Source organism: Rana temporaria, chromosome 7 (genome assembly GCF_905171775.1).
Source record: "Rana temporaria chromosome 7, aRanTem1.1, whole genome shotgun sequence".
In the NCBI taxonomy this organism is placed as follows: domain Eukaryota; kingdom Metazoa; phylum Chordata; class Amphibia; order Anura; family Ranidae; genus Rana; species Rana temporaria.
This window is the reverse complement of record NC_053495.1, coordinates 153,931,272-154,075,450: the sequence shown is the minus strand read 5'-3', so window position 1 is coordinate 154,075,450 and position 144,179 is coordinate 153,931,272. Positions and strand designations below refer to the sequence as shown.

The window sequence follows — 144,179 nt, the reverse complement described above, 5'->3', positions numbered from 1 at the left end:
TCAGGGACAGTTGGGACTCGCTATGCGTTCCATGTTATGAAGCAGAATTGGGATTGCAATTTGGATAGTACAAAAAAGAGTTAGAGCCACAGTCTGGTTTATAGTATTAGATGTCCCTCTTAGGCCCCATTCACACCTAGCTTGAAGCTCCAAAACGCCGGAGGGGAAAAAATAGAAATTAATGTCATGCGTTTTTGCACGATTTTCTGCTCAAATGAAAAACTGTAAAAAAAAATAAAACTAGTAATAATATATGAATAAATAAATGCAAACTAAAGGAAATAATTACACAAATAACTAAAAATCATCATGAATAAAAAATAAAAAAAACACATAAATAATATAAATTAATAATATGTAATAATAAATAAATAAATAAATACATACAAAATTAACCTTTAACTTTAAAAAAGCAATTAAACAAATTAATAATGATAATAATAATAATAATATTAATAATAATAATAATACATATAATAAACACCCAAACTCCAAAAAAATATAATATTATTATTAATAATAATAATAATAATAATAATAATAATGTGTTGTTGTTGTTATTATTATTATTATTATTAATAATAATAATAATAATAATAATAATAATAATAATAGGAATAATAATTAATCTATTTATTTTGTGTTAGTGTGTTTATTATTTTATATATATTTTTTAAGGGTTAGGGGGTTAAGGTTAGGGGTTCATTATTTAATTGTTCATTTGTTATTATTATTATTATTATTATTATTTAGTATTCATTTATTGTATTTATCTATTATTTATTTATGATTATTTTTATTTATTTGTATATTTATTTTACATTTAAAATGAGAACGTGTCACCAAAAAATCATCACATGTGTTTTGAGGCCCCCACCCTCACATATTTTCATGTAGGAACGTAATTGTACGTGTGGGGGGATGCCTACACATGAAAACTCTGATTGTGATACACATAATGCATGAAAACTCTGAGGCCTCGTACACACGACCGAGTTTCTCGGCAAAAACCAGCAAGAAACTTGCTGTTTTGTTTTTTTTTGCCGAGGAAACCGATCGTTTTTCGACGAGGAAACTGTCAAGGAACTCGTCGAGCCAAAAAGAGAGCATGTTCTCTATTTCCTTGATGGGAATGGAGAAAATTGGCTCGCCGAGTTCCTTGACAGCCTAACAAGGAACTCGAGGAGCAAAACGATGTGTTTCGCCCGTCGAGTTCCTCGGCCGTGTATACGAGGCCTCATTGTGATACACATAATGAATATCGCTGCGCACGCTGGAGTGAGAGCAATTTTTCTAGCACCAGACCTCCTCTGTAATGCTAAACTGATGACCTATAGGGGGCTTTTAAGTTGTCACCTATGAAAATAACAGAGTAATGAAGCTTGTCACCATTTCACAAGCTCACACAAATTTAAGGTTTGACATGTTGGGTATCTATTCACTTGGTGCAACCTTATCTTTTATATTTTACCAAAAAATTGGGTAATTCATTGGGGTTATGTGCCCCAAAATTAGCTTTAGTGTAATTTTGACTGAAATGTTGGGTTCCCTAGACCTGCGGTAATATTGTGTTATACACAAAATTGGAACTACCACTATTTTGTTCTCTAGGGTGCCTACTTTCAGAAAATCTATAATGTGTGGGGGTTTGTGCAATCTTCAGGGCTAAAATTTATTTTTAAACATGTCTACAAAAAACATAAACAGGGCTCTGGCAGCAGGAGGATTAAACGTGTAAATCCTTACACTAAAAAAAATATAAATATATAAAAAAATAAAAATAACTGGACTACCAAAATAAATAGTTTTGCCTTCATCAAGCCATAGAATTTGAAATCTGACTTAGGAGTACCTGACACTACCCTATTACTCCTTGTAATGAAAAAAAAAAAAACAACAACGTAAAATTAAAATGATAAAATAAACTTACACAAAGTTGGGATCCACCACTAAACTGGTCGTTGTTGATAGATGTTGTTTTTGTAACTGATGCTCCATTGTTTAAAGTGGAACTAGAGGTGCTACTGGTTGTTGTGGTGGAACCTGATGTGGTAGTGGTGGCGGTAGTGGTGGTGGTAGTGGTGGCGGTAGTGGTGGTAGTGGTGCTCGCTGTGGAACTAGCTGTGTTGCTGGGAACCGCCATATATGAAAGTGTTGGACTATTGACATTAGTCCAGAAAACCGACTTTGTTTGTAGGACTGTGGCTCTGAAAAAAATAATAAAAAAAATTGAATAATTAAAGTTTACATCATCTTTCTTTTTACCCAAATATATTCTGCAAATACTCCACATCTTTGGTTGCAAAGCAATAACATTTTCATCTTTTTTTGTTTATAAAGAAAAGGTAATTGTGTCTCCCGGTATAGTATAGTATACTCTAGTATAGTATGTGTTGTCCCCTTTTAGAGCTTATGGAGTTGATTACTAAACTAAAGGCAAATAGGCTGTTCACTTTGCAAGAGAATTTTCATCCCCAGTGGCGATGTGGAGAAATTTCACTAAATATAAAAACAAACAGCATTTTAGCTTGCACATGATTGGATGATGGAAGTCAGCACAGTTTCACCTCATTCACTAAGGCCCCATTCACACCTGGACATTTGCATCGTTGCAATTCTGCCCGCGATTCCAGAACACTTTGCAAAACTGATAAAAAAACAGCATGTTTATTCAGGTACCATTGATTTTCAATGGCACCTAAACACGAGTGTGATTTTGCCCTGATTGTTGCGTGATAAATCGTGCTGCATTTGTGTCAAACCGCATCGTGCAAAGCTTGTCACCCCCAAAAAAGAGGTGGCAAGCTTTGCACAGTGCAGTTTGCTGCAATGGCAGCATGTTTTATCATGCAACAATCACACCAGAATCGAACCCGCATTTAGGTGCCATTATAAATGAATGTCACCTGAATAAGCGTGGTGTGATTTGTCCATTTTGCAAAGTGTTTTAGGATTGCAGACAGAATCACGGTGCAATTACAAATGCCCAGGTGTGAATGGGGCCTAAGCTCTGGGAAAAATGATCCTGCAAAATGCAATTTCCCTTGCAAAGAGAACAGTCTATTTGCCTTTAGTAAATCAACACCTATGTGAGGGTAAACAAATGTTTATTTTAATTTTTTTTATTGTGACGCTGTTGGATATTAACCTCCCTGGCGGTATGATTATGTCTGATTTTGGAATGCCAAAGCGGTACAATTATTTTGCATGGAAATTTGGCATTTTATATTGTAGGCCTGTAATTCTTAGGAATAACTCACTTAAATCTGTCCAAACAAAAGTCTAGTAAACAAAATGACAAAAGAAAATTTTGCTTTAATTCTACTTTGACACACTTTATAGATAAAAAAGCAGGTAGAGTGAAAGACACAGTTGTAGCGGGGTCACCCTGTCAGAGTCTAATGACAGGCTGTCCCCACCGGAACTTTGCTCACGCTTGTAAATATGTAAGATACCTTTAAGAAAGCTATGCATTGTGGGACTTCAAGTAGCAGGAGATATGGACTCCATTGACTCTTAGGAGAAACAGACTACACTTCCCACAATGCCCTGCGTCACTTGAACATGTGACACCTCCGCACAGACTTATGGGGGAGGTTACTTAAGGAAAGGGAGTGGCTGCTCTCGCTCTCTCTGGACCAGCATTTTTCTCCTCTGTGGAGCTGCCGAGGACAGACACAGCCGTGCTGCTAGGCCGGAAGCCTGGGCCTAAATTCACTGAGAGACCTACCATCCGGAAGGAAGCAAGATTCCAGTATCCAGCCCATGTTCCCGGAGATCAGAGAGGCGACCCAGCTGACAACTGAAACAGTGGAAAACCCTCGTCCAGGATCCTTGTGCTGTGGAGCAGTTGATTTATCAACGCGCCTTCTGAGAAGAACTCAGGCTGATCGGCCTGTCGGTGAGGGAGAACATGCTCAGCTTGAAACTCTCCCTTTAGACAGTTAACCTAGTGCCACCCCACAGGCCGGAGACATGTGTTGGGCCTCCAGCTGAAGTTTAGAGGCCCCCTTTTCTGTTCATAGTTATTATACTGAAGTGACTGACGTGGCTAGCGATCAGCTCACCAACGTTGCTGTTCAGGATACATTGTTTAATCAACTTTCCTTTATCATTTACCACTTGTGGATTATAAATCTAATGTGCACCAACCGGCCGCAACGTGAACATTAACTGTTTGCAGGATAGCCCGCTCACGAGCACAGACTATTTACTTTAGTTTAGCTGAATGGTACCATTCTTTAGTCTAGATCTTTCTTTCATTAATGTCATTTGTTGATTCCCGCAAGGGCCCTTGCGAAATCATATTATGCTAATGTGTGACAGTTGCTCATTCATGATTTAAACTTATGCTTGTCTTCTTTGAGTTCATATAAAGTAAACTCATTCTCTTGGTTTAAATATTCTACTGTGTGAAGTGTATTTTCTCGTCTGGAGGGACCATCCTTAAAGCAGGTAATATTGCTGTTACATTGTCATTGAATATTACATGCCTGTTATTGTGACCCCAGCCCGGCAGATGTCACCATATCCCCACCAGACTTCTGATGTGTCAAGGGAGGGTTCGAGCCAGTTAAATAGGGGTGAGCCAAGCAAAAGAGATAGTAGATCCCAAAACAACCAGTGGCTCTTGAGGGGGTAGCGCTACACAGTATTAATATCTTTTTCCCTGGACCACTGTCATGGTTAGGCATGTAAGGCTTGTTTAGATCAGGGCTGTGGAGTCGGAGTCGGAGTCGGAGTCGAGGAGTCGGAGTCGGGGGAAATTTTGGGTACCTGGAGTCGGAGTCGGCAAACAATGCACCGACTCCGACTCCTACTAAATTTAGATTGGAATTAAAAAAAAAAAAAAGCAAGTTTAAATGTCCCAATTCACAAAAAGTTATAATTAATGACTTCTCTACTGTAAGAATAAAGACCAATGCATGCAGTGCCTCACGTAACCGCAAAACGAACACGTTAAGTGACCTTGAAGAAGCATGCTTTTCATGTGCTTCACTATATGGCACGCAACGCACAATTAGGAGCTGCAATACTTATACTTTCCATAGTGTTGTGTTCTGCTTTTACAGGGAATGCATGTTAGAGAACCAGTAAGTGTCCAAATAAAAAAATTCCAACAGGAGTTTTATAAAGCACCAAAAGAAGTTGAAAAGTATGATCGCTCATCAAAACTTACTGTTGAAGAAGCCATCCTTGTTTATCCAGAGATCGTTAGTGATGTGGCCAGAATAGTTACTGCAATGCCACCCACCCAAGTCAGTGTCGAAAGATTATTTTCAGCCCTAAAAATAATAAAGTCTGACTTAAGAGCCTCTATGAAAGAGGATCTGGCAGAGGCAATTCTCTTCCTTAGAACTCTACATTGAATTGATTTGCATTTGCTTAGCCTATAACTACATTTCAAGATTAATATAAACCATTTCTAGGTTTTACAGATTTTGTTTTTGGTTCATTATAGATAAGCTTTGTTTTTGTTCTAAAACAACCAAATAATGTGGTTTGTATTTTTGAACTGGTAAAGATCCTGTTCCTGATGTTTATGCCTGCTGCTACTATCCAGTCACTTGATTGTTTTCATTGTGTTTGTCTTTTGCTTAAACTGTGCAATACAGTAGACTGTTGGCTTCCCAGCCAGTAGTCCTGTGGTAGGTTGCGTTTCTTTCCCTCAAGGAATGTATAAAATACATTCGCATATTAATACAGAGGAGTCGGAGTCGGGGAGTCAGAGTCGGAGTCGGAGTCGGAAGTACATAAAACTGAGGAATCGGAGTCGGAGTTGGAGTCGGAACATTTATCTACCGACTCCACAGCCCTGGTTTAGATGAGGGCTCATAAAGGGCTTGTTTATCCTCCCTGTCCTATTTGGCAGGCAGGATCAGCCACCAAATCCAAGCCAGTTGCGGTGTGGTGGTAAGGACTTTTAGGGGTTAAAACAGGAAGTAATTAGGCGGCAACATAAAGCCTTCTCACCACCTGTCAACCATCCACTGGAGAGTGATACACCTTGAGTTACTCTTCAGAGGGCTAGCACAAGTGTAAACATGTCCTAAGAACAACAAGAGACTTGAATGGTGTCTAGAATTTTTGATCTTAAAAACAAATAGGCCCCTTGCACATAGGGGGGATTTAGCTGTTGCGCTTCCCCCTTTGTAATTTTAGTGCACCCAGAAGGCACAGGTGTAGCATCCAGCCTTGTTGACTGCAGCCAGTCAAAGTCGCATTTTGGGTCCTATGCATTTAGGGACCAATTTCCTTGAATGCAGAATCCCTGTATTACGGCATTTTTCCATGAACACATAGGGCCTTAAACGTGAGTTCACATACAGTACAGCATTCAGTCAGTACAGCCAAAGACTCTGATCGGCTGAACACCTGTGCCTGCTGGGTGCACTAGAAGGCCAGGAAGCACACACAGTAAGGGCCCTTTCACACGGGCGGATCAGTAATGTGTCCGCAAAAGCTCAGCGGGGATCCTCCGTAAAATCCCCGCTGAGCTGGCAGCTGACAGGGCGGTCCCCGCACACTGTGCAGGGACCGCCCTGTCTTTCCTCAGCTCTCCCCTATGGGGGATCGGATGAACACGGACCGTATGTCCGTGTTCATCCGATCCGATCTGGCAGACGGAAGAAAAATAGGATTTTCTTCCGTCTGCAAATGCGGATCTTTGCGGAGGCGGACGATTACGGGTGTCAGCGGATGGTCATCCGCTGACACCCGTAATCACATAGGGACCAATGTATGTCCCGTTTTCATCCGCAACGGACGGATTAAAACGCGAACATACGGTCCGCACGTGTGAAAGGGCCCTAATTAGACCTCTGTGTGCAAGGGGCCATAGAGAGATTGTGGGAGGGCTTTCATTCTTTAAATGTATTACAGATTTATTTTACGAAGTGATGTGATTTATGTTAAAATAAAATATCAGCACACAGGAGAAGCCAATATCATATACAAAAGTGCAGGGTTCCAACTTCTCCCATTCCCAGTTTGTGCATTGCGATGGTGGAATGCATGACGCAGTTTCCAGTGGCACCATATCCAGGAGGAAGTCCCTCTGTCTTTTGGGCATCCTCCTCTATTGAAGCTACCTCACTTCTGGGATTCTCCGGCCTAACCCAAGTCACACTGTGGTCTGGTAGTGGGGGCAGGGAAGTAGTTGATGGGGTGGGGGTTTGTCAGTGGAGAGTAGTGGAGCAGTAGTTGGGGGGGTGCAGCTTAACCTTTTGTTGTTGTAATGTTGCACCCTAGAACCCTAGTGCTATTGTAGATTAGACATGTGCATTCGTTTTCGTCCCAATGCATTTTCGTCTGAATTTCGGGTATTTCGTTATCGTTTTAACAAACAAAAACGAACGCACGAAATCCGAAAGATCCGACATGCTTTATTATGCTTTATTTTCGTTTTATGTGTTGCAACAACAGTTCGATATAGATAGGAGATTCGACATGACGCTGACAATAACAATCTGTGTCTATTGAATCTGTGGTCGAATGTGCCTAACCTTAAAGGGGTTGTAAAGGTAAAAATCCTAAATAGCTTCCTTTACCTTAGTGCATTCCTCCTTCACTTACCTCATCCTTCAATTTTGCTTTTAAATGTCCTTATTTCTTCTGAGAAATCCTCACTTCCTGTTCTTCTGTCTGTAACTCCACACAGTAATGCAAGGCTTTCTTCCTGATGTGGAGTGTCATGCTCACCCCCTCCCTTGGACTACAGGAGAGTCAAGACGCCCACTAACATACAGCTCCTTTCTCTATCTGCAACGTAGAGAGCGTCCTGACTCTCCCGTAGTCCAAGCCACCCGGCGTGTAGCAACCAGTGACGTCATGGATGCGACTCCCTGCTCAGCACTCAAAGTGGAGGAGGAGTTAACTTCCTCCTCCTCCGCGCCAAGTGCTCTCCACCGTGCTGGATGTCCTCTTCTATCTTCTGGCAAGTTCATCTGGGCTGTCAGTGGGGGCCCCACTCACGGCATCCCAAACAAGAGTGTATGCTACTTGACTTCAGTCTCTACTGGGCACCTGAGTCTGACCCTTCACAGCACGAGCAGCTGACACCAGCGATGTTCCCGATCAGACACACTGCACAGTGAGTGTTATTGTAGTAGGAGGGACCTGCCAGCCTCTGCCCACACCATAAGGAGAACCGCCGGGGACACACTGGATTGTCAGAAGGAGTTTTAGGAGTTCTATAGAGCTGTCTGTTTGATGGATGAGCCTGTGCCTTTTGTCAGTCGCTTTCTTTATCTCCCCCTTCCTAACCTGCCAGCTTGGAATGCTCCCGTGCCCGGCGGGCGTAATCGCCGCCGTGCACACGCGATCGCTCGTTACAGAGCGGGGACCGGGAGCTGTGTGTGTAAACACACAGCTTCCGGTCCTGTCAGGGGGGGGGGGGGATGCTAATCCTCTGTTCATACAATGTATGAACAGAAGATCAGTGTTTCCCCTAGTGAGGCCACCCCCCCACAGTAAGAACACACCCAGGGACATACTTAACCCCTTCCCCGCCCCCATACTTAACCCCTTCACTGCCAGTGGCATTTTTATAGTAATCCAATGCATTTTTATAGCACTGATCGCTATAAAAATGCCAATGGTCCCAAAAATGTGTCAAAAGTGTCCTAAGTGTCCGCCATAATGTCGCAGTACCGAAAAAAAAACGCTGATCGCCACCATTACTAGTAAAAAAAAAATATTAACACAAATGCCATAAAAATACCCCCTATTTGTAAACGCTATAACTTTTGCGCAAACCAATCAATAAACGCTTATTGCGATTGTTTTAATGAAAAATATGTAGAAGAATACGTATCGGCCTAAACTGAGGAAAAAAAATTTGTTTTATATATTTTTGGGGGATATTTATTACAGCAAAAAGTAAAAAATATAATTTTTTTCAAAATTGTCGCTCTATTTTTGTTTATAGCGCAAAAACTAAAAACCGCAGAGGTGATCAAATACCACCAAAAGAAATCTATATTTGTGGGAAAAAAAGGACGCCAATTTTGTTTGGGAGCCACGTCGCACGACCGCGCAATTGTCAGTTAAAGCGACGCAATGCCGAATCGCAAAAAGTACTCTGGTCTTTGACCAGCAATATGGTCGGGGGGTTAAGTGGTTAAAGAAACAGTCCTTATTATCCACTTGCTCTCCAAAAGATTTACCCCTCCTTAATGACCAGGCCATTTTTTGCAAAATGTCACTGCGTTATTTTAACGGACAATTGCACAGTCATGCGACACTGTAACCAAACAAAATTGGCATCCTTTTTCCCCCCCCACAAATAGAGCTTTCTTTTGGTGGTATTTGATCATCTCTGTGGTTTTAATTTTTTGCACTATAAACAAAAAAAGACCAACAATTTAAAAAAATATATATATATTTTTTATTTTCTATTTTCTGCTATAAAACATCCAATAAAAAAATTTAAAAAAATTGAATTTCTTCATCAATTTAGGCCAATACGTATTCTGCTACATATTCTTGGTAAAAAAAATCCCAATAAGCGTATATTGATTGGTTTGCGCCTATATGGTTATAGCATCTACATGGAACATTTATGGAATTTTTATTTATTTTTCTTCTACTCGTAATGGTGGCAAACAGCGACTTATAGCGGGACTGCGATGTTGCAGTGGACAAATTGGACACTCTGCATCTGGTGGCAAGCTCAGGGTTCCCACTGATTCTGCATTATGGTGAGTTGAACTATTTCATTATATATTACAATGTAGTAACAGAAATAATGTGATTTGATCATCCTGACACCATATCAAGCATAACTTGCTTCTGGGCATGCGCGGGTGTAAAAACATTGTTTGGGAAAATAATTTTTTTTTAAGTTTTAGTATTACAGTATGGTCCTTTTTTTACAAAAAAATGATGGTTACTACGTAAAACCTGGCTGAGTACACTGGATGGAAGTTAAAAAGCAGGGAACAGAGTGAATGACATCATGCTCTTTTAGGGCCGGTTCACACCACAAAAATGCATTCTGGATGTGTTTCTGCATGCACGTTTTTGATGTGTTTTTTTTTTTTTTTGCTGCATTTTGGTGCAGTTTTAATGCGTTTTCAACAATGTTTTTCCCCTCTTAATTTCCCCAAAGTTCTTTTTTTTTTTATGAATATTGGGATGTTTCCTTGCGTGCTGGTCTATTTAGATTACTTGTGAATTATGTTGGCAGCTCCTGGAAGGGTTAGGATGTGGAGGTAACTATCTGAAGCTGTTGGATCTTCGTTATATTAAAGAATATTAAGAATCTTACCTGATTTGAATATTTGCAGTGGTGGATGTCGGTGCTATCCATGTGACCTGTAGGCTGGTCTTTCTAGAACTGGACGTGTGACTGACTGAGTCCTGTAATTACAGAATACATCTGTCATTTATCTGCACAATACGTGGGATGTAAGAGATTTGTTTATCACCTTCACGCTAATCCTGTCATTTTTTTTTCCATTCGAATAGTGCACAGGATTCCATATTCATAATCCACATCCCATGCTGTTACATTTTTGTTAACTTTGTGTCTTATCCAATATAATCATTTGGTTCCATGTATCTCAGTTAGTTTTTTTAAAGTGGTCAGGGGGGGCCACAGAGTAGTCAGAGGGGCAGTGGTATGGACAGGGGGACCGTGGGATGGATAGAGGCACACCTCCCAACTTTCTGAGATGGGAATGAGGGACACCTATTAGCAAAAATATGTAGGAGAATGATAAACAAAAAAAAAACTGGTTAAACCCACAGGTGCTTTTTTACCACTACTATTCTTTTATATTGGCTCCTTGAGGGACAAACAAGGAGGAAAGAGGGACAATGCTCTAAATGAGGGAGAGTTCCTCCAAATCAGGAACAGCACAGGAGGGGGGGACTGAAGAACAGCACAGGTGGGACCAGAGGACAGCACAGGAGGGGGGGGGCTGAAGAACAGCACATGGTGGGGGACTGAAGAACAGCACAGGAGGGGGGACTGAAGAACAGCACAGGTGGGACCAGAGGACAGCACAGGAGGGGGGGGGGGCTGAAGAACAGCACATGGTGGGGGACTGGAGAACAGCACAGGTGGGACCAGAGGACAGCACAGGAGGGGGGGGGCTGAAGAACAGCACATGGTGGGGGGCTGAAGAACAGCACATGGTGGGGGACTGGAGAACAGCACAGGTGGGGGACTGGAGAACAGCACAGGTGGGACCAGAGGACAGCACAGGAGGGGGGACTGAAGAACAGTACAGGAGGGGGGGGAACTGAAGAACAGCACAGGTGGGACCAGCGGACAGCACAGGAGGGGGGGACTGAAGAACAGTACAGGTGGGACCAGAGAACAGTACAGGAGGGGGGGACTGAAGAACAGTACAGGAGGGGGGGGGACTGAAGAACAGCACAGGTGGGACCAGAGGACAGCACAGGAGGGGGGGACTGAAGAACAGTACAGGAGGGGGGGGGGACTGAAGAACAGTACAGGTGGGACCAGAGGACAGCACAGGAGGGGGGGACTGAAGAACAGTACAGGAGGGGGGGACTGAAGAACAGCACAGGTGGGACCAGAGGACAGCACAGGAGGGGGGGGACTGAAGAACAGTACAGGAGGGGGGGGGACTAAAGTACAGCACAGGTGGGACCAGAGGACAGCACAGGAGGGGGGAACTGAAGAACAGCACAGGGTGGGACCAGAGAACAGTACAGGAGGGGGGGGGCTGAAGAACATCACAGGTGGGACCAGAGGACAGCACAGGAGGGGGGGGACTGGAGAACATCACAGGTGGGACCAGAGGACAGCACAGGAGGGGGGGGGGGGACTGGAGAACTGCACAGGAGGGAGGGGACTGGAGAACAGCACAGGGTAGGACCAGAGGACAGCAGGGGGTTGGCGAATGGGGGGTGAGGTGGGAAAAAGCAGAGAAGTTTCTGGGGGAAGATCAGTCAGGAGAGTGTTGAGGGACCTGTGGGCAGCAGAAGGAAACTAGATAGGAGGGGCGGCATATAGAGGAACTGATGCCCTCCCTGTTCTTCTTGCAGCCACTGAATGCCCGCTTTTCCTCCTTTACTTCCTGCAGGCATTCAGTGGCTGCAAGAAGAACATGGGGGGCATCAGTTCCTCTATATGCTGCCCCTCCTATCCAGGCTTAGATGGTAGCTGCATGGGCCCCCTGGAGTATGAGGCTGGGTTGCAATGGCGCCCCCTGTAGTTACACCGCTGCAGTGGAGTAACTAAAACATTTCTGGCAGTTTGAAGGAGCAATGAATGGAATGCTGGCAGGATTCTGAGGTTGTGATAGTTGCTGATGAGCCACTACTAAGAGGATTTCTTATTATACAGAGGGGTTAACAAGACTAGTAGGTGAAAAGGTGGCAGAACATGAAAGGCTGAGAGTGAAGAAGGAGGGGGGGAGGGGGCTGCTGCAGCAAGAGGCAAACAAGTAGTGGGAGAGAAGAGACATTGAGCAGCTGGACAGGACTGGGTGTGAGGAGTTATCATGTGTGCAGGGATGCAAGAAACATCTTTAGCTCTGAGGGGTTCATGCTGGGACCTGTAGTTCTTCACTTTTGGGGGGGAGTCACATCCCCAAAAGTGAAGGATTACAAGTCCCAGCATGAACCCTGCCCTGATATCTAAGGATGTGTCCTCCTTCCATCCAGGGTGTAATCTGTCAGTGTCCTCTCCTGCCGACCCTTATCTGCTTACTCAGCCTGGAGCAAGCCTCTGCGTGTACTGTGCAAACACACACTCCAGTTTCTTAGGCCTCGTACACACGACCGGATCTGTCCGCTGAAACTGGTCCGCGGACCAGTGTCAGCGGACAGATCCGATCGTGTGTACAGGCTAGCAGACAGATTTCCAGCGGACAAATGTTTCTTAGCATGCTAAGAGACATGTCCGCTGGAAAGCTGTCCGGCGGACATGTCCGCTGGTTAGTACACCTAACCAGCAGACAGATATCTCCCGCATGCGTCGAATGGGTTCGACGCATGCGTGGAAGTATTTTACTTCCTGGTTTGGTCACGTGGCCGCATCAACGTCACCGCCACGTCACCGCGCTGTCTGTCCGCAGGGATTTCGGTTTGATGGTGTGTACAGCCATCAGACCGAAATCTCCGAGCGGACATGTCCGATGAAAACGGTCCGGCGGACTGGTTTCATCGGACTGTCCGCTCGTCTGTACGGGGCCTTACAAGTGCTGAACTCTGACTGCTGGGGGGAGAGCTGACAGGATTTTAACACCGATGGATCTTTAATCCCACAGTGGGTAAGCAGCTCCTTGGCAGCAACAGACACCTTTTCACAGGGTAATTAGCTCTCAATGACAAGATAGGGAAGAAAGGTCAATACACTTACATTTCAGATGATATGCAAGCGCATGTAAAATATCAAAACAATGGCACTTCCGCTCTCGGCCGCGATCGGAAATGATGTCACCACAGGCTCTCGATCCTGCATTCATATTGCTTAAGTGGATGCAGATATCTGTGATTTTTTTTTTCCATTCAGCCTGCTGGTTGAATGAAAAATAACCCAATGTGTACCCAGCTGTGTTTATTTCTCTATGGCAGTGTGTAGATAGGGGGTGTCCATTCCCTCGCTTAAAGCGGGAGTTCACCCAAAAATCAACTTTCTGCAGTTAGATCCAGCATACTGCTGACATCTGCAGTATGCTGGTCTTTTTTTTTTTCTTTTGGTACTTATGGTTTTAGCAGTATTTCTTCTATGGCTCCGAGCGGGGAATGGGCGTTCCCGAAGGCAGGCAAGTTGATTGACGGCCTTCGATAGCGCGTCACGGCTTCCGAAAATAGCCGAGGTGACACTTGGCTGTTTACGGCCCCTGCGCCGAGTAGAGCTGACTGCGCAGGCGCCGTAAATTGCCGAGTGTCACTCGTGTGTATTTTCGGAAGCCGTAACGCGCTATAGAAGGCTGTCAATCAACTTGCTTGTCTTCGGGAACGCCTATACCAAGAAGTAATCCCCGCTCGGAGCCATAGAAGAAATACTGCTAAAACGATAAGTACCAAAAAAAAAGACCAGCATACTGCAGATGTCAGCTGTATGCTGGATCTAACTGCAGAAAGTTGATTTTTGGGTAAACTCCCGCTTTAAGTTTCACGTTCCAATGGAGTGTTCTCTAGCTTACACTGTGTGTGAAATCATATCCCCACCCCCTGCCCTCTACTGCTGAGAAAAACCCTTTGATCTGTGTGTTTTATAGAGGAGGGAAGGCTGCAGATAAACAGGTACAAGTCAAGTAGGAATATTTGTTTCATCTCTGTGCATCGCCTGAGGCTATTCACTTCACTGGGTGTATATAAATCTGTGTACAGATGTTCGAAATTCTGCCAACTCAGCAGGGAGCAGCCGAATTTCAGTCTGTGTGTAGCCCTCTCTGTTCAACAGAAGACAATCGTTAGACCGGCCCTGTTAGAAAACCATAATTTTATCAGCTACTGCAGCCAATGGCTGCAGCAATGATCTGTGTGCTCTGACAGGGAAGGAGTCCCCACAGTCTGAATACAATAGCACACTAGGGGAGATCCCTGCATCCACATCTTTTATGTGAAAGCAAGAAGCTGTGATTTTATTTTCATTCAACCTGCTGGTTGCACAAAAGAAAAACTCAGTGTGTATTCAGCTTAAGGATTTGCCACCACTAGGGTAACCACGTGTCCCGGATTGCCCGGGATTGTCCCTTAATTAATACTTGCGTCCTGTGTCCCGGGCACCCTCATTACGGGACAATACAGAGTCCCGGAATTGGCCTGGGCCGATCGAATGCCCCCTAAAATAGCCTTTGCATGCATCATCTCTATCTCAGCTTGTGGTGGACCCCTAGCTGACAGAGAGTGAGTCCCCTTTTTACTTTATTCACCACCACTGGCTCAGTGCCCAAACTGGTTGCTACCTGCCGCCCACTTGGCGTGTAGCAACCAGTGATGTCAGAGCAGGAGAGAGGCAGAGACATATCACAGCGGATGAGAGTTTAACTTCCTCCTCCGCGCCTTCTGTTTAGCTCCACCCACCTCCTCTTGTATGTTCTGGAGTCTAGCCGGCAGCCAGGCAGCGGCATGCATAAGAAACATCAGACTCTGAGACAGACTGCAGTGTACAGATGAAACGGAGAGATGGTAGAGAAAAGGCAAGTAACATGCAAAGCACTGACCAGCATTAAAGAGGCTTGTTTTCAAGCTAGCTAAGGTGAGAGGCTGGGGGAAAAGTGGGCACCCTGATTGGAGCACCTGCAATCATAAAGAATACTTGTGGATGGATGGTGGACTATCTTGCGCTTTACTTGATGACGGATAACTTATATTGCACAGAGATACACAGCTGCCCTGAATATTTTTTGCATGAGAACTTTTTTCTGCACAAAGGAATTTTTTATTTAATTTTACATAATTAACTTTTCACATATTTCTCATGTTTTATTTATTCTATAAATAATTTTTTCATTATTATTTGGAGATTGATATTGCGGAACTGTTCACTGGACATTTATTTGCACATCATATTAATTCTCCGTCTTACTACACGTTTGAAGCTTTGTCATTGATATACACTACTGTTCTCAGCAATATTTGCACGGTTGCTGTTTTGGACTTTGGACTATTTTGCACTTTATTTGCACATTATTTCGTGTATTTGCATCAGTTTTTTCTAATTATTTCAATTAGTGTTGTTATTAATATTATTTATTCATTTACATTTTTATCAGTAAGCGCCATATACACCCCCTCTTTTATACCCTCTTTTGATTGGCTTTGTGCTGAGGTTCTTTCCTGGTCACCACAATGCAGCAAGACATGTTTTTAGAATGTGGCTAAGGTCCTGTGCACCTCCTCACTCTCCTCCCTGCCGGAGGAGTACCGCGATTTTAGCAATGTCTTTGACAAAGTTTAAGCCAGTCGTTTGCCTCCACAACAGTCGTATGATTACGCAATTGACATTCAAACTGGTACCACACCCCCTCGTGGCTGAGTTTACCCTTTATCGGTCTCGAAGGATAAGGCCATGGAGGAGTATGTTGCAGATGCACTTTCTCAAGGATTCATCCCCAAATCCTCGTCTCCTGCTGGTGCTAGTTTCTTCTTTGTGAAGAAGAAGAGTGGTAAACTGAGACCTTGTATTGATTATAGGCCCGGGAACAGAAGCAGGAAAACAATAGCGAATATTAATTTGCTATTGTCACACAACTGGGTGGGCTCAGAGCGCAGTGCTCTGTGCACCGATCCCACCCTTTTTTAAGCCAATTAGAAACTCAGGCTCTAATCATGTGCTTAAAAAAAAATCCATTGTAATCCATGGGTCCGGCACCCTGTATGTAGATTAGGGGCCGGGTGCATGGATAAGGGAGGTGGTGCCTTTGTGTCTCTAATTGAGCGGCCACCACTGACTTTTAATATGACTATTGAATAATATTATCATACTGCCAGATAGCTGCTTTCTCTAAGCCCCACATACATACCCGCCGCTAATTCTACTGACTTTGCATTCATTGCTCTAAGCCATACACTAACAGAGACCTATTGGTTATTTCTTATAACTTACAATAAAGCATTAAATATAGTGTTACACTTTCCTGGCACTTTTATCCAGCTATTGCTTATCCAGTAGGATACATTAAATACATGTCAATACTCACAGCAGCAGTTGTACAAGTAAGAGTTTGTGCATCTGACGTCACTTGGAACGAACCCCAAGGGGTGGTACCATTGGCTGATCGGGCTTGGATTAGAAAACCTTTAAACTGAGTGGAATCACTACTGCTGGTGAGAGTAGCTGCAAAATTGAAAGCAAACGTACATGTAATTTAATTAATATATGCACATTAGAAAATATGTATTTGATTTGAAATATTTCCTGTAAACTAGCAGTGGTGGTTGATTTATCAAAAAATGGGAGGGAGCTCAAGTGACATCACAAGGGACAACACATAATATACAGTCATTCTTTAGAATTCAAATGTGCCTCTACACAACAAGGCAACAAATTCATGTACCTGTTGCAAAGAGGTACATGAATCTGCAGCACGCACCATGTGTGGAGGCTCACCAAGAACAGAGTGTCCATGTGGGCCGGTCTGACATTATTAAGGGGGGCTTACTTGGTGGGCGTGACTATCCACTGAGATGCCCCTTATGTCTGGCCGGCTTTGTTTTGCGGCATTTTTCCCTTTCCTTTTGGGTACACTAAACTTGGTCTCCATTTTTGCTGACCCAGTCCCCTACCATCCTTGTCCCACTATCCTGTCTGCGAGCTGCACACAGTCTGATGTCTATTCTGCACAGGCACCAGAATGTGGTAAAGTATTGGCTCACTGATTCCATCTTTTGTCCGTCCCTCAATCTCGCGATGTGGCCAATAGGGTAGCCGCGCATGCGTGCCGGTGGAAGCGTGACACATGACATCGCTCCTCCCAAGCCACCATTTTGGTTTTGGGCAGGGGGCGACTCTGTGTGCCGCGCACCCGGAGGACCGCGTCATCTATTCACTGGCGGTATGGGTATTGATTACCCACACATGCCACCTGGGAGACGGATTGGAAGACCGCCCTGATTTAAGGGCTAGTCTTCAGCCCCAATAGTCAGTACTGTGGTTGGTGAGGAGAGAGTGTATACGTTTTCTCCAGATTAAGGTAATGTGAGGACGTCCATTTGATTTCTTTTGGGGATCTATTTCTGACTGGATGTGATATATATATATATATATATATATATATATATATATACCGTATTTTCCGGTGTATAAGGCGACCGGGCGTATAAGATGACCCCCTAATTTTACATTTTTTTAAGATTTTTTGCCTGTACTCACTGTATAAGACGACCCCCCTTCCGAGGCTTCCGACGCTTCATATGTCTTTATTCTGGAGCCATATTCTTCTTCATTCTTGCTGGAGCTGGAGCCATATTCTTCTTCATTCTTGCTGGAGCTGGAGCCATATTCTTCTTCCTCTTGTTGGTGCTGAAGCCAATCACGGCGAGCGATGTATTCTATTAATGAATACAAAGCCTGCTTGGATTGGCAGAGGCTGTAACATCATAAGCCCACGCCTCTCTGACTCTCAAAGCCAATCCAAGCAGGCTACTGTATGTAGCCTGCTCGGATTGGCAGAGGTTGTTACTCCAATCCGAGCAGGCTCTGTATTCATTTGAATACATGGCTCACCGGGATTGGCTAAGCGGTATATACTGTATGTAGCCAAAGCTACATACAGTATTACCGCACATCCAGCAGGCATCCGAGTAGCTGACCCGGCGTATAAGACGACCCCTGCTTTTTGGACAGTTTTTTTAAGTGTTAAATGTAGTCTTATATGCCAGCAAATACAGTATGTATATATATATATATATATATATATATATATATATATATATACAGCGGTGTGCACTGTGTCGTAATTTCCCCTTTTTTTACATACAGACTCTGAGGCGGTCTTTTTAATCTGACTGCTGGGTCAGCGGCATTATCCCTGGGATTCCTTTACCCTTAGCTGTCAGTTTGTTGCCTGTGTGTAGAAACAATCTTCTGCTCGGCAAACATAATTGATATAATTCCATGCAGGAATCCACCATTGCCTATTGATCTGCCTCCTCTTAAGCTACACAGCACTGCTCTAGAGGTAATAAAATTAAATAAATTCCATCCCCAATGGTTTTGATATTTTTTTTTTACTATAATACTCGGTCCCTTTTTATTTCATATATATTTTCTTCACCTACTTTAGTTGAACGCGGTCCTGGTTTGCTCCCTGGCTACCCTTGCGCTGAATCTCTATGCACCCTCCTATGGGCTTTGCTTCTTAACCCCTTTTTGGACCACCAGTCTCCTTTCACGTAACCTGTTGGTCTTGCTGTGTCATTCTGCTTTGAGCCTTGATGCATGGTTGTCTATGTTAGTATACCGCCACCAAATTTCTTTTGTCCTTGATAGGATCCATCTTCTGCCATCTGATGGTTTAAATGTTTGATCAAATGAATACTGTTTGTTTAAAAATAGTTTTTCATTCTAGATTACAACTTAAATCATATATTGGATTTTCCCTGAAGAAGGAGTTTCTCTCCGTAACGCGTAGGAGATATATATATGTACTTTTTCCAACTAATGTTTATATCATCAGTATACGTATGCGTGGTCGTCCATGCAATTCATGTATTTTTGTATGATTTTCATGACAACCAATTTTCATTTTTATGATTTTTTTTTGTCATTTTGTTAAAAAAAAAATCTATATTGTGTATAATAAATATATAAATGATTTTACCTTTGTGTGGCTATACAGTCTATGCCTATAAAGTCCTGCCCTTGAGGGGAAACTTTTGTATTACATGTTAGTTAAGGATGTTGGCTAAGTCATAACAGAATTGTTTCACAAACCTCCCATTTTTTGATATTATATCAGGTCCGAGGATGACTCTTACCTGTAATATTTTCTCCGGGACTGTAAGTGGTTTTAGACAAAGTTAGAATGTATGGTGAGGAGGAGTTCTGTGCTGAGGCACCATGTTTCGGCATCATTGAGTTACATGCAGCAGTAACTAGGCCATTTCCAAAGGCATCAACCCCGACTGAAAACCAGGCAAGAAAGATAAGGGCAAAGCTTTGTATGGCAGGACTCATCTGTTGGGAGAAATATACATTGATTAAAGAATCTTTACATACATGACATTTACATCCAGTCTGCATTACATTTTACATCTATAAAAGTATGCAAACCCTCTGTTTTCAAGCACTTTCAGCAGCCGATTTAATCACTTACTTTGTATGCAGCTTCTTTATCTTATAATCCATACCAATGTTCCAGTTTAACCCCTTGTCTATGTCCCTTGCATCCCTTCAGAGCAGGGGCTTCGTTAGGACGTGGCTTGGGGGGCTGGAGCCCCATGCTTCAGAGGGCTAACGCTAGTGTAAATGAACCCTCATGCCGCGTACACACGATTGGAAATTACGACAATAAATGTTCGATGTGAGCTTTTGGTCTGAAATTCAATCGGACATTTTCTGTCAGAATTTCCAACAGCAAAAATTTGAGAGCTGGTTCTCAATTTTTCCGACAAGAAAAGTTCTTGTCGAAAATTCTGATCGTCGGTATGCAATTCTGCCGCACAAAAAAAAACACGCATGCTCGGAATCAAGCAGAAGAGCCGCACTGCCTATTGAACTTCATTTCTCTCGGCTCGTCATACATGTTGTACGTCACCGCGTTCTTGGTGATCTGAATTTCTGACCGTGTGTATGTAACACAAGTTTGAGCCAACATTCCTTTGGGAAAATATCCAAGGTTTTGTTGTCGGAATTTCCGATCGTGTGTACGCAGCATTACAAACCATTCTCATAGATTCCCTACCATTTTTCTTCTTTGAGATGAATGTGATCAGGTGCTCAGTGTGAATAGTGAACAGGCACAGACTGCCAAAGGCTCCTTATGCTTCCATGGGAGTATATAATCATTAATGTAGATCAGAGATACCTTACTTAGGAGACTGTACACGTTCTGCAGGAGATGGCTAGAAACTATGAACATGTTACAGGAGTTGTTGGAGACTGGGAGCATGTTTTAGGGATGGTCATAGACAGTATAAACATTATATAAGAATGAGAAAAAAGTTTTCCTTCCTACAAGAGGAAGGAAAAAGACACTGCGCTAACACAATAAGTGAACCAAGAAAATATACGTGAATGTATAGAGAGCTGCCAGTACTAATACTCAAGATACCAAAGTAAATAAGACAAAATAAAAACAAAAGCGTACGGCGCTCAGTGAACCCAAATACTCAATATACCATTAGGTAATATTGATTTCTATGGATAGTGACAACCAATAAATGATTAGGATTATTGATAAAGAACGTGACATATATATGAAGTAAACACCAAACTTCAAGTGCTCAGCGAGCAATAATAACCAATATGCAGTTCCATTATTTTTCAACTGCATATTGGTTATTATTGCTCGCTGAGCACTTGAAGTTTGGTGTTTACTTCATATATATGTCACGTTCTTTATTAATAATCCTAATCATTTATTGGTTGTCACTATCCATAGAGAGCAATATTACCTAATGGTATATTGAGTATTTGGGTTCACTGAGCGCCGTACTATTTTGTTTTTATTTTTTCATTATATAAGAATGCTTAGAATCACTTCTGTGCGCCCCTAAAAATGACTTCTGTCACAGTAAGAAGCATTATAAATTTTGGAGGAAAAAATGCAAAAGATTAGACAAAGCAGAAAAAAACAAATGTGAAATAGGCCAAACAATTTAACTACCAGAGCCCAGCCTCAAGACTCATTTACACGTGTCTTGATTATGAAGAATGATGCAAAGCTCATTAACGCACCTAGAGAATGTATGATGCGTCTATGATGTGTTTTTATGGTGTTTATGAAGCGTTGAAAATGCTTATTAAAATGGAGACAAAGAAGGCAGCACAATAAACCTAGGTTTAAAAATACAGAAAACAATGCCACTCTGAAAAAGGATCCTCATTCAGATTGATTTTTAGCAGCATTTAACAGGCAGTGAGGAAGTCATATGATGCCTCAATGTGCTGCAACCGTGTGCCATGTCCCTATTTGCTTGAAGCAAAGCATTATGGCCGCCTTTCTTAAGGTAAGGTTGTTGGGGGCGGTAGGGTAATGAAAACACAGTTTAAGGTATGGGGGCAGATTCACAGACGAAGTACGCTGGCGTATCTACTGATACGCCGGCGTACTTTCAAATTTCCACGTCGTATCTTTAGTTTGAATCCTCAAACCAAGATACGACGGCATCTGGGTAAGATCCGACAGGCGTACGGCTTCGTACGCCTTCGGATCTTAGATGCAATACTTCGGCGTCCGCTGGGTGGAGTTCGCGTAGTTTTCCGCGTCAGGTATGCAAATGAGCTTTTTCCGACGATCCACGAACGTCTGCGCGGCCGTCGCATTCTCTTACGTCGTCTCTAGTCGGCTTTTTCCGGCGTATAGTTAAAGCTGCTATTTTGCAGCATTTAGATAGACTTGCCATGTTAAAGTATGACCGTCGTTCATGCGTCGAAATGTGAATTTTTTTATTTTTTGCGTAAGTCGTTTGTGAATAGGGATGGACGTAAGTCACGTCTAAGTTCAAAAAATGATGTTGTTGCAACGTCATTCCGCGCAAAGCATGGCGGGAAATTTCGAAACGGAGCATGCGCAGTTCAATCGGCGCGGAGACGCGCTTCATTTAAATGAATCATGCCCCCTACCCGCCAATTTGAATTCTGCCGCCAGAAATGCACTACGGCGCCGTAACTTACGGCGCAAATTCGTCCTGGATTTGACTTAGAGCCAGGTAAGATACGGCGGCGTAGCGTATCTCTGATACGCTGCGCCTGTCCATTTGTATGTGAATCTGCCCCATGGTCTTTACCACCCACCCCAACTGCACAAGCCCTAAGTGCAAATAGGCTGCAGGTTGGGCACCAGGGATGTAGTTTAAAAATAGTATTTTTTACTCACCATTCCAACTGGGTAAACACCTGTGAAATTTTTCTGAAAGTAATGTTGTGTCTTGATGCTTTGCTGCTGTTGAATTCCAAATGTACACCTGCAGAATGCACTCTCCTCTATGGCACAATACAGATGTGTCACTGCTGTCACCTAGATCTAGTTTAGCTAAGCTTACTGCAAGATTGACAAGCTTTCTTCTGGGAGGGACCCGGCAGGCTCTAATTATTGTCACAAATACTGACTCTTTCTCCATTACAAAATGTGAAGCTATTGGTGGTCATATATGTAGAGTTGTGTTATTTTACCACCAATTAATTGTGTATAATAATGCTATATATAAAATAATAGACATGATGAGATGAAAAATTTAAATAAAGCAACAACATGAACAACACACTGATTTTTAGTACAGTTCGAAAAAGTTAAGAATATACTCGCGATGATAGATATAAACATTTGTCATTTAGGCTCAGGGGACAGAACCTATTCTTATATCACCTTGAAATGATCCTATACCTATACTCCAAAGACATGCTGGTAGGTTAAATGGATCCTGTCTAAGGCTCGATTCACACCTATGCATGTTGCTTTTGAGCGTTTTTGCAGTGCTTTTTGCGGTGCTTGCTGCGTTTTTTGACTTGCGTTTTTACCGCGTTTTTGCCGCGATTTGCATTTAAATTTTTTTTTTGCATCAATTAAAATTTTTTTACATTTCATTTAACATCCAGCAAAAAACAGGTTAAAAAAAACGCAAATCGCGGCAAAACACGGTAAAGACGCATGAAAAACGCAGTACTTGCGTTTTGGATGCGGGTCCATTGACTTCAATTAAAAACGCTGCTTCTTGCGGGAAAAAAAGTCCCCGACCCTTTCCAAAAACGCAGAGGCACAAAGAAGCATTGATGTGAACATGTTCCATAGGAACCCATGTTAAAAAATGTCCCTGCTTTTCTGCAAAATGCAAAATGCACCAAAAAACGCATTAGTGTGAATCAAGCCTAAAACAATTGTCCCTAGTATGTGTGTGAGTTAGGGACCTTAGGCCTCGTACACACAACCGTTTTCCTCGACAGAATCCATCAAGAAACTTGGTGGCAGAGCTTTTTTGCCGAGGAAAACGGTCATGTGTATGTTTTTCATCGAGAAAACTGTCGAGGAACTCGACGAGAAAAAAAGAGAACAAGTTCTCTTTTTCCTCGTTGAGAGTCTCAATTTCCTCGTCGGGTTGGTTTTCGACGAGAAACACGTTCGTGTGTATGCTTAGAAAACCACGCATGCTCAGAATAAAGTATAAGACGGGAGCGCACCTTTGGTAAAAGTAGCGTTTGTAATGAAGATAGCACATTTGTCACGCTGTAACAGACTGAAAAGTGCAAATCGTCTCCTACCAAACTTTTACTTAACAGGCAGGAACATGAGATTAGCAAAAGCAGCCCCAAGGGTTGTGCCAGTTGAATCGAACTTCCCCTGCCGTCATATGTGTTGTACGACACCGCGTTTGAGAACGATGAGATTTTGTCTTGACAGTGTGTACGCAAAGAAAGCTTGTCAAGATGCTCGACAAGCCTAACAAGGAACTCGTCGAGGAAAACTATGTTTAATTTACGAAGTGTACGAGACCTAAGAGTGTAAGCTCCTTGAGGGTAAGGACTGATGTGAATGTACAATGTATATGTAAAGCGCTGTGTAAATTGACGGCGCAATATAAGTACCTGAAATAAATAAATAAAATAAATAAATATACCATTCACCTCTCTCTGAGAATCCCTGTATTTATGGAGCCTCTGTAACTACCTGTTCCTGAGCCAATGGCTTTCCTGGCCATTGAGTCTCAAATTCCTAGTTCCATCCACCCCAAAAGAAGCATGGGTATCTAAATATGCACAGCTATGATTGTTAAAGTGTTACTAAACCCAGCACCCTGCATTCACAATTTATGGTCTCCCACAGTACACAGAAAATTAAAATGCAATCATTTTAGTAAATATAATCTGCTAAATACCTTTTCTCATCAGCAATAGGGATGAGCCGAACACAGCCCCCCCCCCCCCCCGGGTTCACTTTGCAGCAGAACATGCGAACAGGCAAAAAATGTGTTCAAACACAGGAACACCCGATAAAGTCTATGGGACACAAACATTAAAAATCAAAAGTGCTAATTTTAAAGGTTTATATGCAAGTTATTGTCATAAAAAGTATTTGGGGACCTGGGTCCTGCCCCAGGGGACATGTATCAATGCAAAAAAAGTTTTAAAAATGTACCTGGGGTGTCTATAGTATGCCTGTAAAGTAGCGCATGGTTCCCGTGTTTATAACAGTCTCTGCACAAAATGAAATTTCGAACGGAAAAAAAGTCATTTAAAACTTGTGGCTATTATGAATTGTCGGGTCCCGGCAATACAGATAAAAGTCATTGAAAGTAATTGAAAAAAAAATATGTGGGGGTCCCCCCAAATTCCATTACCAGGCCCTTCAGGTCTGGTATGGATATTAAGGGGAACCCTGTGCCAAATAAAAAAAAATGGCGTGGGGTTCCCCCCAAAAATCTAAACCAGACCCTTATCCGAGCATGCAACCTGGCAGGCCACAGGAAAAGAGGGGGGATGCATAGGCATGCGCACAGGGTGTGCTGGGTGGGCCTGGGCACACCCTAATCACCCCATGCTGTCTCCAGAGATCTGCCCCGAAATTCTGCATCCAAGAGAGTATGTAACCCATGCTGCATGTGAAACAGTTTCACAGGCAGCAGATAGTAATTTTTGCCAGAGCTGTTCAGTGTATGAAACTGACAGCTAATGTCACTGCATGCAGGGAGAGAGACCAGCTGTCAAAAGTCAGAGGTGATGTCGGGGTGGGCGGGACCAAACAGCAAAAAAAAAACTGCCAATGGGATGGAGTCTGGGCGGGCCGCTACATTTCTCTGGCTCCGCCCCCTCTCTGAAGCAGCTCAATCATTGACTGGTGTTGAGAGAGCTTAGTCCCGCCCTCCCCCGACATCGCGGCTGACAAATGGCGCGCCACCAGCAGTTTTCCCGTTGCATCAGAGGGGGAAGGGTCACCCTTACACGTCACTGGGTAACCCCGACGATTCCCCTTGCGTCTCTGGCCCTGCCCTCAGCTATATAAGAGCTGTCAGGCTGGCGGCGCGCCATTCGTCGGGTGCCTCCGGTGGTGGCAGGATCGTGTGCGTCGCATCCTCACTGGAGATCATCGCTGGAGATCGATAATGGATTACATTGCTGAAATCTTTTTTTTTTTTTTTAATAAAGGATTTGTCCCAAGCCATCTCCTGTCATTTTTAAAATTTTGAAACATTTTTTGTGAACCAATTCACATGGGAGGGGCTGGGATCTGGGGGTCCCCTTTGTTAAAGGGGGCTTCCAGATTCTGATAAGCCACACCCCCGTGGGGACATCCTCCCCAGGTTGAGGGCATGTGGCCTGGTACGGTTCAGGAGGGGGGGCGCTCTCTCGTCCCCCCTCTTTTCCTGCGGCCTGCCAGGTTGCATGCTCGGATAAGGGTCTGGTGATTTTTGGGGGGAACCCCACGCCATTATTTTTTTATTTTGGCACGAAGTTCCCTATAAATTCATACTAGCCCTGAAGACCCTGGTAATGGAATTTGGGGGGACCCCCACGCATTTTTTTTTCAATGACTTTCAATTACTTTTATCAGTATTGCTAGGAACCGACAATTCATTACAGCTGCAAGTAGTTTTAAATTACTTTTTTTCTTTTAGAAATGTCATTTTGTGCAGAGACTGTTATAAACATGGGAAACGTGCGCTACTTTACAGGCATACTATAGACACCCCCAGGTACGAAATTTAAAGGAATATTTCACTTTTATTGTTTCCCTTTAAGCATTATTAATCACTGCTCCCGAAAAACCGTCAGTTTTTAAAACTTTTTTTTTGCATTGATGCATGTCCCCTGGGGCAGGACCCAGGTGCCCAAACACTTTTTATGACAATAACTTGCATATTAACCTTTAAAATTAGCACTTTAGATTTTTCCCATAGACTTTTAAAGGGTGTTCCGCGGGTTTTCAAATTTCCCGCGAACACCCCAAATTGTTAGCTCTTCGGCAAACGGGCGAACAGCCAATGTTTGAGTCAAACTCATGTTTGACCCGAACATAAAGCTCATCCCTAATCAGCAGTATATAGCAGTCTTGTGGTTTCTATTTGTTCCAGCTTAAAGCTTGTAGGAGGAGTTTTCATACTGCACTGAGCTGTCCTATCAGGATCAAGGACCCCTGACTCTCTGTCTATACAGCCCTAATTGGCCCTGTGCTGAAGAAAAAACAAAGCTCTCTAGCGATACACACCAAACTGAGCATGTGCAGCCTGACTCAAGTAGCTCCGTCTTTTCTGGACCTGTTCTGGAGTCAGTTGAAGAAGAGGAGAATCTGTGCATACAGGATCAAGCAGCCTTTATGCAGATGATTAACCCCCTAGGTTCCACAGTGAGTGTAACAAGCATGCTATTCTGAATATACAGACTGATTTTACGGCTATGGGTTTAGTAACAAAAAAGCTAGAGTCTCTGAAGCATAATTGGTCTTATGGGGGGCATATTTATCGATCACTGAATTGGTGTCATACACCAAACATTCACAGGGGGTTAATCATTCCAAGTATTTTAAAACAGTGTATATTTGGTGAATGTCAGATTCCCTGTTTTAAAAATATGCCTCCATTGCATAGGTGTGCACAGGGGTGAAGCCTACGTACCTGATAGCTGATGTTGGGTCTCAGCCTGTGCTTGGCTGAGGGCCTGAATAAATCTTGAATAAATGATAATGTATCTGCTGGGGGCATCACCTGGAAGCTGGCATCCTGGCATCATAGAAAATTTTTAATAGAGGTGGTAAGTGACAGCTGTCCTGGACATTGTGAGTAGGACCCTTGTTAAAGGCTCTAGGTGTGCATATACTTGGTGAAGTGAGTGCCAGAGGTTGCTGTTTAGCCTGGGACTGCTCACAAATAGTCCTAGATTAATTGGCCATTCCCTCTAACCCCCAACAAAGGCTGCTACAAGAGGATTCTGTCTGAAGTTGTTCTGTTAATTTCTTCAAACATTTTGGAGTATCTTCTAACCCTTTCCCTCTCCTGTTCAAGTTTTCTGCAATTAATCCACAAAATTACATTCCCTAGACTGAACCTACCTTTGTTGGTGTGCTTGGAACAGTGCATCGGTAGGGCAGCCCAGTCATTTAGCAAGGGAGACCTGGTCATTCTCAGCCACCCCTCCATGTTCAGGAAAACGACTCAGTATTACTAGATATCATATACCGCAGTGCCACCTGTGTGTCAGTTTTTTATGTGCATAATTTTTCTATGTTTTTAGAAATGTTAAAGTGAACCTGGGCTTTCCTGATGACGCAAAAACTGCGAAACGCGTAGAAGCTGTCTGGACACACAAGGAGGGGGAAGCATACCAACGTGCTGGGACCGCTTGTAGCAACACACGAGGTCAGGAGCGGGGCTTTTATACCTTCCGAGACACCACACATACGCTGGTCAGCGGCTAAAACGGTAGACACTGCCAAAGATACTCAGTGCCGGTCAGAGGCACTTCTTTCTGTAAGTGTATTTGTTTTTAATATTTTAATAAATACATTTTAAATTCTACACTATGATGAGCCCCTTGTCTTTGAGGAAATAAGGACATCTTGTAAGAGGGAGAAGGAGGAACACCAGTGACGGAATAAGAAAGACACAATTGTGGGACTTTTTATTATCCAGGGTCTGGTGAGTGTTGAGTTCAACCATTGGTGATGGTGGCACATCATTGTCGGGTGGAAGAGATAATTGCACCTTTCTATATGTAACCAGTATTACCAGCATTTGAGCCCACAAATCCTATTGGACCACATGGGGCAATAGAAATATTGACTGTTCCAGAGTTGGAGGACCCAGCGCAGCTGGTGCATCTTGCAGTTTATATTTTGGGACTTTTTTTCATTGTGTTTTTTATTTATTTTTCACTTTGGCTTTCTGTTTTTTTGTTTGTATTTTGGTTTGTTTTTTTCACTGTGGCCAGCCTTGAGCCTCACAAAGGGCCATTTTCTTCCACTTAGGAATATTATGGTGCATTGAAGCTTAAGCTGATATCAAACTTTGGGGTGCACCTTAAGTATAGAGCTCACAGCACTATTTATACTATATATATGCACTGAATTTCATATCTATATGTATATATTTTTATTTACAAATTTTGGTATAATAATTGATTGATCCACAAAAGTTTATTCACATAGGATATCAGGCATATAACTGTACCTGATACAATATATATTTTTCATATATGGTTGTTTGTGCACTTAATTAGTTCACAGTATATAAAGCACTCCCAGAGAGTTCTTTGGAGAGTTAGATCAGCGCAATAAAATGTTTCTTTTTATGCACATCTAATCCCCCTTTTGAGGGCTTATACAGTATTGCAGCAGATCACGCACAGTTTTAATATATTTCTTTTGCGCCGGTGACATTTTTTTAAAATAAAATGAACCTATGGCTAGTATTAAGACATTAAAGCCTCGTACACACAATCAGTCCATCCGATGAGAACGGTCTAAAGGACTGTTGTCTTAGGTTAACCTATGAAGCTGACTGATGGTCCGTCGTGCCTACACACCATGGGTTAAATAACCAATTGTGTCAGAACGCGGTGATGTAAAACACAACGACGTGCTGAAAAAAACTAAGTTCAATGCTTCCAAGCATGCGTCGACTTGATTCTAAGCATGCATGGATTTTTAACCGATGGTTGTGCCTACTAACGATCGTTTTTTTGCCATCGGTTAGGAATCCATAGGTTAAATTTAAAGCAAGTTGACTTTTTTTTAACCTATGGTTAAATAACCTATGGGGCCCACACACGATCGGTTTGGACCAACGGTGATATATTTTTGGTAAAAAAAAAACGCAATAAGCGTTTATCGATTGGTTTGCGCAAAATTTATAGTGTTTACAAAATAGGGGATAGTTTTATTGCATTTTTATAAAAAAAATGTTTTTACTACTAATGGCGGCGATCAGCGATTTTTTTTCGTGACTGCGACAATATGGCGGACACTTCTGACAATTTTGACACATTTTTGGGACCATTGTCATTTTCACAGCAAAAAATGCATTTAAATTGCATTGTTTACTGTGAAAATGACAGTTGCAGTTTGGGAGTTAACCACAAGGGGGCGCTGAAGGAGTTATGTTTCACCTAGTGTGTGTGTACAACTGTAGGGGGGTGTGGCTGTAGGTGTGACGTCATCGATTGTGTCTCCCTATAAAAGGGATGACACATTCGATGCAGTCGCCACAGTGAAGCACGGGGAAGCCGTGTTTATATACGGCTCTCCCTGTTCTTCAGCTCCGGGAGCGATCGCGAGGGGGCGGCTAGAAACGAATAGCCACCCCCTCATCCCGGATCGCTCCCAGACGATTTCCGACCGCCGCGTGTACCGGGGGGGTCCCGATCGGACCCCCGACCCGCGGAAAGGCAGGGATGTACATGTACGCCCATCTGCCTGTACGTGCCATTCTGTGGACGTATATGTACATGCGGCGGTCGTTCAGTGGTTAAAGGGCAACCATGAAGGACTATTTAAGCAGCATGACAATGTGAAAATTAGTCATATTCTACAAGTACAACAGATAGCTCCAAAGGGCTTTTGTGCAGCAAAGAATCAAAGTAAATATACAACTTTCTATTTTTACAAAATTTTAAAAATTCAACACACATATTGTTTAAAATATGAGCTCTGGTATATATGACCCCAACTACTATAATGATGTCCTCAAACAATGGCAGGTAACAAACTTCATATTGGTATCTCCAACTTAATATTCCTGCCCAAAGGGCCCCAACGCATTTAAATTACAATAGTCAAAGTCTTCCTAAGGGGGAATAGTCAAAAAATTCCTCGGGGGATAGGAACATCTAAATATTAGAAACATATCAAGTTAGAACATCCACTAAAAGATAATAGGTTATGCTTGTAATGTTAATAATTAGACATGGGGCATCATACCTCAAAGTAGGGAGACTTGATTATCCAGAGCAAATTAAAATGCAAGGCTGTTTCCCAGCTGTCACCCAGTTACGGAAGAGCAAAGTCACACACATATATATATATATATATATATATATATATATATATATACACATACATACATACATACATACATACATGATTCTGCACAGAGCGACCACCCTGTAGCAGTAAAGCTACCAGGGTCAGTTGCCAAGCAGTAACATTAATTCGTTATTTTTGCTTTGCAAATATTTATTGCAGTCTGATTTTAAAAAGTTTTATATGTCAGTTTGGCAGTTTGATAACAAATTATAGGAAACCTTTGGTTGCAGATATTTGAAGCAGTTATTAAAGCTGGATAAGCAAATGTTGTCTAAATATAAAGGCTGGTACACACGATACCAAAACGGGAATTTACATTTCATCCGACGAACGATCTGCCGATTTTCGGATCGTTAGCACGGTGCTCTCGACAGCTGATTCCGGTTTTTCGTCCGACAAAAGCTAGATGTGCAGCAAATTTTTGTCGTACGTGAACCCTATGTTCGATTTTAGTTTAATTAATATGGTTTTCGTACGAAAAAAATCGTTAGAGCAAGACTAGACATTCTCAGAAACGTAAGAACACATACAAAACTATTCAACACATTACATCGCTTCTGAAGTTGTATTCTGACGTATGAGAATTTTGATATGGTGAGTAACATCTTCACTTTCGACTAACATGCAACAAAACACAGCCGTCCGGAAATCTGATCGTGTGTATGAGGCTTAAAGTGGTACTAAAGGTTCACGTTCAAAAAAAAAAAAATAACAAACATGTCATACTTACCTCCACTGTGCAGTCCGTTTTGCACAGAGTGGACCCTCTTCTGGGGTCCCACGGCGGCTCTCTTGGCTCCTCCTCGCCATATCTAACCCCCTTTTGGGTGAAAAAACACCCTTCCCCTTTAATAGTCATGTGTAATCCTCCTTGAATCTTGGTGTGTTTTGTGTATTTCTTCCAGATCTGTGCAGTCATCCAGAGTAAAACTTTGCCTCTTTGCCTCAGCTTCCTGTAATAAAGACAAATCACTGCTAGATATGTGCACACTGAAATTTTTTTTTCCGGAATTCCGGTTTTCGTCCAAAAAATACATTTATTTAGTTACTCCCGAAATTCGTTTTTATTCTGTTTCGTAAAAAAAATGCATTTGTCTGAAAATCTGAATGAATTAAGGTTGAACCTGTCAATTAAAGGCTTATGGTGTCTGTTGGATGTTCTAAGAAGATTCGACGAAGCAGCTAAACTGTATGACGCGGCGATCGTACAGTTAATACTCCACCCACAAGCTATAGTAGAATTCTAATATTGTTTGACTAGAAATAATTATAATTATTAATTATTAATACAAATCAAACAACATTATAATTCTTCTATAGCCTATGGGCAGAGCATTTGACCGTAAATGTCCGCTCGCAGCGATCGTATGTTTGTAGCTGCTTCTTCGAAACTTCATGTCTCTATAATGTCAAATCTGTTTTTTCTATGTTGAATAATCTTGGACTAATAGAGTTAGGTTAGGCACATTGAACCGCAGGTTCAATAGACACAGATCTTGTCATCGTCACGTCGAATACTCTATCTATCTATATCGAACTGTTGTCGCAACAATAGGAAAATATAATGCATACGAAAATTAAGCATTTTTTATTTTGGATCTTTCGGATTTCATATCCTGCGCAATCATTATCGTTTGTTAAAACGAACACTAAAATCCCAGAAATTCGGACGAAAGAGCATTTGGACGAAAACTAATGCACATGTTTAGTCACTGCTGCTCTTTCTTCGTTTTTCAGAGTGGCTGGTCTTGGAGGCGCCCCCCTCCTGTAGTTATTCGCAGGCAATCTGTAGTGTGTCTCTTCCAAAGCTTTGATCCTTGCGCAGGCTATGTACAACCCAGTGATGATGTCAACACTACTTTAAATGGTAATATCTGAGTTTGCAAAGGCATTTGATAAATTGATAAAAAGATTGATAAATACAAATACAATATATCTAAAAGTTTTTGTGAACAGAGATTTAAAACGTTTGTCTTTTGGTTTTAAAGTGGGGAAGGATTAAAAATCCCCCAACCCCCAGAGTTTAATTGCTGTCCAGGGCTCCATTAAAGAGATTAACATTTACTTACTGGCCCAAGGGACAACCAGACAGGATGTGAAAGAAACTCTCCAATGGCTACACAGAAGTACACTGGGCTAGATTCAGATAGGAGATATGACGGCGTATCTCCAGATACGTGAAAAATAAACTACAGCGCTATTAAATTGATAATTATAGGGACACCTTATAAAAAAACAAATAATAAAGCTGCTATCTGAGTGGTACCAAATCAGAAATTATGAACAGTGAGAAATATAGATGCGCTAATATTAACTTATAAGGTGAAAACGTACAAAACTATTCAGGGAGAATAAAATCCATATACTGTAAATGAATGTGGTGAGCGGTTCACATTGACCATATAACAAATCCTCAAGACAAGTGTACAGTGATCAAACCAATAAGTCCCAATTAGGAAAAAACATACGATGCCTTCCTTCACTAGGAGTGTAGATCCCAGCACTTCTATGCTACAGTCCGGTGAGCAGGCACTCAGAGGTGGATATATGTAGAAAAGAAAGAAAAGACCTCATTGCGCAGTACATCAAAAACCAATGGATAATGCGATCCGATACATAGGCAATTACACTCACGAATCCCCGCTTGTTAAAAGCATGAAACGCCGCTCAGTATGCAGTATCCTCAACTCGATCCGATGGACTCGGATTCGATCGTAGGCTCCTCCCTGGTCATATGGTACCATGGTGAGACAACATACCATACTAAATGTTATCTCAAACGAAAAATAGAAGGTTAAAAATAGATTAAATTAATACATGTACACCCGCATTGATAAGTATAAAAACATCATTACATACATATATCAAATGAGACCCAGGGAAATTGATTAATTAAAAATTACAATATAAATATTAAAATGAGAATAAAGATTAAACCAAGGGGAGAATTAGAAATCAGAAATGAAACAATTTAAATCAAATTCAATGTTCAGGCCATTGGGAGATAAAGTCTGCATCTCATGTATCCAGCGAGACTCAGATTTACTCAATTCCCTTATTTTATGACTCCCTCTCCAATGTGGAGTGTATTTGGCAATGGCCCAAAATTTAATTTCCTTAGGGTTATTATGATGACACAAATCAAAATGTCGAGACACATTGTGTTTGGGGAAAGCTTTCTGTATATTTTGCACATGCTCCCTGATACGCTTCCACATGGGCCGCTTAGTGCGTCCCACATACTGGAGCGAACAAGAGCACTCCAAAACATAAACTACCCCCTCAGTCCTGCAGGTAATGAGGTCCTTTATGTTGTATTCTTTTTTCGTTGCTGTGAATATAAATTTGGAACATTTTTGTCCATTAAAATTAGTCTGCTTACACGCAAAGCACCGTTTACACGGGAAGAACCCCTTACCCTGATAGAAGGTGAGTAAATTATTTCTCACCGGTGGGTCAGGAATGTTTTTTGCTATCAAATCCCTTAATGTTGGTGCTCTCCTGTACACCACCCTTGGGTAACTAGGTAAAATTCCCTGTAATTGTCTGTCTGCTCTTAGTATTGGCCAGTGCTTCTTTATGATTGCTTCAAGTTGCTTATGTTGAGTATTATAATTTAAAATGAGAGGTAATTCGTTTTCCAGCCTATTTTGCTTGACTTTATCTTGTATTAGGGAGGTACGTGGAATTTCATATACCTTAGATATTTGTTCCTGTATAAAGTCCTTATTGTAGCCTTTATCAATACATTTCGTTCCAATCATTTTGGCTTGATCCAGGAATACCTGAGGGGCTGAACAGTTTCTTTGAATCATTAACATTTGACCCTTGGGTATATTGATTAGCCAAGGGTCATGATGGCAATTATCTACAGGGATGTAGCTGTTTCTTTGAACCGGCTTAAAGTATGTTTTGGTTTTTAATTGTTGGTTCTCCATGTTAATCTCCAGATCAAGAAACTGAATGGTTTTGTTGCTAATGGTGTAGGTAAGCTTAATGTTCTTCTGATTGCAGTTTAATTTTTCAAAAAATTGAGTTAGGGAATCCTCATCACCTTTCCAAATGATGAAGCAGTCATCTATAAATCTTCTGTAGAGTGTAAGCTGTTCAGGCATGTTCTCATATATAGACGACTCTTCCCACTCAGACATGAAAACGTTAGCTACACTAGGTGCATATTTAGCACCCATTCCTATACCGTTGAGTTGCCGATAGTATTCTGATCTGTGCCAGAAGTAATTGTGCTGTAGCCCATATGCCAAACATCTCAAAATGAATCGTTTTTGTTTAGATATGAGATGACCAAAGCTATTCAGCGCCCATTTAGTAGCCCCAATGGCTTCCTCATGATTTATGACAGTATACAGTGATGCCACATCTGCTGTGGCTAACAGATAACTGCAATCAGGTTCCATCACTGTACTCTCAAGAATTTGTATTAGATGCTTCGTGTCCCTGAGGTACGTCCTTGTTTGGGGCACTAATGGCTGAATGAATTTATCCACATACTCCCCTAGACGTGAATTAATAGATTGGATCCCATTTATAATGGGTCGTCCAGGAGGTTTTTCGGGATCCTTGTGGACTTTGGGGACTGTGTATATAATGGGTACTCGACACACATCCGGTATTAGGTATTTAGTTTCTCTTTTATTCAAAACACCTTTTTCTCTTCCTCTGTATATAAGTTCGACTAGCTCTTCTTTGTACTCTCCTGTAGGATTAGCTCGTAATTTAATGTAGGTATTTGTGTCCTCCAGTTGTTTGGCCAATTCCTCATAATAATAGTCCTTGGATAGGACCACAATGGCCCCACCCTTATCGGCTGGTCTTATAATAACTTCTTTGTTTTCTTCCAGCAACTTAATACCCTTGTGTATAGCCATAGGGTTAGGTATTTTCTTCACTTTGAGGTGATCCAAATCCCTCAGAACCATGTGTGTCGAGTACCCATTATATACACAGTCCCCAAAGTCCACAAGGATCCCGAAAAACCTCCTGGATGACCCATTATAAATGGGATCCAATCTATTAATTAATTAATACTCGTCTAGGGGAGTATGTGGATAAATTCATTCAGCCATTAGTTCCCCAAACAAGGGCGTACCACAGGGACACGAAGCATCTAATACAAATTCTTGAGAGTACAGTGATGGAACCTGATTGCAGTTATCTGTTAGCCACAGCAGATGTGGCATCACTGTATACTGTCATAAATCATGAGGAAGCCATTGGGGCTACTAAATGGGCGCTGAATAGCTTTGGTCATCTCATATCTAAACAAAAACAATTCATTTTGAGATGTTTGGCATATGGGCTACAGCAAAATTACTTCTGGCACAGATCAGAATACTATCGGTAACTCAACGGTATAGGAATGGGTGCTAAATATGCACCTAGTGTAGCTAACGTTTTCATGTCTGAGTGGGAAGAGTCGTCTATATATGAGAACATGCCTGAACAGCTTACACTCTACAGAAGATTTATAGATGACTGCTTCATCATTTGGAAAGGTGATGAGGATTCAATAACTCAATTTTTTGAAAAATTAAACTGCAATCAGAAGAACATTAAGCTTACCTACACCATTAGCAACAAAACCATTCAGTTTCTTGATCTGGAGATTAACATGGAGAACCAACAATTAGAAACCAAAACATACTTTAAGCCGGTTCAAAGAAACAGCTACATCCCTGTAGATAGTTGCCATCATGACCCTTGGCTAATCAATATACCCAAGGGTCAAATGTTAAGGATTCGAAGAAACTGTTCAGACCCTCAGGTATTCCTGGATCAAGCCAAAATGATTGGAACGAAATGTATTGATAAAGGCTACAATAAGGACTTTATACAGGAACAAATATCTAAGGTATATGAAATTCCACGTACCTCCCTAATACAAGATAAAGTCAAGCAAAATTGGCTGGAAAACGAATTACCTCTCATTTTAAATTATAATACTCAACATAAGCAACTTGAAGCAATCATAAAGAAGCACTGGCCAATACTAAGGCCCCATACACACCATAGAATCCATCCGCAGATACATTTCAGCAAATGGGTTTCAGCGGATAGATCCTATGGTGTGTACACGCCAGCGGATCTTTATCCGCGGATCCGCTGGTCTGTACAGACTCACCGAATCCATCCGTCCGAAGGGATCCCCCGCATGCGTCGCAATGATTCAACGCATGCGTGGAATTCCTTATATGACAGCGTTGCGCACGTCGCCGCGTCATAATCGCAGCGACGGCGCGACACGTCATCGCCAGAGGATTTCGGCGCGGATTTCAATGCGATGGTGAGTACACTCCATCGCATTAAAATCTGCTGAAATCCTCGAGAGGATTTATCCACGAAAACGGTCCGCTGGACCGTATCCGCGGATAAATACTCCCGTGTGTATGGGGCCTAAGAGCAGACAGACAATTACAGGGAATTTTACCTAGTTACCCAAGGGTGGTGTACAGGAGAGCACCAACATTAAGGGATTTGGTAGCAAAAAACATTCCTGACCCACCGGTGAGAAATAATTTACTCACCTTCTATCAGGGTAAGGGGTTCTTCCCGTGTAAACGGTGCTTTGCGTGTAAGCAGACTAATTTTAATGGACAAAAATGTTCCAAATTTATATCCACAGCAACGAAAAAAGAATACAACATAAAGGACCTCATTACCTGCAGGACTGAGGGGGTAGTTTATGTTTTGGAGTTCCCTTGTTCGCTCCAGTATGTGGGACGCACTAAGCGGCCCATGTGGAAGCGTATCAGGGAGCATGTGCAAAATATACAGAAAGCTTTCCCCAAACACAATGTGTCTCGACATTTTGATTTGTGTCATCATAATAACCCTAAGGAAATTAAATTTTGGGCCATTGCCAAATACACTCCACATTGAAAAGGGAGTCATAAAATAAGGGAATTGAGTAAATCTGAGTCTCGCTGGATACATGAGATGCAGACTTTATCTCCCAATGGCCTGAACATTGAATTTGATTTAAATTGTTTCATTTCTGATTTCTAATTCTCCCCTTGGTTTAATCTTTATTCTCATTTTAATATTTATATTGTAATTTTTAATTAATCAATTTCCCTGGGTCTCATTTGATATATGTATGTAATGATGTTTTTATACTTATCAATGCGGGTGTACATGTATTAATTTAATCTATTTTTAACCTTCTATTTTTCGTTTGAGATAACATTTAGTATGGTATGTTGTTTCACCATGGTACCATATGACCAGTTTGGTATCCAGCCACTAGAGGGCTTTTTATTCAGTACCTAGTTTTAAACTTGATATTTTTATGGTCTTTTTAACAAAGTATATGTATTAAATTTTATGTTCATTCATGTATCTGTATCTAATTGCCTATGTATCGGATCGCATTATCTATTGGTTTTTGATGTACTGCGCAATGAGGTCTTTTCTTTCTTTTCTACATATATCCACCTCTGAGTGCCTGCTCACCGGACTGTAGCATAGAAGTGCTGGGATCTACACTCCTAGTGAAGGAAGGCATCGTATGTTTTTTCCTAATTGGGACTTATTGGTTTGATCACTGTGCACTTGTCTTGAGGATTTGTTATATGGTCAATGTGAACCGCTCACCACATTCATTCACAGTATATGGATTTTATTCTCCCTGAATAGTTTTGTACGTTTTCACCTTATAAGTTAATATTAGCGCATCTATATTTCTCACTGTATCTCCAGATACGCCGTTGTATCTCTGAGAGCGGGCCGTCGTATCTATGCGACTGATTCAGAGAATCAGTTACGCATAGTTTTCCCTAAGATCCGACCGGCGTAAGTGTCTTACACCGTCGTATCTTAGGCTGCATATTTACGCTGGTGGCGCTTTCGTATAGTTACGCGAGGAATATGCTAATTAGATATTTACGCCGATTCAGAAACGTACATCCGGCCGGCGCATTTTTTTACGTTGATTACTTTAGGCTTTTTCCAGCGTAAAGTTACCCCTGCTATATGAGGCGTAGCTAATGTTAAGTATGGACGTCGTTCCCGCGCCGAGTTTTGAAAATTTTACATTGTTTGCGTAAGTCGTTCGTGAATAGGGCTGGACGTCATTTACGTTCATGTCGAAAACCAATACGTCCTTGTGGCGTACTTTGGAGCAATGAACACTGGGATATTCCACGGACGGCGCATGCGCCGTTCGTGAAATACGTCAAATACGTGGGGTCACAGAGAATTTAAATAAAACACGGCCACATCAAACACATTTGAATTAGGCGGGCTTACGCCGGACGACATACGTTACGCCGCCGTAACTAAGGGCGCAAGTTCTTTCTGAATACGGAACTTGCGCCCAAATTTACGGCGGCGTAATGTATCTGAGATACGTTACGCCGGCACATAGATAGACCATTCTATCTGAATCTAGCCCACTGTGTTTTTGTATAAGTTAAGTAGGCATGAGCCGAACACCCCCCTGTTCGGTTCGCACCAGAACTTGCGAACACTCCAAACATTTGTGTGAACTTTAGAACCCTGTTAAAGTCTATGGGACTCGAACATTTGAAATAAAAAAGTGCTAATTTTAAAGGCTAATATGCAAGTTATTGTCCTAAAAAGTGTTTGTGGACCTGGGTCCAGCCCCAGGTGACATGTATCAATGCAAAAAAAAGTTTTAAAAATGGCCATTTTTTTTAGTGCCAGTGAATTTAATAATGCTAAAAGTGAAACAATAAAAGTGAAATATTCCTTTAAATTTGGGACATAGGGGGGGGGGTGTAAAGTTAGCATGTGAAATATCGCATGTTTCCAGTACATAGAACTGTCTCTGCACAAAGTGTCATTTCTGAAAGAAAAAAAGTAATTTAAAACCGGACTTGCGGCTATAATGAATTGTCGGCTCCTAGCAATTCAGAGAGGATTCATTCATAAAAAAAAAAAAAAATTGCACGGGGGTCCCCCCAAATTCAATTACCAGGCCCTTCAGGTCTGGTATGAATATTAAGGGGAACCCCACCATCAATTTAAAAAATTACGTGGGGTTCCCCCCAAATATCCATTCCAGACCCTTCAGGTCTGTTGTGGATTTTAAGGGGACCTCCACCCCAATTTTTTTAAAAAAATGGCGTGAAGTTCCCCCAAAAATCCATACCAGACCCCTTAGCCGAGCACGTTAACCTGGCCGGCCGCAGAAAAGAGGGGGGGACAGAGTGCGGCCCCCCCCCCCCTCTCCTGAACCGTACCAGGCCACATGCCCTCAACATGGGGAGGATGTCCCCATGTTGATGGGGACAAGGGCCTCATCCCCACAACCCTTGCCCGGTGGTTGTGGGGGTCTGCGGGCGGGGGGCTTATCAGAATCTGAAAGACCCCTTTAACAAAGGGGACCCCCAGATCCTGCCCCCCCTATGTGAATTGGTAATGGGGTACATTGTACCTCAACCATTTCACGAAGGAAGTGTAAATAGTTATAAAAAACACACACACACCATAAAAAAAGTCCTTTATTATTAAAAAAAGAAAAAAAATCCAGCGATGGTAATCCACTCGGACCCGGCTCCCTGCTCCAACGTTGTCTGTATCCAGCGACGGGTGATCTCCTCTCCGGTCTAGCGATGAGAAGATCTTCCGGGATCCAAAGCGCAGCATCGCCCGCCTCCTCTCTCCGCCGAACACAGCCCGGCGAATGACGCGGCTGAAGCTGTGACATTTCTTTTTTAATAGGTGAGGCGGGGCCACCCGTCACGTGACCCTGTCCCCCTCTGACGCACCCTCTGCTATGTCACTGGGGAAGCCTGGCTTCCCCCTTGCGTCAGAGGGGGCAGGGTCACGTGACGGGTGGCCTCTCTGTCTCTCTCTGTTCTCTCTTAACCACTGCAACACACTACACAAGGCCGAACTGCAGGCGGCCTTTTATAGCATGGGGCGTGTACTAAATCCCCCTGAGCGTGCCCGCAATTAGTGACCACCATGCAAGCTCTCGCATGACTGTGGTGACTAATTGCGGGGAGGACCGAGACAGCCGCCGAGGGACCCCAGAAGACATGGATCGGGGGCACTCTGTGCAAAACGAACTGCACAGTGGAGGTAAGTATGACATGTTTGTTATTTAAAAAAAATGTTTTCCTTTACAAACCCTTTAACTTAAACACATTGCTAATAGCAGCTACAGTATATGTTTATAATTTAAATATTGATATTTGCACTGTTTGGCACTGATAATGGTAATTTTAAGTATTTTGCAGTGTCAGTAAAAAATGTGGTTCTGTCAGTAAATTTTATGATTTTTGCCAGGGCTGAGTCTGGCATTTGTGTCTATGGACGCAAATGATGGACTCAGGAGTGCACTCACAAGGTAACCCCCCCGGGAGAGCGCTTCTCCTAGGGGGTTATCTGATGTGGGGTAGAGCTGCAAGAGCCACCGAGGGACCCCAGAAGAGGAGGATCGGGGCCACTCTGTTCAAAACAAGCTGCACAGTGGAGAAAAGTATGATACGTTTGTTATTTTAAAAAAATTAGGGTTTACAATCACCTTATAGCAGAGATCCAGTCGTTTTTGTGTTTATTAAAAGTCAGCAGATACAAAAAGTGTAGCTGCTGACTTTTAACCACTTAAAGCGGGGGTTCACCCTTAGAGGGCACTTTCCCCCATTAGATTCCTGCTCGTTTTTACTAGGGGAATCGGCTATTTATTTTAAAATATGTGCAGTACTTACCCGCTTACGAGATGCATCCTCTCCGTCGCTTCCGGGTATGGGCTTCGGGAATGGGCGTTCCTTCTTGAGTGACAGTCTTCCGAGAGGCTTCCGACGGTCGCATCCATCGCGTCACGATTTTCCGAAAGAAGCCGAACGTCGGTGCGCAGGCGCAGTATAGAGCCGCACCGACGTTCGGCTTCTTTCGGCTACGAGTGACGCGATGGATGCGACCGTCGGAAGCCTCTCGGAAGGCTGTCACTCAAGAAGGAACGCCCGCTCCCGAAGACCCATACCCGGAAGCGACGGAAGAAGATGCAGCTCGAAAACGGGTAAGTACTGCTCATATTTTAATACAAATAGCCGATTCCCCTAGACCGAACGAGCAGGAAGCTAAGGGGATAAAAACATTTTTTTTACAAATGGGTGAACTCCCGCTTTAAGACCCGGACCTTTAGGCAGCTAAAGGACCCGGACAGTTTTTGCGATCCGGCACTGCGTCCCTTTACCTGACAATTGCGCGGTCGTGCGACGTGGTTCCAAAACAAAATTGGTGTCCTTTTTTTCCCACAAATAGAGCTTTCTTTTGGTGGTATTTATTTATTTTATTTATTTATTTTATTTTATTTATTTTTTGCGCTATAAACAAAAATAGAGCGACAATTTTGAAAAAAATTCAATATTTTTTACTTTTTGCTATAATAAATGTCCTCCAAAAAGATATATAAAAAAATTGTTTTCCTCAGTTTAGGCCGATACGTATTCTTCTACCTATGTTTGGTAAAAAAAAATGCAATAAGCGTTTATCGGTTGGTTTGTGCAAAATTTATAGCATTTACAAAATAGGGGATAGTTTTATTGCATTTTTATTAATTTTTTTTTTTTTACTACTAATGGCAGCGATCAGAGATTTTTTTTGTGACTGCGACATTATGGCGGACACCTCAAAAATGTTGACAAATTTTTGGGACCATTGTCATTTTCACAGCAAAAAATGCATTAAAAATGCATTGTTTACTGTGAAAATGACAATTGCAGTTTGGGAGTTAACCACAAGGGGGCGCTGGGGGGTTAAGTGTGACCTCATGTATGTTTCTAACTGTAGGGGGGTGTGGCTGTAGGTGTGACGTCATCGATTGTGTTTCCCTATAAAAGGGAACACACGATCGATCACGGCGCCACAGTGAAGAACAGGGAAGCTGTGTTTACACACAGCTCTCCCCGTTCTTCAGCTCCGGGAGCCGATCGCGGGACTCCAGTGGCGATCGGGTACGCGGGTCCCGCGGTCACGGTTACAGAGCTTCAGACCGGGTCACGGGCGCGCGCCCGCGACCCACGGCTGGGCACTTAAAGAGGACGTACCTATACGTGCTTGTGCCCACACGTGCCATTCTGCCGATGTAAATGTGCAGGAGGCGGTCCTTAAGTGGTTAATAAACACACCCACTCACCGGTCCCACAATCCAGCGATGCGGCCATCCGAATCCTCGGCTTCTTTGGGTCTGGTATGGATTTCAGGGGGAAACCCACAACAATTTTTTTTAAATGGCGTGGGGGTCCCCCCCAAAATCCATACCAGGCCCTTCAGGTCTGGTAGGGATATTAGGGGAACCCAACGCCAATTTAAATCGCATGTGGTCCTCCCCCAAATCAATACCAGACCCTTAACCGAGCATGCAACCTGGCAGGCCAGGATAGGGGGCCCTAGTCACATAGGGGGAACGGGGATCTGGGGGCCCCCTTGTTAAAAGGGGTTTCCAGATTCTAATAAGCCCCCTATCCGCAGACTCCCACAACCACCGGGCAAGGGTTGAGGGGATGAGGCCCTTATCCCCATCAACATGGGGACAAGGTGCTTTGGGGGGGAAAAAACAGCACCCTCCCCATGTTGAGGGCATGTGGCCTGGTATGGTTCAGGAGGGGGGGGTGCTCGCTCATTCCTCCCTATCCTAAACTGCCAGGCTACTTGCTCGGATAAGGGTCTGGTAGGGATCTTGAGGGGGACCCCCACTCCATTTTTTTTTTATTTTGTTGCGGGGTTCCCCTAAAATCCATACCAGACCTGAAGGGTCTGGTATGGACTGGGGGGGGGACCGCACGCTGTTTTTTTTTTTTCAATGTTTTTTTTATCTATATTGCCGAGATCCGACAATACGTTACAGCCGCGAGCAATTTTAAATTACATTTTTTCCTTTAGAAATGTAATTTTGCTGCGGGACTGTAAAACACATTGGCAAAATGACCTACTTTACAGGCAGACCAATTTAACCCCCAGGCACGATATTCAAAAGAATATTTGGCTTTTATTGTTTCACTTTAAGTATTATTAAAATCACTGCTCCTCAAAACTTTTTTTTGCATTGATACATGTCCCCTTGGGCAGGACCCGGGTCCCCAACACTTTTTATGGCAATAACTTGCATATAAGCCTTTAAAATTAGCATTTTTGATTTTTCATGTTCGTGTCCCATAGATTTTAACGGTGTTCGCATGTTCGCACACATTTTTTGCCTGCTCGCATGTTCTGGTGCAAACCGGACGGGGGGGTGTTCGGCTCATCCCTAGACTTTACAAACACTTTAATGTATGGCCAGCTTTAGAGGGAACTATCTGAGATAAGAGTCTAACCTTGACTAATGACAATGCAGAGCTGGGAACCAGAAAATGTTCTCTATCAATGACACAAAAGCAGATGATAGAAAACAGACACATAATGTTTACTTTTTAAACATTTTAAGGGCAACCTTGAAGAACCAGTTAAGCAGCTACCAATAATGTGAACGTGACAATGATATTCTATAAAAAAGCATAAACATAACCAATTACCCATTTGAGAGGCGCTTTCAAGCGCTATTTTTAGCGCAAAAATGCCTGAAAAGCACCCCAGTGTGAAAGGGGTCTTACTGCTGCTTGGTAATTCCTCATTAGATCACCAGTCATCAGGAGGAAACTCTGACATAAGGAAGCCAAGCCCGGCCTCTACCAACATAACTACTTTTACATAGAGACAGACACAATGCCGATCAAAGCCTGGTAAACAGTAAGACCCCTTTCACACTGTGGCATTTTTCAGGCGCTAAAGGGCTAAAAAAAAAAAAAATGTAAAGTGCCTGAAAAACGCCTCCCCTGCCACCACGATGTGAAAGCCTGAGGTGGCAGGGGAGGCGCTGCGCTGGCAGGACGTTAAAAAAAAGTCCTGCAAGCAGCATATTTGGGGCGGTGGAGAAGCGGTGTATACACCGCTCCTCCACCATCCCTACCATTGAAATGAATGGGTATCAGTGCCAAACTGCCTGCAAAGAGCTTTGACAACGGCGCTACACAGGTGCACCTGGAGCATCGGCCGCTAGCGGCGGTTAAAATCACTCCTCTAGCAACCAAATTGCGCCGATAAAACTAGCAGCGCTTTACCGCTAATGCTGCCCGTGGCTCAGTGGGAAATGACTCTAATGAGGAAAAGATTAGCTGCAGGCAGACCACAGGCAACACTAATATCTAGTCCTTTACCTTCCACCTGCCTTTTTTTGGATATGGCTTACATAGTTGCCATACTAGAAGTGGACAAATATTTTGCTTTGTGAATGCAGCCGTCGCATGTAAGGCCCCGTACACACGAGTTTCTCGGCAGAATTCAGCCAGAAACTCGATCGGAGCTGGATTCTGCCGAGAAACTCGGTCATGTGTACACTTTTCAGCGAGGAAGCCGACGAGGAACTCGTCGGGCCAAATAGAGAACATGTTCTCTATTTCCTCGTGTTCAATGAGGAAAGTCGGCCCGCCGAGATCCTAGGCGGCTTCAACACTGAACTCGACGAGGAACTCGATGTGTTTGGCACGTCGAGTTCCTCGGACATGTGTACGGGGCCTAAGGATTGGTAAAGCAATATAATAAATGTTTGTTTTTCGATTTACCGAAACTGACCACCCTATAGCACTTTTACTGCTACAGGGCAGCAGCTGTGCGCTGGATCACGTACATATACATGATTCTGCACTTCTGCAGGGGGTGCAGGGACTCGATTCCCGCCAGAACCTGATGATCATTGGTACTGCTGTCTGGTACTGCTGGTGGGTACTGCTGGCAGGTACTGATGGCGGGTAATGATGGCGGGTACTGCTGGTGGGTACTGCTGGCGGGTACTGATGGCGGGTACTGATAGCGGGTACTGCTTGTGTGTACTGCTGGTTTGTACTGCTAGTTTGTACTTCTAGTGGGTACTGTGCCGGCTCCATTCTTCACACTGATGCTCGGGGATGGCGGGTTGGGAACCCACGATCTGGACTTGCCAACCCGCCATCCCAGAGCAGGAGGTGGTGGGCCACATCAGAGGGCACTGCGGTTGGGCACCCCTGGCTTGCAAAGTTGCCATACTAGAAGTAGACAACTATTTTGTATATCATGAACATGAAACTACTACTGTATTTTTGCATGCAAATTACAACTGCCTTGGCATGGTTATAAACAAATATTTTTATTTTATTAAATTTTTTTCACCATTGATAAAATTTCAATGCATTTTTTTTTTTTTAGATTGTTGATACATCATCTCTCGGCTTTGGACCTCAATACCTGTTTAATTGTAGTCTAAAAAAAAATACAAAAAATATGCCATACTAACATCCTGTATTTCTACAATCATCTTGCCATTGACATATCATCATTTTAATATATATATATATACAGTACATGTAAGACATCACATCTTCTGTCTTGAAGAAAACTACCAGCATTCATTGTACCAAGAAAGAAACGACCACGACAAGACAAAACAATAGGAATGCTTGAAAATTCTGGATCTGTAATATAAAATGTACAGAATTAATTCACAATTATACATCAGACAGGAGGCTCATATCTTATGCATTATCTTTCTTTAATAATGCCCATAGCAGAAATACAGTAAACATTTATTGTAACTTAAAAAATTCAAATAACTACCCCTCCCAGCAGTCCCTGGGCCAGTGTAGCCCCTCCCATACCATAGCCTATATAAGGGACTGTCTGAGGATAACATATCCCACTTTCTTTCTGCTCATAGCCAGAACTCAGATTAGTACATTACTCTATGTTTATAATTTTTATGTAGGCTTGCTTGTTATTTGGTTATCAGCAGCCTTTTTAATTTGTGTAGATCCTAATGTCACATCGTCTTTCCACAGAGTGCTGGGGATCCCCCCCCCCCCTCCCACCCCGGCTTTTATTACAGCTACGGAGGTTTTTCCCTCCTCCGCTATTCCCTTCAACTACCACCTGTATCTGTATATACCCTCTGATCCCCTCAGACCTTCATCTGTGTGTTGTTCTATCAACCTTCTGTCTTATGAAGCACAACTGATATTTCTAAAAATGATAAACGTTTAGTTTTTGCTGTATGCTTTTCCCACTTTGCTATCTGTGCCACCCGTTTTGTAGAGAACGCGGTTTCCTCTGATGTGTACATCTTACAGTCATTGGGCTTCTTTATTTGTTTATTTTACAATATACCGCTGCTTTGCTTCTTTTGTTTCCCCCCGGTGCGCTCTGCACACTGCTCGTTTTCTGACTGGAGGTAGGACGGCGCCATTTTAACATCTCGGCGCCTTTTTTCCTACCTCCCTTCGTCTCATCTCTGAGGGGGGCGTGGCGGTGAGGATCTCCCTGCGCCAATTGCGCTATTGTCGCAAATCGACTGCGCCATTGCTGCGGACCTGTCCTGGGACCCCATCCTCCGTGTGATAGGCCGTCTCTCCCCATCGCCGCCACGCCAGGGTGCGGGCGGCTGTATGGTTGGAACTCTGTGTAGATCTCACTGATCTATGCGAATCACGTTAGGCCGTAGTCTCGCGAGACTACAGCCCCGAGCCTCACGTCTTGCTCCCCTTGTGGTCGGGAATATCTCCCCTCATCTAACTTCTGTCACTCACACCTAGCTGGTGGGGAATTCCTCCCCTCCCCTGCTTCTGTCACTCCTTCACCTTCAGTCACATTAAACATCAGTTCTTGTTCTGGGAATTTATTCCCCTGTAGTCTATTCTACATATAATGAATATATTAATACATGTAAATAAATAATAAATTTAAATAATTATACGAATGAATAAATTATTGACTTATTAAATAAAAATAAATAAATCAATGAACATAAATGTCTATAAATAAATAATTTATACAATCTATATGATTGAATAAATAAATAAATATATAAATATATATAATAAACAAATTTTAAAATATAAACTATTAAACTATACTTTATATATAATTGAATAAATAAATACATATATATATATATATATATATAAATAAATAAACAAATTATAACAATAATTGAATGAATTATAGAAATTACTATACAAGTTATAGTACATAACTTCCGTATCTTCCTGTGCTGCACGGCCGTGCTGTCCGCAGACAGCTGACTCCTCTCCTGTGGCTGGCGACAGATCCTTTACTCCCTACTGGTGCCACTGAAGTGGTGGACGCAGCCCTGGAAGGCCCTACCTACCTCAGTGCTGCACTGGTTCCTGAGCTGGTCGGTAGGTCCGTCCAGACTACCAGGGCATCGGTTGTTCCAACTAGTGTTGAGCAGAATATGCCATATTCGATTTCGCGATATATCTCGAATATATATTCGAATATTCGAGATATATTCGCTAAATTCGAATATTCGTGATATTTTATCGAAAGTAAATGATTGCGATTTTTCGCTATTGCGAATGCGAAAATAATTGCGATTTTTTGATAACTGCGGTAGGAGCACTCTGATTGGCTCAGAATATTCGTGATATTTTATCGAAATATCGCAACATGCGAATGCGATATTTATTGCGCAATTTCGAGAAATGCTGGAGGAGCGCTCTGATTGGCTCAGAATATTCGTGATATTTTATCGAAATATCGCAACATGCGAATGCGATATTTATTGCGCAATTTCGAGAAATGCTGTAGGAGCACTCTGATTGGCTCAGAATATTCGTGATATTTTACAATACAAAATAATTGCGAATATTCGGCAAATGCGGAAGGAGCACTCTGATTGGCTCAGAATATTCTTGATATTTTACAATACAAAATAATTGCGAATATTCGGCAAATGCAGAAGGAGCACTCTGATTGGCTCAGAATATTCTTGATATTTTACAATACAAAATAATTGCGAATATTCGGCAAATGCAGAAGGAGCACTCTGATTGGCTCAGAATATTCTTGATATTTTACAATACAAAATAATTGCGAATATTCGGCAAATGCAGAAGGAGCACTCTGATTGGCTCAGAATATTCTTGATATTTTACAATACAAAATAATTGCGAATATTCGGCAAATGCGGAAGGAGCACTCTGATTGGCTCAGAATATTCTTGATATTTTACAATAGAAAATAAAAAGTGTTTTGCATTGGTGGTGATTCTTTACTCTATCCATCTGTCACAGCCGTTTGTCAATCAAACACCTTGAAGATTGAACACGTTCATGCTGCATGCTTTGGACTTTTTTTCACTTCACATATCAAAGACATTTTTATGAAAGATTATTTTTCTATTATTGGGACTATATTTCTTTATATATTTTTTTCACTGTGTATTTCACAAGTTATTTGCGCTTGCTTATTTTATAATTTGCCCACATGTCTTGTCACTAGACATATTTTTTATTCTTGTAGAGCGACTCCATTTTCTGTCTTGTATTAATTTATGTTGTATAACATTTTTGAGTTGCTGCTGTATTCTCCCCTTTTTTAAGGTATGCGCAATTTTTTCCTTCTTACAAAAAATAATAATATCAAACATACAAATATTCATAACATACACATACACAAAGCCCCCCCCTTTTGCATCAGAGACAATCAGAGTTCTCCTACCACAGTTATCGAAAATTCGCAATCATTTTCGCATTCGCAATAGCGAAAAATCGCAATTTTTTTTTTTTCAATTTGGCAACATAAAAGGATCGCCTCAGCTTAGCTACTCGGCCCAGGGTCTCTAATCATCCCAGCAATGCTTTTAGACGTCGATAGGATGTGATCTGTTTTAAAAATCAAATTGAAAAAATGCGAATATTCGGAATTGCGAATATTCACCGCGAAATTCGAAATATAGCGCGATTTCTCGAATATGCTATATTCGAGTCGAATATTCGCAATGCGAATATTCGTGAGCAACACTAGTTCCAACCCACATGCACCCCTATGTCCGGATCTCCCGGCAAGGATATAACGCCCCTGAGTAGGGCATGGCGTCCCGTATGCGCCGTCACATTAATGTGGCCTCCGTCTCCCCGGCAGGGGAAGTAATTAACATGCCCCAGGCAGTACCCTCCCAGGACTGCCAACCCATTGACTCCCCGACAGGGGAAGTAAATAACATGCCCCAGGCAGTACCCTCCCAGGACTGCCGACCCTCTGACTCCCCGGCAGGGGAAGTACATAACATGCCCCAGGCAGTACCTTCCCAGGACTGCCGACCCACGGACTCCCCGGCAGGGGAAGTAAATAACATGCCCCAGGCAGTACCCTCCCGGGCCTGCCGACCCACTGCCTTCCCAGACTCCAATCGACCCCCGAGCCTCGGGGAGATGCACATGCAGAGGCAGCGATCCGCTAGACGGACTGAGCCAGACTCCTCGTGGACTCTTCCAGAGTCGTCCACGGAGTACGAGGCGGCTAACACCTTTGAGTCTGAGGATGAAAATGATGATGATAATGATGATGATTATGTGAGCAGTGGGCACATGGCGCTCCATGACGACGCCAACCCTAGGTCCCAGGGTAAAACCTTATTGGACTCTTGTGGAGTACCATTTTTCGATCAGAAGGTGATTGGCCACCCACACTCCGGTGACTGGGCACCTCTACCTGAGGTGATCCAATAGATCGAATGCTGGAGCCGGAGATCGATCGGTACGCTAACCGGACAAGTTGAGGGTGGAATACTCACCCTTCCATTACCAAATACGGTGGTGCTCACTCCAGAGGTGGATCCCATAATCATTCAGTATTCCAGGAAGGGAATAGAGAGGGCCTTTGGGACCTCACAGTACTGGGTCTTAGATCTCTGGACCTATCACCTAACCCTACGCCTTAGTGAGCAGGCTACCGCCTCTGTAAGCCGGTTGACCTAGCACAATGGGATCACGCTAACTGATGATATCTTTAAGACGGTAGGACAAATGGAGTTATATTACCAGGCGTATACCTGGTTCACCATCCCATTTGGTTTTTCAAACCTAAACACCGTCCTAATGGACAACAGGTTGCTAGACCTTGGACCAAACAGCCGATAGTAGAGATGGACCCGCTCTCTTTGAACTTCCTCAACAACATCTTCCCGATCAGGAAGAAGAAAGGCGGTTTTTCGTCCGGTGGGAGCTTGAGAAATCTCACCAACTTACTGCCCTGTGGAACAAGGGTGAGGTTGAACATCTACTTGAACGACCTACTTCTAATGGCTGATTCCCCTCGCCTAGCGAGCGAACACGCCTCCTGGATGGTCGGATCGCTTCGCGATCTGGGACTCCTCATAGATCACGAACACCTATTATCTCCCCATTTCAGGAGATAGAGTTTTGGGGTTCTTGGTGGACACCAACCGAGCGATCCTTCGGCTACCCATACCCAATTAGCCGCCATCCGCAAAGACATCAGTATCATGCTGGGCAGCAGCGGGTGTCCTTACGCGGACTGACTCGCTTAGTCGGCCTGTTCCCGGTGTCAATCCAGGCCACTCTCCAGCCCCTCTTCACTGTCGAACCCTCCAGAGACTCGAGACTCTACATCTTCGCTAGGGGCTTCGCTATACAAACTAAGTGAAGCCATGGTGGACCTACGGTAGTGGTTACGTCATGCCGTCAAACGGAACGACGAGACATTTTCAACTCCTCACCGGATTTCGTCATAGGGTCGGATACCAGCCGCCTCGGCTGGGGTGCTCGGTGCAGTCCCTCGTCCTCCGGTAGGACGTGGTCCGCAGAGAACCCTCGGCTGCACATCAACACGTACACCCCTGACGGCCTTTTTTGCCATCGGAAGTCTGTTGCCACGCACGTCCATCTGCTGTGTGCTATTGCGTTCGGACAACGTACCCGCAGTCCGGTACGTCGATCGCTTGGTGGGCCCCTGATCCAGAATCCTAGCGGATCTAGTAAGACTTCGGGCACGTCTGCCTGGAATGCAACATCGTCCCGATTGCGGGATATGCCACAGACTATCCCTATAGGGTGGCAGATTGGATTCTCGTTACCTGACCGATTCCAACGATTGGCGACTGCACCGGTCAGGGTCCCTGATCCTCGCTCACTTCGCGGATCCTTCTCTATGGACCTGCTCGTTCCCCGTATCAACCACCAGTTTCCGCGCTCTTACAACCGGAGGCCGGATCCGGAGGCGCACCATGTGGACGCCCTCCACCAAACGTGGTCACAGGGGACACATTACGCGTTCCCCTGTTCCCGGTGACCCTCAGGGTCCTCCTTCACTTAGCGAGCCGGAGGGCATCAGTCGTGCGGTTCACTCCGTGGTGGCCGACGCAGCCATGGTTTCCCCTCCTTCTGAGGATGACGGCGGAACTCCCCAGGTTGTTTCCTCATTCCCCCCACCTCCTCGCTGGTCCGAACGGGGATCTGCACCCTCTACTCACGAAGCACATCCTACCTCTCCTCACATGGTTAGTATCGGGGTTCCGGTCGCAGACTACGACCTTTCGGGAACAGCTAGGGATTCCCTGCCTTGGACTGGGCCCCGGGACTAGATCGGCATCTCAATCTACCTGGGGACTCTGGGTTACTTGGTGTGATCAACGACGGGTCGACCCCGTTCAAGCGCCAGGGTCTGTAATAGCCAATTATCTGGCGGACTCTTTGGATCCGTTGGTGTGTCAATTTTGAAGGCGTTAAGTTTAAATAGCCCAATGTACCAGCACACTTGGGATTTTTCCAAGGTCATGATCATGTTCTCGGGCTGGGGGACGTTGACACTCTGTTTTGAGGTTACTGTCTTTCGAGCTTACTGTCTTCTTGTGTCTGATTTCCATCATCGTGGGTCAGACGTCAAGGCTTTGGACATATCCAGGCGTCATTCCTCGCCTCAGAGACTCAAGTCTTTTTCCGTCGTGCGTTGGACCAGACGGTACTTCGATCGGTTTTCTACCCGTTCTTCCCCGCACATCCACAACTGTATGTGGTCTGCTGTCTACAAACTTATATGTCCTTGACAGCCTCGCTGCGATCTTCGCAAGTCTTTCAACTCCTCGTTTCCTACGTTAATCCTCTCTTCCCGGTTTCCTCTGTGACTTACTATAGCGGCGGACTGTTGTCAGCGACCGCTTTTCCGCCAATCCCGCTTTGAACAGGAGGTACACATATCTATGTCAGTGTTGTGGATTATTTTGATTGTTATTGGTCATATGCATTGTTATAGCTTTGAACTTGCATAAGATATGAGCCTCCTGTCTGATGTATAATTCGAGATTTTCCTAGCTTGTGACGGAAAATATTAATTATATGAAGACAGGAGGCGAGTATCTTCCCTCCCAACCCAACCCTGTCACGAGGTTGTCTCTCTCTCGTTCTAGACTGATGAACCACGCACCCTGCAAGTCGGAGGCTGGTTCCCCCCCGGGAGTTCGTTTTCACTAGCCCCGTTGGGATTGCTGTCCGTTTCGATCTATGGGTTTAGTTCACCGCAGATGGAGGTTCCTACTGCGTTCCAGATCCGGAGTCGGGATGCAGTTGACTGAATCCGTTGGTCCATGTTCCTGAGGACAACTGACCGGTCGGCTCCGAATGGTTTGGGTTTCCTATAGTCCCCGTTGGGATGAAGTTGGTCCGGATGAAGTTGGTCCGTGTTGGCCTTGTCCTTTCGTTTCCTCCAGATTCGGATGTTGTGTTCCGGTCGGAAGGTTCCCGGCAGCCGCGGAGATGTCTAATTGGACTTTCGGTTCCTGTTTACACTAATTCGCATGAAGAAAGAGGAATAGGTTACCTCAGACAGTCCCTTATATAGGCTACGGTCTGGGAGGGGCTACACTGGCCCAGGGACTGCTGGGAAGGGTAGTTCTTTGAATTTTTTAAGTTACAATAAATGTTTACTGTATTTCTGCTATGGGCATTATTAAAGAAAGATAATGCATAAGATACTCGCCTCCTGTCTTCATATATTTAATATTTTCCGTCACAAGCTAGGAAAATCTCGAATTAACCACTTAAGCCCAGAGCCTCTTTCTGAGATTTGGTGTTTACAAGTTAAAAATCGTTTTTTTGTTCTAAAATTACTTAGAACCCTCAAAGATTATATATATTTTTTTCAAACACCCTAGAGAATAAAATTGTGGTTGTTGCAAAACTTTTTGTACACAGTATTTGCGCAGCGGTCTTGCAAGCGCACTTTTTTTGGGGGGGAAAAAAACAGCTTTTTTAATAAAAAAAATAAGTCAAGAGTAAAGTTAGCCCAATTTTTTTTATATTGTGAAAGATAATGTTACGCCGAGTAAATTAATACCCAACATGTCATGCTTCAAAGTTGCGCCCACTCGTGGAATGGCGACAAACTTTTACCCTTAAAAATCTTTATAGGCGAGATTTAAAAAATTCTACAGGTTGCATGCTTTGAGCTACAGAGGAGGTTTCAGGGCTAGAATTATTGCTCTCACTCTAACGATCGCGGCGATACCTCACATGTGTGGTTTGAACACCGTTTTCATATGCGGACACTGCTCACGTATGCATTCACTTCTGCGTTCACTTTCTTATTTACTTTACTTTTTTTTATTTATTTTGACACTGTAAAAAAAATAATAAATTGGGTCACTTTTATTCCTATTACAAGGAATGTAAACATCCCCTGTAATAGGAAAAAGCATGACAGGTCCTCTTAAATATGAGATTTTGGGTCAAAAAGTCCTCATATTTACACTAAAATGCATTAAAAAAAATGGCCCTTTAAGAGCATTGGGCAGAAGTGACGTTTTGACGTCACTTCCGCCCTGCAGAGGTATGGAGATGGGTGGGGGCCATCTTCCCCTCACTCGTCTCCATACCCAGGCAGGGAAAGTATCTGAACGCCTCCTCCGATGCGACGGCTCTGGTAAGCAGCGCAGGGCACAGGAGAGTGGCGGGACAGGGGCCCTCTCCTGCTGCCGATAAAAGTGATCTTGCAGCGTATCCGCCACAGAGACCACTTTTATCTGAAACCGGACCGCCCACTCTTGAAGAGGGTACCGGGGTTATGGTAGCTACCTGCTACCATAACAACGGTATTCCTCTTCGAAGTAGCGACGGGCGGTTTTGAAGTGGTTAAATTAACCAAAATTGTAAAACAAAGTCTATCGATTTATTTTTCACAGAGTGAAGTTAAAACCACATTAATTTCTATTATTTTATAATTAAATACTTCAATACTTTTTTGGAAATATTAATAAGCTTTTTATCCATTAGCTTCTCTTGCCGATTGTCTAAAAACAAGCACAATTTTGTTGCAGAGCTAGAGAGAAAATGTTATAGTTGTCACCAGAACAGGAGGTGAGCGAAAATATTCCAGTTGGGACACTTGTTCGGATGACAATGCTCTAACAGAGACAGATGACTCACTTTGGAGAGATTTCATCTCACTTCCTGTTGGGTTTTGTAGGCAGGAAGTGAAGTTAAATCTCCCTAATGGGACACAGGCAGAAAAAAATAAACTGACTCTAACCTTTCCCCACTCCATTCTAAACATTGGACATACTTCATTGAGCCTAGGTTCACACTGCTGCGAATTCAAAATCGCGGTAAAATGCACGATTTCACCGCGATTTCGCGGCCGCGATTTTGCCGTGATTTCGGCAGCAATTTAATGTAAATCGCAGCCCGAAATCGCAAAAAGTAGTACAGGAACTACTTTTTGAAATCGCAGATGCGGCGTCGCACTGATTAGGACAGTGCCATTGCCGACAATTGCCGCCGATTTGCAGTGGCGTCACTAGGGTTGGTGTCACCCGGTGCGGTGAAACATGGTGTCACCCCCCCCCCAGCAGGATAGGCAGTAGGGCATTATGCGCCTCTCATGCCATCGTCCCCCAGCCTGCCGCAGTGCTAATTGATAGTGTCACCCAGGGCATTCTTCTCAGGGAAAAGGTGCAGGAATTTAACCTTGCACCACACCTTCCTCCAAAGTAGGGGGTGGGGGGGGTGAGCATGCCACAGCAACTGGGTGTGGGAGGGTCCTAAAGGGTCATTAAATACCATGAGGGTGCTACATACAGAGTGCAGAGTTCAGGTGGGTGCAGGGTACAGAGTGCAGGTGGGTACAGAGTGCAGGTGGGTACAGAATGCCGGGTGCAGGTAGGTGCAGGGGGGTACAGAGGCAAGGTTGCAGGTGTGGTACAGAGGGCAGGGTTCAGGTGAGTGCAGGGTGCAGAGTGCAGGTGGGTACAGAGTGCAGGTAGGTGGTGGGTGCAGGGTGCAAGTGGGTAGAGTGCAGGCTGCAGGTGGGTACAGGGTGCAGGGTGAAGAATGCAGGTGGGTGCAGGGGGGTACAGAGGGATGGGTGCACAGTGCAGGTGGGTGGTAGATTCAGGTGGGTGGTGGGTGCAGGTGGGTGCATGAGGGTACAGAGGGATGGGTGCACATTGCAGGTGGGTGGTGGGTGCAGGGAGGTACAGAGGGATGGGTGCACAGTGCAGGTGGGTGGTAGATTCAGGTGGGTGGTGGGTGCAGGTGGGTGCATGAGGGTACAGAGGGATGGGTGCACATTGCAGGTGGGTGGTAGATGTAGGTGGGTGGTGGGTGCAGGGGGGTACAGAGGGATGGGTGCACAGTGCAGGTGGGTGGTAGATGCAGGTGGGTGCAGGGGGGTGCAGGTGGGTACAGAGTGTAGGTGGGTACAGAGTGTAGGTGGGTACAGAGTGCAGGTGGGTACAGAGTTCAGGTGGGTGGTGGGTTCAGGGTGCAGGTGGGTTCAGGGTGCAGGGTGCAGGTGGGTTCAGGGTGCAGGTGGGTACAGGGTGCAGGTGGGTACAGGGTGCAGGGTGAAGAATGCAGGTGGGTGCAGGGGGGTACAGAGGGATGGGTGCACAGTGCAGGTGGGTGGTAGATGCAGGTGGGTGGTGGGTGCAGGTGGGTACAGAGTGCAGGTGGGTACAGAGTGCAGGTGGGTACAGAGTGCAGGTGGGTACAGAGTGCAGGTGGGTACAGAGTGCAGGGTGCAGGTGGGTTCAGGGTGCAGGTGGGTACAGGGTGCAGGTGGGTACAGGGTGCAGGGTGAAGAATGCAGGTGGGTGCAGGGGGGTACAGAGGGATGGGTGCACAGTGCAGGTGGGTGGTAGATGCAGGTGGGTGGTGGGTGCAGGTGGGTACAGAGTGCAGGTGGGTACAGAGTTCAGGTGGGTGGTGGGTTCAGGGTGCAAGTGGGTGCAGGGTGAAGAATGCAGGTGGGTGCAGGGGGTACAGAGGGATGGGTGCACAGTGCAGATGGGTGGTAGATGCAGGTGAATGGTGGGTGCAGAGGGTACAGAGGGATGGGTGCACAGTGCAGGTGGGTGGTAGATGCAGGTGGGTGGTGGGTGAAGGGGGTGCAGGGGGGTACAGAGGGATGGGTGCACAGTGCAGGTGGGTGGTAGATGCAGGGGGGTGCAGGTGGGTACAGGGTGCAGAATGCAGGTGGGTGCAGGGGGTACAGAGGGATGGGTGTACAGTGCAGGTGGGTGGTAGATGCAGGTGGGTGATGGGTGAAGGGGGTGCAGGGGGGTACAGAGGGATGGGTGCACAGTGCAGGTGGGTGGTAGATGCAGGGGGGTGCAGGTGGGTACAGAGTGTAGGTGGGTACAGAGTGCAGGTGAGGGGGTGGGGTGAGACAGAGATGGAGGAGGTGGGGGTGAGACAGAGATGGAGGGGGTGTGGTGAGACAGAGAGGGGGGGTGACAGGGAGGGGGTGGGGGTAAGACAGAGATGGAGGGGGTGGGAGTAAGACAGAGATGGTGGGGGTGTGACAGAGATGGAGGGGGTGGGGTGAGACAGAGAGGGGGTGACAGAGAGGGAGGGGGGGTGAGACAGAGATGAAGGGGGTGTGGTGAGACAGAGAGGGGGGTGACAGGGAGGGGGTGGGGGTAAGACAGAGATGGGTGGGGGTAAGACAGAGATGGTGGGTGTGTGACAGAGATGGAGGGGGTGGGGTGAGACAGAGAGGGGGTGACAGAGAGGGGGGGGGGTAAGACAGAGATGGAGGGGGTGGGGGTCTGACAGAGATGGAGGGGGTGTGACAGAGAGGGGGGTGACAGATGACACACCACAGCCAGTATCCGGCGGGGTGGGGGTGTCCCGGGTGTGACAGAGAGGGGGGTGACAGAAAGGGAGGGGGTGAGGGTGTGACAGAGAGGGGGGTGAGACAGAGATGGAGGGGGTGTGACAGAGAAGGGGGGGTGACAGAGAAGGGGGGTGACAGAGAAGGAGGGAGGTGACAGAGAAGGAGGGAGGTGACAGAGAGGGAGGGGGTGAGACAGAGAGAGAGGGGGTGGGGGGTGAGACATTATTCTCACTGGTGGCACACAGTGGATATCCGCGACCCCCCCCCTTGCACCTGTTCCTATTATGCCTGCCGCGGCCGGCGATGGACATCCCCGCACCTGTTATTATGCCGCGGTCGGCGGTGGACACGCACCTGTTTCTATGCCGCCCGATTCTGGAGACAGAGCGAGGACTGCAGGTCAAGGCAGCAGGTCACACGTCCTGAAGTTGAGCCGTGCCGCCCGCGCGGAGAAACTGAAAGTACTGTGTGATGATATGACTCACGTCACATCATCACACAGTGTAGTGTGACAGGCGCAGGCTGAGCTCTGCTGAGGCTCGCAGGTGGCTGGAGCCTGGCTCAGTAGGGAAGCGGAGGAAGACACACACGCGGCGGCGCTGGGCATGTCGGCAAAAAAAAAAAAAAAAAATTTTTTTTTTTTAAATCCTCAATGGTCGGGATGGTGTCACCCCTCTAGCGGGTGTCACCCGGGTGCGGACCGCACCCCCCGCACCCCCCTAGCAACGCCTCTGCCGATTTGAGATGCGATTTGACATGTCAAATCGCATCTCAAATCGTTCCAAATCGTACCCAGTGTGAACCAGGGCTGAAGGTTTGATGTGACTAGGGTTTTTTTTTTTAAACTAACTCTCCGTTTAATGGTAACATTCCCGTATCTCCCAACTTTTTGAGATGGGAATGAGGGACACCTATCAGCAAAAGTATGCAGGCATAGGACACACCCCCTGCCACGCCCGTTAAAGGAGAATTGTACAAAAAAAACAAGATTGGTTAAACCCACAAGTATTTTTTTACCATTACTATTCTTTTATATTGGCTTTTGGAGTTTACAAATGCAGCAATTTAGAAATCAGATGAACGGTTCAGCACTGGGAAACATTTTTTGATAGATAAAAAGTGCATTTTATATACATCTATATCGATCAGACCAAAACGAGGGACAAATGAGGAGGAATGAGGGACATTGCTCCAAATCAGGGAGAGTTGGGAGCTATGTGTTCCATGTTATGAAGCAGAATTGGGATTGCAATTTGGAAAGTACAAAAAAGAGTTAGGCCCCGTACACACGGTCGGACCAAACCGATGTGACTGGCCCGTCGGACCGTTTTCATCGGTTCACCTCTGAAGTGGCCGTACGGCCTGATATGTGTACATACCATCAGTCCAAAATCCGATCGGGTCAGAACGCGGTGACGTCAAACACACGATGTGCTGAATAAAACGAAGTTCAATGCTTCCAAGCATGCGTCGACTTGATTCTGAGCATGCGCGGGTTTTGAACCAATGCTTTTCTGTACTAACCATCGGTTTGGTCCGATGGGGCAGCGGTCCATCGGTTCGGTTTTGAAGCATGTTTTAAAATTTTGGACCGAAGGAAAACAGATCGATGGCCTATACACACGGTCGGTTTGGTCCGATGAAACTGAACTTCGGTTCATTCTCATCGGTTCGGTCCGACCGTGTGTACGGGGCCTTAGAGCCACAGTCTGGTTTATAGTATTGGATGTCCCTCTTAGGCCCCATTCACACCTAGCTTGAAGCTCCAAAAAGCCAGAGGAGAAAAAATAGAAATTAATGTCATGCGTTTTTTCATGATTTTCTGCTCAAATGAAAAACTGTAAAAAAATAAAACTAATAATAATATATGAATAAATAAATGCAAACTAAGGGAAATAATTACACAAATAACTAAAAATCATCATGAATAAAAAAAATAAAAAAACACATAAATAATATAAATTAATAATATGTAGTAATAAATAAATAAATAAATAAATACAAAATTAACCTTTCACCTTAAAAAATATATTAAACAAATTAATGATAATAATATTAATACATATAATAAACACCCAAACTCAAAAACATAATAATATTATTATTATTAATAATAATAATAATAATAATAATAATAATAATAATAGGAATAATAATTAATCTATTTATTTTGTGTTAGTGTGTTTATTATTTTATATATATATTTTAAGGGTTAGAGGGTTAAGGTTAGGGGTTCATAATTTAATTATTCATTTGTTATTATTATTATTTAGTATTAATTTATTGTATTTATCTATTATTTATTTATGATTATTTTTATTTATTTGTATATTTATTTTACATTTTAAAATAAGAACTTGTCACCAAAAAATCATCACATGTGTTTTGAGGCCCCCACCCTCACATATTTTCATGTAAGAACGTGATTGTGATACACATAATGCATGAAAACTCTGATTGTGACACACATAATGAATATCGCTGCGCACGCTGGAGTGAGAGCAATTTTTCTAGCATCAGACCTCCTCTGTAATGGTAAACTGATGACCTATAGGGGGCTTTTAAGTTGTCACCTATGAAAAATACAAAGTAATGAGGCTTGTCACCATTTCACAAGCTCACACAAATTTAAGGTTTGACATGTTGGGTATCTATTCACTTGGTGCAACCTTATCTTTTATATTTTACCAAACAATTGGGTAATTTATTGGGGTTATGTGCCCCAAAATTAACTTAAGTGTAATTTTTACTGAAATGTTGGGTTCCCTAGACCTGCCGTAATATTGTGTTATACACAAAATTGGAACTACCACTATTTTGTTCTCTAGAGTGCCTACTTTCAGAAAATATATTATGTGTGGGGGTTTGTGCAATCTTCAGGGCTAAAATTTATTTTTAAACATGTCTACAAAAAACATAAACACGGCTCTGGCAGCAGGAGGATTAAACGTGTAAATCCTTACACTAAAAAAAATATAAATATATAAATAAATAAAAATAACTGGACTACCAAAATAAATAGTTTTGCCTTCATTAAGCCATAGGCCCCATACACACGATAGAATCCATCCGCTGAAAAATCCCAGCAAATGGGTTTCAGCGGATAGATCCTATGGTGTGTACACTCCAGCGGATCTGTTTCCGCGGATATTTCTCCCCTGGGATGGATTCCAGCAGATCGGATATTTGCTGACATACCAAACAAATCTATCTGCTGGAATCCATCCCAACGGATGGATCCGCTGGTCTGTATAGACTCACCGGATCCATCCGTCCGAAGGGATCCCCCGCATGCGTCGTAATGATTCGACGCATGCGTGGAATTCCTTATATGACAGCGTCAAGCACGTCGCCGCGTCATAATCGCGGCGACGGCGCAACACGTCATCGCCAGAGGATTTCGGCGCGGATTTCAATGCGATGGTGAGTACACTCCATCGCATTAAAATCTGCTGAAATCCTCGAGAGGATTTATCCGCGGAAACGGTCCGCTGGACCGTATCCGCGGATAAATCCTCCCGTGTGTATGGGGCCATAGAGTTTGAAATCTGACCTAGGAGTACCTGACACTACCCTATTACTCCTTGTAATGAAAAAAAAAAAAAACAACAACGTAAAATTAAAATGATAAAATAAACTTACACAAAGTTGGGATCCACCACTAGACTGGTTGTTGTTGATAGATGTTGTTTTTGTAACTGATGCTCCATTGTTTAAAGTGGAACTAGAGGTGCTACTGGTTGTTGTGGTGGAACCTGATATGGCAGTGGTAGTGGTGGCGGAAGTGGTGGTAGTGGTGCTCGCTGTGGAACTAGCTGTGTTGCTGGGCACCGCCATATATGAAAGTGTTGGACTATTGACATTAGTCCAGAAAACCGACTCTGTTTGTACGACTGTGGCTCTGAAAAAAAAAAAAAAATTATAATTAAAGTTTACATCATCTTTCTTTTTACCCAAATATATAGCTGGATTCAGAAAGATTTACGCCGTCGTATCAGTAGATACGCCGACGTAACTCTGAATCTGCGCCGTCGTAAGTTTAAGTGTATTCTCAAACTGAGATACACTTAAACCTAGCTAAGATACGACAGCCTGCGCCTTCGTATCTTAGGGTGCAATATTTAGGCTGGCCGCTAGGTGTCGCTTCCGTTGAGTTCGGCGTAGAATATGTAAATTCCTAGACACGCCGTTTCACGAACGTACGTGCCCGTCGCAGTAAAGATACGCCGTTTACGTAAGGCGTTTTCCGGCGTAAAGTTATTCCATCAAATAGCTGGTCTAGTCAATGTTAAGCATGGCCGTCGTTCCCGCGTCGAAATTTGAAAATTTTACGTTGTTTGCGTAAGTCGTCCGTGAATAGGGCTGGACGTAATTTAGGTTCACGTCGAAACCAATACGTTTTAGCGGCGTACTTTGGAGCAATGCACACTGGGATATGTACACAGACGGCGCATGCGCCGTTCGTAAGAAAAACGTCAATCACGCCGGGTCACGAGTAATTTACATCAAACACGCCCCCATCCTCATTTGAATTAGGCGCGCTTATGCCGGCCACATTTACGATACACCGCCATAAGTTAGGAGGCAAGTACTTTGTGAATACAGTACTTGCCCCTCTGACTTAAGGCGGCGTAGCGTAAATACGTTACGCTACGCCGCCTTAAAGATGCGGCGCCCTACTTGAATCTGGCCAATATTCTGCAAATACTCCACATCTTTGGTTGCAAAGCAATAAAATTTTCAGCTTTTTTTGTTTATAAAAAAAAGGTAATTGTGTCTCCTGATATAGTATAGTATACTCTAGTATAGTATGTGTTGTCCCCTTTTAGAGCTTATGGAGTTGATTACTAAACTAAAGGCAAATAGGCTGTTCACTTTGCAAGAGAATTTTCATCCCCAGTGGCAATGTGGAGAAATTTCACTAAATATAAAAACAAACCGCATTTTAGCTTGCACATGATTGGATGATGGAAGTCAGCACAGCTTCACCTCATTCACTAAGGCCCCATTCACACCTGGACATTTGCATCGTTGCAATTCTGCCCGCGATTCCAGAACAGTTTGCAAAACTGACAAATCACAGCATGCTTATTCAGGTACCATTGATTTTCAATAGCACCTAAACACAAGTGTGATTTTGCCCTGCTTGTTGCGTGATAAATCGTGCTGCATTTGTGTCAAACCGCATCGTGCAAAGCTTGTCGCCCCCCCAAAAAAGAGGTGACAAGCTTTGCACAGTGCAGTTTGCTGCAATGGCAGCATGATTTATCACGCAACAATCACAGCAGAATCGCATCCGCATTTAGGTGCCATTAGACATGTGCACTGCCAAAAAAAAAAAAAAAATTTAGTTTATGTTATTTTCGTTTTTCTTATTTTTTCGGAAATTAAAAAAAAAAATGTTTCGTTTTTGTTTCATTCGTTTTTTTTATTTTTTCATAAATTTTGGGGATTTTCGAAAAAGCAAAAAACGAAAAAAACTAAAAAAAATGAAATTTCCGGAAAAAAAACGAATGAAACAAAAATGAAAAAAAAAATGGAAATTCTAAAAATTCGGAAATTTCCCATTTTCGAATTTTAGATTTTCGAACTTTAGATTTTTGAATGTTACAATTTCGAAATTTCACATTTTTTAATTTTCGAATTTTCAAATTTTGAAAAGTGAAAAATTCGAATTTTCGAAAATTCGAAATTTGAAAATTCGAAAAACAAAAAATTTGAAATTTCTAAAATTCGGAATTTCTAAAATGTGAAAATTTTAAAAAACAAAAACATTTGGAAATGAAAAAATTTGGAAATTCGAAATTTCGGAAGTCCGAAAATTCGGAAATTGAAAAATTCGGAAAAACAAAAATTTCGTAAATACGAAAATTGGAATTTTCAGAAATCCGAAAATAATTTGTTAATACGAAAATTCGTTAATTCCGAATTTTCGTTAAAAAACGGATTAGAAACTAAATGAATTGCACATGTCTAGGTGCCATTAAGAATGAATGGCACCTGAATAAGCGTGGTGTGATTTGTCCATTTTGCAAAGTGTTTTAGGATTGCAGACAGAATCACGGTGCAATTGCAAATGCCCAGGTGTGAATGGGGCCTAAGCTCTGGGAAAAATTATCCTGCAAAATGCAATTTCCCTTGCAAAGGGAACAGTCTATTTGCCTTTAGTAAATCAACACCTATGTGAGGGTAAACATATGTTTATTTTTATTTTTTTATTGTGACGCTGTTGGATATTAACCTTCTTGGCGGTATGATTATGTCTGATTTTGGAATGCCAAAGCGGTACAATTATTTTGCATGGAAATTTGGCATTTTATATTGTAGGCCTGTCATTCTTAGGAATAACTCAATTAAATCTGTCCAAACAACAGTCCAGTAGACAAAATGACAAAAGAAATTTTTGCTTTAATTCTACTTTGACACACTTTATAGATAAAAAAGGAGGTGGAGTGAAAGACACAGTATTAATATATTTTTCCCTGGACCACTGTCATGGTTAGGCATGTAAGGGCTTGTTTAGATGAGGGCTCATTAAGGGCTTGTTTATCCTCCCTGTCCTATTTGGCAGGCAGGATCAGCCACCAAATCCAAGCCAGTTGCGGTGTGGTGGTAAGGACTTTTAGGGGTTAAAACAGAAAGTAAAGAGGCAACATAAAGCCTTCTCACCACCTGTCAGCCATCCACTGGAGAGTGATACACCTTGAGTTACTCTTCAGAGGGCTAGCACAAGTGTAAACATGTCCTAAAGAACAGCAAGTGACTTGAATGGTGTCTAGAATTTTTGGTCTTAAAAACAAATAGGCCCCTTGCACATAGGGGGGATTTAGCTGTTGCGCTTCCCCTTTGTAATTTTAGTGCACCCAGAAGGCACAGGTGTAGCATCCAGCCCTGTTGACTGCAGCCAGGGACCAATTTCCTTGAATGCAGAATGCTTGTATTACGGCATTTTTCCATGAACACATAGGGCCTTAAACGTGAGTTCACATACAGTACAGCATTCAGCCAGTACAGCCAAAGACTCTGATCGGCTGAACACCTGTGCCTAGGGTTGCCACCTTTTCGTCAAGCCAAACCCGAACACTTTTGTCAGTAAAAATATAAAAATAGCCTAGCTTAAAAGTGTACACTGTCAGCCAGTAGGGCAGTGGACGGTGTCAGTAGAGCAGTGGACGGTGTCAGTAGAGCAGTGGACGGTGTCAGTAGGGCAGGGGACGGTGTCAGTAGGGCAGGGGACGGTGTCAGTAGGGCAGGGGACGGTGTCAGTAGGGCAGAGGACGGTGTCAGTAGAGCAGTGGACGGTGTCAGTAGGGCAGTGGACGTGTCAGTAGAGCAGGGGAGGTGTCAGTAGAGCAGGGGACGGTGTCAGTAGGGCAGGGGACGGTGTCAGTAGAGCAGAGAACGGTGTCAGTAGAGCAAAGGACAATGTCAGTAGAGCAAAGGACGGTGTCAGTAGAGCAAAGGACAGTGTCAGTAGAGCAAAGGACGGTGTCAGTAGGGCAGGGGACGGTGTCAGTAGGGCAGGGGACGGTGTCAGTAGGGCAGGGGACGGTGTCAGTAGGGCAGGGGACGGTGTCAGTAGGGCAGGGTACGGTGTCAGTAGGGCAGGGTACGGTGTCAGTAGGGCAGGGGACGGTGTCATATGATCAGTGGATGGCATCAGTAGAGCAGAGGACAGTGCCCCCCAATACCCCCCCCCCAACTGTATATATGGATGTAACCATATGGGGGAGGGAGAATTGTATATATGGGGGATAACTGTATATATGGGGGGCTGTATATATGGATGGTGAATGGGGGGGACTGTATATATGGGGGATAACTGTATATATGGGGGGAACTGTATATATGGGGGGGGGACTATATATATGGATGGTGTATGGGGGGAAAACTGTACATATGGGGGGAACTGTATATATGGGGGGGGGGGGAACTGTATATATGGGGGCGACTGTATATATGGATGGTGTATGGGGGGAAAATTGTACATGGGGGGTAACTGTGTATATGGGGAGAACTGTATATATTGATGGTGTATGAGGGGAGAACTGTATATATGGGGGGGGACTGTATATATGGATGGTGTATGGGGGGAAAACTGTACATATGGGGGGGGGGTAATTAGTGTAAAAGACAAATGTTAATTTATAAGATTGGGGACCTTTGCTGAACCAGATTATCTGTGGATCCAGAGAAGCACTGGTAAGCTGAATATTACTATTTGTGTTGTGCATGACTTCTCCTTAACTAGGGGGTCATGCACGTCTGGTAAGCCTGCATATCGCTACCATTTAAGGGAGACTTTGAATCTTCCCTGGCACTTTTTCTCAAGAGTTGGTGTTAAAGTGACAGTGACAAACCATTGTATTGCTATACACTTAATATGGGAAAATACTATGGGCCAGATTCACAAAGGAGATACGCCGTCGTATCTCTCAGAGTATCTATGCGACTGATTCATAGAATCAGTTACGCATAGATAGCCCTAAGATCCGACAGGTGTAATTGTTTTACACTGTCGGATCTTAGGATGCAGTACCGTGGCCGCCGCTGGGGGGAGTTTGCATCGTAAACCAGCGTCGGGTATGCAAATTAGGAGTTACGGCGATCCACGACGGTTTTTTGCGTTCGCTACGTCGCTGCTAGTCTAGTTTCTCGTCGCAAAGTTAGTCGTCGTTTTTGGTGCCCTAACTTTACACAGCCCACGTATGTGCTGTATAAAGTATGGCCGTCGTTCCCGCGTCGAAATTTGAAAATGTTTCCTTCTTGCGTAAGACGTCCGGGAATACGGAAGTACGCTACGCACGTCGCCGTTCGAAAAAATGACGTCACTTCGCGCAAAGCACGAAACGGAGCATGCGCAGTAGGTCCGGCGTGGGAGCGCGCCTAATTTAAATGGCACACGCCCATTTAAATTACGCGGGCTTACGCCGGAGGCCGCCAGCGTAGGTTTTCATTGCAAGTGCTTTGTGAATCAGGCACTACGATATGTTACGCCGCCGCACTTCTACGTGAATCTGGCCCTATTTTTTTAAGTTTTAGTATTACACTATGGTCCTTTTTTTTACAAAAAAATGATGGTTACTACGTAAAACCTGGCTGAGTACACTGGATGGAAGTTAAAAAGCAGGGAACAGAGTGAATGACATCATGCTTTTTTAGGGCCGGTTCACACCACAAAAATGCATTCAGGATGTGTTTCTGCATGCACGTTTTTGATGTGTTTTTTTGTTTGTTTTTGCTGCATTCTGGTGCAGTTTTTTTTTTTTTTTTTTTTTAATTCTTTATTTTATATACTTTTTCTTCCACTTCTCCATACTTCATACATAAAAGATCAAACATGTACAGTATAATACATTCCAACAATCTTTTCCTTCCGTTAATTACACAAAAAGAACAAAAACCCTTAATTCAACGTGTATTATTTACCATACCATACCATAATAGCTACCCCTTTCCCCTCCCGCCGGGCTCAGATCCCGGATTATCACAAGATAAACCTACTACAAGCCTAACAAAAATCAAACCAAAACAAAAAAAAGGGGAATATCTGTCTCTCCCCCTCCCCCCCAACCCCCCCCCGCCTCAGGGATTCTGTTCCCTGTAACCGATATATGGCGCCCAGACCTGTCTGTATTTCTCCTCCTGCTCTCTCATTCCCATTGTCAGGTTTTCCATCTGCTGTATTTTGGTTAGGGGTCCAGCCATTGTTGTCTTGTCGGCGGGCTCGTGCTTTTCCACAAAACTGGAATACAAGCTTTTGCTGCTGTAAGTAAATGTCTAAGCAAGGAGTTTTTGTATTTTACCATAGAGATTGGAAACACGTTTAGCAGAAGTGCTGCCGAATTATCTCCTAGATTCACCCCAGTAATTTCTTTTATTGTATTGACTACCATTTCCCAAAAATCCTTAAGTCTCGAGCACTCCCAAAATAGATGTATCATGGTGCCCTCCACTTCCCCACATCTCCAGCATAAGTCTGACACCCGGGGAAACATTCGATTCAACGCTACCGGGGTCCTATACCATCTAGTTAGGATTTTGTACCCAACTTCCTGATATCTAGTGGCCAACGAGGCCATATGTATAAATCCAAAAATGTTTTGAATCTCCGAGAATGTAGTCCCCATGTCTCTTTCCCATGCCTGAATAAATGTCAGGTCCTGAGGGGCTTCTGATTCCACCAAGAGACTATACATCCTTGATAGACCACGTCTCACTGGGTCTCCCTTATAACATATTCCCTCAAATTTTGACAATTCTCGGTTCACTTCCCCTTGTAAATTGTTCGAATAGCATCCTTTAGTTGTATTTGTCTCATTGGATCTAATTCCCTCCTGATTCTCTCTTCGCTTTCTCCACTATTTGTTCTTTGAGTGTCCTTCCTAAAGTGTATAAGTCTACTTATTCCCAATCGTCTTAACTTGTTAAAGTAAAGATCTGTTAGGCCTAATTCAAAGCTCGGATTCCCGAGGACCGGTGACAACGGACTTGGGTATGTTGAAATTTTCGTTTTCTTGAATAGCCTTTTTATAGCTCTTATCGTAGCTCCCACTGTAGGGTGTTTTTTCACTTCCTGTGGAATATCCACATCTAAGATCCACGCCATCCCCTCTAAAGGAATATTCGTTATCTTTTGTTCTATTAGGATCCATGGTTTTTCCTTTTGATGGATACACCACTCTGCCACCCGTGCCATATGAGTGGCATCATGGTAGCTCATTGGGCCTGGGAAACCCACTCCTCCCTTCTCTTTCGGTAATGTCAAAACTTCCCTCCTTATTCTCGCTGATTTTCCTGCCCAAATAAACTTAGTGAATCTAGATCTCAAATCTCTCAGGAAGCCCAAGGGAATCCTTATCGGTAAAGTCTGGAATAAGTAAAGAAGTCTCGGCATTACGTTCATTTTAATAATATTGATTCTTCCGAACCATGTGAAAACCTCACTATCCCATCGTTGGAAGTCCGCTTTAATCGATCTCATCAGTGGTATAAAATTTAGTTCAAAGGTTCTATTAAAATGTTTTGGTATTTTCGTTCCCAAATAGGATATATGAGAGCCAGTCCATTTGAAAGGGAAATTTGCTGCTAGTAGCTGCTGCGTGTGTTCGTTTACCTCCACCCCCATCGCCTCTGATTTACTATAGTTCACCTTAAAATTGGACAGACTGCCATAGTCTCCTATTTCCTTCAACAACGCAGGTAAAGATAGCCCTGGGGACGTTAATGAGAACAGTAAGTCATCTGCAAATGCAGCAACCTTATATTCTTCCCCTTTTATCCGGATACCTCTAATATCCGTATTTGCTCGTATAGTTCTTAGGAATGGTTCAAGAATAAGAGTAGAGATTAACGGAGAAAGTAAGCATCCCTGCCTTGTTCCGTTCCTTATTGGGAAGGGATCAGACATTACTTCATTTACCTTTACTCTGGCCGTTGGGCATGAGTACAAGCTTGTGATCCAGTTTTGCATCCCTTCCCCTAGGCCTATGTGTTGTAAAATGGCTCACAGAAATCCCCAATCGACTCTATCAAAAGCTTTCTCTGCGTCAGTCGATACTAACACTAGTGGATTTTGGTGGAGTTGGGATAGGTAGATAGAGCTCAACACTCTTTGTGTATTTTCCCTCCCCTCTCTGCCCGGCGTAAACCCTACTTGATCGGGATGTATTAAGGAAGGGATATATGACACTAGTCTATTAGAAAGTATTTTTGAGAAAATCTTCAGGTCCACATTCAGCAGGGAAATTGGACGATAACTAGTGCACTGGGAGGGGTCTTTCCCCTCTTTAGGGATTACTGCTATATGGGCCATTAGTGTTTCCCTTAGCATCGGTTGTCCTTCTCTTAATGAATTAAATGTGGTCAAAAATTTTGGTGCCAGCTTTTCATAGAAATTTTTATAGTAGAGTAGAGTGTAACCGTCTGGTCCTGGGGATTTGCCCGGTTTCATTGCTTTAATTGCTTCTGATAATTCCTCAGCTGTAATTGGTTCCTCTATACTCCCAATACTTTCTTCTGAGATCTTGGGCATCCCTGAGTCCGTTATATATTCTTTTATTTGTTCTTCTCTACTCTGTCTCGTCCCCGTTACTGGTTGCTTCTCTAATTGATACAATCTGCTATAGAAATCTCTAAAGGTTTTCGCTATTTGCTGTGACGAGCTAACTATGTTGTCCCCCTGGGTTTTTATTTTTTCAATGTGGTTCTTTGCTCTCGTCTCTCTTAGTGCGTTTGCCAACATCTTACTTGGCTTGTTCCCATGTTCGTAGTACGCCCTCCTACAGCGACTTAGTTTGGCCTTTGCCTTATCCATCAATAACAAGTTCAGTTTATCTCTTAAACTCATTAGCCTTTTTTCAATATCTGCTCTTTGCGCCTTCTTGTGTTCATTCTCTAGTATACGGATCTCCCCAAGAAGGCCATCTAACTTCGCTGTCAGGGCGCGTTTTCGATGAGCTCCTAGTGAGATAAGAATTCCCCTCATGTAACATTTTTGTGTCTCCCATTTACATAGCGGCGTTGTACCGTCAGAGTCGTTTATTAGAAAAAAGGATTCTATTTCTTGTGCTATCTTACCCTCATATTCTGGATCTCTGATTAGCGTTTCATTGATCTTCCAATTCCACTCCCTTGGGCCTGGTTCCCCCCATTCTATAGTACAAGTCACTGGAGCATGATCCGATATGGTAAATTAACCCATTGATGCTTCTCGTAGGCCGAACAGTATGTTTTGATCTAGAAATATGTAGTCAATTCTTGTATATATTTTGCTGAGTAGAAGCTATAATCCCTCTCATGTATGTGTACAGTCATCCAGCTATCTATTAACTGTAGCTCTTGTAAGATTTTCCTTGTGCAGTTTTGATGCGACTTCAAAAAAAAAATTCCCCAAAGTTCTTCTTTTTTTTTTTTTATGAATATTGGGACGTTTCCTTGCATGCTGGTCTATTTAGATTACATGTGAATTATGTTGGCAGCTCCTGGAAGGGCAAGGATGTGGAGGTAACTATCTGAAGCTGTTGGATCTTCGTTATATTAAAGAATATTAAGAATCTTACCTGATTTGAATATTTGCAGTGGTGGATGTCGGTGCTATCCATGTCACCTGTAGACTGGTCTTTCTAGAACTGGACGCGTGACTGACTGAGTCCTGTAATTACAGAATGCATCTGTCATTTATCTGCACAATACGTGGGATGTAAGAGATTTGTTTATCACCTTCACGCTAATCCTGTAATATTTTTTTCATTAGAATAGTGCACATGATTCCATATTCATAATCCACATCCCATCTTATCCAATATAATCATTTGGTTCCATGCATCTCATTTAGTTTGTTTAAAGTGGTGGCAAATCCTTAAACTGGGTACATACTGGGCCGGATTCAGAAAGAGATACGACGGCGTATCTCCTGATACGCCGTCGTATCTCCTGATACGCCGTCGTATCTCTGAGTACGGCCATCGTATCTATGCGCCTGATTCATAGAATCAGGTTACGCATAGATATCCCTAAGATCCGACAGGTGTAAGTGACTTACACCGTCGGATCTTAGGCTGCAATTCCAGGCCGGCCGATAGGTGGCCCATCCGTATTATTACGCAAAGAATATGCAAATGCGGATTTACGCCGATTCAGAAACGAACGACTGCCCGACGCTTTTTTTTTTTACGTCGTTTGCGTTCGCCTTTTTCCGGCGTATAGTTACCCTTGCTATATGAGGGGTAGCTAATGTTAAGTATGGCCGTCGTTCCCGCGTTGAGTTTTGAAATTTTTACATCGTTTGCGTAAGTCGTTCACGAATACGGCTGGACGTAATTTACGTTCACGACGAAAGCATGACGAGTTGCCGACGTCATTTGGAGCATGCGCACTGGGATTCAGTCGCGGCCGGCGCATTTGCGCAGTTCGTTTGGCGCAGGGACGCGCATCATTCAAATGAAACACGCCCCCTACCCGCCGAATTTGAATTCCGCCTGGTGGATTTACGCTTATGCGGCCGCAACTTTACAGGCAAGTGCTTTGTGAATACAGCACTTGCCTGAAAATGAGTTACGTTACGCCAGCAGAAAGATCCGCTGATCTTTCTGAATCTGGCCCACTGAGTTTTTCTTTTGTGCAACCACCAGATTGAATGAAAATAAATGAAAATAAAATTACAGCTTCCTGCTTTCACATAAAAGATGTGGATGCAGGGATCTCCCCTACTGTGCTATTGTATTTTGACTGTGGGGACTCCTTCCCTGTCAGAGCACACAGATCATTGCTGCAGCCATCGGCTGCAGTAGCTGATAAAATTATGGTTTTCTAACAGGGCCGGTCTAACGTTTGTCTTCTGTTGAACAGAGAGGGCTACACACAGACTGAAATTCGGCTGCTCCTTGCTGAGTTGGCAGAATTTCAAACATCTGTACACAGCTTTATATTCACCCAGTGAAGTGAATAGCCTCAGGCGATGGACAGAGATGAAACAAATATTCCTACTTGACTTGTACCTGTTTATCTGCAGCCTTCCCTCCTCTATAAAACACACAGATCAAAGGGTTTTTCTCAGCAGTAGAGGGCAGGGGGTGGGGATCTTATTTCACACACAGTGCCAAGCTAGAGAACACTTCGTTGGAACGTGAAACTTAAGCGAGGGAATGGACACCCCCTCTCTACACACTGCCATAGAGAAATAAACACAGCTGGGTACACATTGGGTTATTTTTCATTCAACCAGCAGGCTGAACGGAAAAAAAAATCACAGATATCTGCATCCACTTAAGCAATATGAATGCAGGATCGAGAGCCTGTGGTGACATCATTTCGCGGCCAAGAACGGAACTGCCGTTGTTTTGATATTTTACATGCGCTTGCATATCATCTGAATTGTAATGCCGCGTACACACCATCACTTTATGTGATGAAAAAAAACGACACTTTCTGTGAAGTAAAAAATGACGTTTTTGAAACTTCAATTTTCAAAGACGAAGTTGCCTACACACCATCGTTTTCTCACAATGATCTTGCAAAGTGAGGTTACGTTCACCACGTTTTTCCATTGAAGCTTGCTTCATAAGTAGCTTCTGGGCATGCGTGGATGAAAAAACGTCTTAGAAAACGACGTTTTTTGCTACACACGGTCAATTTCTGTGAAGTAAAAAGTGCACTTTTTAAAAACGACACATAAAATTGAAGCATGCTTCAATTTTTTTTGGTCGTTTTTTACAAGACATAAAACGACGTTTTCCCCCACACACAGTCAATTAAAGTGACGTTTTTAAAAACGTCATTTTTTTTCATCACATAAAGTGATGGTGTGTACGCGGCATAAGTGTATAGACCTTTCTTCCCTATCTTGTCATTGAGAGCTAATTACCCTGTGAAAAGGTGTCTGTTGCTGCCAAGGAGCTGCTTAGCCACTGTGGGATTAAAGAGGCTTGTTTTCAAGCTAGCTAAGGTGAGAGGCTGGGGGAAAAGTGGGCACCCTGATTGGAGCACCTGCAATCATAAAGAATACTTGTGGATGGATGGTGGACTATCTTGCACTTTACTTGATGACGGATAACTTATATTGCACAGAGATACACAGCTGCCCTGAATATTTTTTGCATGAGAACTTTTTTCTGCACAAAGGAATTTTTTCTATTTAATTTTACATAATTAACTTTTCACATATTTCTCATGTTTTATTTATTCTATAAATAATCTTTTCATTATTATTTGGAGATTGATATTGCGGAACTGTTCACTGGACATTTATTTGCACATCATTTTAATTCTCTGTCTTACTACACGTCTGAAGCTTTGTCATTGATATACACTACTGTTCTCAGCAATATTTGCATGGTTGCTGTTTTGCACTTTGGACTATTTTGCACTTTATTTGCACATTATTTTGTGTATTTGCATCAGTTTTTTCTAATTATTTCAATTAGTGTTGTTATTAATATTATTTATTCATTTACGTTTTTATCAGTACGCGCCATATACACCCCCTCTTTTATACCCTCTTTTGATTGGCTTTGTGCTGAGGTTCTTTCCTGGTCACCACAATGCAGCAAGACATGTTTTTAGAATGTGGCTAAGGTCCTGTGCACCTCCTCACTCTCCTCCCTGCCGGAGGAGTACCGCGATTTTAGCAATGTCTTTGACAAAGCTTAAGCCGGTCGTTTGCCTCTACAACAGTCGTATGATTACGCAATTGACCTTCAAACTGGTACCACACCCCCTCGTGGCTGAGTTTACCCTTTATCGGTCTCGAAGGATAAGGCCATGGAGGAGTATGTTGCAGATGCACTTTCTCAAGGATTCATCCCCAAATCCTCGTCTCCTGCTGGTGCTAGTTTCTTCTTTGTGAAGAAGAAGAGTGGTAAACTGAGACCTTGTATTGATTATAGGCCCGGGAAGAGAAGCAGGAAAACAATAGCGAATATTAATTTGCTATTGTCACACAACTAGGTGGGCTCAGGGCGCAGTGCTCTGTGCACCGAGCCCACCCTTTTTGAAGCCAATTAGAAACTCAGGCTCTAATCATGTGCTTAAAAAAAAACTCCATTGTAATCCATGGGTCCGGCACCCTGTATGTAGATTAGGGGCCGGGTGCATGGATTAGGGAGATGACGCCTCTGTGCCTCTAATTGAGTGACCACCACTGACTTTTAATATGACTATTGAATAATATTATCATACTGCCAGATAGCTGCTTTCTCTAAGCCCCACATACATACCCGCCGCTAATTCTACTGACTTTGCATTCATTGCTCTAAGCCATACACTAACAGAGACCTGTTGGTTACTTCTTATAACTTACAATAAAGCATTAAATATATTGTTACACTTTCCTGGCACTTTTATCCAGCTATTGCTTATCTAGTAGGATACATTAAATACATGTCAATACTCACAGCAGCAGTTGTACAAGTAAGAGTTTGTGCATCTGACGTCACTTGGAACGAACCCCAAGGGGTGGTATCACTGGCTGATCGGGCTTGGATTAGAAAACCTTTAAACTGAGTGGAACCACTACTGCTGGTGAGAGTAGCTGCAAAATTGAAAGCAAACGTACATGTAATTAAATTAATATATGCACATTAGAAAATATGTATTTGATTTTAAATATTTCCTGTAAACTAGCAGTGGTGGTTGATTTATCAAAAAATGGGAGGGAGCTCAAGTGACATCACAAGGGCCAACACATAATATACAGTCATTCTTTAGAATTCCAATGTGCCTCTACACAACAAGGCAACAGATTCATGTACCTGTTGTAAAGAGGTATGTGAATCTGCAGCACGCACCATGTGTGGAGGCTCACCAAGAACAGAGTGTGCATATGGACAATCCGGCCTCAGCGCAGCTGAGCGTCCTTCTGCCACTACAGAGATCACACAGACAGTGAAGCAGTGGGGAGTTAATGTATCTGGGGTGGACAGAACCTGATGGGGATTTACAGACACTAGTTCCTCATTAGGTTCACTCCCCTTGTGATTGACAGCAGGAAGTGGGTGACCCTTAGCCAATAAACAGCCTGCTATTAGCTATAGATTCCACGCACCACCTGCTGTCATTTAACAAGGAGAGTGTGGACCTGTTGGGATTGATGTCTCAGCTTCCCCATCAGGCATTGAAGCGTAACTGGTCCCCACTGTGTCACTGGTTGCTAGGAGGCTGTCGACTCAGAAGCAGACAGCAGCCTTAACAACAAGTGACAGGGAGAGAGTACACTGCATACAGGGACAGGCACTCTGCCTGTTGGTCTTAATTGCCTACAGTTTCGTTATCTATGAACTGGAGGTAAATATTATTGAATTTGGTGAGTTATTAGTGCCACTTTCATAAAATTGGTGCTATTAAGAACTACTCAATCTGCCACACCTGTCTAATCAAACAGACCATTTTAAAGGACCATGGGGCCAGACAAGTATCAGAATAAAATTAATTAATTTCTCCTAATGTATGTAATGCTGCAGAAGACTGATATATAGTATAGTGTGGACATGCTATAGGAAAGAGTAAGGGAGTGTAGATCTACTACAATGTTGTTGGCATAGGGGGAACTTCATGCCAAACAACCTAAATGTCTGTATCATTTAGCTGATGCGAGACCTTGTCAGGTTTCTTCACCAACTCCAAGGACTCCTGTCGTTGACACCACAATGAGACATGTGGTGTTAAGTGGGGGCGATATCTGTACAGCAGAGATCCCATCACGAATTGTGTCAATCTTATTTCTAAAGTGATTGACGATCTCTCTGGCATTGAGTGAGTTAGTGGGTGGAGGCAATGGATGATGAAGTAGTGAGTTTACAGTAGAGAAGAGTTGAGGCGGACTGGATGAGAAAGTGCTGATAGTTACATAGTTGGTTAGTTTGAAAAAAGACACAAGTCCATCTAGTTCAACCATAGAAAAATAAAAATAAAAAAATATAATTATCGTACAATCCCATATACCCAATTCTATAACCACAGTTGATCCAGAGTAGGGTAAAAAAACAGAAGAGCATGCTTCAATTTGCTACAGCAGGGAAAAAAAATCCTTCCTGATCCCACGAGAGGCAATCGGATTTTCCCTGGATCAACGTTACCTATAAATGTTAGTACCCAGTTATATTATGTACGTTTAGGAAAGTATCCAGGCCTTTCTTAAAACAATCTACTGAGCTAGCCAGAACCACCTCTGGAGGAAGTCTATTCCACATTTTCACAGCTCTTACTGTGAAGAAACCTTTCCATATTTGGAGAAATCTCCTTTCCTCTAGACGTAAAGAGTGCCCCTTGTCCTCTGTGTTTATCGTAAAGTGAATAACTCAACACCAAGTTCACTATATGCACCCCTTATATATTTAAACATGTTGATCATATCCCCCCGTATTCTCCTCTTCTCAAAAGTAAATAAATTCAGTTCCTCTAATCTTTCCTCATAGCTGAGCTCCTCCATGCCTCTTATCAGTTTGGTGCGGTAGTAGGGGGGTATATGTTCTTCCATTTTTCTGTCAATACGTTGTCCCTTTTTCCATTCCATGGTGGTGGTTGTGGATCTGCATGTTTGGGTGTCCTGGCTGCAATCCCGGCACGCGTGGGCCGGTCTGACATTATTAAGGGGGGCTTACTTGGTGGGCGTGACTATCCACTGAGATGCCCCTTATGTCTGGCCGGCTTTGTTTTGCGGCATTTTTCACTTTTCTTTTGGGTACACTAAACTTGGTCTCCATTTTTGCTGACCCAGTCCCCTACCATCCTTGTCCCACTATCCCGTCTTCGAGCGGCACCCAGTCTGATGTCTATTCTGCACAGGCACCAGAATGTGGTTGAGAATTGGTTCACTGATTCCATCTTTTGTCCGTCCCTCAATCTCGCGATGTGGCCGATAGGTTGGCCGCGCAAGCATGCCGGTGGGAGCGTGACGCATGACATCGCTCCTCCCAAGCCACCATTTTGGTTTTGGGCAGGTTGAACTTTAGTTGAACGCGGTCCTGGTTTGCTCCCTGGCTACCCTTGCACTGACTCTCCATGCACCCTCCTATGGGCTTTGCTTCTTAACCCTTTTTGGACCACCAGTCTCCTTTCACGTAACCTGTTGGTCTTGCTGTGTCATTCTGCTTTGAGCCTTGATGCATGGTTGTCTATGTTAGTATACTGCCACCAAATTTCTTTTGTCCTTGATAGGATCCATCTTCTGCCATCTGATGGTTTAAATGTTTGATCAAATGAATACTGTTTGTTTAAAAATAGTTTTTCATTCTAGATTACAACTTAAATCATATATTGGATTTTCCCTGAAGAAGGAGTTTCTCTCCGTAACGCGTAGGATATATATATATATATATATATATATATATATATATATATATATATATATATATATACTTTTTCCAACTTATGTTTATATCATCAGTATACGTATGCGTGGTCGATCCATGCAATTCATGTATTTTTGTATGATTTTCATGACAACCAATTTTCATTTTTATGAATTTTTTGTCATTTTGTTAAAAATAAAAAATACTAAATTTCTATATTGTGTATTATAAATATATAAATGATTTTACCTCTGTGTGGCTATACAGTCTATGCCTATAAAGTCCTGCCCTTGAGGGGAAACTTTTCTATTACATGTTGGCTAAGTCATAACAGAATTGTTTCACAAACCTCCCATTTTTTGATATTATATCAGGTCCAAGGATGACTCTTACCTGTAATCTTTTCTCCAGGACTGTAAGTAGTTTTAGACAAAGTTAGAATGTATGGTGAGGAGGAGGTCTGTGCTGAGGCACCATGTTGCGGCATCATTGAGCTACATGCAGCAGTAACTAGGCCATTTCCATAGGCATCAACCCCGACTGAAAACCAGGCAAGAAAGATAAGGGCAAAGCTTTGTATGGCAGGACTCATCTGTTGGGAGAAATATACATTGGTTAAAGAATCTTTACATACATGACATTTACATCCAGTCTGCATTACTTTTTACATCTATAAAAGTATGCAAACCCTCTGTTTTCAAGCACTTTCAGCAGCCGATTTAATCACTTACTTTGTATGCAGCTTCTTTATCTTATAATCCATACCAATGTTTCAGTTTAACCCCTTGTCTATGTCCCTTGCATCCCTTCAGAGGGCTAACGCTAGTGTAAAAGAACCCTCATGCCGCGTACACACGATCGTGTGAGCTTTTGGTCGGAAATTCAATCGGACATTTTCTGTCAGAATTTCCAACAGCAAAAATTTGAGAGCTGGTTCTCAATTTTTCCGACAAGAAAAGTTCTTGTCGAAAATTCCGATCGTCTGTATGCAATTCCGACGAACGAAAAAACACACACGCATGCTCGGAATCAAGCAGAAGAGCCGCACTGCCTATTGAACTTCATTTATCTCGGCTCGTCGTACGTGTTGTACGTCACCGCGTTCTTGGTGATCTGAATTTTTGACCGTGTGTATGTAACACAAGTTTAAGCCAACATTCCGTCGGGAAAAAATCTGCGGTTTTGTTGTCGGAATTTCCGATCGTGTGTACGCAGCATTACAAACCATTCTCATAGATTTCCTACCATTTTTTTTCTTTGAGATGAATGTGATCAGGTGCTCAGTGTGAATAGTGAACAGGCACAGACTGCCAAAGGCTCCTTGGGCCCCGTACACATGGTCGGACCAAACCGATGAGACTGGCCCGTCGGACCGTTTTCATCGGTTCACCTCTGAAGTTGCCGTACGGCCTGATATGTGTACACACCATCAGTCCAAAATCCGATCGGGTCAGAACGCGGTGACGTCAAACACACGACGTGCTGAATAAAACGAAGTTCAATGCTTCCAAGCATGCGTCGACTTGATTCTGAGCATGCGCGGGTTTTGAACCAATGCTTTTCTGTACTAACCATCGGTTTGGTCCGATGGGCCAGCGGTCCATCGGTTCGGTTTTGAAGCATGTTTAGAAATTTTGGACCGAAGGAAACCAGACCGATAGCCTATACACACGGTCGGTTTGGTCCGATGAAAATGAACTTCTCAAACCGACCGTGTGTACGGGGCCTTATGCTTCCATGGGAGTATATAATCATTAATGTAGATCAGAGATACTTTACTTAGGAGACTGTACACATTCTGCAGGAGATGGCTAGAAACTATGAACATTTTACAGGAGTTGTTGGAGACTGGCAGCATGTTTTAGGGATGGTCATAGACAGCATAAACATTATATAAGAATGCTTAGAATCACTTCTGTGCGCCCCTAAAAATGACTTCTGTCACAGTAAGATGCATTATAATTTTTGGAGGAAAAAATGCAAAAGATTTAACAACGCAGAAAAAAACTAATGTGAAATAGGCCAAACAATTTAACTACCAGAGCCCAGCCTCAGGTATCATTTACATGTACTTGATTATGAAGAACGATGCAAAGCTCATTATCGCACCTAGAGCATGTATGATGCGTCTATGATGTGTTTTTATGGTGTTTATGAAGCATTGAAAATGCTTATTAAAATGGAGACAAAGAAGGCAGCACAATAAACCTAGGTTTAAAAATACGGAAAAAAATTGCCACTCCTCTGAAAAAGGATCCTCAGGCCTCGTACACACGGCCGAGGAACTCGACGTGCCAAACACATCGAGTTCCTCGGCCAGTTCAGCACTGAAGCCGCCGAGGAGCTCGGCGGGGCGAGAGCTCCCATAGAACAACGAGGAAATAGAGAACATGTTCTCTATTTCCTCGCCGAGCTCCTCGTCGGCTTCCTCGGCCGAAAGTGTACACACGGCCGGGTTTCTCGGCAGAATTCAGCCAGAAACTCGGTCGGAAGCTGAATTCTGCCGAGGAAACTGGTCGTGTGTACGGGGCCTCATTCAGATTGATTTTTAGCAGCATTTGACAGGCAATGAGGAAGTGAAATGATGCCTTAATGTGCTGCAACCGTGTGCCATGTCCCTATTTGCTTGAAGCAAAGCCCTATGGCCGGCTTTCCAGCTTAAGGGAAGGTTGTTGGGGGTGGTAGGGTAATGAAAACACAGCTCAAGGTATGGTCTTTACCGCCCACCCCAACTGCACAATCCCTAAGTGCAAATAGGCTGCAGGTTGGGCACCAGGGATGTAGTTTAAAAATAGTATGTTTTACTCACCATTCCAACTGGGTAAACACCTGAGATTTTTCTCAAAGTAATGTTGTGTCTTGATGCTTTGCTGCTGTTGAATTCCAAATGTACACCTGCAGAATGCACTCTCCTCTATGGCACAATACAGATGTGTCACTGCTGCCTAGATCTAGTTTAGCTTGTTGAATAAGTAAAGTAGGTAAGCTTTCTTCAAGATTGACAAGCTTTCTTCTGGGAGGGACCCGGCAGGCTCTATTCATTGTCACGAATACTGACTTTTTCTGCATTGCAAAATGTGAAGCTAAGTATTGGTGGTCATATTTGTAGAATTGTGTTATTTTACCACCAATTAATTGTGTATAATAATGCTATATATTAAATAATAGATATGATGATATGAAACATTTAAATAAAGCAACAACATGAACAATACAATGATTTTTAGTACAGTTAGAAAAAGTAAAGAATGTACTTGCAATGATAGATATAAACATTTGTCATTTAGGCTCAGGGGACAGAACCTATTCTTATATCACCTTGAACTGATCCTATACCTATACTCCAAAGGCATGCTGGTAGGTTAAATGGATCATGTCTAAAACAATTGTCCCTAGTATGTGTGTGAGTTAGGAACCTTAGAGTGTAAGCTCCTTGAGGGTAGGGACTGATGTGAATGTACAATGTATATGTAAATCGCTGTGTAAATTGACGGCGCTATATAAGTACCTGAAATAAATAAATAAAATAAGAAAAATATACCATTCACCTCTCTCTGAGAATCCCTGTACTTATTGAGCCTCTGTAACTACCTGTTCCTGAGCCAATGGAAGCATGTCCCCAAAAGAAGCATGGGTATCTAAATATGCACAGCTATGATTGTTAAAGTGTTACTGAACCCAGCACCCTGCATTCACAATTTATGGTCTCCCACAGTACACAGAAAATTGAAATACAATCATTTTAGTAAATATAATCTGCTAAATACCTTTTCTCATCAGCAATAGGGATGAGCCGAACACCCCCCCCCCCCCGGTTCGGTTCGCAGTAGAACATGCGAATAGGCAAAAAATTTGTTCAAACACGCGAACACCCGATAAAGTCTATGGGACACAAACATCAAAAATCAAAAGTGCTAATTTTAAAAGTTAATATGCAAGTTATTCTCATAGAAAGTGTTTGGGGACCTGGGTCCTGCCCCAGGGGACATGTATTAATGCAAAAAAAAGTTTTAAAAACGTACCTGGGGTGTCTATAGTATGCCTGTAAAGTAGCGCATGTTTCCCGTGTTTATAACAGTCTCTGCACAAAATGACATTTCTAAAGGAAAAAAAGTCATTTAAAACTACTCGCGGCTTTAATGAATTGTCGGGTCCCGGCAATACAAATAAAAGTCATTGAAAGTCATTGAAAAAAAAATGCGTGGTGGTCCCCCCAAATTCCATTACCAGGCCCTTCAGGTCTGGTATGGATATTAAGGGGAACCCTGCGCCAAAAATCCAATCCAAACCAGACCCTTATACGAGCATGCAACCTGGCAGGCCGCAGAAAAAGAGGTGGGATGCATAGGCATGCGCACAGGGTGTGCTGGGTGGGCCTGGGCACACCCTAATCACCCCATTCTGTCTCCAGAGATCTGCCCCGAAATTCTGCATCCAAGAGAGTATGTAACCCATGCTGCATGTTAACAGTTTCACAGGCAGCAGATCGTAATTTTTACCAGAGCTGTTCAGTGTATGAAACTGACAGCTAATGTCACTGCATGCAGGGAGAGAGACCAGCTGTCAAAAGTCAGAGGTGATGTTGGGGTGGGCGGGACCAAACAGTAAAAAAAAACTGCCAATGGGATGGGGTCTGGGCGGGCCGCTACATTTCTCTGGCTCCGCCCCCTCTCTGATACAGCTCAATCATTGACTGGTGTTGAGAGAGCTTGGTTCCACCCTCCCCCGACATCGCGGCTGACAAATGACGCGCCACCAGCAGTTTTCCCGTTGCATCAGGGGGGGCGGGGTCACCCTTACACATCACTGGGTAACCCCGACGATTCCCCTTGCATCTCTGGCCCTGCCCTCAGCTATATAAGAGCTGTCAGGCTGGCGGCGCGTCATTCGTCGGGTGCCTCCGGTGGAGGCAGGATCATGTGCGTCGCATCCTCACTGGAGATCATCGCTGGAGATCGAGAATGAATTACATTGCTGTAATCTTTTTTTTTTTTTTAATAAAGGATTTGTCCCAAGCCGTCTCCTGTCGTTTTTAAACATTTTTTGTGAACCAATTCACATGGGAGGGGCTGGGATCTGGGGGTCCCCTTTGTTAAAGGGAGCTTCTGATAAGCCACACCCCCCATGGGGACATCCTCCCCCAGGTTGAGGGCATGTGGCCTGGTATGGTTCAGGAGGGGGGGCGCTCTCTTATCCCCCCTCTTTTCCTGCGGGCCTGCCAGGTTGCATGCTCGGATAAGGGTCTGGTATGGATTTTTGGGGGGAACCCCACGCCATTATTTTTTTATTTTGGTGCGAAGTTCCCCTTAAAATCCATACCAGCCCTGAAGGCCCTGGTAATGGAATTTGGGGGGACCCCCACGCATTTTTTTTTCAATGACTTTCAATTACTTTTATCTGTATTGCCGGGACCCGACAATTCATTATAGCTGCAAGTAGTTTTAAATGACTTTTTTTCCTCTAGAAATGTCATTTTGTGCAGAGACAGTTATAAACACGGGAAACATGCGCTACTTTACAGGCATACTATAGACACCCCCAGGTACGAAATTTAAAGGAATATTTCACTTTTATTGTTTCACTTTAAGCATTATTAATCACTGCTCCCGAAAAACCGTCCGTTTTTAAAACTTTTTTTTGCATTGATACATGTCCCCTGGGGCAGGACCCAGGTGCCCAAACACTTTTTATGACAATAACTTGCATATTAACCTTTAAATTAGCTTTAGATTTTTCCCATAGACTTTTAAAGGATGTTCCGCAGGTTTTCGAATTTCCCGCAAACACCCCAAATTGTTCGCTGTTTGGCAAACGGGCGAACAGCCAACATTCGACCCGAACATAAAGCTCATCCCTAATCAGCAGTATATAGCAGTCTTGTGGCTTCTATTGGTTCCAGCTTAAAGCTTGTAGGAGGAGTTTTCATACTGCACTGAGCTGTCCTATCAGGATCAAGGACTCCTGACCCTTTGTCTATACAGCCCTAATTGGCCCTGTGCTGATCACATGCACTCTCCCAAGAAAAAGAAAAAAGCTCTCTAGCAATACACACCAAACTGAGCATGTGCAGCCTGACTCAAGTAACTCCGTCTTTTCTGGACCTGTTCTGGAGTCAGTTGAAGAAGAGGAGAATCTGTGCATACAGGATCAAGCAGCCTTTATGAAGATGATTAACCCCCTAGGTTCCACAGTGAGTATAACAAGCATTATATTCTTAATATACAGACTGATTTTACTGCTATGGGTTTAGTAACACTTTAAGAAAAAAATCTAGCACTGCTTACAGGAAAGTGTAGTTCTCAGGTGAAGAAACTGTATAGCACACTGTGACTGGTTAGAGTCCACCATCATGCAGAGAGGCAGTTCAATGGTCCAGCTGATTTCAGTGCTAGAGTCTCTGAAGCATAATTGGTCTTATGGGGGGCATATTTATCGATCCCTGAATTGGTGTCATAACAAACATTCACAGGGGGTTAATCATTCCAAGTATTTTAAAACAGTGAATATTTGGTGAATGTCAGATTCCCTGTTTTAAAAATATGCCTCTATTGCATAGGTGTGCACAGGGGTGTAGCCTACGTACCTGATAGCTGATGTTGGGTCTCAGCCTGTGCTTGGCTGAGGGCCTGAATAAATCTTGAATAAATGATAATGTATCTGCTGGGGGCATCACCTGGAAGCTGGCATCCTGGCATTATAGAAAATGTTTAATAGAGGTGGTAAGTGACAGCTGTCCTGGACATTGTGAGTAGGACCCTTGTTAAAGGCTCTAGGTGTGCATATACTTGGTGAAGTGAGTGCCAGAGGTTGCTGTTTAGCCTGGGACTGCTCACGAATAGTCCTAGATTAATTGGCCATTCCCTCTAACCCCCAACAAGGGCTGCTACAAGAGGATTCTGTCTGAAGTAGTTCTGTTAATTTCTTCAAACATTTTGGAGTATCCTCTAACCCTTTCCCTCTCCTGTTCAAGTTTTCTGCAATGAATCCACAAAATTACATTCCCTAGACTGAACCTACCCTTTGTTGGTGTGCTTGGAACAGTGCATCGGTATGGCAGCCCTTGTCCTTTAGCAAGGAAGACCTGGTCATTCTCAGCAACCCCTTTGGGGGAGAGTACTACATTACCTTTAGTAAAATGCTGGCATTTAGTAATGTCATCATTCTTTGTGGTTTGAAAAATTAAGCAAAAAGGAATCCCTCACTGATAAAGCCACACTGCCACATCAGCCATGTTGGTTGGTGTCACCATGGCTGACAGATTTCAAGAGTATGGCTCCCCTGCCATTATAATAATTTACTATGCAGCATTCAGCAGAGGGCACAACAATTAAGACATTATTAGGGTAGTCTATATAAAACGGACTTACACCAAAACACAAGCCCCATGTCAACAGTTGGCCCATGGTGCAAATCATTTCCTACCGTTTTATTAAATGTAATGTTTTACATGTAAAAAGCAGGCATTGATAATGGGTTCCCAACCTTTTAAAGCTTTTGTTAATATATTTTTAAAAAGAAAAAAGGCACCACCTTTTCTCCCTCACTACATGGTAATGTGCATCATATACAATATTTACCCTCACCATCTATTCCCTTCACATACATCCTCACCATATTTTCACCACTCAGTCACCCACACCGTTTACCCACCCTCATCCTCTGTTCACCAGTCATTCACCCTCATTACCTATTTACCACCTATTCACCTTCATCATCTTTTCACAACTTTTTTTACTTGCATCACATCCGCTCTCTCCCACTAACAGTCACTACATGTTTAATAAAGAACGAATGCAATCTTTAAAAATAAATAGAATTATTGTTGGCGTCACCATAATGTATTTGTAATGTTCGATGTATACCTTTAGGCTTTTGTAGAAAGCACAACGCTTATCTGATTACGAAATACTGCAGTTAACACATTCATGTTATTTTTAAATATGGTATATTTTATATTTACATTTAAAGGACACATTACTTTAAAAGTAAATATAGACATGTATGAAATGTCTTTGAATGATTGCTGTGTTAAAGCATATTTACCATTCTGTCAATATATATTGTTCTTCTAATACACCCCTCCCATGACATTTACTAGTTCCATAGTGGGAAAACCCTGGGTTTATTTTATGTTTCCACAGGTCTGCAATGGGTGCAGTGAGTACAGTCTATAATTAGTTACCGAATGCTTAGTCATTTTAGAGAAATTCAGTGTGATCTTTGGAGAATGCTGTCATGTGTTTAAAAGTATTTTTTTTCATTTGCGTCATCTGATGCGTCATCTGATAAGGGGCCCCAAAATTTGTCATGGCTGCCCTGTTTCCTTCTCTATATTCTGTAGTGTGAATGATAAAATGACAGGTTTATTTTATATCTCTGCAGGTCTGCGATGGGTGCAATGACAACAGTCTATAATTAGTTACGGAATGCTTAGTCATTGTAGATGTTAAGAAATTCTGTGTGATTTCTGGAGAATGCTGTCACGTGTAGCACATCAAGTAATCCTCCATGTTCAGGAAAACGACTCAGTATTACTAGATATCCTATACCGCAGTGCCACCTGTGTGTCAGTTTTTTATGTGCATAATTTTTCTATGTTTCCAGAAATGTTAAAGTGAACCTATGGCTAGTATTAAGACATTAAGGGCCAGATTCACAGCCGAGATACGACGGAGTATCTCAGATACGCCGTCGTATCTCTCAGAGTATCTATGCGACTGATTCATAGAATCAGTTATGCATAGATATCCCTTAGATCCGACAGGTGTAATTGTTTTACACTGTCGGATCTTAGGATGCAATACCGCGGCCGCCGCTGGGGGGAGTTCGCGTCGTAAACTAGCGTCGGGTATGCAAATTAGTAGTTACGGCGATCCACGACGGTTTTTCGCGTTCGCTACGTCGCTGCTAGTCTAGTTTCCCGTCGCAAAGTTAGTCGTCGTTTTAGGTGCCCTAACTTTACACAGCACACGTATGTGCTGTATAAAGTATGGCCGTCGTTCCCGCGTCGAAATTTAAAAATGTTTCCTTCTTGCGGAAGACGTCCGTGAATACGGAAGTACGCTACGCACGTCGCCGTTCGAAAAAATGACGTCACTTCGCGCAAAGCACGGCGGGAAATTCAAAAGGGAGCATGCGCAGTAGGTCCGGCGCGGGAGCGCGCCTAATTTAAATGGCACACGCCCCTTTGAATTACGCGGGCTTACGCCGGAGGCCGCCGGTGGAAGTTTTCTCGCAAGTGCTTTGTGAATCAGGCACTTGCGATGAAAACTTGCAGGGGTGTAACGTAGCAACGATACGTTACGCCGCCGCGATTCTACGTGAATCTGGCCCTAAAAGAGCCCATTCATGAGCATTGGGCTGCACTACTCAACTCAAGCTCAATGCAGTAACATGTCAGGTGCTGCACTAGTGTGTGCTTTTCAAAGAAACCTGCTGCATTTAAATGCAGTACAGCACGCTTCAGGGTAATACAAAACATCACAGCGCCCTGCAATGCATGTTAAAGATTGAAAAATAATGTTTTTGGGCCCCTGCTGTAAATAAAAAAGCCTGCACATCAAGACAACACAATATGATAATAATACAATAGTTGTACAGATACTGGACTCTTAATATTAAATAATAATACATTTTATTTTATATAGCACCTTCTCAAAGTGCTTTACAAAGAAGACACAAGAAATACACAGGAATTCCAGAGCATTGGAACATAGCAGGAGAAGATTCTGTCTCCCATTGAGTGTAGGTGAGTAGGGGGGACATACACAGTAAACCAGAATTTGAGGAGCGGAGGTTACGAGAGGGGCAGTAAGTTGAAAAAAGTTTAGGTGAAAATGTGCCAGAAACAACTATTTCACAACTGTGTAAGGTTCAATAAAAACAAACATATAAAAAAAATATTACATTATCATTGTTTAAACCAACACAACAGTTATGCGGATTTGATCAGCAGTGCAGCAAACTTCCGCTCTACATATTTCACCGTAAAGTTTTCCTCGGGTGTCTTATGGAAGCTGCAAGTTGCTGCTACTAGAAATAGAAAAATAAATAGTACATACATAAATAACAATAGCCTTCAAATATGTATCACAGTTATTTAAACATATCAACCATCAAATTGCAGACAATATATCAGTTATGTTGGGGAGACGGGCCTACCAGAGTGCTCACAGAAGCGTACGTACTACATTAAACACGCCTCGGGGTCCAAAAGGAGCAGAGCTAGTCCAATGAGGTATTAATGTCCACAGGAGAGGCACATGAAATAGTACCTGTACCAGATAAATATTACTACTACTACATCCACATGAAATGTACCCTTACATTGGTGATCCCAGTAGGTAGGTAGCATAGACCATGAGTTACCTTCCGCGGGAGTGATATGTGTCTGTCCGTTCTGATTTCCAAGGGGATACAGTATATATCCTCTTTCAGGGTAGACATCAAAAACAATCAAGGATCAATAGAGGCTATGCAAGGGAGGGTGGGAGGGGCCCAAGAGGTCCAAACAGGGAGAGATATGTGTGTATCTTATCGATGAAAAATAAGTAATATGCGGAAAACCATTTAAATAAATTCAATTTACAATACATTTTACTCCAATTATCCTTTAATTAAGTCCCTTCTTACCTAGTTGCAATTAAGTTTCCTCAGGACATACTCCAAGGCTGGGGTCACTGCCAGCTCACTAAAAAACAACACAAACAAGACACAAAGCCTCAGAATAACCTTGTCTACTTGCTGGAGAACAAAGCAGATAGTAATCTGCTGTCCTCCAGCGGCTAGAGAACAAATCATGTCCCCCAAATCTGTACATCTCTATCCCGCCTGTTAATTGTGTAATTGTTCAAATTCTTGGGACCAACCCCCCTTGCATCAGCAGCTGCCTTTAGCACTGGTGGCTTGGCACCACCTTATATCCCTCTCCCACCCTGCTGGTATCTGACATAACCAAAGGGATGCATACAGCAATAGACACGCCACTGCGCATGCGCCTCCCCGACCCAGCACAAGAACGAGATGGTGTGAACAATATCTTGGAAAGTCCTTACTTGTAGATCTCAATCAGCTGTGGCCACTGAGTGGTACAGCAGGCCAGGAGAGAGGAAGGGCGGAAGAAAACCAGAAGGTCACTGATCTTAGGAACTGTGATGTTAACACAGTCCCCAGGAAACCAGTTGTTAATGGGAAGGGTGGCCCTGCACTAGCCACGTCTTAAAGAAAGTGCCGCCCCCCGAGAGAGTACTGACACACCAGTCCTTTCAGGGGAAAGATCCCCCGGGTATAACCATATGGCCATAACCCACCAGGGCCAGCCCCAAATCCTTAAAGCATGATACAACTACAAACTCTATATATACATATACCTAGATCCTAGAAGGAGAAACACACTTTAATATATTACAGTGTAATAAAAAATAGATTTTGGGATCCATCCAGATTCCTGACCAGCAGCTGGCTCAGCCTCTCAGTGCACTGCTAAGATTCTGAGCCAGCCCTCCACAGCCCGACTGGCAGTCACTGCTCTTTGGTCAGAGTGGACCCAAGAGCTGTGTTATCAGCGATCATGCGATCTCTCAGTTCTCAGACTTAGAGCCGGTGGGGGACAGTTTGCAGCATCTGACCTATGCTGCAGCAGGTAGGTAACTATGTATTTTTTTTTTTTAAAACCACTTGCCGACTGCCTCATTTGGAAGTATGGTGGAAAAGTGGCCTTTCTGTGCTGGATCACGTATATGATATGTAATCCAGCTCTTTTGGGTAGGGGCACTCGTGTGGCCACCGCCCCAGGTGTGCTGTCATTAGTTACAGCACAAGCCACCAATGATTGATGGCCAGTATCCACCGATCAGTGAAGTGGATGACAGGACAGAGCTTTGTGATTGTAAACAACACAGAGCTCTGTCCTGACAGCAGGGATGTGCAGGTGTTTGTTTCCCTGCAAGGCAGGGAATGATAATTATTATCCCAGTGGTGATAAGATGCCACCAAAAGAGAGCTCTATTTGTGTGGAAAAAAAAACAATGATATACATTTTATTTGGGTTCAGTGTTGTATGACTGCACAATTGTCAGTTAAAGTAACACAGTGTGATTTTCTGTAATTCCTCTTTTTTATAATATAATTTTATTTTCCTCATTTGTGAGTGCTTCCATTGTTTTTACAAGTAAAGACAAAATAATTATGACCTGTTAAAAGACTTCAATGCCAACATCTACTGCATCCTATTGTTTGCCTCAATCTTCTGTATGCAATAAAGATATTCATGGATGCCAAGTGTTTGGTGAGTTTAGCTATCTGATGAAGTGATTGCCTCTGCTATATTCAGGCCAGGAAAAGAGATCGCAGGAAGGGATAAGTCACTATAGCAAAAAATTGGAGTCATAATCATTAACAACCAGTAAATTAGCTTTAAAGCAAGACTTCAATGAGTTCTGTAGTTGCAGGTACTATAGACCAGTGGTCATCAACCCTGTCCTCAGGGCCCACTAACAGGCCAAGTTTGCAAGATAACTGAAATACATCACAGGTGATATCATTTGCTGCTCAGTAGGCATGAGACGAACACCCCCCCCCCTTTTTACTGCATTGGTCCCAGCACCACCTCTTCAAGTTCTGCCAGCCTGCCTGCCTGCAGCAGCACCTTTCACTAGCCCTCGTGGCTTACTCTTGCTCCGCCCCTCAGACTAGGGGGTTACCCTCAAGGGCCACTGATATCCTCCTAAACAGCTCCCAGCTCTCTAGCTTTCACAGTAGGGGGAGGTACCAGAGGTACTGTCTGTTGAGTCATCTAGCCTCCCTGGGTCACTCACCCTGACCCAAATTCAACCCAGTCTGGCTCTTAGCCAGGCCAAATTTACCTACACTACAACTAACACTAGCACACTTAGCTAGAGTGTGCTTCATGTATAAAAAGAAAGAAGGAACAAAACAACATACAAATACAAGCTAAATTAAAATAATTATTCTTTGTTCATGTTGATGCATAGGATGCAATAGTTCTTGTGAGATCTTCTCTACTTCTGGTAAGTCTTTTGTGAGTTACTGAACCCTACCCCTTTCTATTACACTTTTACTTGAAGACCTTATCCACAAGAGCAGAAAGCAGGTGATTGCTAGAGAGAGAATCTAATCCTCTAACAACCCGTTGATACTTTTTCTCAATCAAAAAATAGACCAGTGGTAGCCCTGAAGAATGTAGTATGTTGTTGTCTCTCTCTATCATCCTATTATATTTTGTGGAGTCTGCTGTAGGCAGGTGGAGCATTTGCTGTTGTATGTTGACACTTTTGCACTGTCACATATTATATGATATTATTAATGAGAGGCATTAGTAGCTAGGACACCATTTGTATGAAGTGGCCGAAGTAGTCATCAGACTAAACCGATCGTGTGTGGGCCCCATCGGTTATTTATCCATCGGTTAAAAAATTAGGAACTTGTTTTAAAATTATCTGATAGATAAAAAACCTATAGAAAAAAACGATCGTCTGTAGGCACGTCCATTGGTTAAAAATCTACGCATGCCCAGAATCATGTCGACGCATGCTTGGAAGCACTGAACTTTTTTCAGCACGTTGTTGTGTTTTACGTCACCGCGTTCTGACACAAACGTTTTTTTAACTGATGGTGTGTAGGCACGACTGATCATCAGTCAGCTTCATCGGATAACTGATGGAAAAATCCATCAGACCGTTTTTATCGGATGGACCGATCGTGTGTACAGGGCATTACACTGGAGACAAACCCATCTTGGCTACTAAGCACTCAGAACAGATAATTGTGATCATCATATACCAAGTGCATTTGGTTTGGTGTTTAGGAATTAAAGGCAATTGGTGGTGGGGTTGGGAATTGCTAATGCAGGTGAGTTAAGAAGCAGTGCATATCAGAGTGTAGAGATATTGATAATACAGAGCAATGAGAAGGCACTACACCCTTCCCTTTAGAGGAGTTACCAGGTGGTGGCCTTCTGCATCTTTGAAAACGGAGATAAGAGTCTTTAACCTTGACTTATGACAGTGAAGATCTGGGAACCAGAAAAGGTGCTCTATCAATGACACCAAAGCAGGCTATAGAAAACAGACACATGGGCCCAGATTCACGTAGATGGGCGCAAAATTGTGCGGGCGTAACGTATCTCATTTACGTTACGCCGCCGCAAGTTTTTCAGGCAAGTGCTTTATTCACAAAGCACTTGCCTGTAAAGTTGCGGCGGCGTAGCGTAAATCACCCGGCAGAATTCAAATTCGGCGGGTTGAGGGCGTGTTTCATTTAAATGAAGCGCGTCCCCGCGCCGAACGAACTGCGCATGCGCAGTCCCTAAAATATCCCAGTGTGTATTGCTCCAAATGACGTCGCAAGGACGTCATTGCTTTCAACGTGAACGTAAATTACGTCCAGCCCCATTCACGGACGACTTACGCAAACAACGTAAATTTTAAAATTTTCGACGTGGGAACGACGGCCATACTTAACATTGTTGCGCCGCACTTAGGCCACCATATAGCAGGGGCAACTTTACGCCGGGAAAAGCCTAACGTAAACGTCGTAACTTTACTGCGTCGGCCGCGCTTACGTTCGGGAATTCGCGTATCTAGCTAATTTGCATTCTCGACGGGGAAATCGACGGAAGCGCCACCTAGCGGGCAAAAAAAAATTGCAGTTAAGATCCGACGGCGTAAGAGACTTACGCCTGTCGGATCTAATGGATATCTATGCGTAACTGATTCTAAGAATCAGTCGCATAGATACGACTGCGCTACGCAGAGATACGACGTCGTATCTCTTTTGAGAATCTGGGCCATGAAGTTTAGTATGTAAACATTTAGGGGTGACCTTGAAGGCCCAGTTAAGCAGCTACCAATAATGTGAACATGACAATGAAGAAAGTCCTGATATTTTATAAAAAAGCATAAACATAAGCAATTGCCCATTTGTCTTGTCAAATCTGTGTATTTGTTATGCATTCCTCTGCACAGCAGTATGAACAGAATTGCTGGACCCAAAAGAATTCATTGGCACACAACTATTCAAAAAACACTTAAAGGAAGCATTAATACCTGAGAGCATATAATTATTTATGAAGCCAAATGTATTTTTCATTTTGAGCATAATAGGAAATGGATAAAATCCTTGTTAGATTTATTTATTTATTTTGCTTTTATGGTTTTCGGGACCTGTTTTATCTTTCGTCCCAAAGATAAAACAGGAAGCAAGAGAAAATATCCCTAAAGTGCAGGCAAATCCGCTCATAGATAGCTACCACTGGTTTCCCTATTGAAAGATTTCCCCGGGGATGGATTTCCAGCGGATCAAAATTTCTTGACATGCTAAGAAATCGATCCGCTGGAATTCAGTCCAACAGATTGATCCGCTGGTCTGTACAGACTCACCGGATCAATCCGTCCGAATCCATCCCCCCGCATGCGTCGTAATGATTCGACGCATGCGTGGAAGTCCTTATATCACAGCGTCGCGCACGTCGCCGCGTCATCATCGCGGCGACGGCGCGACACGTCACCGCGGACGGAATTCCGCGGGGATTTTGATCTCATGGTTAGTACAACCATGAGATCAAAATCCGCCAGAGGATTTATCCGCGGAAACGGTCCCCCGGACCGTTTCCGCGGATAAATCCTCTCGTGTGTACTAGGCCTAAGGATCACGAACATGAAGGAACAATAATTTTAAAGGATTATATGCAAGTTATTGCCATAAAAAGTGTATGGGGACCCAGGTACTACTCCAGGGGACATGTATCAATGCAAAAAAAGTTTCTAAAATTATAATTTCTTCAGGAGCAGCTATTTTAATGATGCTTAAAGTGAAACAATAAAAATGAAATATTCCTTGAAATGTTGAGCCTGGGGGTCCCCTTAGTCTGCCTGGCACATCTGTGCAATGTATAGATCATGCTGCAGCAATTATGACATATCAAAAGGAAAAATTAATCAATCAAACATGCTCTCGGCTGTAATGTATAGCTGGCTCCAGGCAATATAGATGAAAAATCAATTAAACAAAACGGCAAGTGGTCCCCCCATTCCATACCAGACCCTTTGGGTCTGGTATAGATTTTAAGGGAAACTTCACACCAAAATGTAATGGTATAGATATTAAGGGAAACTCCACACCAAAATGTAAAAAATAATTGGCGTGGGGTCTTCCCCAAAATCCTTACCAGACCCTTATCCGAGCATGCAGCCTGGCAGGTAAGTGAGCACCCCACCCTCCTGAACCATACCAGGCCACATGCCCTCAACATGGGGAGGGTGCTTTTGAGTGCCTCTTTCTCTGTCGGGGTCTGCGGGCCGGGGGCTTATCAGAATCTGGAAGATCCTGCCCCCCATGTGAATGGGTACCCCAAAGCACCCTCCCCATGTTGAAGGCAAGTGGCCTGGTATGGTTCCAGGGGGGCGTTTGCCCATTCCCTCCCCTTCCTGGCCTGCCAGGCTGCATGCTCGGATAAGGGTCTGGTATAGATTTTTGGGGGACCCCATGCCAACTTTTTCTTAATTCTGTCATAGGGTTTCCCTTAAACACTTCAATACACTGTATTATATACTCTGCACTGCACTATATACCCTGCACTGTATTATATATACTACACAGACTGCACAGTATATTCTCCACTGTATTATATATACTACAATGATTGCACTATATACTCTGCAATCTATTATATATACTATACTGATGGCACTATATACTCTGCACTGTATTTTATATGCTACACTAACTGCACTATATACTCTCTACTGTATGATATATACTACACAGACTGCACTATATACTCTGAACTGTATTAAATATACTACACGGACGATAGTGAACACTGTATTATATATACTACACGGACTGCACTATATACTCTGAACTGTATTATATATACTATACTGACTTCCCTATATACTCTGCACTGTATTATATATACTACACAGACTGCACTATATACTCTGAACTGTATTATATATACTACACATACTGCACTATATACTCTGAACTGTATTATATATACTACATGGACTGCACTATATACTCTGCACTGTATTATATATATACTACACTGACTGCACTATATACTCTGAACTGTATTATATATAAAACACAGAAGAATGCTGTGACAGAACCCACTGTCACTGTGTGTTTTGGAAGGGACTGTGGGCTGGCCTTCTACCCACAGATTATGGCCCAGAAGAGACTGGAGACCTGGGGACAAGCTGGCATTGAGATAATGTAATGTAATGTAATGCTACACCCCTTCTCCCCCATCCCCCCCTTGTGTTGCTGTGTCTAATTGTGTTGGTAAATGGCACATAGACAATGGTCTGGACTGGAGACATGTGTATTGAGGGGCTGCCTGCTTACCATAATCCCTTAATGTTTAACTGTAGTCTGTTTCAATGTACAAGTGTTCAGTTCCCATTGGTTGTTCCTTGTCAACTACCCCCTCCCCTCTATGACAAAGCTAAGGGGAGTGTCCCTAACTGTGTGTAAAAGTGTATGTCTTGCATTTGATAAACAGTTTATGCTCTGCATGTTTAACCTGTGTGGCTTCTCTCATGATTGGGGGGTTAAGGGCTGGTTATGGCGAATCTGCAGGCTGTGGTGCGTTTGGAGGACAGGAGACACAGGTCTGGCGGATGTGCCCACCTGGGTTATCCAAGATCTGTCACAGGAGCCATTGCACGAGTGTGCGCAATTTTAAAGCGTGACATATTAGGTATCTATTTACTCGGCGTAACATCATCTTTCACATTATACAAAAAAATTGGGCTAACTTTACTGTTTTGTTATTTTTTTAATTCATGAAATTATTGCACAAATACCGTGCGAGATAAAAAGCAATGACCACCATTTTATTCCCTAGAGTGTCTGCTAAAAAAATATATATAATGTTTGGGGGTTCTGACTAATTTTCGAGCAAAAAAAATTATGATTTTTACATGAAGGAGAGGAGTGCCAGAATAGACCCAGTGCTGAAGTGGTTAATATCATATTTTCTGGAGTTTAACTGCCTGGTTGATACAGCCATATGGCCTATGTTGGAAATTGCCTCTTGGAATGCCAGTACAGAAAGTTTACCCAGCAGGGTGTTTGTGACAAGGAGTCATAAATGGGAACTCATATGCTAATAGGATGTTCTCACGTTACTGAAAGATGACCCGGGTCAAAAACCATGATTCATGAACTAACAGTGCCCCTAGTGGACTCAACAGCATGCTTCCTGGAAGATGGAGAAGGCAAGAATATAGGGCCAAATCCTCAGCCAGGCGGCGTAACTTAACTTTCAGCAGTTAAGTTACACTGACTTAAAGTTTTTACCTAAGTGCCTGATCCACAAAGCACTTAGCACCATCCCATCATGCTCCGGTAGGTACCCACGTGGTGTGTGCACGTGGGTAGGCACCCACCACGTGGGTACCTGCCGGAGCATGATGGGACGGTGATGCCTATATAAATGGGATGCAAGGCGCGCTTCCATCATTGCAGCGACAAGAGGCGACGAGTCAACATCGGAAGAGGGGAGAAGAACAGAAGACCCTGACGTCACAGAAGACCGCGCCGGCTGCCTGTTACTAATTGAGCTAACACACAAACATAGCAGGCAGCCAGCGCTGAAGAAGAAGGCACCGGACATCTGCAGAAGAACCGGGGTTCGCCGAGTCAACAGCGGAAGAGGGGAGAAGATGGAAGAAGCCCCCCGGAGTCCGGAGAAGCCCCCCCCGGAGAGCGGAGAAGACCCCCCCCGGAGAGCGGAGAAGACCCCCGGAGAGTGGAAGAAGACCCCCGGAGAGTGGAAGAAGAAGCCCCCCCTGGTAATTGAGCTAATAACGAAGACAGGGGGGGCATCCGGAGCAGAATAATAAATTATTTTAAAAACCCTTGTGTTGTGTGTTTAATAACTTTTACTTTTTGCCTACAGGTGAATGGATAGGGGTACGATGTACCCCATATCCATTCACTTAGGGTGGGGGGCCGGTATCTGGGGGCCCCCTTATTTGAGGGGACTCCCAGATTCCGATAAGCCCCCGCCCGCATACCCCGACAACCAACGGCAAGGGTTGTCGGGAAGAGGTCCTGTCCTCATCAACATGGGGACAGGGTGCTCTGGGGTGGGGGGGCCCGCAGTGCGCCCCCCTGCCCCAGAGCACCCAACCCCCCCATGTTGAGGGCATGCGGCCTGGCACGGCTCAGGAGGGGGGGGGACGCTCGCTCGTCCCCACTCCCATTCCTGACCGGCCGGGTAGCGTGCTTTGGATACGGGTCTGGTATGGATTGTAGGGGGACCCCCTACGTCGATTTTTCGGCGGGGGGGGGGGGTCTCCTTACAACCCATAACAGACCTAAGGGCCTGGTATGCTCCTGGGGGGGAACCCATGCCGGTTTGGAATTTACAAATTGCCGTGGAGTTCTCCCTTGGGAATGCATATCAAATGCCGTCGCTTGAATGGGCCTTTACAAGGTGTGACTAACTTTACACTTTGTAAAAGCAGCCCTAGTTTTACACCAGGCAAACTAACACTTATGGCGAAAAAACTAAGCACAAAAGCTTTGAGGATCGCCCTAAGTGCTAATTTGCATACTAGAAGAGGCATTTCGACTCGAAATGCCCCCAGTGGCGGATGCGGTACTGCATCCTAAGATCCGGCAGTGTAAGTCCCTTACAGATGTCGGATCTTCTGCCTAACTTAGGAAAACTGCTTCTGAGGATCAGTTCCAAAGTTAGAACCAGAGATACTCCGGCTTACGCCGGAGTATCTCTTTTGTGGATATGGCCCCATACTTCCTGGTGATTAGGAAGGACAACCTTTTATGGATTTTTTTTATTTGTCAGCGTGATAGACAGACCTGCAGTGGGTGTTTGTGTGGGTGGTGTCTGAGTGAGCTTTAAAAGTAGTGGCCAGCTAGAGTTATTTCTCTTTGCTCTTTGCTCTTTTTCCTGGAGCTCAGCCACATACAGAACCTGAAAGGAAGGACTTACGGTATAGTATTACCCCTGCTATATGCCCTGTAACATTCTTTTAGTGTTTTATGTTAGCATTTCTATTTTCTTATTAACCACTTGCCGACCGCGCACCGCCGAAATACGTCCACAAGGTGGCTCTCCTAGGCGAGAGCACGTAATATGACGTCCTGTCTATTAGCCGCCACTAGGGGCGCGCGCGCCCCCCGCTCGCCCCCGACTCCCGTGCATGTGCCCGGCGGGCGCGATCGCCGCCGGGCACACGCGATCGCTCGGTACAGAGCGGGGAACGGGAGCTGTGTGTGTAAACACACAGCTCTCGTTCCTGTCAGCAGGGGAAATGCTGATCTTCGGTTCATACAATGTATGAACCGAGGATCAGTGTTTCCCCTAGTGAGGCCACCCCCCCCCCACAGTAAGAACACACCCAGGCATACTTAACCCCTTCCCCGCCCCCTAGTGTTAACCCCTTCACTGCCAGTGGCATTTTTATAGTAATCCAATGCATTTTTATAGCACTGATCGCTATAAAAATGCCAATGGTCCCAAAAATGTGTCAAAAATGTCCGAAGTGTCCGCCATAATGTCGCAATACCGAAAAAAAATCGCTGATCGCCGCCATTACTAGTAAAAAAAAATATTAATAAAAATGCCATAAAAATACCCCCTATTTTGTAAACGCTATAACTTTTGCGCAAACCAATCAATAAACGCTTATTGCGATTTTTTTTACGAAAAATATGTAGAAGAATACGTATCGGCCTAAACTGAGGAAAAAAAATGTTTTTTTATATATTTTTGGGGGATATTTATTACAGCAAAAAGTAAAAAATATTCATTTTTTTTCAAAATTGTCGTTCTATTTTTGTTTATAGCGCAAAAAATAAAAAACGCAGAGGTGATCAAATACCACCAAAAGAAAGCTCTATTTGTGGGGAAAAAAGGACGCCAATTTTGTTTGGGAGCCACGTCGCACGACCGTGCAATTGTCTGTTAAAGCGACGCAGTCCCGAATCGCAAAAAGTACTCTGGTCTTTGGGCAGCAATATGGTCCGGGGGGTAAGTGGTTAAATAAAGAAGATCCTTGCTCATTTAATCAGTGTGTTTATTTTATAGCTAGCATTGTTGTTCTATCATCACCATTAACTTTATCAGAGCTTTGATAGACGAGCTAACTATAGGAATAGACAAGTTAATAAATATTTATAATAAATAGGGTGAATTCTAAATCACCCCACATCTATTTCATTTGGCACCCTTAGATGGGATTTAGTACTATATTGGGGGGAATAAGAGCGGAGATGGGTGCAGTGGACATTAGTATCTTGAGGTACAAAATGTGTCATGGGCTCTGGCGTGCACCCAGGGGCAGGCGGAATTATCAACCAACATCAAGCTGATTGTATAGTCTCTGTATAAGGGGCAGTGGCCTTATGAGTTAGCATCACAGCTCAGTAAGATTTTGCCTAAACACATCACTTACACTAATCCAAAGTGGTGATCGAATGCCTGGATTGGCTGTGCTAGTTTGGATTATTAAAAGTGTTATGCTTCCTCTTTGATCCCATATACAGAAGTGCAGTCTCTATCTGTTTATTTGGTGGTATCAATGGGCTTACTGACTGGGGATTCTACCTTGTTGCAACCAAGGCTAAATTACCCACATGTAATCAGAGGGGATGGAAGCTGGCAGGTTTATATCTCCCTCTGCCGGAGGCATGACCATGATGTCCTTTGTATGCCAGGTCAGTACGCGGTGGTGAACGAGAAATGTTGGGATGCTTCACTCTGTGTTCTGGATGGGGATAACATTGCCAGGAAGGAAACACCTGTGTATTATTTATGTAGCGCTACCCCCTCAGGAGCCGCTGGTTAGATTTGGGATCGGCATAATTATGTTACATCTGTGATGTGTCTAGGGATGATGATGATGGTGAGGAGCAATAACGTAATGTCCAGATAGCAGGGTGACGTTTTCTGTGCTTTATTACTGATAAAAGTAGGTTGGCGAAAGGAGAACTTGCAGATTCAGGCCTATGGATAAACAGAAGCAGTCCTGCTTTCAATAGCGACTCTTACTTCGTCGCCACTTCAGCCGAAGTGGGTAAAGTGCCCCCGGACAGGTCCCTCTCACAGGCCTGGCAGCCAGAGCGTCACTTAGAACTTCTGGGAAGGAACAAGTCTCTGCCACCGACTTCGCTCTATTAGAATTAAGATTAGTGATGAGACCTCTGCCACAGGCCTAATACTCGAGAACATAGATGGTAGAGCGGATCCTCCCAGTCAATAATTTGCCTGAATCTCCCTCAGGTAGACTTCATATCTTTGGGGTCACCGACTGACAGTTTGCAGCATACAACCTGTCAGTGTCCGGTCACCCAGATCCCCAATGGTTCGTCTAAGCCCTGTTGGATCACCTGCCTCACGGGTTCACCTCAGACCGACTCCCCATCGAACAACACAACTCGCTTGGGACCTTCTTAATAAGAGATGGGGAACCCAGTAAGTCACTGGGGCCCTTTTGCAGCATCAGTTGCTCCGGGCCATGAGGGCCCAGAGTCAGGAACTCTGCGCAGCACGTGCGCCCCGGCCTGGTAGGCCATATCGCCGGGGCCTGTGATGTGCGCACACCCTGAAGGTGGGTGCCGAACCTGGAACCAGGAACGGGCGAAGACAACACAAAATGGCGTCTGCCACAGAAATACCCTCCCCCAGCATGTCCCGCGAGGGGAAAACTGTTCTCATTGGCTGCTGGAGAAAAGCGGCTCCGCCTGGACCCCTCTGGCGCCACCTGCTATCCAAAGATGAAAAAACATCCTTGGGACACATAATGACACCACAGGACAGCCCAGGGCTGGCAGCAGCCCAATTTAACAGATGAATATGAATGAAAGCAAGTAACTCTCTCATTCCCCAACTAAATTTGACATAGCACCTGTACTGAAAAGTTCACAGGCGCTACATTTAGGACATAAAAGAGTTTGTTTCTTTGTCCTAAAGGATACCAATGTATCGTTAGTCTTGGAAATAGGATGTTCCGTGAACCTAACAATAGCTAGAGGTGCACGGTGTACCCCAGGCAATGTCTCTGAGGTCCAGGCACAGGGGTGGAATTACTGTATGTTGTATTGCATATTGCCAATCTGTCTGTGAATATCAACTATAACTGTCCTGTTAATCTGAGAGCCCTGAATCTGGGTATGGGGAAAAAAGATAAAGGAATGGTTGACAGATTGGGGATTGGGATGGGGATGAGAACCTTATGAAGATACTGCAGCAAGAGAGAGCTAATGCTACTATAGTCATCTACCATTATCAGAATAAAATAAAAGAGGTAATGCATCAACTAGAGAATGATGCTAGAGGGTATTGGTGGGAGGTAATATTCAGACATTCCAGTAAGGCCAATGGTATTTTTATTTAAAAGCTGCACATGTTGGGAAGCACAATCATATCTTAATATCAGACATTTATGGACTGTTCCATAGAGGCTATCTCTCTGAAGAAGGATGATGTGTGCCCTTCAGGCACAAAGCGGCATGTGTTGGAAGGCAGCATGGTTTAATAGCATATATTTCTGGAGTTTTACTGTGTGGTTGATACAGCCATTTGGCCTATGTTGGAAATTGCCTCTTGGAATGCCAGTACAGAAAGTTTACCCAACAGGGTGTTTGTGACAAGGAGTCATAAATGGGCATTCGTTATTTTGGATAATTCGTAACTTCAGATACATTCGTATTCGTTACGTTCACTAACAGCCAAGTTTGAAAGGAAATTCCAATACCTATAATTTATTAGTTTATAACTATTATTATAGTTTTTATTCTTATTTATTATTAATAAGCAATAATAAAAACCTATAACCACTTGCCCACCGGGTTAATTCTGGCACTTCTCTCCTTCATGTGAAAATCACATTTTTTTTGCTAGAAAATTAATCAGAACCCCCAAACATTATATATATATATTTTTTAGCAGACATCCTAGGGAATAAAATGGCAGTCATTGCAATACTTTTTGTCACACCGTATTTGCGCAGCGGTCTTACAAGCGCACTTTTTTTGGATAAAAATCACTTTTTTGAATTAAAAAATAAGACAACAATACATTTTGCCCAATTTTTTTATATATTGTGAAAGATAATGTTACGCCGAGTAAAATGATACCCAACATGTCACGCTTAAAAATTGCGCCCGCTCGTGGCATGGCGTCAAACTTTTACCCTTAAAAATCTCAATAGGCGACGTTAAAAAAATTCTACAGGTTGCATTTTTTGAGTTGCAGAGTAGGTCTAGGGCTAGAATTATTGCTCTCACTCTAACGATCGCGGCGATACCTCACTTGTGTGGTTTGAATACCGTTTTCATATGCGGGCACTACTCGCGTATGCGTTTGCTTCTGCGCACGAGCTCGTCGGGACGGGGCGCTTTAAAAAAAATTTTTTTGGTTTTCTTATTTATTTTTATTTAGTTTTATAATTTTTTACACTGAAAAAAAAAAAAAAAAAATTGATCACTTTTATTCCTATTACAAGGAATGTAAACATCCCTTGTAATAGAAAAAAGCATGACAGGCCTCTTAAATATGAGATCTGGGGTCAAAAAGACCTCAGATCTCATAATTAGACTTAAATGCAAAAAAAAAAATAAAAAAAAAAAAATGTAATTTTTTCAAATGACAAAAAAAAAAATGTTTCTTTAAGAGGCTGGGCGGGACTGACGTTTTGACGTCACTTCCGCCCAGCAGAGCTATGAGGACGGGTGAAGGAGATTTCTCCTTCAGTCCCGTCCCCGCTCAGCTGCCGAACAGTCGCGATCTCCTCCGCCGCTACCGACGGCTACGGTAAGCGGCGGAGGGCGCGGGAGAGCGGCGGGAGGGGGGGGGCCCCTCTCCCGCCACCGATAACGGCGATCTCGCGGCGGAGACCGCCGTTATCGTGTACACCACCGCCCCCTGAAAAGATGAATATCTCGGTTGTGGCAGCAGCTGCTGCCGTTATCGAGATATTCAACTTTAAAAAGAGGACGTCTTTTTGACATGGGGCGGTGGTCAAGAGGATAATAATAGTTAATAAACGTAATATTTTAGAAATTATCCAAATGTTTTTTGTTCTTTCGAAATTTCTAAGCAAATGGAACGTAACCAAATTGAATTTATCAGAATTTTTTAATTATCAAAATAATGAATACCGCATTTAAACGAATGGACTGCAACTAATTTGAATTTATCCGAAGTTACGAATTTATTCAAAATAACGAATATTGATCATTGAGCAGGGGAGCCAATCAGCGGGTCTGGCGGACTCGATGTCCGCCAGCCACCTGCAATAGCTCCACAGACAGGCAGAACAGGGATCTGCCATTGTAAACAAACAGATCCCCGTTCTGTCAGGGGAGTAGAGTGAGATTGTCTGTTTCTAGTGATTAGGAACAGCGATCTCTCTCTACTCCCTGTCAATCCCCTCCCCCCACAGTTAGTAAGCACCTCCCTAGGGAACATTTAACCCTTTGATCACCCCTGGTGTTAACCCCTTCCCTGCCATTGTCATTTATACAGTAATCAGTGCATTTTTATAGCACTGATCGCTGTATTAATGTCACTGATCCCAAAAAAGTGTCCAGTCTGTCCCCCGCAATGTCGCAGTCCCGCTAAAAATCGCAGATCACCATCATTACTAGTAAAAAAATATTAATAATAAAAATGCCATAAATCTATTAACTAAGGGCTGCAGGTTGGGCACCAGGAGTGTAGTTTTAAATAAGGATCGATACTCACCATTCCAACTTGGGAAACACCTGTAATATTTCTCCTAATGTAATGGTAGGTATCTTGATGCTTTGCTACCGCTGAATTCCAAATGTATACAAGCAGAATGTACTCTCCTCTATGACACACGCAGATGTGTCAAGGCCACCTGTGTCTAATCTGGCTTGTTGGATGGGTAACCAAGCTAAAGCATACTGTCGTTATAAAGCAAGAGAGACAAACTCTCTTCTGGGAAGGATCTGACAAGCTCTACTTAATTTAATGAAGATTAAATATTCCCAAGTGAATAGCTGACTTTTTCTAAGAATAATGGGAGTCATATATGTAAAATAATTGTATTTAGAAAAATATATAAAATGATATAAAACATTTGAAATAAATCAGTGCTGCCTATTATTGCCCACCAGTCCCGCTTATCAGTGCCCATCACTACACGTTTGATAACGAGGAAATGCAATTTAAAAAATATATATATAATTATTGTTGGCATCATCATGTAATGTATGTGTTAGATGTATGCTTTTAAGCTTTTGAAGAAAGCAAAACGCTTATCTCATTTATTAGAATATGATAAAATGCAGTTATGCTATCATATCATTTTTCATTAACATTTTAAGACACATTATTTTAAAAGTAAATATAGGCAGGTATTAGATGTCTTTTAATGATTGCTGTGTTAAATCAATTCAACCATTTTGCCAATATCTATTGTTCATCTAGAAAACCCCTCCCATGACATTTCCTTCTCTAGACTGTGTATTGTGAATGATATAATCACAGGTTCATTTTATGTTTCTGCAGGTGTGCAGTGAGTACAGTCTATATTTAGTTGCAGAATGCTTAGTCATTGTAGATATTCAGAATTTCAGTGTGATCTCTGGAGAATGCTGTCATGTGTTTTCAATACGTGTTTTTTCCCATGCGTAGAAGAACATCAAATAGTGCGCTATGTTTAACCCCTTTAGGCCAGTTTCTGTCATACGTGTAAAAATCTGCATCTTTTGCTAGAAAATTTTATAGAACCCAAAAACATTTACATTTTTTTAAGCAGAGGCCCTGGAGCATAAAATGGTAGGTGTTCCAATTTTTTTATGTCACACAATATTTGCACAGCAGTTTTTCAAACGCAAATTGTTTGTAAAAATTACAATTCATTTAGTGAGCACAAACACAATATAATACCCAAGTGGTAAAATATAAAAGATGATGTTACTCAGAGTAAATAGAAACCAAACATGTCATGCTTTAACCACTTCAATACAGGGCATTAATACCCACCTCCATATCGGGCCTATTCTGGCACTTCTCTCCTACATGTACAAATCATCATTATTTTGCTAGAAAATTACTCAGAACCCCCAAACATTATATATGTTTTTTTAGCGGACACCCTAGGAATAAAATGGTGGTCATTGCAACTTTTTATCTTGCACAGTATTTGCGCAATAAGGGCCAGATTCTGAAAGGACTTACGACGGCGCAGCACCATGTACGCCGTCGTAAGTCCTAATCTGACCCGTCGTATCTATGCGCCTGATTCTTAGAATCAGTTACGCATAGATATCCATTAGATCTGACAGGCGTCTCTTACGCCGTCGGATCTTAACTGCATTTTTTTTGTTGACCGCTAGAAAGCCCCTGCTATATGAGGCATAAGTGCGGCGTACCAATGTTAAGTATGGCTGTCGTTCCCGTGTCGAAATTTGAAAAAGTTACTTTGTTTGCGTAAGTCGTCCGTGAATGGGGCTGGACGTCATTTACCTTCACGTCTAAACCAATGACGTCCTTGCGGCGTACTTTGGAGCAATGCACACTGGAAAATTCCACGGACGGCGCATGCGCCGTTCCGCAAAAATGTCAATCACGTCGGGTCACAGTAGTTTTACATAAAACACGCCCCCCTGATCCAAATTTGAATTAGGTAGATATACGCTACGCCGCCGCAACTTACGGAGCAAGTGCTTTGAGAATACAGCACTTGCCCGTCTAAGTTGCGGAGGCGTAACTTAAATCAGATACGTTACGCCCGGGCAAAGATACGCCGCTGACTGAGAATCTGGCCCTAATTTTTCAAGCGCCTTTTTTGGGGGGAAAAAATTGTTTCATGAACTAAAAAATAGAAAAACAGTAAAGTTAGCCCAATTTTTTTGTAAAATATGAAAGATGATGTTACGCAGAGTAAATAGATACCTAACATGTCATGCTTTAAAATTGCACACACTCATGGAATGGCGCCAAACTTTGTTACTTAAAAATCTCAATAGGCGACGTTTTGAAACATTTTATAGGTTACCAGTTTAGAGTTACAGAGGAGGTCTAGTGCTAGAATTGTTGCACATGCTCTAACGCATGCGGCAAAACCTGTGTGGTTTGAACGACGTTTACATACGTGGGCGGGACTTACATGTGTGTTCGCTTCTGAGCGCGAGCTACCGGGGACAGGGGCGTTTTAATTTTTTTCATTTATTTATTTATTTATTATTTTACTTATTTATTTATTTTTTACACTTTTTTTAAAAAAAAAATTTGATCGCTTTTATTCCTATTACAAAGAATGTAAACATCCCTTGTAATAGGAATAGTGTGTGACAGGTCCTCTTTAAGGAGAGATGCGGGGTCAATAAGACCCCATATCTCTCCTCCAGGCTGGAAAGCATGAGATCGTGAAAAAAAATTCACAGATCTCATTCTTACTAGCCGCAATTGCGGTTTGTTTACTTACGGGTACTTGGGCGTGACGTCATCACATCGCACCCGGCCCTCCGACGGTCATAGAGATGACTGGTAACCATCTGGTCACCAGTCATCTCTATGCTTTCCATCTGGCGCATTGCAATCATCTCTCCGGGCCCCCGATGGCATGGGAGAGCCCGGAGAAGCACCGGATGGCGGCGGGAGGGGATGTCCCCTCCTGCCGCCAATAAGAACAATCAAGTGGTGGAACCGCCGCTATGATCGTTCTTATGGTGCGCAGGACCGCCGCCGGAACAAAATGATATCTGAATGATGCCTCTAGGTGCAGGCATCATCATTAAGATATCACTGCACATAGTACAGGACGTCATATGACGTCCACCCAGGATAAGAGATCCCCTTTGTGGACATCATATGATGTTGTGCGGTATTAAAGTGGTTAAAAATTGTGCACATCCATGGAACAACAACACATTACAGTCAATTAAATTAGCCATAGGTGACACTTTAAAAGCCTTTACAGGTTACCAGTTTGCGGTGATACCTCACATGTGTGGTGTGATCGCCATTTACATATGCGTTTGTTAGCATGAGTACAGGGGGTCAGGGGCACTTTACTTTTTTTTTGTTATTTATTGTATTTACATTTTTTTACACTGTCCCTTTAGTTTTTTTTAACAACTTTATTGCTATCACAAGGGGTGAACAACATCTCTTGTGATAGCCTGGGTCGTAACAAGTCCTATTTATGCTGACATCCTTCCACTCTTCGCAGTGTACTGGATTGGAGCGCAGCGCATGTAGCTTTAACTACATGCGCTCAGAAAGCGTGGACTCACTGCCAGCGTGTTTGACTCAGCACCATAGGGTTTCTGCGTCCATGCTTTCCGGTAAGCGCATTTACTGTTCTCTGTGGTGGATATTATTTGTTTGGTGATCGTCTTAAGGTCATTCGTGGTGGCTACTAACATTGGAATAAACACACTGCAGTGACTCCTACAAGAATACATGTGTCACTTCACATTGGACTGTTTGCACTATTTTATTGGGACTATTTTAACCCCCATATGGTGCTATATGCACGTTGCACTTTTATGTATTGCACTAAAGTAAATTTTTGAGGACGCACCTTTTTAATATGCAGGACGTATATATTTACATGTTGCACTTATTTTGATGCATATGAGTTACATGTCGTACTTGATTCCATGCATATGACTTTCACAACTGTTCAAGGTACTGTATATGCACATAGCACTTCCAAATAATATTGTTTGTGCCTTTGATTGCAATTGATATAGTTTGATATGGTTTGTCTCCTGCAGTGCTAGCAACTTCCAATTTCTGACCAACTAAAGCAGTATTCCCTACAACAGTTTGATATCCTTATTGTTAGTGTACTTTATGTGTGGCCCAAGACAATTCCTCTTCTTCCAATGTGGTCCAGGAAGGTCAAAAGTTTGGACACCCCTTCTATAGACAATGTCAGTTGAAAAAAAGCCTTGTGCTCAGAGAACAGATGTAGAGTGTCTTGAAGGACTTGCGTTCCAAGTTTCTTAATGTCTGGGAACCTTGGATCAATTACTCTTTTCCTTCACTACACCAGTTATGGCCGATTATGATTGACAGTCCTGAGTCCATGGTGCTCCCCTTACTCCCCATGCCTTTCCCTCTCCTTGGCACCTTCTTTCTCTTTCTTTTCCCTTCTTCAGGACTCCTTAATTATTTCTCCTTCTTGAGGGTTGTTTGCACCCTTTTGGGTGATGTTGGCCTTGGGAGGCCAACGTTGATATTACAAAGGACCACTGCCACTAGTAACATTCACTATATATTTGATAAAGAGCACATGTATTTTTTAAGAATAAATATAATTATTGTTGGCATCATCCTGTAATGTATTTGTAATGTTAGATGTATGCTTTTAAGCTTTTGTAGACAGCATACTGCTTATGTTATCCATGAGATTATGACATAATGCAGGTAACGCTTTCATGATGTTTTTTATCAACATTTATAAGAAGCAGTATTTTAAAAGTAAATATTATTTGCATTTAAATGATTAGCAAGCTGAATAATATTAACCATTTTTTCAGTATCTATTGTTCCTCTAGAACACCCTTTTCATGACATTTCCTTCCAGGGCCGCCATCAGGGGGGAACAGGCATTAGAAAGGGGCTCGATGGTCCCCAGGGGCCCGGCTGGCCCCCCTCCTGTTTTTTTTTTACATTATACCGGTAAGGGGCCCAGGGCCCCTTACAGTCCCGGCTGACCCCAATACCATTTGTATTTATTTATTTTTTGCATTACACCTGTTTTCCCTTTTTTTTTGCGTTATTCCTGTAAGGGGCCCGATGGTCCCCAGGGCCCCTTACAGGCCTGGCTGGCCCCCCTCCCGTTTTTATTCATTAATTTTTGTTTGCATTACACCTGAAAGGGGCCCAATGGTCCCCAGGGCCCCTTACAGGCCCCGCCGACCCCCCTCCCGTTTTTTTTGCATTACACCTGTAAAGCCCCATACACACTAGCAGTTTTCCTGCAGGTTTTTCTCTTCAGATTTACCAAAACCATGTAGTGCAAGGGCCTGCCTGATTGCATACAAATTGAAACTCTTAAGGTTTGACCTTATATTAGATGGTTTTGGTAAACTTGAAGAAAAAAACCTGCAGGAAAACTGATATTGTGTATGGGGCTTAAGGGGCCCAATGGTTCTCTGCTCCAGGGGGGCCCTGCCTAAACTTGTGTAAGGGGCCCCAAAATTTGTGATGGCTGCCCTGTTTCCTTCTTTATATTCTGTAGTGTGAATGATCATTATACAGATTTATTTTATATCTCTGCAGGTCTGCGATGGGTGCAATGACTACAGTCTATAATTAGTTATGGAATGCTTAGTCATTGTAGATGTTAAGAAATTCTGTGTGATTTCTGGAGATTGCTGTCATGTGTTTACAATATTTGCCTTTTAACCAAGCGTAGCACATCAAATAATGCTCCATGTTTAGGTAAAAGGCTCAGTGCTACTAGATATCTTATACCACAGTGCCACCTGTGTGTCAGCTTTTTATGTGCGTACTTTTCCATGCATCCTGAAACGTTAAAGTGAATCTGTGGCCAAATTACAGACATTGAGAACCCATTTACACAAAGTGTATTGGACTGCATTGCTCAGCACAGACTCGATGCAATAACAAATCCTTTATTCCCAAAAGTCTCTGTTTACACCAGTGTGTGGCGTTGGTGTGTGCTGTGTTTAAATGCAGTGCAACATGCTGTAATACACTATGAGGCTTACATCGCCCTGCAATAAGCCTTAAAGTGGTTGTAAACCTCAGAAGTGAAATATGAACACAGCAGATCCCTCTATAGTGTGTGATTGTCTCAATTAAGAGAATTATGTGCAATTTCTGTCTGCTGCTTCATTCCCCTGATGTCAGCATAAATCACTTCTCACAAGTTTTCTTGACACCAAGAGAAAAAAGGTGACAGGGAAAGAATCTCCAGCTGATTGACAGCCCTAGCTCTGTATCTGTGTGCTGTATGAAGGGAGGTGTGTCCCTTCCCTCCAATCAGATCTCAACGCCCTTCTCACTGAGCTCTGCAGAGTGTAGTTTCAGCTGTTCATCCTCCTTGTTTCTGACAACTCAGACAAGTTTTTTAAATTCTGCACTTTGCATTAGTGGGGAGAAGAGAAGTCTGCAGATAAAGAGGTACAAATTATGTAGGATGATTTGTTTAATCTCTGAGTATAACCTGAGTCCAATTACTTCACTGGGTTTACAGCCACCTGAAGGAAGGAAACATGTTGTATTTTGGCTCCTGTTATGAGCAAAATAAATGTATATGTTAGAAGAATGTGCAGTGCAAAGCAATGTGTTAAAAAAAATAGCTGTCAATGCATGTTAACTCAAGTGTATTTAACACACATCAACACAAGCTAAATGCAGCAGACCTGGTGTAAATTCAAGAGTCACATATTCTTGACAATCAGTAAATGAGCTTTAAAGCAAGACCTCACCAATCTCTGTAGTTGTAACTACTATAGATCAGAAACACAAAAGTTGCGAAAGTCGATGTAACAGAATGACCCATGACACCCAGACACTTTTGAAGGATGAGGGGTACTCCTGTGCCAGCGTCACTAATGACTCTTGGGTCTAGGGTCATCCTGTGCCCCTTTTGGGCATATGGTGACTGGGAAATATTAATTATAAATTACATGAGATGGGACATTACTGATAATTCATGTTGCAGGATATCTTGAGATATTACACGTGGTTATTCTGACCCCACCAGGTCAGTGGAGTGTTTTCATTCAATGTGAGGACACATGCTTTTGAGGTGTTAATTGGGGCTGCTCCTAGACATTCCATTGTGAGATGCTAATTCAGTCCGTAAAGGTCAGAGGTCTAGCTTTTAGGTGTTAAGTCAGCCTGGCTCCTAAGACCTCTCATTATGTATGCTAATACTGTTTTATATGTGAAATGTGACTTGTCAAGCTGTAGTAATTACCTCCTCTAATTACGGAGACGGGACATCTGGGGGATGACTAATGATTAGCTCAACTGGATGTCATTGTCTAAGTGAAGGTGTATTGAAACCCCCCCATTGTGTGCTGTGTGGGTGGAGAGTTTCTTTGTCCCTGTGATTAACTGAAACATGCTTGTACTGTATATAAGAAAGCTAAGGAACCATTAAAGTTCGTTCTGTCTCGTTATTTCTGGGGAAATGGGATGGATCGTGTCTGCTAAATTGTGGAGTGTCAGATAAGCTGTCGTGGTTGATGGAATGGGAATATCGTAAACGGTGGTGACCGTTACAGTCATCCTTTCAGAAGTTTTGTTACCTACGCTCTCCTTCCCAAATCACGCACTCTTTGTTTTCATTAAAGAATACAAGGCAGGAAGGCTGCTGAGGCATCAAGTCTAAACTTTTAAAAAAAATACCGGTAAATACAATAACCCCAAAAGTTTTGGCCTCTTGCACACACGTGGAAAAAAAACACAGTGTTTGTAGCACCAGTGACGAAGGGACCTGCATGAAGGGGTTGTAGGAAAATTGCACACCCGGAATTGTCACATTATAAAGATTCCAGCAGCATTTCTGCAAGGGAGCAAAGATTAAATTCACCACCCAGTAGACTTGTTGTAATTCTTCATTGAAAATGTTTTATTTTTAGTCTTTCTTTAACCACTTGCCGACCATCCGCCGCCCCAGGAGCCGATGCGAGTGCACGACAGGCACGATGTCCTCTGGGCACACGCTAACGCTCGTGACAGAGCGAGAACTGGGATCTGTGTGTATAAACACACAGATCCCAGTTCTCTCATGCCCTGTACACACGATCGGTTCGTCTGATGAAAACGGACCGAAGGACTGTTTTCACCGTACGAACCGATCGTGTGTGGGCCCCATCAGTTTGTTTCCCATCAGTGGAAAAAAATAGAACCTGTTTTAAAATTTTCGTATGGTTAAAAAACCGATAGAAAAAAACGATCGTCTGTGGGGAAATCCATCGGTCAAACATCCATGCATGCTCAGAATCAAGTCGACGCATGCCCCAAAGCATTGAACGTCATTTTTCTCAGCACGTCGTAGTGTTTTACGTCACCGCGTTGGACACGGTCGGATTTTTAACCAATGGTGTGTAAGCAAGACTGATGAAAGTCAGCTTCATCAGATATCTGATGAAAAAATCCATCGGCTCGTTTTCATCAGACGAACCAATCGTGTGTACAGGGCATTAGGGGAGAAGAGACTGATCATGTGTTCATACAAAGTATGAACAGCGATCTGTCATCTCTCCTAGTAATTCCCACCCCCCCCCTTCAGTTAGAACACAGAGAGGAAACACATTTAACCCCTTGATCATCCCTAGTGTTAACCCCTTCCCTGCCAGTGACATTTATACAGTAATCAGCGCATTTTTATAGCTGTATAAATATGAATGGTCCCAAAAATGTGTCAAAAGTGTCCGATGTGCCCACCGCAATATCGTAGTCTAGATAAAAATTACAGCGATCTGTCATCTCCCCTAGTAAGTCCCATCCCCCCTTCAGTTAGAACACAGAGAGGAAACACATTTAACCCCTTGATCATCCCTATTGTTAACCCCTTCCCTGCCAGTGACATTTATACAGTAATCAGTGCATTTTTATAGCTGTATAAATATGAATGTAATAATCAAGGTAATAAATCAAATATTGCGCCAAAAGTGAAATAGCTGCTAAACACCACAATCAGACAAAAATTGTAATAGTGCAAAAAAATATATAAAGTGTAGCGCTGTAAAATGTGAATAGATGGGGTGAACCATCAATATCAAAATGACATAAACAAAACCGTAAAATTGTGTGATGAATCACAATGTGCAAATTGATAAGCCCTTTTGATATATGAACAAAATTGAAAATAGCACATATGCCCAAAAAGGGGAATATAAAAAATGTAACACAAAATAAACCATAAATGTGTTAGAAATAAATACCATGAGACCGTATGCTAAACAGTCAACAACAAATTAATGTAAGTAACAACGAACACCCCTACAGGATTATATCATCAATGGGGTAAGTGCTCAAAATTGGAAAGCTGTAAATGTTAAACAGTTCATCCATAAGTATCCAACTGGAGGGAGACTTGTCCACAGTCCCAATGCACCCAATACTTCAAGTAATCTATATGCTTGGTGTGATGTGCAGAGTATCACCCGGGAGTGCCTTCACCAATGGGCAGGGGGGAGAAGTGAATACTCTTACCCTTCGGAGTGGATCCAACTCACCATATGGTGGTGGATCGCATGCGCTTAATCACACCAAAGGACTTGAAAGGTCTGGATCTGTAGAACACCTCCTCCTCTCCACCGGAAACGGCCTGCTGTATCAGACCAACCGTTATTATATCCAGGTCTGGTATGTTGGATTCCAATGGGACAAAGCTGGGATTTCAACTGGCTTTGTTCAGAAGATATCGCTGTGTGCTGTCCTATTCCAGACTAATTAGATCAAAAAGTTAAAATATTTCTTTCATCTGACTACACATGCAAGTCTTAGGCTGGCTACACATTATACAACTTTCTGGTACAATTTTCCTTTAGATTTACCAAAACCAAATAATAGGAGGTCAAACCTAAACACTTTCAAATTGTATGCAATCAGGCAAGCCCTTGCACTACATAGTTAAATGTAAATCCAAAAGAAATTGAACAATAAAAACTGTAATCTTTGATGGCACCCTGTGGGAGTGGCGAAACGCATCAACGGAATTTCTGATTTTCTAAACAACGCTACATCACTTCTGACATCCGTGGAATGCATGCAGAGTCGCAGAAGACCTGGGGGTTATTCGCCTATACTCTGCAAGCGAATATTATCTTCCCTGTTGTAAGTGTAATTTTACTGGAAACACGTGTGGCAGCCATGTTGTTAAGAATTCAGCCATTACATTTTATTTGTCATTATCTTTTCTGTGTTGAAACAGAGACATAGCTGCAGTGACCTTCCCCCTCTATTTTCCTAGTCCATCTAATGCACAAACTGTTATGCCCTGTACACACGATCGGTTCGTCTGATGAAAACGGACCGATGGACCGTTTTCATCAGACGAACCAATCGTCTGTGGGCCCCATCGTTTTTTTTCCCATCGTTGTAAAAAAATAGAACCTGTTTTAAATTTTTCTTATGGTTAAAAAAACGATATAAAAAAAAGATCGTCTGTGGGGAAATCCATCGGTCAAAAATCCACGCATGCTCGGAATCAAGTCGACGCATGTTCGGAAGCATTGAACTTCGTTTTTCTCAGCACGTCGTGGTGTTTTACGTCACCGCGTTGGACACGATCAGATTTTTAACCGATGGTGTGTAGGCAAGACTGATGAAAGTCAGCTTCATCGGATATCTAAAACCAATAGAGAAGAGAAGGGATCACTGCTCCAGGTGGGTCACTATGTAGAGATGGACTGACTCAGGATACCGTGGGTGCTGGCAATGCACTGACCATGCATAAGATACAAAGAAAGAGGATGGATAGCCGCACTCCAATGACCAAACGGTTGTCTTGATTAAGCACTAGCTCAGTGCGAAACGCGTCGGCTATCTACCTGTTCCTTTGTTGCACCTTGTGAAGTGATGTACTTGCTGTGTTTTTTTTAATAAAAGACAACCGTTTGGTCATTGGAGTGCAGCTATCCATCCTCTTTCTTCGTATCTTATTCATCGGATATCTGATGAAAAAATCCATCGGTCCGTTTTCATCAGATGAACCGATCGTGTGTACAGGGCATTAGCCATGCCAGAACCTTCTTATCAGATCATTGAGGGGTCAGATGCAGACCCTCTCATGCCTATTAGCTGAATCCACACTTCAGTCTGGAAACCCTAATAGAAAATGTCTGACTCAAGTGACTGGAGTTTTAAGAGATACCTGCCAGCTCTTCCCCCCTATCATAAATACCATACCAAAACCCATTATTGATAGGCTGGTTATCAGCCAAGACTGTAAAACTTTAGTATATTTCATAACTCATGAAATAATAGCAGCACAGCCAGAATAAGGACATGTTTACCTTCCTCAGTTAATTTGTAGAATTTTAAGTCCAAATGCCCCTATATTAGACACCATAGGGTACCACTGGAACACCTTATCCTTCCTGGGAAAATGAAACATCCAAAACGTGCCATATTTATATTAATTTCAAAGCTAATTTTTTTGCTTGCCAATAATATGCAGCAGACTGTAACCTGTAGGCATTTAGAGATATTAATACTTAAAATTGGTCAGATGGTCTCTGTCAACACCCCCTTGATGCCAAAGAAAAATGGACTGCAACCACATTGGACAGCTCTCGTGTACCATCAAACGAAGGAAGATTAATTGCTTAGTTAAAGTGGATGTAAACCCGATTCATTAAATTTGAGCTGGGCACATATATCTGCAGTATTTTGTTATTTCTCTTCAATGAGTCCCATAGCTCTCTCCTGAACTGTCCCTCTGTTATCAGCCTGAAAACACCTGACAAATTCTCACACACTTTAGACAAAAGCAGCCTGAATCTTCAGTCCGGGGAGGTTGCTGAAAAAGATTAGCAGGGAGCAGGTCCTTTTACAAAACACCTCTGAGGCCCCGTACACACGACCAGTTTCCTCGGCAGAATTCAGCTTCCGACCGAGTTTCTGGCTGAATTCTGCCGAGAAACCCGGCCGTGTGTACACTTTCGGCCGAGGAAGCCGACGAGGAGCTCGGCGAGGAAATAGAGAACATGTTCTCTATTTCCTCGTTGTTCTATGGGAGCTCTCGTCCCGCCGAGCTCCTCGGCGGCTTCAGGGCTGAACTGGCCGAGGAACTCGATGTGTTTGGCACGTCGAGTTCCTCGGCCGTGTGTACGAGGCTTGAGAGTCTCTGCCTATGATGAGAAGGGTTGTGTGCCTTTCCTCCAATCAGCAATGTTAGCTATCTTGGCTGTATGCCCAGACATCAAACTCTGTGTTAAGCAGGAAGAGGAAATTTCCTAACACGATCTGAACTTTCTAAACAGTATATAAATGTGAAGACAGCAGATATACATGTAAAACCTATGTAGGGAGATTTGGTTCGTCCCTGTGTATCATCTGAGGCTGTTCACTTCACTGGGTGTATGTTTACATCCACTTTAACAAAACCCAGTGATAATCTCAGACATTACTTGAAAAACACCCTCCCTAGCATTTCTGGGTAAGGGCAGATAAATAATGTAGCATTTACTTCATGGAATTCAACTGCCCTTAATTAAGGCAGGCAGGAAGATGTGCTTAGTTGGAAAAATCTCTTATCCCCTCCTGAAGACTCCTAAGATGTACGACATCATTTGGCCAGGCCTGGAAACCAGGAAGTTACTGAAGACTACTAAAGAACTGTAAAAAAAAAGTTTAAAACAAGTAAATATAATAGCAGCTTAAGGATTAAAAATAGTACATTTTGTTTGAGAGAGTGAAGTTCTGCTTTAATAGCTAGATTTAGAGAGAGTTAGGCTGGCGTATCAGTAGATACGCCGACCTAACTCGGAATCTGCGCCGTCCTAAGTTTAAGTGTATTCTCAAACTGAGATACACTTAAACCTAGCTAAGATACGACAGCCTGCGCCATCGTATCTTAGGGTGCAATATTTAGGCTGGCCGCTAGGTGGCGCTTCCGTTGCGTTTGGCGTAGAATAAGTAAATGACTAGATACGCCTAATCACGAACATACGCTTGCCCGTCGTAGTAAAGATACACCGTTTACGTAAGGCGTTTTCAGGCGTAAAGTTATTCCATCAAATAGCTGGACTAGTAATGTTAAGTATGGCCGTCGTTTCCGCGTCAAAATTTAAAAATTTTACGTCGTTTGCGTAAGTCGTCCGTGAATAGGGCTGGACGTAATTTACGTTCACGTCGAAACCACTACGTCCTTGCGGCGTACTTTGGTGCAATGCACACTGGGATATGTACACGGACGGCGCATATGTCACGAGTAATTAACATAAAACACGACCCCCCATCCTCATTTGAATTAGGCGCGCTTACGCCGGCCGCATTTACGCTACGCCGCCGTAAGTTAGGAGACACGTACTTTGTGAATACAATACTTGCCTCTCTGACTTAAGGCGGCGTAGCGTAAATACGGTACGCTACGCCGCCTTAAAGATGCGGCGCCCTACATGAATCTAGCTATAAGTCTTTGTTTACACTTGTGGTTGGGGGAGGTAAAAACATTTTTTTTTTCCTGCCCTTCAACGGCTCCTTCTAGGCTGCTGAGGCAGCCATACTGGGATATACACATCGCAACTTCTCCTCAAGGGAATGAGGCATAGAGCACATAGACCCCACCAAGGTTCAGCACAATACATAATGGAACCCTGAGTGCCCCAAGTCGCCCCAAGTCGCGCGACATGAGAAATTACATTAAAGTGAATGGAGCCGTCTTAATGCACACTACTGAAGTCGCTCCGACTTCAGAAAAGGTTCCTGTACTACTTCAAGGCGACTTCTAAGCGACTTGTACCCATTGATTTCTATGGAAGTCGCCTCCAAAGTCAGATCAGTGTCTTAACTGAAGCAACTTTACAGGAAAAGAAAAAATAGTTTTCTCAGGCAAACCCCTCCCTCCCACAGAGCCGATTATTGTTTGATTGGCCACTGGCAAAGTTGCCTGTCCTGGAGGCGACTTGAAGTTGCCTCAAAGTTGCCTTGAAGTTGCTTTGTTCCGACTTTCATGTTGCTGTAGTGTGAACCGGCACTTAGGGGGCTGCTATCTATATTGGGTGTCCTTTGGGGCCTGAGTGTCATTTTTCTTTTAAAAAAATAAGCCAGGCAAAAACTTTAATAAAAATAATTTTCCAAAAAAAAAAAAATAAGCCAGAAAGGAGATGTCATTTGTTGGCAATTTAAAAAAAAAAATTTCCATTGTAAATACCAGCGTTTAAAAAATCACTGCACCCAGCCACATACATTTTTTTTAAACTGTTTTTGCATTGGTACATGTGCCACAGTACAGTGCCCATGATCTCATTATGTGTTTTTTACAACCTTCTGCTTATTAGTCCAGAAAATAGGCATTTAAAAACAAAATTGTCATTAATCCTTTTATTCTGTTTCAAAGACATGTTTTAATACAAAACAGAGCCTAATGGGCATACCCAGGCCCAAGAAGGAAGAGAATGAGGCTGTACAGGGGACCCATGGGTTTGCTCGGTTTTAGGCTTTCTAAAAAAAGTCATATCACATTAAGTTTATATTGCTTGCAGGCAGTGGCGTCGTTAGGGGGTGGCTATTGAGGCTAGAGCCCCGAATCTGGGACTCATAGCCCCAAATCCAGGGGCAGCCCTGCCGTGAGAGCGTCACGGGCTGCCTTTCACTGCGCTGTCCCGCACAGCCGCAGCACTCTCACTGAGTCTGCACTCAGTGGTTTACTGACAGCCAGGAGATTAGTGTGAGAGCGAGTCTCCTCCTTTGCTCCGCCTATATCATAGAGTCGGGAGGAACTTTCTCACATGAGCCCCTGAGTTGGGGAGGCAGTAGGTGAGTGCAAGCCATGGAGGAGTTGGAGAAGGGAAACTCTGTACTAGCCTAGCCTGTCTTCTATTTACAATGGAAAAAACACAATAATTCTTACGCTTAAGTATTTCCAGCATGCAAAGTGTATCATCTGTATCTCCTGATACGCTGTCGTATCTCTGAGATCCGACGGTCGGATCTATGCGACTGATTCATAAGGATCAGTTACGCATAGATCTCCCTTAGATCCGACTGGTGTAAGTGACTTACACCGTCGGATCTTAGGCTGCAATCTTCCGCTGTCCGCTAGGTGGCGTTTCGTGTTTTACTTGCGACGAATATGCAAATGAGGTGATACGCCGATTCAGAAACGAACGCCTGCCCGTCGCTTTTTTTTTACGTCGTTTGCGTTTGCCTTTTTCCGGCGGATAGTTACCCCTGCTATATGAGGGGTAGCTAATGTTAAGTATGGCCGTCGTTCCCGCGCCGAGTTTCAAATTTTTACGTCGTTTGCGTAAGTCGGTCGGGAATACGGATGGCCGGAATTTACGTTGCCGCCGTCCTAGCGACGTCATTTGGAGCACGCGCACTGGGAAATATCGCCGGCGGCGCATGCGCAGTTAAATCGGCGCGGGAACGCGCCTGATTTAAATTGTACACTCCCCCTAGCCGCGGAATTTAAATTCCGCCGCGGGAGTTACGATCCGCCGGCGCAAGTTTGGAGGTAAGTGCTTTGTGAATACTGCACTAGCCTCGCAAAAGTGCGCCGGCGGATCGTAAATCACATAGATTACGCAGATCTAAAGATCCGCTAATCTATGTGAATCTAGCCCACAGATTCTAAACATATAGTCCAAAGTTCCGAAGCACAGAGTGAATAGTTGGATAAAATAATGATTTACTACAGGGAGTACAGCTGGCACAGGGAAGGCAGCACGCTAAAGGGTAGAAGAACCTCTGGGAGAAATATGCCTAATGAAGGAGCATGCATGCTCCAAACGCGTGCATGTTACAGCATCCTCCCACTGAGACCAGGGACCTCCCGAGTGACGACTTCCTCCTGCGCAATGTATGTTTGAGCCCGGGACACCGCAAACCACTGGCGCCGCCGAGCAAGACACCACAGCGCTGCCTGGATGTTCGTTTTGGATCCCTGCCATCCATCTGATATTTACAAAGATGTGCCTGCTCTTATCTTACTCTAAGTCAGTGCATTAATTACTTAATTAAACAAGGTACAATTACTTCTGCACTTAGATTGGCGCTGCCTGTTTTTCTTGTGTGTCTTCCATATACCCAGCCTCTCTGTATACACTAGCCTCTCTGTATACCTAGCATCCCTATATACACTCGCTTCTCTGTATACAGCAGCCTCTCTGTATACCCAGCCTCTCTGTATACCCAGCCTCCCTATATACACTAGCCTCTCTGTATACACTAGCCTCTCGGTATACCCAGCCTCTCTGTATACCCAGCCTCTCTGTATACCCCAGTCTCACTGTATACCCCAGCCTCTCTGTATACCCTAGCCTCTCTGTATACCCTAGCCTCTCTGTATACCCCAGCCTCATTGTATATACTAGCCTCTTTATATACAGTAGCCTCTCTATATACCCAGCCTCTCTATATACCCAGCCTCTCTGTATACCCAGCCTCTCTCTATACACTGGCCTCTCTGTATACCCAGCCTCTTTTTATACCCAGCCTCTCTGTATACACTAGCCTCTCTGTATATACTAGCCTCTCTGTATACACTAGCCTCTTGGTAAATCCAGCCTTTCTGTATACACTAGCCTCTCTGTATACCCATCCTCTCTGTATACACCCCAGCCTCTCTGTACACACTAGCCTCTCTATATACCCAGCCTCTCTGTATATGCAGCCTCTTTGTATACACTAGCCTCTCTGTATACCCAGCCTTTCTGTATACACTGGCCTCTTTGTATACCCAGCCTCTCTGTATACACTAGCCTCTCTGTATACCCAGCCTCTCTGTATACACTAGCCTCTCTGTATACACTAGCCTCTCTGTATACCCAGCCTCTCTGTATACCCTAGTCTCTCTGTATACCCAGCATTTCTGTATACACTAGCCTATCTGTATACACTAGTCTGTCTGTATACCCATCCTCTCTGTATACCCAATCTCTCTGTATACAATAGCCTTGCTGTATACCCAGCCTCTCTGTATATACTAGCATCTCTGTATACCCAGCCTCTCTGTATTCCCAGCCTCTCTGTATACACTAGCATATCTGTATACCCAGCCTCTCTGTGTAACCTAGCCTCTCTGTATACCCAGCCTCCCTATACACAATAGCCTCTCTGTATATACTAGCCTCTCTGTATACACTAGCCTCTTGGTATACCCAGCCTCTCTGTATACACTAGCCTCACTGTATATCCAGCCTCTCTGTATACCCCTGCCTCATTGTATATACTAGCCTCTTTGTATACACTAGCCTCTCTATATACCCAGCCTCTCTGTATACCCAGCCTCTCTATGTACACTAGCCTCTCTGTATACCCAGCCTTTCTGCATACATTGGCCTCTTTGTATACTCATCCCTCTCTGTATACACTAGCCTCTCTGTATACCCAGCCTCTCTGTATACACTAGCCTCTCTGTATACCCAGCCTCTCTACATACACTAGCCTCTCTGTATACCCAGCCTCTCTACATACACTAGCCTCTCTGTATACCCAGCCTTTCTGTAGATACTAGCCGTTTTGTATACCCAGCCTCTCTATATATCCTAGCCTCTCTGTTTACCCAGCCTCTCTGTATACCCTAGCCTCTCTGTATACCCAGCCTTGCTGTATACACTAGCCTATCTGTATACACTAGTCTGTCTGTATACCCATCCTCTCTGTATACCCAATCTCTCTGTATATGCTAGCCTCTCTGTATACCCAGCCTCTCTGTATATACTAGCCTCTCTGTATACCCAGCCTCTCTGTCCGTTGGGATAAACTCTGACTGTTTTTTTTCTGACGCAATTCCGTTCAAGCTGTCTTGCATACACACTGTCACACCAAATTCTGACCGTCCAAAACGTGGTGACGTACGACACTACGACGAGCAGCGAAAAATGAAGTTCAATGCTTCCGAGCATGCGCCGACTTGATTCTGAGCATGCGTGTTTTTTTCTCCATCGGAGTTCCATACAGATGAGTAATTTCCGATAGAAATGTTTTTCATCGGAAAAAAGAGAACATGTTCTCTTTCTAAGTCAGTTGAAATTTCCAATGGGGCACACACACACGGTCGGAATATCCAATGAGAAAATTACGTCTGACTTTCTCCATTGGAAATTCCGATCGTGTGTAGAAGGCATAAGAGTTAATATGCATTAATAATTTACAGGTTCTGAATTATTGCTAGTCAATAGCTGCACTTTCTTTTCTCCACCTTTTTAAATCGGTGTGAAAATAATATGATTGAATGGCACTGTGATTGAACTCACAGCTTACAGCCCAATGCATTGTTTGCATGTGCCAAAACATCTGCAGTGTAAGAAATCAGGAATCAATAACAGTTTTATTTCATATTTTTTATAATTTGTATTATATTGATTTTGCAAAGTAATATCTGTATATACATTCCTAAAATAAAAGTTTGAATACATGTAAAAAAGTATTACGCTTATGTAAAAATCGATAGCCAAGCTTCTCACAACAACAGTTCTACAACAACATGTGCTATATGCAGTGAATGACTCTACAGAATTAGGCTTGGTTCACAAAGTTTTAAACACCAGTTAAACAGACTTTATTTTCCTTCATGTAGTCGACTGTTACATTTTATTGGACAATGGACATTGAAAATAACTGTCACTTTTTGAACTTTCTTTATACTGGTGCATTAGCATTGCACATAGAGCCTATTACCAGATTTAATCAATGAAGAGTTTTTAAGTGTAATAGTAAATAAACTTTCTTAATTGACTTTATGATTTTGGTAGTTTTATGGATTTTGACTGCTTGCTATCAGTTACTGCACTTACATTTAGCACTTTATTATTAAGTGTTATTGCACTTTAGAATTAGTCTGAAGAATAACAACTACGATCGGAATTTCCGACAACAAATGTTCGATGTGAGCTTTTGGTCGGATATTCCGACCGTGTGTAGGCTCCATCAGACATTTGCAAATGTTTGAGAGCTGGTTCTCAATGTTTGAGAGCTGGTTCTTGCCGGAAATTCCGATGTGTGTGTATGCAATTTCCGACGCAGAAAATAACACGCATGCTCTGAATCAAGCAGAAGAGCCGCACTGGCTATTGAACTTAATTTTTCTCGGCTCGTCGTACGTTTTGCACGTCACCGCGTTCTTGACGTTTGGAATTTCCGACAACATTTGTGTGACCGTGTGTATGCAACACAAGTTTGAGCCAACATTCTGTCGGAAAAAAATCCACGGTTTTGTTGTCGGAATGTCTGATCATGTGTACGCGGCATAAGGGTCTAGTTTACACTAGCTATAGCCCCCTGAAGAGAGATGTGTTGTGGATCACCTTTTTAGAGGGCGTTTGACAGGCAGTGAGGAGGTGATATGTGGCCTCCTTATTGCCAGTCTTGATCCACCAAGCTGGAGAGCAGCCCAATTCAGATGAGTGTGACAGTGTTTTGTTGCGCCCAAATGCAAAGTGTAGCGGCCATGACATGTGTATATCCCCCATCCACTGCATTTACAACTTTAAGGCTAAATCCACCTTTGGAACATGTTATATGTTACACTCGTATTTAGGGTGGAACATGTCAAATGTTTCAGATCCTGCCCCCTCTCCCACCAATTTCCACCATCCTGTGACAGCAGACAGTGGTTCTTCTCCCAGCACCAGCTGTCACTTTTTAAAACCTGTGTAGCTGTGCAGGACCCACACAGCTGCATCATTCATCTGCCACCATGGCAGACAAACTTGTAGTTTTAACAGCCTGCGGGGGCACTGATGAGCGCCCTCATAGTCCAATGATATGTCCTCCAGCTTTCAAAAATAATGCCCGTAAAGGGGCATGGGCTGAAAGCTGGAGGACATATCTGCAGAAGTCCACATTGCACCGTGATCTTTTAATTGTGGGTGCAATGCTTTCCAAGCTCCTGCCGAAATAGAATAATAAATGCAGGTGTTTTTTTTTGTGAAATTATGTGCATTTATAATTTTATCTGTAAGGTGAACTTATCCTTTAAGGGGGAGTGGTTGTAGAGCCGTAAAATGCACCTTAACTGTGTGTTTTTACCACCCCACCCCCAACCGGAAGTGTAAGCAAGCCTTTAATGAATAAGTGGGTGCCATATTGATGATGTATTACGATCTACAAGCAGGTGTGCTGACAAAGGAGTACAAAGTGAAATTGTTGCCTATAGCAAGAATTACAATTCTTGATTTTTTTTTCTTTACCGCAATAGTCATGTAAAATGTATACTTTTCTACTAATTCCATTAATCTGAATAATTCATCTGCTATGAGCAGAAAACAAGTTGTTGGCCATTTAAAGCAACATGGCCATTTTTCCAGACCCATATTATTTGCTTCTTCCAGTACGATAATGTATTTTCCTTGTAATATTCCACTCAGATCTTCTTATGGGTGAATATTCAGGATCGGGGAAACAGCAGGAAACTGAACACGACAGTTATGAAGAGAATAGGGAAAGAAGCCTGAAACACAAACCCAAAACTCTGTTTAACAATTTCAAACAATCAGTGTTTTTCTTTGATAGCTTTCATAGCACTTTTTCATCAAACAGAAATATGATTAGTTGCTATGAGTTACTGCATTTTTAATATCTTTCTACTGTTTGACTGCTGAGGAGCATAGGCTTAAAGTGGTAGTAAACTCTGTACTACCACTCGTACCTACAGGCAAGCCTACAATAGGGTTTACCTGTAGGTACTGTGAATACCTCCTAAAGAGTGCATGCAGCTGGTGACATCACGGGCGCATGCGCTCCAAAGGTCCAATGTGCCAGGCTACAGTGTAAATTTGCTAACAAGGTCTGGCTTGCTATATAATATATACTTTAGCATCCAAATGTAGGCCAGTTGAGTCAATAAAAAATTAGGCCCGGATTCATGTAGCACTTACGCCGACATATCTCGAGATACGCTGCGTAAGTGTAAATGTGCGCCGTCAAATCTGTGCGCCGTGCCCACAGAACTAGATACGCCTGAAAATAGGCTTTCATCCGACCGACATAAAAGTTTCCTACGCCGTCGTATCTTGGGCGCATATTTACGCTGACCGCAAGGGGCGTTCCCATTGATTTACGATTTGAATATGCAAATGAGTGAGATACGCCGATTCACGAACGTACTTGCGCCCAGCGCATTAATATACGTGGTTTACGTAAGGCTTACGACCGGCATATAGTTAATCCCCATCTATGAGACACAACTCATGCAAAGGTATGGACCAGGGAACAGCCGTCGTATTTTACGTTGTTTACGTAGTAGTACGTGAATAGGGATGGGCGTAGGTTACGTTCAAGTCGTAGGCAGAGATTCGACGTATCCTAGGGAGTATTTCTGACGTGATTCTGAGCATGCGCACCGGGTTGCGTCCACGGAACGGCGCATGCGCCGTTCGTTTGGCCCATCATTTGCATGGGATCACGCTTCATTTAAATGGATCACGCCCACTTCCACCTACTTAGAATTAGGCTGGCTTACGCCTACGAATTTGCGTTACGCCGGTGCAACGTTGGGAGCAAGTGCTTTGTGAATACTGTGCTCGCTGCTCTGCGCTACGTTGGCGTAGCGTATATTCTATATAACTATGTGCCGCTGTACGTGAATCCGGGCCTTAGATTTTTCTCTGCTTTTTTGGGACTACACTTTTTTATTGCACACACATACTGTAAAAAATAGGAATACAACTGCATCATTAATTAGAGACAAGGGATATTTAAATGCACTACTACCAGGCCCTTTGCTGGTAATACCTGTTTGTACATTGGATGTATGTGATATTACTAATCTTTTCTTATATAAAGCTTGTATTATTTCCATACTGGTGCGCATCTATATTTTTGTTGTTAATGTTATATGTGAGTTGCAGTAGTTCCTCTGCTCCAAATTACTGATTAGATTCTGTTTTGTAATTAGAAAAAAAATTGTGTTGTTAAATGCTTAAAATGTTCTTACCATCACATGCGATGCTCCAGCATATGTGATACTCTGGCTAACAACATCTGTCCAAAAGATTGAAAGATTTGCTACAACTGTGGCCCTGTAGAAGAAAAAGTGAAATGAACATGAAATAAAACCATAGCACCCTAATGTTGGTCATAGATGGATAGCATTTCAAACAAAAAGTCTAATGCCTTGAACACATGACCGGTTTTCCAGTCGGGAAAGCTGCCGTGTTTTCCTTTGGCTGGGAAAACCGGCCGTGTGTATGCTCCTTAGCAGTTTTCCAGACAGAAAAACTTTGGTTAAAAAAATTAGAACATGTTCTCTTTTTTTCTTGCCGCGAATAGCAGCGTTTTTTTCCCCGCAGTTTTTCTATGGGGAAACACGCGGCCAGTTTTCGCAACCAAAACTCTCAGGCAGTTTTTCTGTCTGGAAAACCGGCCGTGTGTACACAGGAAAAGTGACCGAGCCGGTTCTCGGTTTTCCTCTCGGGTTTCCCGGCGGTCTTTTGACCGCCGAGAAACCCAATCGTGTGTACAAGGCATAAGGCTTTTGTTTGGGGTCAAGTTTCGAAATAATTTTGTTTCGAAAATCTTATCTAAGAATTTTTGTTCCATTTTCGCACCATTTGGTGGGCTGCAGCAACAGCCGATATTGGTGCGGCCATCGAGTTTGAGTAATCAGGCATCATAGAATTTAAAGGGATGCATTTTTCTTCTGCTTTTTTTAAACTGAAAAACTGATCAAAAACTGATCAGTGTGAAAGCCCCCTTAGGAAAAGTCTTACGCTTCGTACATACAAACCGGTTTTCCCAACGGTTGCTTTTCCCAGTGTACACACGGCCGGTTTTCCCGACAGGAAAACTGCCATGACAGCTTTGGTCAGGAAAACCAGCCATGTGTATGCTCCACTGCAGTATTTCCCATAGGAAAACTGGCGAGCAAAAAAACGCAGAGAATTGCGGCGGGAAAAAAGAGAACAAGTTCTCATTTTTTTTGCCCACAGTTTTCCTGTCGGGAAAACTGCTATGGAGCATTCACATGGCCGGTTTTCCCGACCAAAAGCAAACATGGCAGTTTTCCCGTCGGGAAAACCGAACGTGTGTACGAGGCATAAGGAAAATTTCATACGAAAACTCTCAGAACATGTTCAAAAGGTTTTGTTTGCTTTTAACGTTTGAATATGGAACAAATGAACTTTACCAAACCAAAACTACATACACTGTTAGAAGTTCGAGAAAATGTTTCCATCCTGCACCTTCAATTTTTTTAGACAATGCAATCGAAAACTGACGTTGATTTCTCTCTTCACATTTCTTTCACCTACCTCAGTGTGACATTTGTGTAGCTGGAAGCTGAAGCTACCCACGTCACCTTCACTTCACTTTTTGAACTGTCGGATGTGTGGCTCACTGCACTCTAATGGAAAATAAATACATGTTACAATTCGAAATTTTATTTTCTATTTTATATTGTATAAGATACAGTAAAAAAAAAATCAAAGAAAACAATTAGACACTTTTTACTCATGGTTCTTAGTTGTATTTTATAGATTAGGTAGACTAAACCTATCCTTATGTTTATTTATAAAGGAGCAAGCATTTTGTGAGTAATACTAATTAAATAATTGTGCAGTGTATTTTTTTATTTTTAGGTTTTATTATTTAGAGCCTCGGAATTCATTAGAAGCACACATCATTTGAATGGACAGTTATTAAACAAATTTTTTTTTAATGAAGCACATCAGACATGGTGCGCAAACTGCTGGTCCATAGGACTGCAGAGAGTCAGCTATGACTGAACGGGGATATATACATATATACATTTTAAAGTGAACATGCAGTAAATATCTCAATCCAGCTGATAAGTTTATATCAGACAGTATAAAAAATATTAATGCGACAATGACACCCCCAAATATAGTGTTTCAAATGTGTAGGTAGGAGTCTTTATAGCTAACAAGCCAATGAGAATCATCCTTTCCCAATATAGCTAGCCACCTGTAACTAAACAAAACCTGTTTCTACCCTAAAGCCTCGTACACAAAAATCCATGGAATTTTGTGCGAAGGGCGTTGGCCGTGAACTTGGTATGCATACAGACGGCAGAACTTTTTCAGCCAACCTACACAAAACTATGTGTTTTTTCAGCTCTTTAGCGCCACCCTTTGGGCAACTTATGTTAATGTTGTGCTGTGGTTAGCATTGGATCGGAGCATGGGAGTTTAAACTTTCTACCAAAATAATCGTAGTACAGTACCTGTAAAGTTGAATTTCACTGATAATGGAGGTGGTATGAGTAATTATCTGCATTTTTCCTGTTTCCATTGGTCAATTAGGTTTTCTGAGACCACAAACTAGTACATGGGTCCTTTAAGACTCTACCTCATGCATGAAAAAAAATGTCCATACTCAATAAACTATTAGTTTGCTCAAATAAAGTCAGTGTGTGTTCTTCTGGCTTAGTTGGAAAAAATAATTTGCCGTATGTACTTATAATTATAATAAATGGCTTGCTGCGTTAAGTGTGATGATGTGCAAACACTAAAAAAGTGACCCCGTGTGCATTAGCTTCACATGTGACGTCGCCACACCTCCTTGGATCAGTAAATGTCTGAAGTACTGTTTTGGAACTTTTGTTATACAACCCACTACCCAGGGATGTTTTTATTCAAGCACTTGATTACTGTAGTAATGTGAGTAGGTTTTATTCACTTTGGAGTGCAATAAAAATTTTATTCGGATTCACACTATGTGGAGATCTCCATTTTTGGTTTTATGTTGAACATCGAGAACTATATGGTTACCAATGATGCCACTGCATACTGGCAGTGGAGAGTGAGTTACACTACACAACCCTAATAAGCAATGTGGGTCAGAGCCCTGTATTATATGTGATTGTCATTCATATGCTGATGAGACTCTGTAGTGGGGTCTACCTGTTCTGGTAAGAGTCCTTATATCACAGGTAGTGATGGCTTATGAGTTGACGGCAAGATTTGACTGAACACAATTTTTTGTCTATTGACACAGTGGTGATCTGGAAAGCATTCATTTGGGACTTTCATCACATTATTTCTTATTTTTAGTGGGTTTTGTGATTTCATTTTTGGATTTTTATACAGTTGATTAACTTTTTGTGTTTGCACATCATCACACTTGAGGCCTCGTACACACGACCGTTTTCCTCGACAGAATCCATTAAGAAACTTGGTGGCAGAGCTTTTTTGCTGAGGAAAACGGTCGTGTGTATGATTTTCATCGAGAAAACTGTTGAGGAACTCGACGAGGAAAAAAGAGAACAAGTTCTCTTTTTCCTCGACGGGAGTCTCAATTTCCTCGTCGTGTTCCTCGTCGGGCTGGTTTTCGAACGAGAAACACGATCGTGTGTATGCTTAGAAACCCGCGCATGCTCAAAATAAAGTATGAGACGGGAGTCCACCTTCGGTAAAAGTAGCGTTTGTAATGGAGATAGCACATTCGTCACGCTGTAACAGACTGAAAACTGCAAATCGTCTCTTACCAAACTTTTACTTAACACGCAGTAACATGAGATTAGCAAAAGCAGCCCCAAACGTGGCGCCAGTGGAATCGAACTTCCCCTGCCGTCGTATGTGTTGTACGTCACCGCGTTTGAGGACAAGGAGATTTGGTCTTGACAGTGTGTACACAAAGAAAGCCTGTCGAGTTTCTCGACAAGCCTAACAAGGAACTCGTCTGCAAAACGATGTGTCTTTTACGACAAGTTCCTTGGTCGCGTGTACGAGGCCTAAAACATTTATCATGTTTGTTATATGGTTTGTCTGACTATTTCTTGCCATCAGCTAGAGCTCTATAACTGCCAGCACATTTTCTACTATGGTATTGTATTTTTTATTGCAGCTACAGTAACTACTACAGTAAGGCTGGGTTCACATATATGCAAATTGAATGCATTTTACGCAGCATCCAATTCGCATAACATGCAAATGTGACCGGCTTTAAATAGAGCCGGTTCACACATGTCCAGGGCAACAGCTGTGCGAACTTGAAAAGGGTGTCTTTTTGGGTGTTTTGGGGTCCGGTTCCGGTGAACACAAACGCACAGATCACCAGACCGCAAACCGCAGCGGGACCTGTGTGAACCTAGCCTTACTATTAGACCCCTTTCACCTTTTTCAAAAATAGTGCCTGTAAAGCGCCTGAAAAACACCTCCCCTGTAGTCCCAGTGTGAAAGCCAGTGTGCTTTCACACTGGTGCAGTACACTATCAGGAAGTTAAAAAAAGTCCTGCAAGCAGCATCATTGGGGCGATGAAGGAGCGGTGCATACACTGCTCCTCCACCGCTCCTGTCCATTGAAATGAATAGGCACTGCTGCCGAAGAGCCTGCAAAGCGATTCGGCAGCGGTGCTAGACGGGCGCATTTAACCCCTTATTCCGCCTCTAGCAGGGTTTAAAAGCGCCGCTAAAACTAGCGGCATTTAAACATCAACACCCACTGGCCCAGTGTGCAAGCAGCCTTATAGTAATCAGTTTTTGTTTTGGTATTTGTGGCAAATATCTTATCCTAATTGGTGAAAAATGTAACATGATGATAAGATGACGTGTGATGACACGAAACGCGTCGGTAAGACTCCATTGCCGCCTCATCTTTAATTTGTATATGCGCTTTTAAATTCAACTATATGTAAGTACAATTGCTTATTAAATTTCAACAACTTTTACGGTATTACGCTATGTAGCCTCCTCTCTCCTTCTTTATATGCTGGCACTGTTGAACAATCTATCTGAGGCATGCTGTAAGCAATTTGAGCTACTGCTTATTTACTATTTGGACGTATGCAACTCTGCTGAGGAGCCATTGGTTGATCGCTCGTTTTACATAAGAGATCCTTCTGGAATGTATATTGATCCCTAAGCCTGTTTGACTCATGAAATATATGTTTCTTTGAGTCCATGATTTCTGGTAAGCCTACATCTTCATTGGTGGTGGGTTGTTTTGCTGCACTTGAGAAGTCACTTCCAACAGATTTATGTTTCATCACTTCAACGTTTGAGTTCTATCACAGTTGTGACACGTGGACATTTAACTATCTGGTTTGATTACCGCACACCAACTGCATCTTTTGTGCCAATTCACTGGACTATTTGTATATCATTTTATTCATTATATTATTATTTTATTGCATCTGAATACAATTGTTTTATTACACATTATATTCCCTAAGCGCTTCACATATACCCACATGATTTTTATAGTTCTATATGATAAATTAGATTAATCCTTCAGCTTTTCTGGCATCTTTTTTTTACCCAAGATCTCCTAAAACTTAAGCACACAGTAGATGTTGATTACATGCTCCTTTGACTCGTAACTTCTTGATTTATAAGACATATGTGCGCCGGCATGATACGTTGGCTTTAATGCCCAGCTGCAGCACTTGTGCTTCTACTGTGGCCTGAGTTTATGTGCTGCAAGCTTTTAATTGGGGGTCAGCTGGGACAAGCTCCTGATCATGTGACCACTGTTAGAACCAATCACATCTATAACATGATATAGAAGCTACACTACCTCCTGGGTATTAAAGCCCACTTGAGGCTGGGTTCACACTACTACACTACTTTCATCCTACTTTGCTCTGCTACATTGGGCCTACATTTATCCTACATTGGTCCTACATCCATCCTACTTTCATGAACAGGATACTACTTTGGTCTGACTTCAATGATATTCAATGGGCCTGAAGTAGGATCAATGTAGGACCAAAAGTAGTACAGGGAGCATTTTCAAAGTCGGACCGACTTGTGTAGGACGCTACAAGACACTCTCATAGGGAAACATTGAACACAGAGCAAAGTAGGATGAAAGTAGTGTAGTAGTGTGAACCCAGCAAAGGAAGAAGGCTTAACATTGTAAAAATATATGAGTGTGCAAACTTCAGGATATTTGCAGTTTCCAAGATAGCAAAATGATCAAACCTTGCAGCAAAATGATACCACACTCATGTCTCTCCTTGTACTTATTATCCTCAGCAACTTTAAACTTTGCATTGTATTTATCAAAGAATGAATGTGACATTTACCAAACATTCACTGATGGTGAATCATACACCAGGGAGTTGATTTACTAAAGGAAGATAGACTGTACACTCTGCAAGTGCAGTTGCTCCAGAGCTCAGTACATGAGTAGAAGCTCTGCTGACTTCCATCATCCAATCATGTGGAAGCAAAAACATTTTTTTTTATTTTTTTATTTGCGATTGTGATTGGGTATTCTTTGCAAAGTAAAGCCTAACCTCATTTACCAAACTCTGGAGCAACTGCACTTTGTGCAACTGGTATCAGTCCTATTATCTACAAAGATCAAGTGATCAGCTCTCAGTCTCACCGCAGCAGTTTTGCATGTAAGAGTCTGTACTTCAGTTCCATTGACTATGAAATATCCCATAGGGGTGTTGCTGTTTTGCGGGCGGGCCTGGATGAAGAAACCTTCTATCGGATAATCTGCTGATGTATTTTTCAGTGTAACTTTAAAATAATAAAAACAGGAAGAGATAATGGTCAACTAAACAATAGGAAAATCAACACCGTTAAAAAAAAATATATGTAAAACAATGTATATGGGAAAGATATATAATCAAGTATCCATGTCAACGTAATACATTGTAATGCTAGGACTACATGGGCAATTTTCAGTTATGTGATTGTGCTACTAAAATCGAATGAGAATGATCTCGTAGGTTGTATCACATTGTTTTTTAACCACTTAAGCCCCGGACCATATTGCTGGTCAAAGACCAGAGCACTTTTTGCGATTCGGCACTGCGTCGCTTTAACTGACAATTGCGCGGTCGTGCGACGTGGCTCCCAAACAAAATTGGCGTCCTTTTTTTCGCACAAATAGAGCTTCCTTTTGGTGGTATTTGATCACCTCTGCGTTTTTTAGTTTTTGCGCTATAAACAAAAATAGAGCGACAATTTAAAAAAAATATATATATTTTTTACTTTTTGCTATAATAAATATTCTCCTCGGTTTAGGCCGATACGTATTCTTCTACAAAAAAAAATCGCAATAAGCGTTTATTGATTGGTTTGCGCAAAAGTTATAGTGTTTACAAAGAAGGGGGTATTTTTTCCATTTTTATTAATATTTTTTTTTTACTAGTGATGGCGACGATTAGCAATTTTTTTTTCGGTACTGCGACATTATGGCGGACACTTTTGACACATTTTTGGGACCATTGGCATTTTTATAGCAATCAGTGCTATAAAAATGCATTGGATTACTATAAAAATGCCACTGGCAGTGAAGGGGTTAACACTAGGGGGCGGGGAAGGGGTTAAGTATGTTCCCTGGGTGTGTTCTAACTGTAGGGGGGAGTGGCCTCACTAGGGGAAATGACTGAGATCAGCATTTCCCCCCCTGACAGGACCGGGAGCTGTGTGTTTCGGCAAAAAAATATCTCCCAGCAAGTTTCTTGCTGGTTTTTGCCGAGAAACTCGGTCGTGTGTACGAGGCCTTAGTTGGAGGTCAGAAATGTTACAATTTGTACAATCTTTTTTAAACCACGATTCCAACTTCAAATTATAATACTTACAATATATAATTGACTTTTAGAAAGTACCGTATTTATCGGCGTATACTGCGCACTTTTTGCCCTGAAAATCAGGGCAATATCGTGGGTGCGCGATATACGCCGATACTCGCTTCCCGCGCTGTGTTTGAACCACTGCGCCGACATATACCGAGCGCAGTACACTCAGGTATACTCGGGCAGGCTCGGCTCCGCTCGCGGTCACGTCCTGTGCGTCCTGTACGTCCTTTACGCGAGAAGAGCCGAGCCTGTCCAAGTATACCCGAGTGTACTGCGCTCGGTATATGTCGGCGGAGTGGTTCAAACACAGTGCGGGAAGCGTGGATTAGACTCGGAGACACTGGGGGAGGACACCACGGACACCACGATGGCCGCAGAAGGACGCCGGACCGGACAAGGCCGCCAATGGACACATTTGCAAGACACCAAAACTGTAAGTATAAAACATTTTTTTTACAGGAATTTCAGGGCTACATTAGGGGTGCGCGCTATATGCCGGAGCGCGTAATAGGGCGATAAATACGGTAATAAAATATGGATATGTGAAATGAAAATACAAATTTGAATTGTAGTAATTCACTCCAACACTTTGGAGATTGTAGAGGACGTTTGCAATTTTGACAAAATAACCAAAATCTAATTCAATAGAAAAAAGGCAAAAGAATCCATCCGCAGATAAATCCCAGCAAATGGGTTTCAGCGGATAGATCCTATGGTGTGTACACGCCAGCGGATCTGTTTCCGCGGATATATCTCCCCTGGGGTGGATTCCAGCAGATCGGATATTCGCTGACATGCAGAACATATCCATCTGCTGGAGTCCATCCCAACGGATGGATCCGCTGGTCTGTACAGACTCACCGGATCCATCCGTCCGAAGGGATCCCCCGCATGCGTCGTAATGCGTCCTTATATGACAGCGTCGCGCACGTCGCCGCGTCATAATCGCGGCGACGGCGCGACACGTCATCGCCAGAGGATTTCGGCGCGGATTTCAATGCGATGGTGAGTACATTCCATCGCATTAAAATCTGCTGAAATCCTCGGGAGGATTTATCCGCGGAAACGGTCCGCTGGACCGTATCCGCGGATAAATCCTTCCGTGTGTATGGGGCCTAAGTTGTGTTTTTTTTTGTGAAAAAGTAAATAAAGTGAAATGAAACCTCTCCTCAGAGGTATATCAAACAAATATTAACAGCGTTATCGAGGAAAATTATATCCTCCTAAATAGATGTTATGCAAATAATAATAATGTGAATTTTTTTTTTTTTTTATTATTCTTTATTTAGAAGGCTTTCATCCAAAAATGACAGCGTGACCATAAATGCTATGCAAAAACATCTGAAACAGCATAACATCGATGAAATACATTTACAGTGTAAAATGAGTACCATAATACTTTGTTCGAAAGTTGGTTCCATCAATGTTCCAAAGTTGGTTTTGTCAAATGCGTTTTTCTATAATCAGAAGAACTCAACTATACTATGGTATGAAATATTCTATTCTATTTTAGTTGTGTGTTAACCACTTAAGGACAGCCTAACGCCCATATACGCCAACAGAATGGCACGGCTGGGCACAGGCACGTACAGGTACGTTGCCCATTAAGTGCGCAGCCGTTGGTCGCTCACGACCCGGTCCGAAGCTCCGTGACCACGCCTGCAGGACCAGCGGACCCGATCGCCGCCGGTGACCCACGATCGGGTCACAGGAGCTGAAGAACGGAGAGGTGAGTGTAAACACACCTTCCCCGTTCCTCTCTGTGGCAGTGTCACTGATTGTCTGTTCCCTGTTATAGGGAACGACGATCAGTGACGTCACACGTCCAGCCACGCCCCCCTACAGTAAGAATCACTCCCTTAGGGCACACTTAACCCCTTAGCGCCCCCTAGTGGTTAACCCCTTCACTGCCAGTGTAATTTTCACAGTAATCAGTGCATTTTTATAGCACTTTTCGCTGTGAAAATGAAAATGGTCCCAAAAATGTGTCAAAAGTGTCCGATGTGTCCGCCATAATGTCGCAGTCTCGAAAAAAATCGCTAATCGCCGCCATTACTAGTAAAAAAAAAATATTAATAAAAATTACATAAAACTATACCCTATTTTGTAAACGATATAACTTTTGCGCAAACCAATCAAGAAACGCTTATTGCGATTTTTTTTACCAAAAATAAGTAGAAGAATACATATCGGCCTAAACTGAGGAAAAAAAATGTTATATATATTTTTGGGGGATATTTATTATAGCAAAAAGTAAAAAAATTATTTTTTTTCAAAATTGTCGCTCTATTTTTGTTTATAGCACAAAAAATAAAAACCGCAGACGTGATCAAATACCACCAAAAGAAAGCTCTATTTGTGGGGAAAAAGGACACCAATATTGTTTGGGAGCCACTTTGCACGACCGCGCAATTGTCAGTTAAAGCGACGCAGTGCCGAATCGCAAAAAGGGGCCAGGTCCTTTACCTGCATAATGGTCCGGGTCTTAAGTGGTTAATGTTGTGGGGTTTAAATAACTCCTGAGGGTTAGGGAAGCTAAATTCAACTAATGTACCAAAAAATAATGCATCATATTATTTTAATTATTTTTTTTACAGAAAAATCTATGAAAAAAATTAAGATAAATTAATTTTTAGTGAAATCTTTCAACTTGTCCTGAATAGTAATGTTACATGGAAATATTAACAGTGAGAAGCGTGTACTTACCTATGATTTGGTCTTTTGCAGAGTAGCTGGTCTTAGACACAGTAAGACTGTAAGGGGCAGAGCTGCTTTGACTTTTATAATCTCCATGCTGAGGCATCATGTCATCACAAGCAACCGCAATCGAGCCATTGGGATAAGCAGCAGCATTTGGAGGAAAGAATATTCCTGCTGTGATCACAATGCACCATAGCGAAGTATCCATCTGTATGGGAAACATTTTAATTCAGTTTTTTATCTAAAATGGTAAACTCTACATTATCAACAACAATCTCATGATGTGCTTGGTATTTTCCTGTGTCTTCTAGTTAACCTTATGCACCTACCGGTATTATTCCCACACCTTGTAAAGTGTACACCTGCTTGGGCAAGGTCTTCTTCAACTTTGGTGTCTTGTTCCTGCAAGTTTGGCATTTGCATTTTGTACACTTTTAGTGTTTAATCTGCAAAATATGTTAGCACTTTGTGCTTTAAAGTGAAAGTTCTACTTACCCTCCTCCTCCGCCCCCCCCCCCCCCCCCGCCCCTAACATTATTGGCAGTTATTTTTATTTTTCCTGGGAGCAGGTACCTTTTTCTGAGAGTTTGGCCCCGCTTTCTGGAACTTTGGCCCCTGCCAACAGCCTGTGTGACATGTTCCAGGATGCTGCAGGACCAGGACCAGCAGGAAGTCACAGTTGGCTTCCCTCAGTCAAGATGGCGGCAACAGGGACTCAGAGACCGCTAAAGAAGAGGCCCGGGTAAAGATAGCTCTGAACCCCTGGGCTGGTGAGTTGCTGTTTATTACAAGCCATTGTTACAGTATGGCTGTAGTTACACTTTAAAGGCTAATAATCTTAATAATAATAAGGAAATTTAAGGCGAGTTTTAAGGCGCAGAAAAACTGTGATGAGAGATTTTCGTTGGGAATCCCGACCGTGTTGATGCTCCATCAGACTTTCTCCCACAGGAAAACTACTGGAAAAAAGCAGGATCTCTTTTTTCCCATACACACGGTCCCATAAGGATAACCGCTCATCTGTATGCTTTTTCGAAAAAAAAACACGCATCCTCAGAAACAATTTGATGCATGCTCGGAAGCATAGAACTTAATTTTGTCGGCTCGTCATAGTCTTTTATGTCATCGTGTTCTTGGCAGTCAAAAGTTCACCGGACTTTTGTGTGACCGTGTGTATGCAAGGCAGGCTTGAGAGGAATTCCGTTTCTGACGGGAAAACCGGTCGTGTGTACGGGGCATTAGTCCCTATCAAGCTTTAGACCATTACTAAAAATGAAAAAGTTCTTTAAATATCGTGCCTGTGGGTGTCCTTAGTATGCCTGTAAAGTAGCGCATCTTTCCCGTTGTTTAGAACAGTACCACAGCAAAATAACATATCTAAAGTAAAAAATGTCATCAAAAACTACTTGCGGCTGTAATGTATTGTCGGGTCCTGGCAATATAGATAAAAATCATTGAAAAAAAGCATGGGTCCCCCACAGTCCATTACCAGGCACTTTGGGTCTGGTATGGATATTAAGGGCAACCCCGCACCAAAATGTAAAAAAAAATTGCATGGGGGGTCCCCCAAAATCCATACTAGGCCCTTCAGGTCTGGTATAGATATTAAGATAAAACATGCACCAATTTCTTTAAAAAAAGCCAAAATGTAAAAAAAATAACGTAGGGGTCCCCCCAAATTCATACCGGATCCTTATCCGAGCACGCAACCTGACAGGCCACAGGAAAACGGGGGACGAGAGAGTGCCCCCCCCTCTTGAACTGTACCAGACCACATGCCATCAACATATATATAGCTGAGGGCGGGGCCACCTGGTGATGTCATGTGTCAACGTCAGAGGGGGCGGGGTCCCAAATTGTCTCCCTACGCCATTTTTTCATTTTGGTTCAGGGTTTCCTTTAATATTCATACCAGACTCAAAGGGCCTGGTAATGGACTTGGGGGGGGAACCCATGCCGTTTTTTTTTATGATTTTTATCTATATTCCCGGGACCCGACAATATATTACAGCCGCAAGTAGTTTTAAATGACATTGTTTCCTTCAGAAATGTCATTTTGCTGTGGTACTGTTCTAAACACGGGAACGATGTGCCACTTTACAGGAATACTAAGGACACCCCTAGGCATGATATTTAAAGAAATATTTAATTTTTATTGTTTCACTTTAAGCATTATTAAAATGACTGTTCCTGAAAAATTGCAGTTTTTAAAACTTTTTTTTGCATTGATACATGTCCCCTGGGGCAGGACCCAGGTCCCCAAATACTTTTTATGGCAATAACTTGCATATAAGCCTTTAAAATTAGTACTTTTGATTTTTCATGTTCGTGTCCAATAGACTTTAACGGTGTTCGCATGTTCGTATGAATTTTTGCCTTTTCGTAAGTTCTGGTGTGAACTGAACCGGGTGGGTGTACAGCTCATCCCTATTGGTTACTATGCGTTATTAAACTTACGAGTTAGCACATAAGAAAATAAGGTTTTTGTACTGGTAGTTAGGGATGAGCCGAACATACCCGCGTTCGGTTTGCATCAGAACTTTCGAACAGACCGAACGTTCGCGCGAACATTTAGAACCCCATTGAAGTCTATGGGACTCGAACGTTCAAATTCAAAAATGCTCATTTTAAAGCCCAATATTCAAGTTATTGTTGGAAAACGTCTTTGAGAACCCGGGTCTTGCCCCAGGGAACATGTATCAATGGAAAAAAAAGTTTTAAAAACTATAGTTTTTTCTGGAGCAGCGATTTTAATGATGCTTAAAGTGAAAAAAAAAAGAAAAATTCCTTTAAATATCATACCTGCTGGGTGTCTATAGTAGTGGCACGTGTTTAGAAATGTCCCTGCACAACATGAGATTACTATAAGAAAAAATAAATGTAATACTGCTTGAGTTTCCCCGCCACCACTCCCCCCAGGTCATTACAAGACCCAGTGCCGATCCTGACCTCCCTGGGGCCCTAAGCAAAATGACCTGGCACATTAAAAATGAGAAGCGGAGGGCGCTGACGACAGTGACATGTCACATTAAAGAAAGTTGAGAAGCGGGGGGAGGGGGTGTTCTGCTGCCGGAAATGACTCAGCCAGCGAGTTCAGAAGCGGGGTGAGGGGGCAAAAATGACTTCTCACCAGGCGGGGGCTCTAGTAATTTGGGGGGCCCTTCGCAGCTTTGCGGGGCCCTAAGCGGCTTGCATAGTGAGCCTATAGGGAGGATCGGCCCTGACAAGACCCTTTGGCCCTATATACTTTGAACAGCAGTATACAGGCGGTGCAAACAAGGTAAGGACTGTAGGTTTGTTTAATAGAATCTGAACCATGTCAGACTTTGCTGCTGCATATTGCACAATTTCCTAAAGAGACCCTCAACAAACTACATGACACTTGTGCCTGATGAGGCCACTGATGTTCCAGTGGTGGTGGCCCGTGAGACTGTCCATGCAGGCTTGGCCCCCCAAAGCGCACGTGCTGTGTGGAGAGGATAAGTGCAGTAACAGCAACTGCGTTTAGGTGCAAATGAACAGCACAGTTGCAGTAACAGCAACTGCGTTTAGGTGCAAATGAACAGCACACTTGCAGTAACAGCAACTGCGTTTAGGTGCAAATAAAAAGGACAAGTGCAGTAACACCGAGTACGTTTAGGTGTAAACTAAACAGCACACAGGCAATACAACACGTTAGAGCACTGCAAGTAGCATAATCTACTGCCTGACAAATAGGAATAGCTGATCTAGCTAAGCTATACAGTGTATAAATATATGTACAACTCCTAGGATGTATATATATCCTCTACACACTGTAAATTTAACTAAACTGACTAGCCTGCCTATCTATCTATCTATCTGGTAGAAAAGACACTGTGTCTCTCTCTCTCTCTCTCTTTCTCTCTCTCTCTCTAACTGACTGACTGTCTGTTCTTTCTTTAACAACGCCGCAACACACTACACGCGGCTGACTTGCAGGCGGCCTTATATAGTGTGGGGCATGTACTAAACCCTCTGAGCCATAATTGGCCAAAGCCACCCTGGCTTTGGCCAATTATGGCTCTCTGTTTTTTGCGTGCCGTGATTGACCAAGCATGCAGGGTCATAGTGCATGCTTGACCAATCATCAGCGAGCAATGCCGCAGTGAATTATGGGCCGTTGCGCATCACTCGAATTTGTCGCAAACGACCCATTTTATTAGAATTTCATCGAACGTACGAACAGACGAGGTTCGAGTCGAACATACGTTCGACCCGAACACAAAGCTCATGCCTACTGGTAGTATGTAAAAACAGAAAAATCTGAAGTCAGGTGTGATCAGAGGTGAAATATATGGACTCTTTACCACCTGTTTAAAAAATCCTCTGGACATTTGACCACATTCTTTTGAAAACGATGAACCAAATCCACCAATGGAAGCAATTTACCCTGTGGGGCCACACCAGCGCAATTACCCTTCACGTCCATTCCCCAGTGATCTAAACTCCCTTTCTCTTCCCCCAGGGAAATCCGGGATATCCTTCCAATGGTGTTATAGGGGATATTGGGGGGGGGGGGGACTTTACTGTACTATTCATTCTATCCCAAATGGACAACCCCCTATAAGAAACCGGAATCCAGGGGCTCCGGCAAGTTCCTACCTGCTAATGTTTTCTTCAAGGGCACCCAAATTTTACTAGTAGAGTCATGGCACAAGTTTATTATACAAACCCATCCCACCCTCCAGTTTTGGTCTCCTCAAAATCTTGTGTGCCAACCTGGGATGTTTATTTCCACACACAAAGGTTATAAAAGCCTTTCGTATTTGTTTAAAGAATATCTGTGGGAGTGTTATAGGTAAGGTATGTAAAACGTAAATGATTCTGGGAATTACACTAATTTTAAAGCGGAGTTCCACCCAAAAGTGGAACTTCTGTTTAATCCACTCCTCGCCCCCTTACCTTACATGCCACATTTGGCATGTACATTTTTGGGGGGGGAGTGGGGGCTTCAGGAGGAGTGGGACTTCCTGTCCCACTTCCTCCTTCCGCCGAGGGGCTGCTAAGGCGAATAGTCATATCGCCTTTTGGCAGCCCCTCCCTGTAGGCGATCGCCTGGGACACGTGACAGGTCCCAGGCGATCGCCTATCCAATCGGATGGTGCAGCACCGCTCGAACATGCGCAGTGGGTGCCCGGCCGTGAAGCCGAAAGCTGTCATGGCCGGGTGCCCACACTTAGAATGAAGACGCCGACCGGAGAGGGGGAGAGAGGAGCGGAGCCCCGGCCGGCGCGTTGCTGGAACGTGGAGCAGGTGAGTGTATGTTTATTAAAAGCCAGCAGCTACACTTTTTGTAGCTGCAGACTTTTAATAAACATTAAAAATTACTGGAACACCCCTTTAAGCGTTTACCCTGCCAAACCATGTCAGAGTATGACTTCTCCAGTTTTGCAGGTCTTTTATTATAGATACCATCAAGGGTCCATAGTTTAGATCATATAGGCGCTTTATATATGAAGAGATATAGATCCCTAAATAGAATATACAATCAAGGCGCCAAACAAAAGGAAAAGAGTGTTGCAAGGTGGTCCTCATCCTCAAAGGCACATGGCTCGGCATCAACACTGATAGATATATAGATATAGATAGATAGATAGATAGATAGATAGATAGATAGATAGATAGATAGATAGATAGATAGAAGGCCAAACTTGTCTATTTCCAACATCAGTTCCATCAAAGACTCTTGAGGAGAGGAGAGGTACAACATTAGATCATCTGCGTAAGCTGAGATCTTATGTTCCATTGATCCAATACAAATCCCCTAAATCTTCGTATTTCCCCTAATCGTGCTCAGAAAGGGCTCCAGCACTATAGCAAATAACAATGGGGACAGAAGGCATCCCTGCCTAGTCCCATTCCTTATCTCAAAATAATCTGATAGTCTACCATTTACTTTAACCCTTGCGCTAGGATCTGCATACAGTGGCTTCACTCATCCCATCATCTGCTCTCTCAGACCCATCTCCCTCAAAACTCCGACCATAAACGCCCACCTCACCCTTTTTCAGCACCCATTGAAATTACTACACTTGGGGTTTGATTTAGTCCATTATGCATCCAATGCAATACATGCAGGGCCTGAACAGTATTACCTCTAGCCTCTCAGACCTTCATAAACCCTATTTGGTCTGGGTGAATCAATTTAACTATATGTTCTTGTAAGCTTAGGGCCAGAATTTTAGCTAGTGTCAGAGTTAAGGAGTGAAATAGGTCTGTAGCTGGCATAAAGAATGGTCAAACATTCCCATAGACACACTCTTAAACCTTGTGGACAGCCTTCCCAGAAGAGTTGAAGCTTTTATACCTGCAAAGGGGGAGCCAACTTAATATTGAAGACTGGGATGCCATTAAAGTTCATGTGCGTGTAAAGGCAGGTGTTCCAATACTTTTGACAATATAGTGTGTATATATATATATATATATATATACATTTTAAATAACAGTTTTTTAAATGTAAGCAGGTCATATATAAAGCTAGTTTCTTTAAAACAAAATAAACTATATAAACGATATGTACATTTTTTGTTTTATTTAAATAAATTACCATTAGACAGAACCTGCTGTTGTTATATAATCTTGCATTGCTACATCGTTAGGTTGAAAAAGACACATTGATTGAGTTTAACCATAAAACAAAAAAAAGAAATGTAAAATAAAAAAATATTGCATCCTCTACCGTTGATCCTGAAGAATTTGGACAAAGGAAAGAAATTCAAATGAAGTGCAAACTGCTCAAAGAGGGCCATTGTCTGTGTGTTGATTGACTTTGGGGTTGATTTGCTAATGGCAAATCCACTTTGCACTGCAAGTGTACTTGGAAGTGCAGTCACTGTAGATCTGAGGGGGACATGCAAGGGGAAAAAAAACAGCATTTTTGCTTGCACATGATTGGATGATAAAATCAACAGAGCTTCCCCTCATTTCAGATTATCCCCTCAGACCTAAAGCGACTGCACTTCCAAGTGCACTTGCAGTGCACTTGTAGTGCAAAGTGGATTTGCTTTTAGTAAATCACCCCAAAGTATTACATTATACAATGGTGATTGTTCCCAATTAAAATGTATCTCCAACAGTCCATCCCTCTTTGCTAGAACTGATGCAAATTAGTTGTAATAAAACTGTAAAAAGCTCCAAGATTGAAAAATTCTCATGTTAAAAAAATAAATATAGCTATTTTGTTGCATGAATGAAACTAGGCCACTCAGGAAGAAAACATCAGATATCTCCTTACCTTGTCATCCACAGGTACACAGTCAGGTTGTTCACATATGTAGTGTCAGACTTCACACATTTGTTCAACATACATATCTGAGCCTGAGAGGTATACAACATTCGCTGGGACTCCTCCTCTATACCAGGAGTGTGCAGAATAGTGTATAGAGTTACACAGTTGCTAGAAAATGACGTTTGGAACATTTGTTGTATGCGGTGAGGTTATGTAATACGAGAACCCCATAGTAATCCACAATGCAGCAATACATGTCCCAGGGGCTTATCAAAACCATACAGAACAGGCTCCCTATTCATTCAGAATTGATGTTCTTCTATACAGCTAATAACTGGACATCAGTAGACGTTTCAATACTGTATTGGATTGCACCCCAATCATGGGCGGCCACAAGAGGGGCCATATGCCCCCTTCTGGAAGCGGCCGCCGCAGACTTTTTTCTGACTTGTGCTGAGCTGAGTGACTGCTGACTGGCACTGTTGTCCTGATCCGCTCGGCTCCAGCCTCCAGTGAGTAGGGATGAGCCCGATGTTCGAGTCGAATGCAGGTTCGACTCGAACATCGGGTATTCGCCTGTATAGCGAACAATTTTACATCATCTGTCCTGAATATATAGCTGTATACAGGACAGATGATATATATCTGCAGTCAGTGATGATGATATACATATATATATAGTTGCATACACCCACCTTTCTTCCTGTATAAAGAGACCTCCCTCCATAATCACTGACTTCAGATATACATCATCTGTCTTGTATGTACACAGCTATATATACACCCACCTTTATTCATGTTTATAGAGACCTTCCTCCATCATCACTGACTGCAGATATACATCATCTGTCTTGTATGTATACAGCTATATATATACACCCACCTTCCTTCCTGTATATACTAATACCATCCACCCTGTCTATATACACTACTGTACACCATCCGTGCTGTACAGGCCACATTTGATGGGCACAGTAAGGCTGCATATGACGGACACAAAGAGGCTGCATTTGATGGGCACAGTGAGGCTGAAATTTATTGGCACAGTGAGGCTGCATGTGATGTTCACAGTGAGGCCACATTTGATGGGCACAGTGAGGCTGCAATTGATGGGCACAGGAAGACTGCAATTGATGGGCACGGTGAGGCTGAAATTGATTGACACAGTGAGGCTGCAATTGATGGGCACAGTGATAATGACTAAGCCCATGGGATGGTGACGTCATAAGGGGCGGGTCACCGGATGATGTCACACCCCATGCCAATATAAGTCGTTGCGCACCGCGGACATGGCATTACAGCGGGAGAGAGCATTGCGTCAACATCGGAAGAAGAGCAGAGAGAAAAATATGACGGAGAAGACCGGGCAAGAGCCAGCAAAAGAGCAGAAGAACCCGGCAGAAGACACTGAACAGCAGGAGAAGAACCGGAAAGCACGGAGAAGAAGCCCGAGAGAGCGGTGAAGTCGGAAGAGACCCCGGAAGTTAAAAGAGACCCCCGGAGCTGCCTAATAAGTTACTTTAAAAACCTGTGTAGTGTGTTTTATTGTTGACACTTTTTTTCCAGATGAATGGGTAGGGGCAAAATGTACCCCATACTCATTCACATAGGGCAGGGGGGAAGGGCGTCCCCCTGCCCCAAAGCACCCAACCCCCATGTTGAGGGCATGCGGTCTGGTACGGTTCAGGAGGGGGGGTGCTCGCTCGTCCCCACCCTCTTTCCTGGATAAGGGTCTGGTATGGATTTCGGGGGGGACCCATGATGTTTTTTTATT

At 43.1% G+C, this 144,179-nt stretch overlaps 1 protein-coding gene across 3 annotated transcripts; it reads right to left on the bottom strand.

Moving 5' to 3' along the window:
* Window positions 1-45,786: 45,786 nt before the first annotated feature.
* On the bottom strand, window positions 45,787-142,582 carry LOC120945782 (putative ferric-chelate reductase 1). Of its 3 annotated transcripts, none has more exons than XM_040360184.1 (6): window positions 142,412-142,582; window positions 77,708-77,906; window positions 74,420-74,556; window positions 70,589-70,680; window positions 61,170-61,428; window positions 45,787-46,072 (listed from the first exon to the last, which is right to left on the bottom strand). In XM_040360184.1, exons 2-6 carry the CDS (start codon window positions 77,904-77,906, stop codon window positions 46,007-46,009), a joined length of 753 nt encoding a protein of 250 aa, XP_040216118.1. In that variant the 5' UTR covers window positions 142,412-142,582; the 3' UTR covers window positions 45,787-46,006. The 3 variants fall into 3 exon arrangements, with proteins under 3 accessions (XP_040216118.1, XP_040216117.1, XP_040216119.1); XM_040360183.1 differs by lacking the exon at window positions 142,412-142,582 and adding an exon at window positions 80,124-80,295; XM_040360185.1 differs by lacking the exons at window positions 45,787-46,072; window positions 61,170-61,428; window positions 70,589-70,680; window positions 74,420-74,556; window positions 77,708-77,906 and adding exons at window positions 123,134-123,408; window positions 124,894-124,978; window positions 126,209-126,300; window positions 131,250-131,389; window positions 135,163-135,364 and having other exon boundaries at window positions 142,412-142,567.
* Between the last annotated feature and the right edge of the window lie 1,597 nt (window positions 142,583-144,179).

Excerpts from the sequence above, each read along its gene's own strand:
- LOC120945782 (XM_040360183.1), bottom strand. Across the intron at positions 70,681-74,419 it reads TTACTTGTACAACTGCTGCT|GACTCAGTCAGTCACGCGTC; the intron begins GTGAGTATTGAC and ends CTGTAATTACAG. Across the intron at positions 46,073-61,169 it reads GTGGTGGATCCCAACTTTGT|ATCCAGAATTTTCAAGCATT; the intron begins GTAAGTTTATTT and ends TTTATATTACAG.